We start from the raw sequence: 141,345 nt of genomic DNA, 5'->3' as shown, positions 1-141,345 counted from the left end.
GGGGACACAAAAGCCAGCTGCTGACTTGTTGACCACCGGAGAGCCACCAACAAAAATACCACTGGGCAGAGATTGAAGAGGACAAACCTGTTCGTCCCAGCTGGTTCCAGGGCACCCATCAGAGGTCATGTTGGTTCCTACATTGTCCAGCAGAGGGTGCTACCCACTCCTGCACGCTTCTCACATGGTTGATGATTGAATTCCACGATTTAAAGTTCTCATAACTTCCCTCAGAATTCACGAACGAAATACCTTTTAAAGCCAAGTACCTGGGGGTGGGCATTTGGAATAGGAGTTAAGATGCTGCTTGGGAAACCCACATCCAGAATCAAAGCGCCTGGGTTTGAGTCCCAACTCTGCTCCTGAGTCACTGGCGACAAGCGATGGCTCAAGTGGCTGTGCCATGCATGAGATACCCAGTTTGAATTCCAAGCTCCTGGCCCGACCCTGGCTGTTGTGGGCCTTTGGAGAGTGAACCATCAGATAGGACATCTCTTCCCCCTCCTTCCCTCCCTCCTTCTCTCTCTCTCCTTTTCGAACAAATTAGTTAAGATTTAGAAAATAAAGCACCTAAAAATGGGATCATATAGATGATCAGTTACGTAGACAACAGGGAGAAAGCTAAGAACAGCGCAACACTTGCTCTGTGTGCTTCCTTACAGGAAGACGGTGAAGGGGATTTTTGAACGGAACATACTATTTATTTATTTATTAAAAATATGGAATGCTTCATGAATTTGCATGTCATCCTCATGCAGGTGCTGTGCTAATCTTCTCTGTATCGTTCCAATTTTAATTTAGGTGCTGCCAAAGCCAGCACTGAACATACTATTTAAATTCTAGTGGTCTGAATGGAGGAAAAACATTTGCAACAAAAGATCAGCATGCAGGCTGACACCTATTTATTTTGTGTCTAAATAATCTTTGAAGTCATGTTGACAGTCACTTCAGAAATATTTTTATGATAAGATTTTACATGGGAAGTGTAAGGAGATGGGCCTCTATTAATCAGCACAGAACACATGCAGGTGGGCCCGGTTCCAGTCCCTGCTGTGAAGCACTGTGTGCCTCTGAAATAAATTGAAACACAAAACTTTTTTTAAAAAAAGATTTATTATTTATTTGAAAGTCAGAGTTACACAGAAAGAAGGAAAGGCTGAGAGAGAGGTCTTCCATCTGCTGGTTCACTCCCCAATTGGCCTCAACGGCTGGAGCTGTGCCGATCCGAAGCCAGGAGCTTCTTCCAGGTCTCCCATGCAGGTGCAGGGGCCCAAGGACTTGGGCCATCTTCTACTGCTATCCCAGGCCACAGCAGAGAGCTGGATCAGAAGTGGAGCAGCTGGTACTCAACCGGTGCCTATATGGGATGCTGGCACTGCAGGCAGCGGTTTTACTGCTATGCCACAGCGCCAGCCCCAAAACACAAAACTTAAAGAGATGTGAGTACTGAAAATTTCTGATGCAGCTTTTAAAAGTTGAGAAATGATAGGATTTTTTCACAAAGTTAGTTATAGGAAGCTTAACAATTGTACTCTAAAACTCACAATACTGGGGCTGGCATTGTGGCATAGTGGGTAAAGGTGCCGCCTGCAATGCGGGCATCCCATATGGGCGCTTGTTGGAGTCCTGGCTGCTCCACTTCTGATCTAACTCCCAGCTAATTTACCTGGGAAAGCAGCAGAAGATGGCCCAAGTGCTTGGGCCCCTGCGCCCGCGAGGGAGACCTGGAAGAAGCTCCTGGCTCCTGGCTCAGGATCGGCGCAGCTCCAGCCGTTGCGGCCAATTGGGAGTGGACCAGCCAATGAAGATCTCTGTCTCTCCCTTTCTTTGTAACTCTGCTTTTCAAATAAAGAAACATATCTTAAAAAACAAACTCACAGTATTAAAAGACAAATAACAAGTTGGTAATGGATAAAGCCAAGTACAACAAAGCACTAGTATGTTTATATAAAGAATTATAGAAATTATTTTAGAAGTTAAAATACTATGTAAAATCATTTTAAACAGCAGAGACTTGATTTCACAAGTTACCATGGGAATGCAAATGACCATAAGTTACAATTATCTCACAAAATTAGCAAAGATTCTAAAATGTCCAGTGTTAGCAAGAGCAGTGAAAATGGACGGTTCACCCTTTTCTCAGGGCTGTGTAGAAGAATAATTGGGATAACTTTTTGCAAGGCCACTTGGTGATTGTAATACCGGGAACAGAGAAGCCCAGGCTAGTCGCAGAGAGCATGCATATCCTTTGATCTAGCCCTTTAGATCTCAGTGAGGTCCTCAACACACAGAAAATGCTCTATGCTCAAAGGTGTTCATGTGTTGCCCAGGCCACTCCAGTCCAGGGTCTCCGCGTTTTCCTCACTGCCCCCATCTGTTCCGCAGGTCTCCAACTGCCTGCAAAGGTTTTGTGAAGAGCAGTGTATCCTGTCACCACGTCGTCTTGGCTGCACGACAGCATCTGCTCTGCCTCATTTCAGTATGTTTCCTGTGGCTGTGTTTTTCAAGAGACTCAGCAGTGCCAATAGGCCCATTGCAGGTGTCACAATTGCCACTACTATTACAGGTCCTACTGCTACTGCAAACGTGACAGCACTCAGTATTAAGGGCGGCGGTGTGGCCATTAGCTTTAGTCTTGGTTGGGTTGCAGGGACAGTCTACATGGCAGTGTGATTTATGAATACAGTTTAAACTTACGCAAGTTCCGTCTCTTGTGAACAATAAATATGCTTCTAAATGTTTGCTAAGCAAAGTAAGTGATGTCCCAAGAGCAGAAGTTATAGCCCCAAAACTATATAGAATTAATATTAGGGAATTATACTTGTTTTTAAAGGAAGACTTTGATTTTATTCACTACAAATTATCAATGCTGTCACAGGAAATGGAGTTTGTTACTGTCATCGAGATAGTCTTACTTTCATTGAGGTAGTCTTTGACCATGGCCTCTGTGGTCTGGTAATAATTAAGTTCACTGGTATAATAAACTGTACAAGGTCTTTGGCCCGACAGGAAAAATATCTCCAACTGCGAGTCCAGGCTCTCCTATTAAAAGGCTGTGCAAATAAAATAAAATTGCGTTTGTGGCTAAATCATTTTGAGCACAATGCCAAAGTCTTCATTTTCTACGGAATAGAAAGAGAGAAGCAAAATAGTGTTTCTTAAAATGTATGAAAGAGCATCTAAGCACTTACCCTGTTGTGTATACAAGAAGCGAGATGCATTTCATGCCTTTGAGGCGTGTGGGGCTGGAAAAGAGAATATATTCATGATTCTAACTCTGCCATTTGTTTTTCTCTTTGTGCAGATGTATTACTATTTTTTCTCTTTCTGCTCTCTAAATGAGGAAACCACCTGGTTCAAACCAAACCCACAAAAGCTTGTTTCTCTCTGAAATTCTACCAAAAAAAAATATCTAAAAGTGAAAAACATCAGCAAAGGGTGAGACAATTATAATGCAATGTGCAGTTTTGCTATTGTCTGAACGTTCTGAGACCAACAACGCAGATGGAAGCAGAATTTTCCGAATTTCACACAATTGCTGGCTGAGCAGGGAGGATTGGAAGCTCGGTTCTCACTTCCTCAGTAGTTTGTACTTGGCCAACACCTTGTTCTGAAGTTGGCATCATATTTTTTTTGTTTTTTGTTTTTGTGGGTTTTTTTAAAATTTAATAAATGAGAATTTACAAAGTGCAACTTTTGTATTGTTGTGGCTCCCCCCCCGCCACCTCCCTCCCTCCCGCGGCCCTCCCCTCTCTCACTCCCTCTCCCAACCCGCCCTTCATCGAGTTTCATTTTCAATTACCTTCACATACTAAAGATCAACTTAGTATATACTAAGCAGGGATTTCAACAGGCTGCACTCACACAACCACACAAGGCATAGGGCATTGTTCGACTAGTAGTGTTGTTTTTAAGTTTCATAGTAAAACACATTAAGGACAGAGATCCTACGTGGGGAGCCTGTACCCAGTGACTCCCATTGTTGATTTAACAATTGGTACTCTTAATTGTGACGTCAGCAATCACCCGAGGCTCTTGCCATGAGCTGTCTAGGCTATGGAAGCCCCTTGAGTTCACCAACTCTGAACTTGTTTAGTCAAGGTCGTATCACAGTGGAGGTTCCTTCCTCCCTTCAGAGAAAGGCGCCTCCCTCCTTGATGGCCTGTTCCTTCTGCTGGGGTCTTGTTCACCAGGATCTTTCATTTAGGTTGTTTTTGTCACCGTGTCATGGCTTCCCATAGTTGGCAACATTTAATAAGTGCCAGCACTTCTGGCTTCTGCTCCATATGGTCCCACTGGTAAACGCTACATCATTTTGTTCTCATTCTCTTTGACTTTTATTTTTTCAAAGCTTTATTTATTTGAAAGGCAGAGTTATAGAGAGAGAGAGAGAGAGAGAGACTTGGATCTTCCATCCTCTGGTTCACTCCCCAGATGGCCACAATGGCCGGAGCTGGGCCAGTTCGAAGCCAGAAGCCAGGAGCTTCTTTGGGGTCTCCCATGAGGGTGCAGGGTCCCAAGGACTTGGGGCATCTTCAGTAGTGGAGCAGCCAGCACTCAAACCGGTGCCCATGTGGCAGCTTTACGCACTACACCACAGCGCCGGTCCCTCTCCTTGACTTTCTACTCTAGAACGTTGACTGGCACATTTAATCTGTACTTCCTCCTCTCCTGGGACAGCACTGCAAAAGTCCCAGTTTTATTTTATTTTTAAAAATACTTAATTCATTTGAGGGGTAGAGAAACAAAGAGACAGAGAAACAGAGAGAGGGTAGGAGATAGGGACAAGGGATGGAATCTCCCATCTGCTGGTTCAGTTCCCAGAAGCCTGTAACAGCTGGGGTGGCTGGGTGACACCAAACTGGAAGCCAGGAAATCAGTCCACATAGCCTATGTGGGTGGCAGAAACCCAAGTACTTGATCCATCACCTTCTGCCTCTCAGGGTGTACATTAGCAGGAAGTTTTGAATCAGAGGCAGAACCAGGACTTGAACCCATGTACTCCATGTGGGATGTGGGTGTCCCAAGGAGCATCTTAACAGCTATGCCAAATGTCTGTCCCTAAAATTTATTTTAGTACCTGGTTGTCTGCAGCCCAGACTCCATGCTTTTCCAACTTGTCTAGGTCCTTAGTTTCTTTTTTTCAGGAACAACTCCTTGTTCTTTTAAAATTCTGGATGGGAGAATATAGAGGCTGTGAAATATCTTCTCCACGTTCCCTTGCTTTAACGTTTTCTGCACATAGCTACCCTGGAAGAAGGGTCTGATAAATGCAAAGTAGCTACTGTTAGCCTGAACTATCCACCCTCAAACCTTCCATTGGCCCAATAGCTCTATTTCCAAAACCATGTCTGTCTCTACCGTATGCCCTACTTCGAGGGGGAATACCTAGCCCCAAACCATATTCTGCTCAAATTACTTGCACTCCTTGGCACCATTCTGCCGATAACTTAGATGTCTTGATAGACATTCCTGGCTACGTTGTGCCAGACTCGCAATCCAGCCTCAGCACCCATATCATGAGCGGGCACATCAAAGTCGCTTTGCATGTCATCTACCTGGATCCCACCTGTGCCCCTGACATGTGTGATCCATTAGAGAGAGTTAATCCTCAGCTCCACCTGCAGAGACAAATGCCAAAGAACAAATTACGCCCTCATTGGCAGCGGGCTATATTCTTTTTCCATTTCCCTGCCCTGAATATATTTCTTGCCTCAGAACAATTAGAAGAGCTGCCCTAACGTCAGTCTTAACCTCTGCACAGACATGATACAACACTAGCAATTCCAGTGGAAAATTCCCAGGGTGAAATTTCTAATAACTTCGCCATTGCTAGAGATTTTGCTGGTGTACTGAAGAGAGCAGGCCTGAGGCTGCCAGTCACAGACAAGCCAGATAGCAAGGCTGACTGACGTTTGGCCAGCATCTGGGACTTGGATTTGGAAGCAGTTATCAGCATTTCCTAACTGACAGGGGTGGCTCGCTGTGCCTGGTCTTCATAATGGGCTTTCTGCTTTCTCTCTAGGAGTCTGAGTTTTGGCACATACTAGCCAGAGGGGTGCCTATACAACTAGCCTCCCGCCCCCCGCCAAAACTTTGGGTGCTGAGACCTCAGTGGGCTTTTCTGGGCAGAAACTACCAATGCTTGTTGCTGGGGGAACACACCGTGTGATCCCCCTGTGGGAAGGAACATAAGGATGTCTGTCCGTGGAGGCCTCCAGACCACGCCTGAGTCATTTCTCTCCTTACTGCCCTGCTGTGAGCGCAACTACTCACCAAGCGCTGTGAGTCCCTCTGGTGACTGCGGATATGGGGATGGGGCAGCCACTGGCCTGGTGGCTAAAACATTGGTTAGGATGCCCACCTCCCACAGCAGAGTTCCTGGGTCCAATCCCTGGCTCTGCAATCCTGGGAGGAAGAAGACGAAGGCTCCAGTCATTAGTTTCTGCCACCAATCTTGGAGATGTAGATTGAATTCCTTGCTCCCAGTGTTAGCCCTGGTCCAGTCCCAGTCATTGTGGGCATTTAGGGAGTGAACTAGCAGATGAGATTGTGCTCTCTCCCTCTCTCCACCCTTTATCCTCTCTCTCTCTCTCTCTCTCTCTCTCACTCTTTCTTTGCCTTCCAAATTGAAAAAGAAAAAAAAGCAATAATGATAATTAGAAAACCACGGAATTAATCCTGAGCTTCCTCAACACAAGAAATAGTAAGATTAATTAATCCCAGGGCCATCTCTGTGGCATGGCAGGCTAAGCCTCTGCCTATGGTGCCAGCATCTCATCTGGGTGCCAATTCATGTCCCAGCTGCTCCTTTTCCAATCCAGCTCTCTGCTGTGGCTTGAGAAAGCAGTAGAAGATGGTACAAGTGCTTGAGCCCCTGCACCCGTGTGGGAGACCCAGAAGAAGCTCCTGGCTCCTGGCTTCTGACTGACCCAACCAATGTGGCCATTTGGGGAGTGAACCAGCAAATGGAAGACCCCTCTCTCTGTCCATCTCTCTGTGACTCTACCTCTCAAATAAATTAATACAATCTTTAAAAAATTGATTAATCCCAATGCTTTCAATATAGTCAAAGCCTCTGTGCCATCTTTACTTTTTTTTTAGTTTCCCTGTGCTGAAACTTGTGTTTGACCCAAAGAGTCTGGACTGAAGACAAGTACAAGCAACAATACCAAGCTCTTGCTGTTTCTCTTTGATTATGAATGACTGATTGTACTTTATGAGCCTTGACCCTCTTCCATATAAAGCATTCTTTACCTACATTTTTCTCTGATTCTCACATGGGTTTTTTAAATCATTTTAATGACATAATTAGAACACCAGGAGAGTTGCTAACAAGCTCCTCCCAACACCCCCTTTAATTTGCTAGAGAGAAATCAAAGTAAGTAATCCCTACCAGCAAGGTGCCTACTTATCTTTGCTTCTCTCACATAACTCACAAAACCACGGTGACACGAATCCCAATTAAGAAATGGCTGTTATTTCACCATTCAGCTTGACTGGTTTCTAAACAATGTCCCCAATCTGACAGAAACCCTAATATAATCCAGAGCCAGCAGTGGGAGGCTCTCCTGCTCTGCAAAGATCTGATCCAGCCTGGCTCAAGTCCTGATTCCGTGTTCCATGAGGGTCCAAAGTCCTCCCACAGTGAGCTCCCAGCCTTCCCTCCTCTGGTCTGCTGACTTTTATCTGTGGGCTCTACGAGAGCACTTCAAAAAGTTCATGGAAAAGTGTAGTTAAAAAATAAGTTTAAGGCTGGTGCCTTGGTGTAGTGGATAAAGCCAGGAGTTTCTTCCTACTCACCCACAAGAGATGCAGGGGCCCGAGCACTTGGGCCATCTTCCATTGCTTTATCCAGGCCATTAACAGGGAGCTGCATAGTAAGTGGAACAGTTGCCCATTTAGAATGCTGGTAGCTAGTTTATGCTTTAAAAGTTCCTTCTTTGGATGTGAAAAGTTGGAAGAGTTTAAGAGTGAATGCAAGGGAACCAGTATTAGGTTGTGTGGGTGATAATGGTGACTTTTGAGCAGAAAGGAGGCAGGGTAATAAAGACAAAAGCATAGTTACGGAATATTTTGGATGGATTGGGGGTAATGAAGGGAAAGAATCCTAGATGATTTCTAGGTCTCTGGATATGGGGATGGAGATCCCAGTTAACAAGACTGGGGAAGATTAGAGAGAAATAGTTTTGAATAGTGTATACATAGAAGATAGATAGACAGACAGATACAGATAGATAGCTAATATTTTGTTCAGCTATATATAACAACACATCTGATATTCTCAGTGGCTTATACAACAAGATGACCATTCTTCTTGTGTCACATTCCAGAGCCGATGTGGAGCTCCCAGGCTGCTGCCTGCTCCCCAGGGTCCTTCTAACTTTCCACTGTTCACCTTTCCTTAGCTTATGGACTTCGTGGTTACAAGGTGGTTGCTCTACCTCCATGTATGTTCGATGCAGAAAAAAAAGTGGTGGTGGAAGCTTTCCTAGAAGCCCCATCCAGTAATTTCCATTCATATGTCTGGGCAGAATGGTCATCTGATCACCTCTAATAATAAGAGAGCTTTCCTGATGTAATTTTCTAATTAACCAATTACTAAGCATGTTGCTATTCCAACCAGCATTGGGATTCTCACTGGCAAAGAAACGAGGGAGAAGGCAAGCAGACATATCTATCCCAGGTGGAAGGTAAGAGCCCAGTTTAAAGCACGCTAAGCAGGAGATTCAAGATTAAAGTGTCCAGAAGACCCCTGAGCCATTGAGTATATGGAGCTTGGAAGACAGCCCAGGTGGGGATAGAAACTGGAGAGCCTGCACTCCACAGTGGCTTTTGGTGTTTTCCTTGCAGTGGAAAACATTCTGGTTGATTCATAAGAGGTGGCTTACATGAGAGAAAAGAAATAACTCACGTAGCCTAGACGGTGAGGAGAAAGGCAACCTGAGCGCATTAACCTTCGACAGGAAAGAGTCATTTCCTCCATGATCATGTGCAGGAAAGAGAAGCTGAGTGCAGTGCAGAGAGGTCTGTGGTTTTGGTCATGAAAAGTTGAGGTCTCTGATCTAATGGCTTCTGCAGGGGTACTTCCGGAAGCACGTGAAAAAATGGGATTAAAAGATAAGTTGATTTTGGCCTAAAAAAATTGAAATCCACAGAGTTTTTATATAACACACATTTTCCATGAACTTTTTGAAGACTCCTTGTAGTCCCTCAAAGGAGCATAAGGTAAGAGCTTTTGCAGAAGGAGGAAGTTTGAGAGCCGAAGTCAAAGCATGAGATGGTTATCAAACTGTATCAGAAGGCAAACTTCTTGGAGAGTTTCTGGGGCTGCTGGCCAGCCCCGAGGGTGCCATGCATTGTTTGTGGTGAGTGAAGCCAGCCCATCCTGTTGGGGGATTTTTCTCCAACAACATTCAGCTGCTCATAGGAAGGTCTGGAGAAGCCAATGTTTGATGTTATTCAGGCTTAACGTTCTGTCAGGGGTGGTGATGGAGGAAGTGAAAAACAAAGAAGCTGAAGGCACTTTTCAGGGAGTAATTAAAGATGTTTAAATTGGACAAACATTCATTCCCACATTGATAATGGGGGAACCAGAGAAAAAGAGCACTTTTGTTATTTTTTAGTCATAACTTGTTCCATTGAGCTGTATGCTTAGTTAGCTGAGCCAGCTCCTCATTTCTGGTTCCTTCCCTGGCAAGGAGAGTTGCACGAAGCCTGGCAAAGCCAGTGAGGGACAAACCCAGCACTGCATTTCAGCCCCGGCTAAACCAGCAGGCCCAGAAGAGCCCAGGCAGAACCGTTCACCTCTGCTGTGTGAATCCAGTCAAGAGACTTTTCTTCTTTCTGGCCTTCCAGAAGGGTCAAAGAAAACAGACCACTCACTCACTACCTCACCTTTCCCTGGCCAGGAGCTTCTAGCCTGGCAGGTAGTATACTAGGTCAACAGGTGCTTGTTGTAATCTTCCCTTCCACACACACATACACAAACAGAAATTTGGGAGACCAACATGGGACTTGTGGGCAGAGGTGGGATGAGGTGGAAGAGTGTGGCACAGACAGTCCAACACCAAGGGGGTGATGACCTGGAAGAAGGTCATGAGACAGCAAGCAGAGGCCCAGGACACACTGCATGGCTGGGAAACACTTCCTGGGATGGTAGTAGGGCCCACAAGGCCACTTTGACCATACTTGCATATGCACACACAGTCAGATCACTATGAACAAAGCAGGCCTAGCAGTTCCCTGAGTTCTCTACTGTTATGATCTACATTTTTGTGTTCCCTTGAAATTCTTAGCCTGGTATCCTAACCCTAAGGTGATGGCATCAGCAGGCTGGACTTTTGTGGGGTAATTAGACAATGCTAGGTGGCCCAGTGTTGTGGCGCAGTGGGTAAAGCCACCGCCTGCAGGGCCAGCATCCTATATGGGCACCAGTTCAGGTCCCGATTACTCCACTTCCAATCCAGCTCTCTGCTATGGCCTGGGAAAGCAGTGGAAGCTGGCCCAAGTCCTTGGGCCCCTGCACCCACCTAGGAGACCCAGAAGAAGCTTCTGGCTCCTGGCTTCAGATCAGCACAGCTCTGGCCTTTGTGGCCAACTGAGGAGTGAACCCTCTCTGCCTCTACTTCTCCCTGTGTGTAACTCTTTCAAATAAATAAATACATCTTAAAAAAAAATAATGCTAGACAATGCAGGTTGAGTCCTCGTGATGGCATGATTGTCCACATCAAGGAGGCCCAGAACACAGCCCTTACCCTTTCCACCACGTGAGGAGACACAGCACACTGTGAGGAGTAGGCACTCACTCAACACCAGAGCTGCCAGCACCTTGATCTTGGACTTGAACGGAGAGAAAGAAATGTTTGTTGCGTACAAGCCATCCCATCAGTGGCATTTTGTTACAGCAGCCTACATAGAAAGCTTTAATTCAGCACTTCTCAATCTGTAAAATGGGTATCCGAGTCACCCCTGGATCTTGCTTTAAATGCAGATTCCCTTCAGTAGGTCAGAAGGTAGACCTGAGATTCTGCGATCCTAACGCTCTCCCAGCTGGTGCTGATGCTACTGGCCCAGGAAACACACTTGACAAGCAAGGCTCCAAGTAGTTAAAAGCGATCCATTCCCACAACCACACCTCTGCATCCTGGGCTTTGCCTTCCTGCGGCCATGAGTCCAGCTTCTCTTGAGTAACATTCTTGAGTTATTTATTCCAAGACCTGTGATAGAATGAGGCCTCCCTGAGCACAGCACAGCCAAAAAGGGTAAAAAACAGAATAGATGGGGTCCAAAGGGTCTTCGGCTGACACCTTCCATGGCTTTGAAACAAGCTAAGAAACTGCTCCTAGCTTTAGGCAGGAACATGCATGGATCAAAGTGGGAAGAGCAGGTAGCGTCTACAACCTGGATTTTTTTAAAAAAATTGAATTGATTTGTGAAGCAGAGAAACAGAGAGAGGGAGAGAGAAAGAGATCTCCCATCTTCAATTCATCTCCAGGCAGGGCTGCACCAGCCTGAATCTAGGAATCAGGAACTCCGTACTGGTCTCCCACATAAGAGGCAGGGGCCCAAATCCTTGGCCATCAAATGCTATCTTCCCTGGAAACTGAAAAGGGATGCAGAGTAGCTAGGACTGGAACGGGCACTCCATTGTGGGATGCCAGTATGCCATGTAGGAGCCACAGTGCCACCCCTACCACTTGGATTGTCTCTCTGGAGTCAGTGTCAGTTACTGTACTTCTTCTGATACTGTTTGTCCCTCTGCAGAGTCTCCTGGATGCCCTTCTTGGTAACTTACATTTTTCTTAGGAACCGGACAGCCATCAGGATGTCACCTACATAAGTGACAATGGTCAAGAACTGTGAAGAGACTGAGATGTTTACCATCCTTTGCAAGTTGACAAGTTAACTTGACAGTTTTGCGGATGTTAGCAGGAGACTCAAGGCTCCTGGCCCAGAGACAAAGGACGTGGTTGTTGACCATGCAGCAAACAGCCTGATGTTGATGTTGATGTTGGTTTCCCCTTGCACCCCCCAAGCCTACAGAGGCAACACAGAAGGACCCGAGTGAGTGCTGTGCATGCAGTGGGTTTGCCTTACAGCCGAGGGACCATGAACTTAGGCCTAGAAATCAATATTTTATCCTAGGCTACAGACAGATCTGACTGACCTTTGTCCTAAAGGGAGACATTACTACACTAGACAGTAAACAAACTTGCCCTGTGCACTAGAAGGAGATCTTGTGTCTTCCAAGGCCGTTTGCATTTTCTGGAAAAGATAGTCCCGGGCAAAGGTAGTCTGTGCCTCTGCCCATGTGCAGAGAGCTGGAGACTTGTCTCCCAACAGCAATAGCAGGAGCTACACTTGCACAGTACTCACTGCAAGTTAAGAACAATTCTAGCGGCTGACACTGTGGCACAGCAGGTTAAAGCCCTGGCCTGAAGCGTCGGCATCCCATATGGGTGCTGGTTCTAGTCCCGGCTGCTCCTCTTCTGATCCAGCTCTCTGCTATGGCCTGGGATAGCAGTGGAAGATGGCCCAAGTCCCTGGGCCCCTGCACACATGTGGGAGATCCGGAGGAAGCTCCTGGCTCCTGGCTTTGGATCAGCACAGCTCCAGCTTTTGCGGCCATCTGGGGAGTGAACCAGCGGATGGAAGACCTCTCTCTGTCTCTATCTCTCTCCGTAACTCTGTCTTTCAAATAAATAAAATAAATCTTTTTTAAAAAAAAAAGAACAATTCTAAATGCTTTAGTGCTCTACATATGTTATCTCACTAAACCCCCAGAGCACAATTCTATTTGTCTTTTCACAAATGACAAAGTTGAATGTCATAATGGCATGGAATTGCAAAGTGTCTGTAAGATTCACGGCAGCAGAGATTTGGACCCACCAGTCAGGAAGGGGCAACTGATTTTTTTTTAACCAAACTCTACAGTGATTTTGATAGACACCAAAGTTCAAAAAGCACTCATTTAAAAGGTAAGCCTCATTTTTTAAAAAATATTTATTTATTTTAGAGGCAGAGTTACAGAGACAAAGCGAGAGACAGAGAAAGAAAGAGATCTTCCAATTTGCTGGTTCACTTTCCAAATGACTGTAATGGCCAGGGCTGGGCCAGGCTGAAGCCAGGAGCCTGGAACTCCATCCGGGTCCCCCACAAGGTGCAGGGGCCCAAGCACTTGTGCCATCCCCCCTGCTTTCCCAGGCCATTAGCAGGGAGTTGAATCAGAAGTGGAGCAGCAGGGACTTGAACCAGCGCCTATATGGAATTCCTGTGCTGCAGGAGCTGGCTTAACCCACTGTGCCACAATGCCGGCTCCAAGTATCATCTTTTTAATTGTGTTCAATGCTTAGCAATTTTTTTTTGCTCCTCTCTATATTTACATCTATCTGATAAAGCCAAGATTGTGTTTCTTTTTATTTAAGCCACCAGAATTTGAGTTATCATTGGGTAATGAAGATTCAGAACCAAAAAGAAAGGAAGCATTGTCCGTAATGATGATTTTTTAAAGTGAGTACAGGCTTTAAAAGGACTGGCTCATTAAATTTAAAAAATACAACATTTGTTTAAGTGAGAAAAATCATCAGATTGCCACCGTTTCCAAGGGTATACTTAGTATGTTCGGAGTGGAACATATTTTCTCACATGATTGCCATGGTCCTAAATGTTGCAAATCCACAAAAGGCAGCATGGAAAATGTAGGAGACGGAATCGATTTTGTTAGGGAGTAACTTTAAGGAAGCATTTTAAGTGTATTCAGTTTGGGTCCTAGAAGCATGCAGGGTAAACCTGGTGTTTTCTTTTTGTTTGCATTTCAGAGCTCCAAAAACCCCTTGACACAATCAAGACATGTGAGCTGCACACTTAGCCATAGTGGTCACAGGGCACAGTGCTTTTTTGCTTCCACAAACAGTGGTCCCCATTTATCCAAGGTTTTGCTTTCTGCAGTTTCAGTTCCTTGTGGTCTGAACATTTGATAGAAAATTCCAGAGGGGCCTGCACTGTGGTGCAGCAGGTTAAAGCCCCAGCATGCAGCGCCGCCATCCCGTATAGGCACCGGTTTGAGTCCCAGCTGCTCCACTTCCAATCCAGCTCTCCAATCCAATATACTGTAATAAAAGTTATTTAAGACTCATGAATTGTTTGTTTCTGGGATTTTGTTTTTCTTAGAGATTTATTTTATTTATTTGAAAGTCAGAGTTACATAGAGAGGTAGAGCCAGAGAGAGAGAGAGAGGTCTTCCATCCAATGGTTCACTCCCCAGTTGGCCTCAATGACCAGAGCAGCGCCGATCCAAATCCAGGAACCTGGAGCTTCTTCCAGGTCTCCCACATGGGTGCAGGGGCCCAAGGACTTGGGCCATCTTCCACTGCTTTCCCAGGCCACAGCAGAGAGCTGGACTGGAAGTAGAACAGCCAGGACTCGAACCAGTGCCCGTATGGGATGTTGGTACTGCAGATGGCAGCTTAATATGCTATGCCACAGTGTTAGCCCCCACCCCATGTCTAGTTTCTAAATTATACTTTATCACAGGTATGGATACTCATACATAGGAAAAAGTCTAGCTTATGCAGGGTTCTGTACTCTCTGAGGTTTCAAGATATGCGCTGGGGGACTTGGAACACATCTCTTGTGGGTAAGGGTGGGTACTGATGTTCTCTTGGGGGAAAGTGTTTCTACTCCAATGTTCATTCATTTAAACAGTTGTCTAGAATACCATTTTAAGAGCCGACTTTCTCTTTCAAAATCCATGTCTTTTCATATCTTTTTTAAATTTATAATAAATGTATAAGTTGAGGCCGGCACTATGTCACAGCAGGTTAACACCCGGGCTTGAAGCACCCGCATCCTATATGGGCGCCGGTTCGAGACCCGGCTGCTCCATTTCTGATCCAGCTCTCTGCTATGGCCTGGGAAAGCAGTAGAAGATGGCCCAAGGCCTTGGGCCCCTGCACCTGCATGGGAGACCCAGAAGAAGCTCCTGGCTCCTGGCTTCGGATCGGCGCAGCTCCTGCCATTGAGGCCAACTGGGGAGTGAACCATTGGATGGAAGACCTCTCTCTCTCTCTCTCTCTCTCTCTCTGCCTCTCCTCTCTCTTTGTTAACTCTAACTTTCAAATAAATAAATCTTTATCAAAAATGTATAAGTTGATCAAACTGGGCAGTATTCAGGCAGGAGTCAGATGATCTACCCACCCAAAGGGTGGCGTGCAGTAGAAAGGGAAATCGGTGGAGCCAGAAGCCCCCTGTGGGCCTGGGGTGTCAGGGGAAGAGGGGCTCCCAGGGATGCTGCCCACCTGTAGTGACCCACAGTGAGAATCCCTGCCAACACCAAATAGAAGCTTGAGGGCAGTTTCTGCAGAGCGCGGTGAAGAGAGGACCGTGAGGGCAAATGAGAACAGAGGAACGTCAGCTGCTCCTGCCTTTCCTTGCAAGTTCGTATTTTCCTATCACAAAACATGTTGTTCCCTGTAGTTATAACAATAAATCCCTAGGGGCGAGTGTTTGCCCCAGTAATTAAGACCCTCTGTTGGGACACCGGCATCCTGCATTGGAGTACCTGGGTTCAGTTTTGCCCCAGATCCTGGCTTCCTACTGGGGTGCACCCTGGAAGACAGCAGGTGATAACTGGTGTAGCTGGGTTCCTGCCACCCATGTGGGAGACCTTGATTGAGTTCCTAGCTCCTGCCTTTGGCCTTGGCCCAGCCCTAAATGTTATGGGCACTTGGGGAGTGGATCCTGACAGATGGGAGCTCTTGTTCTCAAAACAAAGTTTTTTAATGAATAATTAGAGGCTGGTGATGTGGCACAGTGGGTAAAATCACTACCTGTGATGCTGGCATCCCATACGGACGCTAATTCAAGTTCTGGCTGCTCCACTTCTGATCCAGCTCCCTGCTAATGCGCCTGGGAAAGCAGCAGAAGACGGCCCAACTGCTTGAGCCCCTGCACCTATGTGGAAGATCCTGAAGAAGCTCCTGGCTCCTGGCTTTGGCCTGGCCCAGCCCTGACCGTTGTGGCCATTTGGGGAATGAACCAGCAGATAGAAGATTCTCGCTTGCTCGCTCTTGCTCTCTCTGTCTCTCCTTCTCTGTAAGTCTGACTTTCAAATAAATAAATAAACCTTAAAAAAATTAAACTCTGTGTAGCCCTTTGAAGTTGGGAGCTGTTGTCCTATGTATTATGTCACAGCTCTGTCAGGTATATGAACATGCATGTGTTATCCTGTGGTGGAATGAAGCGATTCACCTTGAGAAAGGAAGAGACTGACCCAAAGGTACATAGCAGGTAAAAGGCCAGGCCAGCATCAAAGCTAGTTTTCTGCTTTCTACCATTATTTAAACGTGTGTGTGTGTGTGTGTGTGTGTGTGTTAGCCTTTTTACAGTCTGTGATGAGAAAAGTAAACATTATTTCCATATAGTCACTATTTAAAATCAGCAAATTTGAGATGCCATCTGTGGTGTTTTTTTTTTTTAATCTGCTTAACCTGACTCATTCCTTCAAAGAATTTTTCTTTCTTTCTTTCTTCCTTCCTTTCTTCCTTTCTTTCTTTCTTCCTTCCTTCCTTCCTTCCTTCCTTCCTTCCTTCCTTCCTTCCTTCCTTCCTTCCTTGATTCATTTATTTGAAAGGCAGAGTTACAGAGAGGCAGAAGGAGAGAAAGTCTTCCATCTGTTGATTGACGCCCCAGTGGACCTATCTGAAACCAGGAGCCAGGAGCTTCTTCTGGGTCTTCGACATGAGTGCCAGGCATCTTCCACTGCTTTCCCAGGCCGTAGCAGAGAGCTGGATCAGAAGAGAAGCAGCCGGGATTAGAACCAGTACCCGTAGGGGATGCACTGCAGGTGGTGGCTTTACCTGCTACGCCACAGCGCCCCACTCCCCCCACCCCGCCCCCAGTGAATTTCTTTCATAGAAAACTGCCAAGTCTGATGTTGCTTCAGAGAGATTCTGCCTGAACTTATGAGAACTATAGGGAGGCTCCCAATGTAAATTTGCCTTCCTTGTATTCAACAAATGCTTGGTCACAAAAACGCAACACCTACTTATATTTTTAAATTTTTTAATTGACAAGTCAAAACTGAATGTGTTATGGCATACAACATGATGCTTTGTTATACAAAGGGCTGAGTGAGGCTCTTTAACATAGGCATTATCTCAGAAGAGCGTACCTACGCTGGAGTGGGTATTGACTGTTTTAGTTAAAGGCGTGTGAGAGACAGCAGGTACAATGAGACCACTCTGAACTTTCCATGGTTTATTAAAAAGCAGGAGATGAAATTCCCATGTGAAAGATGCAACGTATCCTCCAGGAAAAGAAGCCCACCCCGAGAGAATTCTGCCCAGGACTTGTTAAAATACCTCTTCTCCCCGCATTAATGAGTAGCTTCTTCATAACTTACTAAACTGCATCCAATTCAGTGGACAAACAATTGACTGTAACTGCTTCCTTGTGCCTTCATTTCTTTGTAAAGGCTCTTGTGCCACATAAAACTTGCACAAGATAAAACTGTGTGCTTTCCTCCTGCTAATCTGTCTTGTGTCAATTTAAATCCTGGACCCAGCCAGGTCCCTAAAGGAAAACGGAGTTCTGCCTCCCTACAGACTGTGTGTGTGTGTGTGTGTGTGTGTGTGATGATGAAAATACTTAAAATCTCTCTCAGCAACTTTAATAGCACCATATTAACTGTAATCATTATGACATATAGTAGATCATTTGAACTTGTTCCCCCGTCTAATTAAAATGCTATGTCTTGTGACCAACATCTTCCCAGTTATCCCACCCTCCAAACTTTTATTTTTTAATAGATAGGTAGTTACAGAGACGGGGCTGGTGGTTGGGAGAATAAATTCCATCCACCGGTTCACTCTCCAAATGCCCAGACCAAATGGCTTTGTCTGGCACTGCGTCTCCCTTGTGGATGGCAGGGACCGAAGCACTTGAGCCATCTTCTGCTGCCTTCTTAGGTGCATTAGCAGGGAGCTGGATGGGACTTGAACCAGCTGGGACTTGAACAGATGCCAGCATTGCATCCTTAACCCTCTGAAGGCTTAAACTCCAGTGTCACAGTGCTGGCTCCCCTTCAAACTCATACTATCATTTTACTCTGTTTCCACAAGTTCAATTTCTATTGTATTATTTTTAATATTATAGTAATAAAACCAAATTGCCACTGTCTAATTTATGAGTGATGTATTATTAGTAACTTCAACCTAGATAACGTTGTACCTGAGCGAGTGTAAACAAAGGAGCACCGCACACTGATACAATCTGATGTCCTTTATTGCTGGGTGGAGAGCGGGCTCATGCCCTAAAGAACTCTCAACCCCAAGGCCCAAAGCTACAGGGTTTTTTTGTTTTTTTTTTTTTTTTTTTTTTTTTGACAGGCAGAGTGGACAGTGAGAGAGAGAGACAGAGAGAAAGGTCTTCCTTTGCCGTTGGTTCACCCTCCAATGGCCGCCGCGGCCGGCGCGCTGCGGCCGGCGCACCGCGCTGATCCGATGGCAGGAGCCAGGAGCCAGGTGCTTTTCCTGGTCTCCCATGGGGTGCAGGGCCCAAGCACCTGGGCCATCCTCCACTGCACTCCCTGGCCACAGCAGAGGGCTGGCCTGGAAGAGGGGCAACCGGGACAGAATCCGGCGCCCCGACCGAGACTAGAACCCGGTGTGCCGGCGCCGCTAGGCAGAGGATTAGCCTAGTGAGCCGCGGCGCCGGCCAGCTACAGGGTTTTTAAAGGCAAAAACTGTAAAATCGGGAGGAAATACATGGTTGCTAGGATCGGGGGGAATACATGGTTACTGGGGTCAAGCTGACCTAAAACCTATGCGAAACTAGTATCAATTATAATCTTGACAATACCAGTTACAATCTAAACAATTTTAATTATAATCTTGATATTAATCCAGGTATTGGTTTTAATCATATGTAGGACATAGAAAAATTACATTTTATCATTAACCCAGGTGCAGCCTATCCAAGCTTGAGCCATCATGCTAAGGGGTTTCTATGCTCTGCCAAGTGTGATGTCGTGGACTGCCATTGTTCAACTGTTTTAGATCGTAGTTTCAGACCAGAGTCTCATGGTGGTGGTGGTGGTGGGGCACCTTCCCAGAATGGAGTCTCAGGTTCTCCAAAATGGAGTCCCTACTGTCAAAGTGTTATTTCAATAACAAGAGCATTCTAACAATATTTTCTCTTCACCCAGATTTCTTTGCTTTAAAACAAACCAAGGGGTGCTGTGGTATTGTGGGTAAAGCTGCCGCCTGCAGTGCCAGCATCCCACATGGGCGCCAGTTCAGCTCCTGGCTGCTCCACTTCCAATCCAGCTCTCTGCTGTGGCCTAGGAAAGCAGTAGAAGATGGCCCAAGTCTTTGGGCCCCTGCACTCATGTGGGTGACTTGGAAGAAGTTCATGGCTCCTGGCTTTGGATTGGTGCAGCTCTGGCCATTGCGGCCAACTGGGGAGTAAACCGGCAGATGGAAGATCTCTCTCTCTGCCACTCCTTATCTCTCTTTGTAACTCTGACTTTCAAATAAATAAATGAATCTTTTAAAAAAAACTGAGGAAGATCTGGGGCAGATTTTATTCTATGATAGGATATATACAGACTTGAAATATCTCTGACTCTGAAAAGGATTTGCAGCATGCTAATTAAATATGAACACTCGGTAATCTTGAAGATGAGAAGAACTTACGGAAGTAGAGGAAAATGTAACCAGACATAGTCTGAGTTGATTATTTGAATCTAAGTCTCTTGGCTTTAATGTGAAGCAGGAAATAATGCCAGGTTCCATTTCATACAGATGCATTTCAACTTACAAGGCAACTACGTTGCCAACGAACCCATTATAGATTGAAAACCTGTAAGTCAAAAATATAATCAGTGCACCTAACCTGCCAAACATCATAACTGAGCAAGATAGCACCCATTACAAAGTGTCAGTGGGTTCTTGTCCTGACCCCCTGGCTGAGTGGAAATTTCAGTTGGCTCCTGCTGCTTCGAGTATCACAAGAGATGACTGGACGACAGAGTGCTAGCCCAGCGGAAGATCCAAACTGAAAAGTCCAAGTTTGGTGACTACTGAATATGTATGTCACTTTCACACCATCAAAAAGTCCAAAAATCATACATTGAGCCATTGTAAGTTGGGGACTGTGTGTGTGTGTGTGTGTGTGTGTTTCCTTTTGTTATCCATATGCCCATCTGGCCCCAGTAGAAAAAAGAGCAACCAATAACTTCCCCACTGAGATAAATTTTGCTGGAGCCAAGTAAAAAATTTGCTGCTTTGGATAAGAGTACTTGCAATTAAAATTTTACAAAAGCTCTAAAAAAGTTATTCAGTTGGAAGATTCTATTATAAATCCACTGTAAAGATTGAGTTTAAAATTTAGCTAGCATTGATGTAATTTCAGGCTTTCAGAAAAGTTACAATAATAGTGTAAAATACTCCCTTGTACTTTTTACTTAGATTTACAAATTATCAATACTTTCCCCATTTACTCCTCATTTGTGTTCCCACTCTCTGTTTTTAAAAAAATGTATTTGAAAGTCAGAGAGAGAGAGAAAGAGATCTCCCATCCATTGATTCACTCCCCAAATGCCAGCAATGGCCCATTGTAGGGACCAAATCTGGGAGCCAGGATACAATTCAAGTCTCCCATGTGGGAGGCAGGAACTTGATTACACATTAGCATGAAGCTGGAGTCAGTAATCAGGGGCAGGACTCAAACTCAGTGGTTCCCAAATAAGACACAGGCTTCCCAACTGGGGTCTTATTCAAAGACACTACTTTTTATAACCACCACAGAACTAACAAACACCACTAGGATATTTAACATAGATATGCTATTTTTTAAAGCAGGGGTCAGCAAAACTTTCCATAATGGGTCAGATGGTAAATATTTTCTTTAAGCTTTGCCAGAAGTTCTCTGTCTCACCTACTCAATCTTGTCATGGACAATGTTTAAATAAGTGAGCATCCCTGTTTCAATAAAACTGTATTATAAACACTGAAATTTGAATTTCATATAATTTTCATGTGTCATAAAATATTCATTTTTGTTTTTTAATTAATAAATTTGAATTTAATATAATTTTCATGCATCATAAAATATTCTTTTTTAATTAATAAAGTGTAAGTCATCAATGGAAAAAATCAACAGAATGAAAAGGTAACCTATGATGTGGGAGAAAAATATTTGCAAGGGGTTAATTTCTAGAACAGATAAAGAACTCCTATGATTGAGAACAGCAATAATAACCCAATTAGAAAATGGGCAAGGACTTATCAGTATTTCTCCCAAGAAAGTACACAAATGGCCAGCAAGCATATGAAAAGACATTCAACACCCCTATCATCAGAGAAAAGAAAATGAAAACTGTGGTGAGATACCAGTTCACACCCAGTAGGAGAGCAATTGGGAGAAAATAACAAGCGCTGGAGAGGACAGGGAGAGACTGGGACCCTGGTGCGCCGTTTGTGGGTCGGTAAAATGGAACAGTCTGTGGAAAAATAAGATTGCAGCTCATCAAAACATTGAAAAAACAACCACCCTATGACCCAGCCATCCTACTTCCAGGTGTATAGCCCAAAGAACTGAAAGCAAGACCTCAGAGAGATATTTGCACTTGCACGTTCATTGCAGCGTTTTTCACAATGGCTAAGAGGTGGAAGTACACAGATGTCCATGGGAAGATAAATGAAGAAAGACAATGGGGTCTGTACATCCAATGCAGTATTACTTCAGCCTCAGGAAAGAAGGAAATCCCGTCAAATGCTATAACATAGACCAATCCTGGGGACATCATGCCAGCCTCAGAAGAATATTGCGTGATGCTGTTTATAAGAAGTCCCATATGGGTGCCGGATTCTGTCCCGGTTGCTCCTCTTCCAGTCCAGCTCTCTGCTGTGGCCTGGGAGGGCAGTGGAGGATGGCCCAAGTGCTTGGGCCCCTGCACCTGCATGGGAGACCAGGAGGAAGCACCTGGCTCCTGGCTTCAGATCAGCGCAGCGCCCGATGTAGCGGCCATTTGGGGGGTGAACCAACGGAAGGAAGACCTTTCTCTCTGTCTCTCTCTCTCACTGTCTATAACTCTACCTGTCCAAAAAAAAAAAAGTATCAACATAGGAAAACTCAGAAACAGAATGGGCTGGGAGCAGGGGCTGAGAGTGGCTGCCCAGTGGGTGCAGGCCTTCTGTCTTGCAAGCTGCTGGGAGTGCAGAGGTGTGCTACGAAACAGTGTAAACAGTTAACACCACTGAACTATGTGCTCAAAAGTGGTTAAGGTGGTGAGCTTTGTGTTCTGTTCTTTGCCATGGTTCGTTAAAAACATAAAAACCATCTTACCTTGCAGGTTGTACAAATAAAAGACTGGACATGGTTGAAGGGTGATCATTGATTAACTGCTGATCTATAATAGTGCCCATATTCAAATGTTACCAGTTGTTTCAATCAGGTCCTTTATAATTATCCATGCATCTGCCCCCCAATATAATTCAGGTCCATTTAGTTGTTCTGACTCTTTAGTCCCTGCCAAGCTAGAGCAGTCCCTGAGTCCGTCTTTGACTTCTGTGACTGAACCCTTACTAAGATTATAAGACAGTTACTTTGTGCAAGATCCCTCAAATGAAGGTTATCTGTTGCATCCTCATCATTAAATCCAGGGTGCATGATTCTATCAGAATACCACAGCATTGATGTACTGTTCTTCTCAAGGCATAATGGCAGAAAGCTCAAGATCATATCTGTTTGTCTTATAGGTGGCATTGGCCTTGGCTGCTTGTCTGTTTGGTTTTTCCCTACTCAGTTAACCTTTTTCACTATTAATCACTAACCTTTGAAGAGAAACATTTAGATCATGTCAATATCCTATTCCTTATCAAACTTTCACCCACTTTTCATGATTGCTGCCCGAGTCAATTATTAACAAATTAATTACTTCTATCATAATAAATCTATACTTATTAGTTGGCACCCTACTATAATAAAGATCTTTCCTTTCTCTCTGTTTATGAACTCATGGTAACTTATTTTGTGAATATGCTAGCCTCACAAACATTGCTATTAATTGTATGACTGCTAATATGTGAATTTTATTGTTTGTTTTTATGTTTTAATTGTCTTAGATTTGACCAGTGGAAGCTTCTGGAAGGTGGTTTCTGTGCCCTTTTCACATGACCCCATTCCTTTTTGTCCCTATCATATTTTGCACACTTGTTACTTACTGGAATAAAAAGATGCTTTCTTTTGTAAGTTTCCTTTAATTCTTTTATGAGAGAGAGAGAAGAAACATGGAGAGACAGATAGAGAGCTCCCATCTACTGGTTCACTCCCAAATGCCTCCAACAGCCACAGCTGGTTCATGTTGGAGCCAGGAGCCCAGAACGCAATCCAAGTCTCCCATGGGGTGGCAGGAACCCTAGTCCTTGAGCCATTACTGCTGCTCCCAGCGTATGTATTGACAGGAAGCTGGAGTTGGGAACCAGAACCTGGAATGGAACCCAGGTTCTCCAGTGTGGAATGCGCATGCGTTAATGGCCAGGCTTCCTCTGGTTTCCTCTTGTACTTTCCCTGCTGCTACCCAAGCTCCAGCTATCATGAAGTAGAAGGAAATCCCGCCACCCACACTAGCCAAATAGATAGCATGATGGGAGAACCAACTAAAGCGTGAGCCAGGATGAGAGAGTGACATTACAAGACACTCAGAATATTTGCACCACAGAAATGATATTACAAACATTAATTTACAGAAATCCCATAAGTATGACCTTCCCTAGGTTTGTTCACAAGTGTGAGAGGAATCACCTCACCTGTATTGGGAGGTAGACTGGAACACAGAAAAGTAAGGACTTGGGAGCAAAATATCTAAGTTTTTAATCTCAACCCTGAACTTCCACATTGTTTATGGCCTTGTCCAAATACTAACAGAGTTTGTGGACTCAAAAGGCTTTCATAGCCTAGGCAGCTCATGTCAAGAGCCTCGGGTGGTCACTGACATCATACATAAGAGTGTTGTTAAATTAAAAACGGGAGTCACGGGGCTGGCACTGTGGCTCACTTGGTTAATCCTCTGCCTGCGGCACCGGGATCCCATAAGGACACCGGGTTCTAGTCCCGGTTGCTCCTCTTCCAGTCCAGCTCTCTGCTGTGGCCCAGGAGGGCAGTGGAGGATGGCCCAAGTGCACCCGCATGGGAGACCGGGAAGAAGCACCTGGCTCCTGGCTTTGGATCGGCGCAGCGCCGGCCGCAGCAGCCATTTGGGGAGTGAACCAATGGAAGGAAGACCTTTCTCTCTGTCTCTCTATAACTCTACCTGTCAAAAAAAAAAAAAAAACGAGAGTCACTGTGCACTAACTCCCCAAGCAGGACCTCTGTCCTCAATGAGTTGTATTGAGAGTTACCTGTAAAACCAGTTCTCAAACACTTGTGTGTTTGTACATGGAAATTGTTGAAATCTTTACTTAGTGTAGAATTGGTCTTCTGTGAATAAAGTTAATTGAAAATGAATCATAATGGAGAATGAGACTGGCAAAGGGAGGGGGAGGAGGAGGAGGGGTGGCAGTGTGGGTGGGAGGGTTGATATGGTGGGAAGAATAACTCTATTCCTAAAGTTGTACTTATGAAATGTGTATTCCTTAAAAAAAATTAAAAAAAAAACCTTAGAGATGGCAAAAAAAAAAAAAAAAAAAAAAAAAAAAACCCTCAACCCTGCTGCTGACTGGCTATGTGATCTTGTGTACGATATTTTCTCTCTCAGAATTTCGGTTTTCCTGAGCTCTGAGAAACATACTAATAAAACATGCTCCCTGGGTTGTCACGAGGATGAGACACATTACTTCCCAGGACTCTGCTAGCGCGAGGCTCACAGCTGCACCTCCTACATGCTGTGGGGGGAGGCACAGCCAACGTCTCTCTGCTGTAGCATCCATGTGTAGTAAGGTATTCTCACATCTTAGGAATGGTAGTACTATTCAGAGTTTGTTTTAAATATTTATTTAGGGGCCAGCGTTGTGGCATAGTGAGCTAAGCCTCTGCCTGTGGTGCCGGCATCCCATTTGGGTGCCAGTTTGAGTCCCGGCTGCTCCACTTCCAATCTCTGCTATGGCCTGGGAAAGCAGTAGAAGATGACCCAAGTCCTTGGGCCCTTGAAACCACATGGGATACCCAGAAGAAGCTCCTGGCTCCTGGCTTCGGATAAGCCCAGTTCCAGCTGTTGCAGCCATTTGAGGAGTGATCCAGTGGATGGAACACTTTTCTCTCTGTCTCTCCTTCTGTCTGTAATGCTACCTCTCATGCCTGAATGATTTGATGTGAAGAGAAACTTTATTACCAAATTTTCTTGTTTTATGTGAATTGCTTCCTCAGGCAGCTGGATCGGAGCTCATCAAAGTTTAAGGTCAGAAGATTGCAAGGATGGTGGCAACTAAGGCAACCTTAGTCCTTGACTCTTCCATCCACTTCCTACCTCTGCAAGTGCGTGTTCATGTGCTGTGGATTAGCCTGATCACCATGACTTGGCTAATTGCAAGACTGAGATTGACTGAGTCACAGGTGAGAGGTCTTGTTTGCTATTACCTGGCCAGGTTTACTCAAATCTTCATTCAGTGCCAAGGGAGTTGGTATTGGAGGCTGTGTTCCTGACACTTCACTTTTGTAATTCTTAGTATCCAAAGAATTTTAATAGCTGCACTTTTATAGGTTCTGTCAATAGCTAAAAGTAGACAGTGTTTTTCACATCATTGATTATCTGATGAACCTAAAACATGCTTGGATCACAAAAAGATACTTAATAAGCCTATTTTTAACTATTTCTTAAAAACCAAGAGATGGGGGCTAGCACTGCGGCATGGTGGGTAAATCCACCGCCTGCAGTGCCAACAGCCCATACAGGCAATGGTTCGAGTCTCAGCTGCTTCACTTCTTTATTTTTAATGATTTATTCATTTTTAAAGCTTTTATTGAATGAATGCAAATTTCATAGGAATAACTTTAGTAATACAGAAGTTCTTTCCACCTTACTGACCCTCCCACCCCCACTCCCATCGCACCTCCTGCTCCTTCTCCCATCCCATTCTTCATTAAGATTCATTTTTAATTAACTTTATATACAGAACACCAACTCTATACTAAATAAAGATTTCAACACTTTGCACTCACCCACACAAACACACAGAATGTATAAAGTACTGTTTGAGAACAAGTTTGTCAGTTAATTCTCAAGGTACAACTGATTAAGGACATAGAGAGTAAGTGCACAGCGACTTCTGTTATTAATTTAACAATTAACACTTAATCATGATGTCCGTGACCACCCAAGGCTCTTGCCATGAGCTCTGGCTGCTCCACTTCAGATCCAGCTCTCTGCATGACCTGGGAAAGCAGTAGAAGATGGCCCAAGTCCTTGGTCCTCATACCCATACGAATAGACCCAGAGGAAGCTCCTGGCTCCTGGCTTCCGTTAGGTGCAGTTCCGGCAATGGCGGCCAACTGGGGAGTAAAATAGCGGATGGAAGACCTCTCTCTCTCTCTCTCTGCCTCTGCCTCTGCCTCTGCCTCTCTGTAACTCTGCCTTTCAAATACCTAAATAAACCTTTTTGAAAATTTTTTTTAAAAGACAACAATCGAAAGATGGAAGGGCGGAAGAAAAAGAAGTTAGGGGGCTTGCTGCTGCCCAGTACTTTGTGTCCACCTCACACTTGATCATCACAAGGACCCTGCCTAGTAGTGTCGTAAGCACTCAGCTGTTTCCCCAAGTCTGCCCCACGCGCTCCCGGTAAGCTTTGGAAGTGGCCCAGCAGGCAGAGGGGGCTTCTCGACCCACTGCACTGACAACCCGCCCTTCCTCCAGGAGAGAGAAGCACTTGATTAATTCCCACCAGGAAACACAGGGGCGCAGGCTCCACGTATTGGGGAGGCATTCTGTGGTCCAGAAACCAAACCACATGGCGTAAGAAGCACTTTTGTGGCCGGCACCATGCCTCATGTGGTTAACCCTCCACCCGCGGCGCTGGCATCCCATATGGGTGCCGGGTTCTAGTACCGGTTGCTCCTCTTCCAGTCCAGCTCTCTGCTGTGGCCCGGGAAGGCAGTGCTTGGGCCCCTGCACCCGCATGAAAGACCAGGAGGAAGCACGTGGCTCCTGGCTTCAGATCGGCACAGCGCCAGCCGTGGCGGCCATTTGTGGGGTGAACCAATGGAAGGAAGATCTTTCTCTCTGTCTCTCTCTCTCACTGTCTAACTCTACCTGTCCAAAACAAAACAAAAAAAAAAAAAAAAGAAGAAGAAGAAGAAGAAGAAGAAGCACTTTTGTCTTTGTGCCACAAGGAGTCCAAAGCAGGAAGTCCAGGGCTGAGGCACCTGCTCAGGAACCAACTTCCCTTCTCTCCCGCACTGCAGTCTGCACAGTGACAAGAACTTGGCTGATATCAGGCAGCGTTTCCAGGCAGGGAGAAGGACAACAATGAGTCTTCCTGAGTTGGTCACTTTGTCTTTTCATCAGCTAAACCATCATTTCCCTGAAATTTCCACCCTATCAAATCTCTGCTTATGCCTTGTCACAAAGTCACAACTCCAACTACAGAGAAGACAGGACAGCAGCCATTGCTACACTGTTGGCTGTGTATGTTGTACCAGTGAAGAGGAGAGTGGGTATGGACAGGCCACTGGCAGGGTCGACCTCTAGCACAAGAGGATTTCAGTCTTTGTCTCTGGGTCTCTGCATTGTAGTGATGTACTTAATATATAAGTAGTTTTTTTTTTTTGTTTTTTTTTTTTTTTTTGACAGGCAGAGTGGACAGTGAGAGAGAGAGACAGAGAGAAAGGTCTTCCTTTGCCGTTGGTTCACCCCCCAGTGGCCGCTGTGGCCGACGCACCACACTGATCTGAAGCCAGGAGCCAGGTGCTTCTCCTGGTCTCCCATGCAGGTGCAGGGCCCAAGCACATGGGCCATCCTCCACTGCACTCCCGGGCCACAGCAAAGAGCTGGCCTGGAAGAGGGGCAACCGGGACTAGAACCCAGTATGCCGGCGCCGCAAAGCGGAGGATGAGGCTATTGAGCTATGGTGGCGCTGGCTATAAGTAGTTTTTAAAAAAACATACTCTTATATTGTGTGCAATGAGGCACATTCTTTATTTAAAAAAATAAATGAGTAGTTTTGAAGTATTTTAAAAATGTATATTAATTTTATTAATTTGAGAGGCAGAGTGAGAGAGCACCGGACAGAGACAGAAGGGCAGATCTTCCATTTCACTCCTCAAATGCCTGCGCTGGACACGGCAGGACAGGCTGAAGCCAGGAGCCAGAACTCAATTCAGGTCTCCCCTGTGGGTGGCAGGGACCTGATTCCTTGAGCCATCCCCCTCTGTCCCCTGCTGCACCCAGGGTGCACATCAGCAGGAAGCTGAGTCAGGAGTGGAGCTGGGACTCTGCTATGGGATGTGGGCACCCCACGCGCCATCTTCAGCTCTGTGCCAACACCCACCCGCACCTGCTCTTACTCCCTGGAACTGCAATTGATGACTTGTCTCCTGCTGCAGCCTGGTGCTCAGGGTCCATCCAGGCTGTTGTACGCACTTCAAACCCGCTTCCCATTGCTGCATGGAACCCCACCGTGTGGATCCACCACCTTCTGCCCAGACACCAGGTTAGAGGATGAGTTGTGCCTCACCTCATCTTCCTATCCCCCTGATTGTAACCATATTTGAAGACAGGGTCTCTAAACAGGTAATTAGGATAGACGAGATCATAGGAGCCCCGATCCATTCGGTTATATTTGTAACAGGGGCTTCAAATGTGATTAAGTTAAACCGGGGTCTTTAGGCGGGAGCGCAAATGCAATAGAACTGGTACTCTGACACGCAGAGAGCCACGGACACATGGCGCCCATCACAAGGCAACACCCAAGGCCCCAGGAGGCCACCAACCCCCGCCCTCTGGGGCCGGGCTCCAAGGAAGAGCAGGCGGAGCTCCCAAGCCCCACCCCTGCCCCCTCCCGCCCTATATTCAGGCGCTGGGGCTGTGGGGCGCTCACACCGCCTTCCCTCTGCACTGGGACCTGCAGCCCCCGGTGAGCAGACGCCCTGCTTCCTCTTCGCTCTTCCTCCTCCCTGCTGGGTTCCGGATGGCCCTGCGGGGAGCGTGGGCGCCCGGCCCTGGGGCTCCTGGTGCTGCCAGGCGTCTCCGCCCTGCGCTCCGAGAAAGTTGGGAGCCGGACGTCCCGGGGCTTCCTGGCCTCGGCGGCTGCTTGGAGCCATCCGGAATGGGGAGGGAAAGAAGGGCGAGGCCCGGCTGCATTGCTGGTGGCCCCCAAGGCCGCCCGCACGGGGACAGGGGCAGGGCGAGAAACTGCAAGCAGCCCCGCGGCTTGTTTGCCTGTAACTGACTGACTCGGGGGACGGCGCGGCTCCAGCTGGATCCGAGAGAGTTCGGGCCAAGTCGACTCATTTCTCGGTATATGAGGTGCCCGGCTTAAACGCGAATCCTCGGTTTTGCCCCTGGAGCTAAAGAAAGTTTGCGCGTGAACAGCGGGCGGAGCAGCGGCGCCCCCCCGTGGCGTTCAGGGGTCCCGCGGGCCTCTCGGAACGCGGGGTCCTCTGCAGCTGAACCAGGTTGTTGGCCTTGGTCGCTCTTTTCCTGAGGATTCGTCCCTGTGAGATGAGAAACTGGGGATGGTTGCAGGCCCAGGGGAGTTCCGGAGAGGAAAACTCGAACCCAGCGGCTGGAACTCCAGTCCTTTACGTTTCTTCTTGTCCTGGAGGTTTCTTTAAGCCTCAGGTTTTGTGTTATTTTTTAAAGATTTCTTTTACTTATTGGAAATGTAGAGGTACAGAGAGAGGTAGAGACAGATTCACTCGCCAAGTAGCTGCAGCGACAGGGCTGGGCCAGGCTGAAGGCAGGAGCCAGGGTCTTCTTCCAGGTCTCCCAGGTGGTCCAGGGGCCCAAGTGCCATGTGCCGCTGCTTTCCCAGGCCCATTAGCAGGGAGCTGGATGGGAAGAGAGCAGCCAGGACTCAAAGTGGCACCCATATGGGATGCAGGCACTGCAGGCCAGGGCTTTAATCTGCTGTGCCACAGCGCCGGCCCCTTAGCCTCAGTTTTCTCATCTGTCTGTTGGGAAGCTATGAGGAGAAATCGACATAGCAGATAGGAAGTGCTTGGCGCAGCACGAGCACCAGACAAGTACCCATGGAATGTGGCTGTTGGCGAGTGTGCCGAGGTAGTGCCAGCTGGCCTTGGCAATGGCCTGCACCCCTAAGAGTGCGGTCATCTCAGGGAAGCTGACTCTGTGTTTACTGAATCCTAGGAGCCTCAGGATGGTGCGTGCTAAGAACTGGACCCTGAAGAAGCACTTCCATGGCCACCCCACGGATAGCGACTTTGAGCTGAAGACAGTGGAGCTCCCACCCTTAAACAATGGAGGTGAGGCCAGCACTCAGCGTCGGAAGAGACTTATCCGGCAGCCTGGGCTGTGAAACACACTAACCCTAGAGGGGTTGTTGTTGTTGTTTTTTCTAAGACCTATTTGAAATTTATTGCTACAAAGATAGAGAGAGAGAGAGATCTTCTATTTGCTGGTTCTCTCCCCAAATGGCTGCAACAGCCAAGGCTGAGCCAGATCAAAGCCGAGAGTTTTATCCAGTCTCCCATGTGGACGGCAGGGCCCCAAAGACTTGGGCCATCTTGCGTTGCTCTCCCAGGCACAGTAGCAGGGAGCTGGACTGGAAGTGGAGCAGCCAGGACTCAAACTGGTGCATTACAAGAGCTGGCTTACCCACTGTGCCACAACGCCAAACCCATACTCCAGAGTTTTGGTGACTTAACCAACAATGATTTCTTGGTGCACAACTGTGTGGGTTGGCAGTTTGGATGGGTTACATTGGGTGGCCTTTTCTAGATCTCACCTGGGCTGCATGGTTGATTTAGGGTGGGCCTTGATCAGTGTGGGGTGTGGCAGGGGTTTCCTGGGGCGCATGCCTCAGCTCTCCTGGTGTGGTCTTTCCTGCTGGCTAGGTTGAGCTCTGTTCTTGTGGTGGTCTTGTGGGTCAAGAGCTGATGGAGCTGGAAATCTCCAATATGTACACACTTCTCAGCTCCTACTTGTATTGTGTTTGCTAATATCCCATTGGGCAAAGCAAGTCACATAGGCAAGCCTGAATTCCAGGGGTGGGAAAATGAGTTTCTGGGGGCTGGCCCTGTGGCATAGTGGGTAACGTGCCATCTTGGTGCCGGCATCCTGTATTGGCTCCAGTTCCGGTCCCTGCTGCTCCACTTCTGATTCAGCTCTCTGCTCTAGCCTAGGAAGGCAGGAGAGGATGGCCCAAGTGCTTGGGCCACCGCACCCATGTAGGAGACCAGGAGGAGGCTGGTTTTGGATCAGTGCAACTCCAGCCATTGCAGCCAATTGGGGAGTGAACCAACCAACAGATGGAAGACCTCTCACTATCTTTCTGCCTCTGCATCTCTCTCTGGCTCAGACTTTTAAATAAATAAATAAATGTTTAAAAAAAAGTTCTGGATGAGAAGAGTGAGGTAGGGGGGCTTTGGAGAAAATCAGTGCAATCAAGGATCGTGGCCAAGTTATGAGTGCCGTCTACACTGTGATGGCCACACTGCAGACGCAACATTCCCACAGAGACTGTGTGCACGAGGGTCACCCCAGCTAAGAGCAAAATCTTTTTTGAAATCTTGAAGATTTATTTTTATTTATTTAAAAGGCAGAGTAACATAGAAAGAGGGGAAGCAGAGAGAGAAATAGATCTTTCATCTGCTGGTTCACTCCCCAGATAGCCGCATTGGCCAGAGCTGAGCTAGGCTGAAGCCTGGTACTCCATCTGGATGTCCCATATGGGTGGCAGGGGTCCAAATACTTGAGCCATCTTCTGCTGCTCTCCCAGGCACATGGCAGGAAGCTGGATTAGAACCTGAGCAGCTAGGACTTCAGCTGGTCTTCTGATATGGGACACAGGTGTCACAGTTGGCACCTTAACCCACTATACCATAATGCTGGCCCCACAAATTCAGATTCATTTTTTTTTAGATTTTTATTATTTGAGAACTAATTTCACAGTCGCAGAAAGAGAGAGGAAGAGACAGAGAAAAAAGTCCTACACCCACAGATTTATTCCTCAGATGGTCCTAACAACCAGAGCTGGGCTGATCCGAAGCCAGGAGCCAAGAGTTTCCTCTGGTCTCCTTGTGAGTGCAGGGGCCCACATGCTTGGACCATCTTCCACTGCTCTGCAGGGCCATTAGTAGAAAGCTGGATGGGAGGCCAGTGCCGCGGCTCACTAGGCTAATCCTCCACTTGCGGCGCCGGCACACCAGGTTCTAGTCCCGGTCGGGGCACCGGAATCTGTCCTGGTTGCCCCTCTTCCAGGCCAGCTCTCTGCTGTGGCCAGGGAGTGCAGTGGAGGATGGCCCAAGTGCTTGGGCCCTGCACCCCATGGGAGACCAGGAGAAGCACCTGGCTCCTGCCATCGGATCAGCGTGGTCTGCTGGCAGCATGCTGGCCACGGCAGCCATTGGAGGGTGAACCAACGGCAAAGGAAGACCTTTCTCTCTGTCTCTTTCTCTCACTGTCCACTCTGCCAGTCAAAAAAAAAAAAAAAAAAAAGCTGGATTGGAAGAGGGGCAGTTGGGAAGGAACCAGTGCCCATATTAGATGCCAGCACTGCAGGTGGACGCTTAGCATACTATGCCAAAGCGCTGGCCCCCACAAATTCTTTAATACTAATTGAGACTGGTAATAATCCAATGTTATGTGAATATCGTGAAATTATGGTCACACGTGTGGCCTTGAACGAAAGGTTATCCTAAATGTAAACAAAGTGGCAGCAGTGATTATTGAGAACGTCAAATGAAATAATCCATACGGGCGCAGGCATTGGGCGTAGTGGCTAGGATGCTATTTGGGACATTCACATCCAGTGTCGGGAGAGCCTGGATTCAACTTGGCTCTGTTTTCAATTCCAGCTTCCTCCTAGTGCACACCCTGGAAGCAGCACATGGTGGCTCAAGTAGTTGGGTCCCTTTCACCATGTGGGAGGTCCAGATAGGATCTGGGCCCCCAAATTAAGCCTATTGTGGGCATTTGGGAAATGAACCAGAAAGTGCAAGATTTCTCTCTCTCTTGCTCTGCCTTTCAAATAAATAAAATTTGAAATAATCCATTAAAGCATGGAGTCATGCTGAGTAAACAGCATTATATGTTATTATTTTTTTAAGATTTATTTATTTATTTATTTGAAGGGCAAAGTTACAGAGAGCGAAGGAGAGACAGACACAGAGAGAGAATTCCAGCTGCTGGTTCACTCCCCAGATGGCTGCCACAGTCAGGGCTGGGCCGAGCCCGTGGCCTCCCATGTGGGTGGCAGGAGTCCAAGCACTCGGGCCATCCTCCACCACTACTCTTTCCAAGCCACTAGCAGTGAGCTGGATTGGAAGCAGAGTAGCCAGGACGTGAAGCGGTGGCCATATGGATGCCAGCACCACAGGCAGCTTCCCCCGCTGCACCCCAGTGCCACCCCTCGTTCATAATACCTGGACTAGGCCGCGGGTGTGAGCCTGCAGCGTGTCCCTGGCAAGCACAGAGCAGAGGGCAGCCTGCAGCAGAGCGGTGAGCTGTGTTGTGTGAAATGCTAGGGAAGCAAGGCCGTGAGTTTTCAATGCCTGTGCACTGCTTTGTTTTGCAGAGGTCCTGCTGGAAGCTCTGTTCCTCTCCGTGGATCCTTACATGAGGTATCATTTTCTCCTGCAAAGTCCTGCGGGGGACCTTGTTCTGAAGCCATTCACCTTTAGAAATATCCAACTGATGCAAACACTCCTTTTCCCCTGGTGCTCCCGGTGTCGTCTTGGTGCTGGGCTTGGCCAAAGGTCACCCTTTCAGCCTTTTCTTTTACAACCCTCTCCTGGTGTTGTGTGGTGGCATGGCTTCCAGCAAAACTGCAAGAAGCAAGGAGCCCAGCTCCATCTGTCCTTTACACTTGGAAGGGATTTGGCAGAGGGAGGGGCTTTCCTTAGCTTCAGTGCCCTGTCTTGTTACCTTCACCTGGCGTCCTCAGTACACAACGCCGGAGGGAGGGAGGGAGTAAAAAGCCTCCAAGGCCCACCGATGTCTCAGTGCCTTTCTGGGTCACTAGGTAAATGCTCTTCTTTCTATTCTTTTCATAGCTGATGGATAAAGACTAGAATCGCAACTGTAAGATTTCACTGGTTTTCCTTTTTGTGTGGCTGTGGTTTTGGGAAACAAGTATGCAGTGCTGCCTGAGTTGCATTTTTAGCCACTGAAAGAAACTCACCCGCAAGTGTACACAGGGGTGGGCATCTCGTGTTCCATCATAGGAAAATGCTACGCGAGGGTTTCTCTGGGTACAGAGCAGAGCTGCCTCTAACCCGTGCTAGGTTGCACCTGCTCTGCCTTGTGTGTCTGAGTTTCAGTCTGCACATCCCGGCCTGGCGGTTTTTCATTTGTTTTGAAACTGCAGACAGTAGCCCAGTTATTCGTCAGTATGAAGAATGGAATTTGTTTTTCAGGTTGGGATCCAAAAGACTGAAGGAGGGAGACACAATGATGGGGCAGCAAGTGGCCAGGTAATTATTTCCATTTGTCCCTGTGCTTGGTAACCTGTCTCCTCTTCACCTCCTACCGGCCCCGGCTCTGTCCTGGCTCCCACAGTTTCTTCAGCTTGGATGCTTCACTCACTGACCTTGGAAGCATGTTGGGAAATCCTCCCCCCTGCCTGAATGATGGGGAGTGAGGGCAGGCTGTGAAAATGTCATCATTTCAACCTCCCTCTGTCATCCCTACTATTAATTACTACAAATACTGTATTCATTCAGTCCAGGCTTATTGTAAAACTTCACATAACATAAAAATTTTATCTTTCTTTTTCTTTTAAATATTTATTTATTTATTTGAAAGTCAGAGTTAGACACAGAGAGAAGGAGAGGCAGAGAGAGAGAGAGAGATCTTCCATCTGCTGCTTCCCTCCTCTATTGTCAGCAAAGGCAAGATTTGTGCCCATCCTAACCAAGGAGCTTCTTCTGGGTTTCCCATGTGGGTGCAAGAGCCCAAGGACTTGAGTCATCTTCTGCTTTCCCAGACCGTAGCAGAGAGCAGGTTTGGAAGTGGAGCAGCCGGGACTCAAACCGGAGCCCATATGTGATGCCAACACTGCAGGTCTGGGCTTTAACCCGCTGTCAACTGTACCAGCACAAAATATTATCTTTCAAACTGAATTTTCTACCATTGTTTGAACCTTAAAAGATGACTATTTTTTTTTTAGTCAGAATTACACAGAGAGAGGAGAGGGAGAGGGAGAGGGAGAGAGAGAGAGAGGTCTTCCATCCTATGGTTCACTCCCCATTGCCGCAATGGCCAGAGCTTTGCGTATCTGAAGCCAGGAGCCAGGAGTTTCTTCCAGGTCTCCCATATGGGTGCAGGGGCCCAAGGACTTGGGCCATCTTACACTGCTTTCCCAGGCCATAGTAGAGAGCTGTTGGAAGTGGAACAGCCGGGACTCAAACCGGAGCCCATATGTGATGCCAGCACTGCATGTCTGGGCTTTAACCCGCTGCACCCCTGCACCGGCACAAAATATTATCTTTCAAACTAAAAGTTCTACCATTGTTTGAACCTTAAAAGATGACTGTGTTTTTTAAAGTCAGAGTTACACAGTGAGAGGAGAGGCAGAGAGAGAGAGAGAGAGAGAGAGAGAGAGGTCTTCCATCCACTGGTTCACTCCCCACACTGCTGCAAAGGCCAGAGCTGTGCCGATCTGAAGCCAGGAGCTTCTTGCAGGTCTGCCACGCGGGTGCGGGAGCCCAAGGACTTGGGCCATCCTCTACTGCTTTCTCAGGCCATAGCAGAGAGCAGGATCTGAAGTGGAGCAGCCGGGACTCAAACCGGGGCTCATATAGGAGGCGGGTGCTTCAGGCCAGGGTGTTGACTGCTACAACACAGCACCAGCCTCAAGCCAGATAACTTTTAAAAATTAATAAAAAAGATTGTATGAGTATTCACTATAATTATTCCCATTTTTTTAATGTTTGTTTATTTTTATCTACCTGCAAGGCAGAGAGGGAGGGACAAGGAGAGAGAGATCTTCCACCCACTGGGTCGTTCCCCAAACACCTGCAGCAATCAGAGCTGAGCCAGGCCAAAGCTGAAAGCCCGAAATACCACTTGGGTGGCAGGGGCTGCTGGGGACCCAGGACTGGAGCTGTCATCTGCGGCCCTCAGGAGCTTAGCAGGAAGCCGGATCTGAAGCAGAGCAGGCAGGACTCAGCCGGGGCTCCTGTATGGGACGGGGGCCTCACCCGCTGCACCACGAGGCCTGCCCGTCCCCATCATTCAACGTCCAAATTGCACACATTGATATTTCATGCTTAGTTCAGTTTGATTTCTGTCATTATCGGTAATGTTGACCTTTTGTGAGTTAATTATCAATGGTCTCCTGCGAATCACCTGTTTATGTCCTGTGTTCTATCCCTTTACGACTTTTTATGTGTTATATTGATGTATGCAAGCTTCTTATGTGTTACACATATTAATATTACAGGCTGGCGCCGCGGCTCTCTGCTGTAGCCAGGGAGTGCAGTGGAGGATGGCCCAGGTGCTTGGGCCCTGCACCCCATGGGAGACCAGGAAAAGCACCTGGCTCCTGGCTTCGGATCAGCGCGATGCGCCAGCCGCGGCGGCCATTGGAGGGTGAACCAACGGCAAAGGAAGACCTTTCTCTCTGTCTCTCTCTTTCACTGTCCACTCTGCCTGTCAAAAATAAAAAAAAAATTAATATTACAAATATTTAGATCTTTATCTTTCTCCTGTGTCTAATCATGGCTAAGCTTTATGTAATAACGTTATAAATATTTGTACTTATAGCTTTTCTTTAATCTCTTGCTGAGGCTTTCTCCTGTCCAAAATTGCTAAAATGTTCATTCATATTTTCCTCAATGTTATATACATTAATTTTTTTTGACAGGCAGAGTGGACAGTGAGAGAGAGAGAGAGAGAGAGAAAGGTCTTCCTTTTGCCGTTGCTTCACCCTCCAATGGCTGCCGTGGCCGGCGCACCTCGCTGATCCTGATCTGAAACCAGGAGCCAGGTGCTTCTCCTGGTCTCCCATGGGGTGCAGGGCCCAAGGACATGAGCCATCCTCCACTGCACTCCCGGGCCACAGCAGAGAGCTGGCCTGGAATCCGCTGCCCCGATCGGGACTAAAACCCGGTGTGCCGGTGCCACAAGGCAGAGGATTAGCCTATTGAGCCACGGCGCCGGCTATACATTAATTTTTTATATTTAAAATTTTCAGACTCTTAATTTTTATAGACATAAAGAGGGAAATGTTAATAATTAGCCCAATTTTAGAACACCATCTGTTGCAGTTTTATTAGCATTTTCCTGGGCTTCAGTGAATTTATTACAGTGGTGGGGAAGGCCAGGCTGTGGGTCGGAGAAGGCCCGAGAAATCATTTGGTTCTTCCCTGCCAAGGCAGCTGCAGGTGGACTAGGCATTTAACAGATCTACAGCAGGCTAATTTTTAAGTGATCATGCTGTATGGCCCATGAATGATGTTAGGAATCCCCAGCTGGCTCTTGGGAGAAAAAGGATTCCCCACCCCTGGTTTAGAGGGACTCATATCTTATCATCTTTTTCTCTAAACACTAGTATGTCTCCCATTTCTCCATTTTGTCTGGTATCCTATGAGAAGTTTTCTTCATATACATTTCTTCTTTTACGTTTCTTGCTAATAATCTAAGAAGTGAACATGTATTTGTATGTGTTGAACTGGTAAAGGTTTTCTAAAATGTACTACCTCATGACAGAGATGACGTGCTGATAGGTTTATGTACATTGCTGGTGGAAGCCTTAGTTGGCACAGCCTTCGAGACAGGACTTTGGTGATAATCACGAAGAGTTACAGATATTCAGTACACTTGACCTAGTAATCCCATTTATGGAAACATTATCTAAGGAAAAACAAATTCACATTTATGAGTAATAGTTAAATGTCATTGATATTAGGAAAGATGCTGGCAATCACTGAATGATGGGAGAATAATTAAGTTCATTACAGTTTTTGAAGGATTCTTACTAACATGGAAAAATACTCCACTATGTAGACTAGCATCTTGTTGATACAAAAATTACATTATAAAGCATAAAACTACATCAATTATGTAAACATCTATATCATTAAGATTGCCATAATACACCAAAATGTTAGCAGTTATCTTTGTGTTATAGGGTTGGGACTGTTATTTGATTTTATATGTTTGAAGTTTTCTAGAATAAACATGTTATATAAATTCATTATCTGAGAGGAAAATGGTAAAGAATTATAAGAGTGGGAGAATAAGAAAGAAAGGGAAATCAGAAATAAGAGAGAAAGGACAGGCAAAACCAGGAGATGTGACTGTTCTAGGAACCAGAGAGGGAAGATTCGCAGGTGACCCACTGCGTTGGACAGAACAGGATGGTAAAAAGAGATCTTGACGAAATACCCACTGTATTTTTTTTTTTTTTTTTTTTGGACAGGCAGAGTTAGACAGTGAGAGAGAGAGAGAGAGATACAGAGAGAAAGGTCTTCCTTCCGCTGGTTCGCCCCCAAATGGCCACCACTGCTGGGGCACTGCACCGATCCGAAGCCAGGAGCCAGGCGCTTCCTCCTGATGTCCCATGCGGGTACAGCGCCCAAGCACTTGGGCCATCCGCCACTGCTTTCCTGGGCCACAGCAGAGAGCTGGCCTGGAAGAGGAGCAACTGGGTCAGAACCGGCGCTCCAACTGGGACTAGAACCTTGGGTACCAGTGCCGCAGGCGGAGGATTAGCCTAGTGAGCCGTGGCGCCACCCTACCCACTGGATTTGTGATCAGGAGGCTGTAGTGGAATAGTAGGGGTGGGTGGCAGGTTGCAGTGGGTTATCAAGTGGGAGGCTCAGGTGTCAGAGGAAGAAGAGGGAAGGGAGGGGTCGGGGAAAATGAGACTTGGAGATGTCAGAGTTGAGCAAGCTTATAGGCTAAGGGAACAGGCCAGCAGGGAGGAAAGTGTTGAAGATTCCGGAGAGAGCAGGGCGAAGGATGGTGGGAGCCCCTGAGTAAGAGAAGAGGCCGTTGTGCGGGCATTTGAGCCAGAGCACGGGGCCCCTTGCTTGAACAGAGGAGAACTGGGTAAGACAGAGGCCTGGGCTGGGTTGGTTGGAGAGTTCTTCTCTGGCGGCCTCTGTGCCACTGGTTGAGGATGAAGATGGAGAGGCATGGCAGGGTAGCAGTCGTGGGATGGCCACCTCAGCGCCCTTCTGCGAACCTGGACCCCATAGCATGCTAACTCCCTGAGAGGACGGGCTCATTGTCTTCATGGCTCTATCTTTCAGAGTTGTGGAAAGTAAAAACCCAGCATGGCCGGTCGGGACCCTCGTCCTGGCTCATTCAGGCTGGGCATCGCACTCCATTTCCAACGGACAACAACTGGAGAAGCTGCTTACAGAGTGGCCAGACACCTTGCCACTGTCCTTGGCCCTGGGGACAGTCGGCATGCCAGGGTGAGTTGCACGGGGATATTTTATTGGTGTGAGTGCTGGATACTCTGGCCTTCCAGAAGGATTTGTTCAGAGCTTATCAACAAGAGGAGACTTGAGTATTATATGCGTGGAAACTGATTCCAGGAGATAGGACGAAGAAGGGAACATCAAGGGAAGCATCCATAAGTGTAGGAATGGATAAAGGGAATGTGCTAGGTGTATTTAGCCTTAAAAAATAAAATGAAAGAAATCTTGTCATTTGTGACAATGTGAATGGACCTTCAAGACAAAGCAAGGCAGCCACAGAAAGACAAAGAACATACATCTCTGTTATCTATATAAGATTTTCTTTAAGATTTATTGATTTTGTTTAAAAGGCAGAGTTACAGAGAGAACGAAAAGCAGAAGCAGAGAGAAAGAGAGAGAGAGGTCTTACGTCTGCTAGTCCTCTCCCTAGATGGCCACCATGGCAGGAGCTGTGCCAATCCAAAGCCAGGACCCAAGAGCTTCCTCCAGATCTCCTGCGTGGGTTTAGGCATCCAAGGAGTTGGACCATCTTCCTGGGGCACACATGAGCAGGAATCTGGAATTGGGGCACAGCTGAGACTTTAACCCAGCGCTCCAGTGTGGGGTGCAGGTGAGCCAGCCAGTGTGTTAACCACTATAAAAACACCCACCCTAACAACTTCTTGAGAGTGGTTTGTGTGGGCCTTATGCTGGTCTCCTGCTCCAAGCGTTAACTTTGCCCATGGAATCTTCAGCCACGGCCCCTCCAGACTGGTAATGCAGTGAGGGGGTGGTGTCTTCCCCTGCACTACTGTTGGCGGCTGCCTGTTTGTAGCCAGTAGCTCTTTCCTTGCATGCTAACTTCAGCATCCCACTTGGGCTTATACAGGGAAATCCCAGCAGTTCTTCCTTGCCAGTTGGGAGCCATGAAAACTTCAGGTGCTCTCTCTAGCCCTCTGCTGCCCAGACGTAGCATAGCGCTGTGTGTGCTCTGTGGCTTTGACATCATGATAGGAGAAGGCTTTCCCTGTGAGGCTCACCCCAAGGACTCACATGGGCGTGAGCCACAATCTCTCCATCCTTGGATCCCCAGAGTTCTAGGGGGCTCTGTCTTCTTTCACCCCTGAAACTTGGCCTGGGGATAGATGAGAAGCAGCTATTTTCCAACCCACTCTCCATTCCCTCCCTGGTTCACATCACCTTTGTTTCCATCTGGGAGTTGAAAAGGAAGAGGTGTACTGAAAACTGAAAATATTCTTTGTCTGCATTTTTTTTGTCTTTTACCAATCCATAGTCCTGGGGCTTCAAGCTATATAGATAAAGGAGTTGTAGGGGGAAAGAATAAACTCATTAATAGATCCTTCATTGTATTTACCCAGCATAACTGCCTACTTTGGTCTCCTTGAAATCTGCGGTGCAAAGAGTGGAGACACAGTGCTGGTGAATGCAGCAGCCGGAGCCGTGGGCGCAGTCGTGGGGCAGATCGCTAAGATCAAGGTCAGTGTCTTCCTCCAGTCACAGCATTAGCTCAGGTCCACGGCAGTTAACAGAGGTTAACAGAAATGATGTCTTCAAGTGAGTACATAAGTAAGAGTAGATATTGGATTTGACAGATTCCATTTCAGCATTTGTCACATTAACTTTGCAGTTCATGAATTGTATGCGTTTTCCAAAATGGAATAATACTTGGATGTTAGCTTTATCTACATCTTGCATAAATTTATACTTTTGTAATTGGTTGTTTACATTTTAAATAGAATGCAGTACCCACCTCTTATAGGAATAGCATACTCATTTCTTAGGTGTTAACATCTCGTGGCCTTTGGAGGAGAAGTTTATGGTGACACAGTACTACAGCTTCTTATTCAAGTAAGAGATTTTTAGGAAACTTTTAAAAATTCATTTTAAATTTCAGGATGATCATTTTTTAAAAGGTTTATTTATTTATTTATTTGAAAGAGAGTTACAGAGAGGCAGCAGGAGAGAGAGAGAATCAGGTCTTCTATCTGCTCATTCACTCCCTAAGTGGCTGCAAAGGCCCGATCTGTGCCAACCCAAAGCCAGGAGCCAGGAATGTTCTCTGGATCTTTCTTGCGGATGCAGGGTCCTAAAGACTTGGGCCATCCTCTGCTGCTTTCCCAGGCCATAGCAGAGAGCTGGGCTGGAAATGGAGCAGCCAGAACTCAAACTGGTGACCATGTGGGATGCTGAAACTGCAGGCAGCAGTTTTACCCGCATCGCCTGAGCGCCAGCCTCTCAGGTGATCATCTGATGCACTGACATGGGAGAATAGAAGTCAGAGCAGCTTTAAGGACATTTCATAGGAAAGAATAAAACCTGGTCATGGGCAGTGCATGGATGGGAAAGGAAAGCATGTCCTTTGATCACAAGCTTGAGGTTGGGATACCTGAGTGGAACCCTTCACTACACCAGGCGAGCTGAAGTTGAGCTTTTCGCTGGTCCAGAGACTAACCTGCCCTCTGCACTCTGTCGACCAGCTGTGGTGGGTACCTAAGGAGGTGCTCTCGGGCACCTGTCTGTGCTAGAGAGGCAAGTGCAGTTGGCCCGCACCTGCGGCTCATCAGCAGGTCCCCTTTTTCTCCCTCAGGGCTGCAAAGTCGTGGGAGCAGCAGGGTCTGAGGAAAAGGTCGACTACCTTAAGAAGATCGGATTTGATTTTGCCTTTAACTACAAGACGGTGAAGTCCCTGGAAGAAACTTTGAAAAAAGCCGCTCCTGATGGTTATGATTGTTATTTTGATAATGTAAGTACATCTGGACCTAATGTGACGTACTAGTAAGCTACTGTAACACTGTAATCCATAAGCTGTACTTTGGAAATTTATATTCATTAAATAAAAGTTAAAAAAATAATAAGCTACTATAAAAAGACAGATTTCTAGGCCGGCGCCGCGGCTCACTAGGCTAATCCTCCTCCGCCTTCCGGCGCCGGCACACCGGGTTCTAGTCCCGGTCGGGGCGCCGGATTCTGTCCCGCTTGCCCCTCTTCCAGGCCAGCTCTCTGCTGTGGCCCGGGAGTGCAGTGGAGGATGGTCTAAGTGTTTGGGCCCTGCACCCACGGGAGACCAGGATAAGCACCTGGCTCCTGCCTTCGGATCAGCGCGGTGTGCCAGCTGCATTTCGCCAGCCACGACAGCCATTGGAGGGTGAACCAATGGCAAAGGAAGACCTTTCTCTCTGTCTCTCTCTCTCTCTCTCACTGTCCACTCTGCCTGTAAAAAAAAAAAAAAAAAAACAAAAAAAAACAAAACCCACAGATTTCTAGAACTTGTGAGAAACCACAGGTCTTTTGTAAAAAGATTCATTATTGAGATGGAATACACAGAGCATACCATTCACTGATTTAAAATGCAAAATTCAGTGGTTCTTTTGTGTATTCACAAAATTGTATGACCACCACCACAGTTTGGGAATATTTTCATCCCACTGAAAGGAAATGCTGTACTCATTAGCAGCTGCCTCTGCTCCCACCCATGCCAAAGTGATGATATGACAGCTGCTTTGACCTAAAATGTTTTTAAGGTCAGCATGTCATAGGACTTACCAGTGCATCATCCTGAACGTTCCCTTCTGTGGACACCGCATTGGAGTCCCCTACTCCTCTGGGGAAGGGCAGCGAGGTGCTCCCCCTTTCTGGCTGCAGTGGGTCGTGTTGCTACGAATGTTCATGTACAGGTCTCCATGTGGATGAGCTGTCATGCCTTTTGAGTATCTCAGGATACTTCAGAAAGTCCATGGGTCAGGGAGCTGAAAATGTTTATTGTGATGCAAAATGTTTTGAATTCTAGCCATAGCTTTTTCATAGTAGACATTTTGTGTCAATGTTTTTGCATACCCTTTGTCTACACAAATTTTAAAACTTTTTGCACCAAATCCATTTACCTTTTAATTCCATGTTTTCGTGAACCCTTTGCAGTGCCCCATACACCTATGAGTAGGATTGAAGGCCGGTGGCGATCTCCTATTTCATGCTCTGAGGAACTGCTGAACTGGCTGTCCAAGAGGCTGCCCCATCTGACATTTCTACCCGCAGTCTCTGAGGTCCAGTTTCTCCTCCCCCTCACCAATGCTTGTCATTGTCCTTCTTGGGCATAGCCACCCAGGCATGTTAGGAATGGTATTTCACTGGGGTTCTGTTTTGCATTCTCCTGTGGCTGCTGATATTGACAGTCTTCCCACCTGCGTACTGGCCATGTGTATACCGTGTTTGGAGAAATGTCTGTTCCAACATGTGCCCATTTTTAAGTGGGTGATTTGTGGGGCTGTAGGACTTCTATCTGTATTCTGCACACAAGTCCCTTGTTAGAGACAATGGTATATAAAATAATTTTAGTCTTAGGCTGAGGTCCACAGATCACTTACATTTATTTCTATGTGTGGTGTGAGGAAGAAGTCCAGTTCCATTCTTTCCCATGTGGATATCCAGTTATTCTGCACTGATTGTTGAAAGGAACTTTTCCCCTATTGAATTGTTTCAGCATTATGTACAAAATTGATTGATCATAAATGCTAGAGTTCACTTTTAGACTCTCACTTCTATTCCATTGCTCTATGTTTGTATTTTCACAGCCTTGATTAATTTTGTTTTATATTAAGATTGACAAGTGTGAGTCCTCTAAGTTTGTTCTTCTTGACTATTTTCCCTTACTTCTATTTAAGTTTTTAAAATATTTATTTACTTTACTTGAAAGTCACAGTTACATAGAGAGAGGAGAGGCAAAGAGAGAGAGAGAGAGAGGTAGAGAGAGAAAGGCAGAAGGAGAGAGAGGTTTCCATCCGCTGGTTCACTCCCCAAATGGCCACAATGGCTGGAGCTGCACCGATCCAAAGCCAGGAGCTTCTTTCAGGTCTCCCACGTGGGTACAGGGGTCCAAGGACTTGGGCCATCTTCTACTGCTTTCCCAGGCCATAGCAGAGAGGTGGATCGCAAGTGGAGCAGCTGGGACTTAAATTGGCACCTATATGGCATGTGAGCTCTGCAGGCTTAGGCTTAGCCTACTGCACCACAGTGCCACCCCTTCTCCCAATTCTTTAGAGCATGGAGCAAGGAGATCATTAGAATGATCAGATAATCTCAAAGTATAATAAAGTGAACTTTATAAATTCTATAAGTATGTTCCTAGAGTCAAAGAGAAATGTCCATTTTTTTTTTTTTTTTACGAGCAGAGTTAGACAGTGAGAGGGAGAGACAGAGAAAGGTCTTCCTTCCATTGGTTTACTCCCCAGATGGCCACTAAGGCCAGTGCACTACACCAATCTGAAGCCAGGAGCCAGATGCTTCCTCCTGGTCTCCCATGCAGGTGCAGGGCCCAAGTACTTGGGCCATGCTCCACTGCACTCCCAAGTGCAGCAGAGAGCTGGACTGGAAGAGGAGTAACTGGCACCGGATCCAGTGAACCAACCTGGACTAGAACCCGGGGTGCCTGCAACGCAGGCGGAGAATTAGCCAAGTGAGCTGTGGCGCCGGCCAGAAATGTCCATTTTTAACGTCTCTTTCTAACTCTAATTTCCGTACTGTTGTATTAATTCAGTGAACTTTGCTACTGCTAACACCAATATTATGAAATGATTGACTTACCAAATCTCCTGAATCTCCTAATGTTTGGATTACTTAAGGTTTGCTTTATTTTCCTGTCTATGTAGGTAGGTGGAGAGTTCTCCAATACTGTTATCCGCCAGATGAAGAAATTTGGGAGAGTTGCAATATGTGGGGCCATTTCTACGTATAACAGTACCGGCCAGCTTCCACCAGGTAATGAATTTGTGCACATGACCCTGGGTGTGGGAATGCTGGACAAGGAGAAAAGTCATAGATGTGGGATAGGCCAGTGACTATCAGAGTTTAACAGTTTCCTGCCATTCTTGGTGAAATAGTATTTATGAAAATAAGAATACGTAATGTCATGCTAAATCAGGTTATATTAGAATTTGATATAGAAAAATCACAAGATCCAAAAATATGGAAGAAAGTGATCAGAAGTTTTAGTTTTTTTATCTATCATTTTTTGCAGTTTGTAAAAAGACAGCCAGGATTTGATGTGTGAGCAAAACACTTCAGTTGGTAAAATACTAGGGTTCTGCAGGATGAGAGACCCGGCTGCAGGTGCAGGGGGTGGAGGGAGACCTGACACAGGTGAGGGCAGCGCAGGCTGCGTGTGCGTCAGTCTCGCTGCTTCCTGCACAGCAAGGCCTCCAGACCCTGCCAGTCTGATGGTTTCCACTACAGGGGAAGGCGCGTGCATTCCCCTCCTTGCGTCGCTGTGCTGTCCTGTTTCTCTCTTGTCCTGCTGTGCTTTCCAGTCCTCGTTTTCCCACTCTGCAGTTCTGAAGTTTGCCCTCTCCCCCTCCGCACTGACCCGCATCCAAAGCTCTGTTCACCAAGCCCTGTATTCATTAACTCCCAGTCCTAGGGACGGTCAGATATTCCGACACAGTGACTGGATCTAGTCTTTTCAGCCATCAGGCTTGGGAAGTTCAGCTGCTCATTTGGGCCTTTGAGACTTTAGCTGGCCTTGTGCATCCCATTGGCATCAGACTGCATCCTGCCCTGCCCTGATCCCCAGAAATTCTAACACATTTCACTGTTAGGATAGCGCAGAGACCAGAGTTATTTCTGCCAGCTTTAATGCCACCTTTGCTTTTTTGTTCTCAATAAAGAGATCAACATCCCCGGCAGGTTGGACAACCCCAGATACAGTGTCTCTTCCAACAGAGGGAAAGGGGAGTCCACTCCTTCACTCAAAAGAAATCTGGTTGAGGTGGGTCTTCTGTAGTGCATTCTCCCTGCACGACCCGGCTAACGCTTGGCTACGTCACTTTCACGCCTCATGCACCCTCACACCCTCATCCGTCTCTCTGGCTCAAGACACAGCTCCATTTCTCTGATGCCCACCCCCTGAAAGGTCCTTGTTCCAAGTAAGGTGATCGAGTCACAGGTTCTGGGGTTTAGGATGTGGACTTCTTTGGGGGCCCTTGGGTTGTCTACCACAGAGTATACTGATTAGGGGTGGCCCATGGATCAGCAAGAAGTGGAGGCAATTGGAGGTGAGGCTCTCAGAGAACACTGGCAGAGACTTGTACTGTTCAGGTTGGCACCACAGTCGCCCTGCTGGACCCTTCACCCACGTGTGCCGTCCTCTCTCCAGGCCCATCCCCGGAGAGCGTGCTCTACCAGGAAATCCGCATGGAAGGGTTCATCTTCAACCGCTGGAAGGGAGAAGTGCGCCAGAAGGCGCTGAAGGAGCTGCTGACGTGGGTTCTAGAGGTAAGGGGCTCTGGAGCCGTCCCCCAGCTGGACACTAGACCTGCGTCCCCTCTGTTCCTCGAGACGTCACTCCAACAGCTCTTCCCTCTCTGCCACATCATCAGATTCTGCCTGTCTTTGGCCCACTGCTGCTTCTTTTTTTAAAATACAATTCTTGGGCTAGCACTGTGGTGCAATGGGTTAAAGCCCTGGCCTGCAGTGCCAGCATCCCATATGGGCACTGTTTCTAGTCCCGGCTGCTCCACTTCCAATCCAGCTCTCTGCTATGGCCTGGGAAAGCAGTAGAAGATGGCCCAAGTCCTTGGGCCCCTGCACCCGCATGGGAGACAGGGAAGATGCTCCTGGCTCCTGGCTTTGGATGGGTCCAGCTCCAGCTATTGCAGCCAATTGGGGAGTGAACAAGCAGATGGAAGACCTCTGTCTCTCTCGTTCTCTCTCTCTCCCTCTCCTTCTCTCTCTTTGTTACTCTGAGTTTCAAATCAATAAATCTGTAAAAAAAAAAAAAATAAATACAAATCTTACTTTTCCCATTTTACAAAAGAAAACAAAACAACTCTCCCTCTACTCTTTTCTATTGCAAATCTGTATTACTGCTTCCCATCTATAACAAAATACATTGAACTGCTGCCTACTGTTGCCTACTTGAAATTTCTTTCTTGTTATATGTTTATTTATTTCCATCTACTTGAAAGGCAGAGTGACAAAGCAAGCTCTTCTATCCACTGATTCACGCCCCAGAGGGCCACAACACACAGGTCCGTGCCAGGCAGAAGCCAGGAGCCCAAACTCCATCTGGGTCTCCCACATGGGTGGCAGAGACCCAAGTACTTGGTAATCATCTGCTGCCTTCCCAGGTGCATTGTGGGAAGAGAAATGAAAAATCTTCCACACTAACATGAACGCTTCTTGCTCACACTCATAAATAAACGTTAAACACGGATTGAAAGCTTGAAGGAGAGACCAATTCCGAGACTGCCCTGGCTCTTCAGAGGCATACAGAGGTGATGATGCTGCATTGTCGCGCTATGGGAGGAGATGGCAATGACAGCACCCAGACAGGTCTCCCCGCTTCCACTTCCACTACAGGACTGACTTAGAACCTGCTCACTTGTTGCCTCTGACACTTCTCCTGTTGTTAATCTTGATCTGCAAATAATTCTTAAATGTGCTTTGTCATGCTACAGATACTGTGCATGTGGGTCTCACCCCTAGACTGACTTCTCTCTGTGTGCCTCTTGTCTGCAAACCGACCCTGTTCCCAAAGAACAAGTACTCCATCTCGTATTTCCAAGCTCCTGGGATGTATCCATTGCTTTTCCAAGCTCCTGGGATGTATCCGATGCGAGGATGAGAGAAGGGTGGTATTTGGAAGTGAAATTCACCTAGTACATGTTGCTGTTTCCCTACAGGGGAAAATCCAGTATCGTGAATTCGTCATTGAAGGCTTTGAAAACATGCCTGCTGCGTTTATGAGAATGCTGAAAGGAGAGAATGTGGGGAAAGCCATAGTGAAAGTCTAAAGAGTGGCACCTGCAAGCAGGAGATCATCCTCATGACTTGATTTTTCCCATCACTTAGTAAAAGTAGACCCTGCCTCAATCATCTAGGAAACAGCACCTGCAAGGAGTTAGATGTCATAAAATCCATTGAAATGCATGCGGGGGGGGGGGGGGGGGTTGGTCTACAAGTTGAGATGCCTGGGCTTCTGCTCCTGACTCCACCTTCCTGCTAATGTGCATCTGGGGAGGCAGCAGGTGATGGCTCAAGTAATTGAGTTCCTGCCACCCACATGGGAGGCCTTGTGTTTGTGCTTGGCTCCTAGCTTTGGCCAGGCCCAGCCCAACCTGGGCCACTGCATGCATTTGAAAAGTGAACCAGCAGGTGGGAATTCTCTCTCCCCTCTTTCTCTGCCTCTCAAATAAAATTTCTATAAGCAAATACGTGGATGTGATTATTGACAGAGATGTAAATTTCATAGGGAACAATTGAAAGTCATCTTCTCACTGCCAACTTCAGCTTCTCTGGGCTATGGTGGAAGATAATGGCTTTGGAGTTCAAGAGTTGACTACCTCTATGACCTTGAACTTCTGATTTTGCTTCTATGAAGTGAGCATAAGAGTTGGCTGCTTCCCTGCAGAAATCAGGAAACTTGAAGTCACAAGATGACTACGCCTACTGCTTATGTCAGAAGACATAACCACACTGGTGTGCAGGGATCTTGGGACCAACCCACACGGATTCTCATGCAAGTGGATTGAATATCAAAGCAGAGCAAGTCACCACAGCTGCAAAAAAAAAAAAAAAAAAAAAAAAAAACAAAACAAAACAAAAACCACACATAATAGTATTTAGGTAGCTGCAAAAAATATGCATGAATATAAAAATACTTTAAAACAATTGTTGGGTGTGGCGCTGTGCCATAGCAGGTAACCCCCACCGTCTACAGTGCCAGCATCCCATATGGGCTGCTCCTCTTCTTTTTCTTCTAATGATTTATTTAGTTTTAAAGCTTTTATCGAATGAATGCCACTTTCATAGGTATAACTTTAGGTATATAGAGGTTCTTCCCCCATACCCACGTTCCCACCCCCACTCCTGTCCCACCTCCTACTCCTTCTCCCATCCCATTCTTCATTAAGATTCATTTTTAATGAACTTTATATACAGAAGACCAACTCTATACTAAGTGAAGATTTCAACACTTGGCACCCACACAAACACACAGAACATATCAAGTACTATTTGAGAACAAGATTTCCAGTTAATTCTCATAGTACAACTGATTAAGGACAGAGGTCCTACATGGGGAGTAAGTGCATGGTGACTTCTGTTGTTAATTCAACAATTAACACTCTTAATTATGATGTTAGTGATCACCCAAGACTCTTGCCATGAGCTCTGGCTGCTCCCTTCAGATCTAGCTCTCTGCAATGGCCTGGGAAAGCAGTAGAAGGTGGCCCATGGCCTTGGGACCACACCCACAGGGGAAGACCCAGAGGAAGTTCCTAGTTCCTGGCTTCGGATAGGCGTACTTCCGGCAATGGTGGCCAGTTGGGGAATGAACCAGCAGATGGAAGACGTCTCTCTCTCTGCTTCTCTGCAACTCTGCCTTGAAAATAAATAAATAAACCTTTCTGAAAAATTAAAAAAAAAAAAAACACGAGATGGAAGAGGGAAAGAAAAACAAGTTAGGGGGCTTGCTGCTGCCCTGTACTTTGTGTCCACCTCACACTTGGTCTTCACAAGGACCCTGTCTAGTAGTGTTGTAAGCACTGCAGCTGTTTCCCCAAGTCTGCCCCACGCGCTCCCGGTAAGCTTTGGAAGTGGCCCAGCAGGCAGAGGGGGCTTCTCGACCCACTGCACTGACAACCCGCCCTTCCTCCAGGAGAGAGAAGCACTTGATTAATTCCCACCAGGAAACACGGGGGTGTGGACTCCACGCATCAGGGAGGCATTCTGTGGTCCAGACCCAAACCACCACGGCTTAAGCAGCACTTTTGTCTTTGTGCCACAAGGAGTCCAAAGCAGGAAGTCCAGGGCTGAGGCACCTGCTCAGGAACCAGCTTCCCTTTCTCCCCCACACTGCAGTCTGCACAGTGACAAGAACTTGGCTGATATCAGGCAGCGTTTCCAGGCAGGGAGAAGGACAACAATGAGTCTTCCTGAGTTGGTCACTTTGTCTCTTCATCAGCTAAACCATCATTTCCCTGAAATCTCCACCCTATCAGATCTCTGCTTATGCCTTGTCACAAAGTCACAGCTCCAACTACAGAGAAGACTGGAGAAGGCCAAGAGGATGCAGGGAAGCGGTTGTGGCTTCTTCCCTGTTGGTGTTTGATTGGGGACCTCGGGGTCTAGAATTAAGCCCTCCACACCCATCTGTGTAAATCATCACCCATGGCTGGCCACTTTCTCTCTTGCTCACTAGTGTATGTGCCTCTAAAATTTTCTCCTAATTTTCTCTTCCTCCTGCCGTAGGCAGTGTTGTGATGCATTTAATGTGTAAGTAGTTTTTAAAACACATGCTCTTACATTGTGTGCACTGAGGGCACATGCTTTTTCTAAAAAAATGAATGAGTGGTTTTGAAGTATTTTAAAAATGTATATTAATTTTATTAATTTGAGAGGCAGAGTGAGAGAGCACCAGACAGAAACAGAAGGGCAGATCTTCCATTTCACTCCTCAAATGCCTGCACTGGACATGGCAGGACAGGCTGAAGCCAGGAGCCAGAACTCAATTCAGGTCTCCCCTGTGGGTGGCAGGGACCTGATTCCATGAGCTACCCCCCTCTGTCCCCTGCTGCACCCAGGGTGCACATCAGCAGGAAGCTGAGTCAGGAGTGGAGCTGGGACTCTGCTATGGGATGTGGGCACCCCACGCGCCATCTTCAGCTCTGTGCCAACACCCACCCGCACCTGCTCTTACTCCCTGGAACTGCAATTGATGACTTGTCTCCTGCTGCAGCCTGGTGTTCAGGACCCATCCAGGGTGTTGTACGCACTTCAAACCCGCTTCCCATTGCTGCATGGAACCCCACAGTGTGGATCCACCACCTTCTGCCCAGACACCAGAATAGAGGATGAATTGTGCCTCCACCTCATCCTCCTGTCCTCCTGAATGTAACCATATTTGAAAACAGGGTGTCTAAAAGGTAATTAGAATAGACTAGAGCATAGGAGCCCCGATCCATGCGGTTATATATGTAACAGGGGCTTCAAAGGGTGATTAAGTTAATCGGGGTCTTTAGGCGGGAGCGCAAATGCAATAGAACTGGTACTCTGACACGCAGAGAGCCACGGACACATGGCGCCCATCACAAGGCAACACCCAAGGCCCCAGGAGGCCACCAACCCCCGCCCTCTGGGGCCGGGCTCCAAGGAAGAGCAGGCGGAGCTCCCAAGCCCCACCCCTGCCCCCTCCCGCCCTAAATTCAGGCGCTGGGGCTGTGGGGCGCTCACACCGCCTTCCCTCTGCACTGGGACCTGCAGCCCCCGGTGAGCAGACGCCCTGCCTCCTCTTCGCTCTTCCTCCTCCCTGCTGGGTTCCGGACGGCCCTGCGGGGAGCGTGGGCGCCCGGCCCTGGGGCTCCTGGTGCTGCCAGGCGTCTCCGCCCTGCGCTCCGAGAAAGTTGGGAGCCGGACGTCCCGGGGCTTCCTGGCCTCGGCGGCTGCTTGGAGCCATCCGGAATGGGGAGGGAAAGAAGGGCGAGGCCCGGCTGCATTGCTGGTGGCCCCCAAGGCCGCCCGCACGGGGACAGGGGCAGGGCGAGAAACTGCAAGCAGCCCCGCGGCTTATTTGCCTGTAACTGACTCACTCGGGGGACGGCGCGGCTCCAGCTGGATCCGAGAGAGTTCGGGCCAAGTCGACTCATTTCTCGGTATATGAGGTGCCAGGTTCAAACGCGAACCCGCGGTTTTCCCCCTGGAGCTAAAATAAGTTTGCGGGTGAACAGCGGGCGGAGCAGCGGCGCCCCCCGGTGGCGTTCAGGGGTTCCCGCGGGTCTCTCGGAACGCGGGGTCCTCTCCAGTGGAACCTGGTTGTTGGCCTTGGTCGCTCTTTTCCTGAGGATTCGTCCCTGTGAGATGAGAAACGGGATGTTTGCAGGCCCAGGGGAGTTCCGGAGAGGAAAACTGGAACCCAAAGGCTGGAACTCCAGTCCTTTACGTTTCTTCTTGTCCTGGAGGTTTCTTTAAGCCTCCGGTTTTGTGTTATTTTTTTAAAGATTTCTTTTACTTATTGGACATGTAGAGGTACAGAGAGAGGTAGAGACAGATTCACTCGCCAAGTAGCTGCAGCGACAGGGCTGGGCCAGGCTGAAGGCAGGAGCCAGGGTCTTCTTCCAGGTCTCCCAGGTGGTCCAGGGGCCCAAGTGCCATGTGCCGCTGCTTTCCCAGGCGCATTAGCAGGGAGCTGGATGGGAAGAGAGCAGCCAGGACTCAAAGTGGCACCCGTATGGGATGCAGGCACTGCAGGCCAGGGCTTTAATCTGCTGTGCCACAGCGCCGGCCCCTTAGCCTCAGTTTTCTCATCTGTCTGTTGGGAAGCTATGAGGAGAAATCGACATAGCAGATAGGAAGTGCTTGGCGCAGCACGAGCACCAGACAAGTACCCATGGAATGTGGCTGTTGGCGAGTGTGCCGAGGTAGTGCCAGCTGGCCTTGGCAATGGCCTGCACCCCTAAGAGTGCGGTCATCTCAGGGAAGCTGACTCTGTGTTTACTGAATCCTAGGAGCCTCAGGATGGTGCGTGCTAAGAACTGGACCCTGAAGAAGCACTTCCATGGCCACCCCACGGATAGTGACTTTGAGCTGAAGACAGTGGAGCTCCCACCCTTAAACAATGGAGGTGAGGCCAGCACTCAGCGTTGGAAGAGACTGTATCCGGCAGCCTTGGCTGCGAAACACACTACCCCCAGAGGGTTTGGGTTTTGTTTTTTTTTTGTTTTTGTTTTTGTTTTTCTAAGACTTATCTGAAATTCAGAGCTACAAAGAGAGAGGGAGAAAGAGAGAGAGAGAGAGATCTTCTATTTGCTGGTTCTCTCCCCAAATGGCTGCAACAGCCAAGGCTAAGCAAGATCAAAGCCGAGAGTTTTATCCAGTCTCCCATGTGGATGGCAGGGTCCCAAAGACTTGGGCCATCTTGTGTTGCTCTCCCAGGCACAGTAGCAGGGAGCTGGACTGGAAGTGGAGCAGCCAGGACTCAAACTGGTGCATTATATGAGGTGTCTTTACCGGCTGTGCCACAAAGCCGATCCCATACTCCAGAGTTTTGGTGACTTAACCAACAATGATTTCTTGGTCCACAACTGTGTGGGTTGGCAGTTTGGATGGGTTACATTGGGTGGCCTTTTCTAGATCTCACCTGGGCTGCATGGTTGATTTAGGATGGGCCTTGCTTAGTGTCTGGGGTGTTGCAGGGGTTTCCTGGGGCGCATGCCTCAGCTCTCCTGGTGTGGTCTTTCCTGCTGGCTAGGTTGAGCTCTGTTCTTGTGGTAGTCTTGTGGGTCAAGAGCTGCTGGAGCTGGCAATCTCCAATATGTGCACACTTCTCAGCTCCTACTTGTATTGTGTTTGCTAATATCCCATTGGGCAAAGCAAGTCACATAGGCAAGCCTGAATTCCAGGGGTGGGAAAGTGAGTTGTGGGGGCTGGCCTTGTGGCATAGTGGTAAGGTGCCACCTTGGTGCTGGCATCCTATATTGGCGCCAGTTCGGGTCCCTGCTGCTCCACTTCTGATTCAGCTCTGTGCTCTGGCCTGAGAAGGCAGGAGAGGATGGCCCAAGTGCTTGGGCCACCGCACCCATGTAGGAGACCAGGAGCAGGCTCCAGACTCCTGGTTTTGGATCGGTGCAACTCCAGCCATTGCAGCCAATTGGGAAGTGAACCAACCAACCAACAGATGGAAGATCTCTCTTTGTCTTTCTCCCTCTGCCTCTCTCTCTGGCTCAGACTTTTAAATAAATAAATAAATGTTTTTTAAAAAAAAAGTTCTGGATGAGAAGAGTGAGGCAGGGAGGCTTTGGAGAAAAGTCAGTGTGAACAAGAAGTGTGGCCAAGTTATGAGTGCCGTCTACACTGTGATGGCCACACCACAGACGCAACATTCCCACAGAGACTGTGTGCACAAGGGTCACCCCAGCTAAGAGCAAAATCTTTTTTGAAATCTTGAAGATTTATTTTTATTTATTTAAAAGGCAGAGTAACATAGAAAGAGGGGAAGCAGAGAGAGAAATAGATCTTTCATCTGCTGGTTCACTCCCCAGATAGCCGCATTGGCCAGAGCTGAGCTAGGCTGAAGCCTGGTACTCCATCTGGATGTCCCATATGGGTGGCAGGGGTCCAAATACTTGAGCCATCTTCTGCTGCTCTCCCAGGCACATGGCAGGAAGCTGGATTAGAACCTGAGCAGCTAGGACTTCAGCTGGTCTTCTGATATGGGACACAGGTGTCACAGTTGGCACCTTAACCCACTATACCACAATGCTGGCCCCACAAATTCAGATTCATATTTTTTTTAGATTTTTATTATTTGAGAAGTAATTTCACAGTCGCAGAAAGAGAGAGGGAGAGACAGAGAAAAAAGTCCTCCATCCACAGGATTACTCCTTAGATGGTCCTAACAACCAGAGCTGGGCTGATCCGAAGCCAGGAGCCAAGAGTTTCCTCTGGTCTCCTTGTGAGTGCAGGGGCCCACATGCTTGGACCATCTTCCACTGCTCTCCAGGGCCAATAGTAGAAAGCTAGATTGGAAGAGGGGCAGTTGGGAAGGAACCAGTGCCCATATTAGATGCCAGCACTGCAGGTGGATGCTTAGCCTACTATGCCAAAGTGCTGTCGCCCACGAATTCTTTAATACTAACTGAGACTGGTAATAATCCAATGTTATGTGAATACCGTGAAATATTGGTCACACATGTGGCCTTGAACGAGAAGCTTATCCTAAATGTAAACAAAGTGGAAGCAGTGATTATTGAGAAAGTCAGATGAAATAATCCATACGGGCGCAGGCATTTGGCAAGGTGGCTAGGATGCTGTTTGGGACATTCACATCCAGTGTCGGGAGAGCCTGGATTCAACTTGGCTCTGTTTTCAATTCCAGCTTCCTCCTAGTGCACACCCTGGAAGCAGCACATGGTGGCTCAAGTAGTTGGGTCCCTTTCACCATGTGGGAGATCCAGATAGGGTTCTGGTCCCCAACTTCAACCTACTGAGGGCATTTGGGAAATGAACCAGAAAGTGCAAGATTTCTCTCTCTCTTGCTCTGCTTTTCAAATAAATAAAAGTTGAAATAATCCAATAAAGCATGGAGTCATGCTGAGTAAATAGCATTATATGTTATTATTTTTTAAGATTTATTTATTTATTTATTTGAAGGGCAAAGTTACAGAGAGCGAAGGAGAGACAGACACAGAGAGAGAATTCCAGCTGCTGGTTCACTCCCCAGATGGCTGCCACAGTCAGGCCTGGGCCGGGCCCGTGGTCTCCCATGTGGGTGGCAGGAGTCCAAGCACTCAGGCCATTCTCCACTGCTTTTCCCAAGCCACTAGCAGGGAGCTGCATTGGAAGCAGAGTAGCCAGGACATGAAGCGGTGCCCATATGGATGCCAGCACCACAGGCAGCTTCCCCCGCTGCACCCCAGTGCCACCCCTCGTTCTTAATACCTGGACTGGGCCGCGGGTGTGAGCCTGCAGCGTGTCCCTGGCAAGCACAGAGCAGAGGGCAGCCTGCAGCAGAGCGGTGAGCTGTGTTGTGTGAAATGCTAGGGAAGCAAGGCCGTGAGTTTTCAATGCCTGTGCACTGCTTTGTTTTGCAGAGGTCCTGCTGGAAGCTCTGTTCCTCTCCGTGGATCCTTACATGAGGTATATCATTTTCCTCCTGCGAAGTCCTGCGGGGGACCTTGTTCTGAATCCATTCACCTTTAAAATATCCAACTGATGCAACACTCCTTTTCCCCTTGTGCTCCCGGTGTCGTCTTGGTGCTGGGCTTAGTCAAAGGTCACCCTTTCAGCCTTTTCTTTTTTTTTTTTTTTTCAATATTTATATGTACTTTATTTTTTTTAATTTTTATTTTTTTGGTTTTTTTTTAACTTTTATTTAATGAATATGAATTTCCAAAGTACGACTTATGGATTACAATGGCTTCCCCCCCATACCGTCCCTCCCACCCACAACCCTCCCACCTCCCACTCCCTCTCCCCTTCCATTCACATCAAGATCCATTTTCAATTATCTTAACATACAGAAGATCAGCCTAGCACACATTAAGTAAGGATTTCAACAGTTTGCTCCCACACAGAAACATAAAGTGAAAAATAATAGATGATTTTTTTAAATGATGATGAAATCAGATCAGACCTACTGTCATGTTTAATCCCAGTGAGAGTCAAGTTGGGAATTGATATTTTTTTTTTACAGAAGATCAGTTTAGTATGCATTAAGTAAAGATTTCAACAGTCTGCACCCCCATAGAAACACAAGGTGAAATATATTGTTTGAGTACTCGTTATAGCATTAAATCCCAATGTACAGCACATTAAGGACAGAGATCCTACATGAGGAGTAAGTGCACAGTGACTCCTGTTGTCGACTTTACCAATTGACACTCCTGTCTATGGCATCAGTAATCTCTCTATGCTCCAGTCATGAGTTTCCAAGGCTATGGAAGCCCTCTGAGTTCTCCGACTCTTATCTTGTTTAGACAAGGTCATAGTCAAAGTGGAGGTTCTCTCCTCCCTTCAGAGGAAGGTACTTCCTTCTTTGAAGACCTGTTCTTTCCACTGGGATCTCACTCACAGAGATCTTTTTGCCAGAGTGTCTTGGCTTTCCATGCCTGAAATACTTTCATGGGCTTTTCAACCAGATCCGAATGCCTTTAGGGCTGATTCTGAGGCCAGAGTGCTATTTAGGACATCTGCCATTCTATGAGTCTGCTGAGTATCTCACTTCCCATGTTGGATCACTCTCCCCTTTATTTATTCTATTGGTTAGTGTTAGCAGGTACTAGACTTGTTTATGTGCTCCCTTTGACTCTTAGTCCTTTCATTATGATCAATTGTGAACTGAAATTGATCACTTGGAATAGTGAGATGGCATTGGTACATGCCACCTTGGTGGGATTGAATTGGAATCCCCTGGTATGTTTCTAACTCTACCATTTGGGGCAAGTCAGCTTGAGCATGTCCCAAATTATACCTCTCTTCCCTCTCTTATTCCTACTCTTATGTTTAACAAGGATCACATTTCAGTTAATTTTCAACACTTAAGAATAACTGTGTGATAATTACAGAATGAAACCAGTCATATTAAGTAGAACAGACCAAAAAAAAATACTAAGAGGGATAATGTATTAAGTTGTTCATTAACAGTCAGGGCTATGCTGATCAAGTCACCGTTTCTCATAGTGTCCATTTCACTTCAGGAGGTTTCCTTTTTGGTGTTCAGTCAGTTGTCACTGATCAGGGAGAACATATGGTATTTGTCCCTTTGGGACTGGCTTACTTCACTCAGCATGATGTGTTCCAGATTCCTCCATTTTGTTGCAAATGACTGGATTTCGTTATTTCTTACTGCGGTATAGTATTCTAAAGAATACATATCCCATAATTTCTTTATCCAGTCTACCGTTGATGGGCATTTAGGTTGGTTCCAGGTCTTGGCTATTGTGAATTGTGCTGCGATGAACATTAGGGTGCAGACCGCTTTTTTGTTTGCCAATTTAAACTCCTTTGGGTAAATTCCAAGGAGTGGGATGGCTGGGTCGAACGGTAGGGTTATCTTCAGGTTTCTGAGGAATCTCCAGACTGACTTCCATAGTGGCTTGACCAGTTTGCATTCCCACCAACAGTGGGTTAGTGTCCCTTTTTCCCCACATCCTCGCCAGCATCTGTTGTTGGTAGATTTCTGTATGTGAGCCATTCTAACCAGGGTGAGGTAAAACCTCATTGTGGTTTTGATTTGCATTTCCCTGATTGCTAGCGACCTTGAGCATTTTTTCATGTGCCTGTTGGCCATTTGGATTTCCTCTTTTGAAAAATGTCTATTGAGGTCCTTGGCCCATCTCTTAAGTGGGTTGTTGGTTTTGTTTTTGTGGAGTTTCTTGATCTCTTTGTAGATTCTGGTTATTAACCCTTTATCTGTTGCATAGTTTGCAAATATTTTTTCCCATTCTGTCGGTTGTCTCTTCACTCTCCTGACTGTTTCTTTTGCAGTACAGAAACTTCTCAATTTGATGCAATCCCAATAGTTGATTTTGGCTTTGACTGCCTGTGCCTCCCGGGTCTTTTCCAGAAATTCTTTGCCTGTGCCAATATCTTGAAGGGTTTCTCCAATGTTCTCGAATAACTTAATGGTGTCAGGACGTAGATTTAGGTCTTTAATCCACGTTGAGTGGATTTTTGTGTAAGGTGTAAGGTAGGGTCTTGCTTCATGCTTCTGCACGTGGAAATCCAGTTTTCCCAGCACCATTTATTGAATAGACCGTCCTTGCTCCAGGAATTGGTTTTAGATCCTTGGTCAAATATAAGTTGGCTGTAGATGTTTGGGTTGATTTCTGGTGTTTCAATTCTGTTCCATTGGTCTATCCATCTGTTTCTGTACCAGTACCATGCTGTTTTGATTACAACTGCCCTGTAGTATGTCCTGAAATCTGGTATTGTGATGCCTCCGGCTTTGTTTTTGTTGTACAAGATTGCTTTAGCTATTCGAGGTCTCTTGTGCCTCCATATGAATTTCAGCATCATTTTTTCTAGATCTGAGAAGAATGTCTTTGGTATCTTGATTGGGATTGCATTGAATCTATAAATTGCTTTTGGGAGAATGGACATTTTGATGATGTTGATTCTTCCAATCCATGAGCATGGAAGATTTTTCCATTTTTTGGTATCCTCTTCTATTTCTTTCTTTAAGATTTTGTAGTTCTCATCATAGAGATCTTGAATGTCCTTGGTTAGGTTTATTGCAAGGTATTTGATTGTTTTTGTAGCTATTGTGAATGGGATTGATCTTAGCAGTTCTTTCTCAGTCATGGCATTGCTTGTGTATACAAAGGCTGTTGATTTTTGTGCATTGATTTTATATCCTGCCACTTTGCCAAACTCCTCTATGAGTTCCAATAGTCTCTTAGTGGAGTTCTTTGGATCCTCTAAGTAAAGGATCATATCGTCTGCAAAGAGGGATAGTTTGACTTCTTCCTTCTCAATTTGTATTCCTTTGATTTCTTTTTCTTGTCTGATGGCTCTGGCTAAAAATTCCAGAACTATGTTGAATAGCAGTGGTGAGAGTGGGCATCCCTGCCTGGTGCCAGATTTCAGTGGAAATGCTTCCAACTTTTCCCCATTCAATAGGATGCTGGCTGTGGGTTTTTTATAAATTGCTTTGATTATATTGAGGAATGTTCCTTCTATACCCAATTTGCTTTGAGTTTTCATCATGAAAGAGTGTTGAATTTTATCAAATGCTTTCTCTGCATCAGTTGAGATAATCATATGGTTTTTCTTTTGCAGTCTGTTAATGTGGTGAATCACATTGATTGATTTGCGAATGTTGAACCATCCCTGCATACCAGGGATGAATCCCACTTGGTCTGGATGGATGATTTTCCTGATGTGTTGTTGTACTCTATTGGCGAGAATTTTATTGAGGATTTTTGCGTCTATGTTCATCAGGGATATTGGTCTGTAATTTTCTTTCAGTGCTGCATCTTTCTCTGGCTTAGGGATTAAGGTGATGCTGGCTTCGTAGAAAGAATTTGGGAGGATTCCCTCTTTTTCGATTGTTCTGAATAGTTTGAGAAGAAATGGGATTAGTTCTTCTTTAAATGTCTGGTAGAATTCAGCAGTGAATCCATCTGGTCCTGGGCTTTTCTTTGTTGGGAGGGCCCTTATTACTGTTTCAATTTCTGTCTCAGTTATGGGTCTGTCTAGGTTTTCGATGTCTTCCTGGTTCAATTTAGGTAGTTTGCATGTGTCCAGGAATCTATCCATTTCTGGTAGATTTTCCTGTTTGCTGGCATACAGGTCCTTGTAGTAATTTCTGATGATTCTTTTTATTTCTGTGGTGTCTGTTGTTACGTTTCCTTTTTCATCTCTGATTTTAATGATTTGGGTCTTTTCTCTTCTTTTTTTAGTTAGTTGGGCCAATGGGGTGTCAATTTTGTTTATTTTTTCAAAAAACCAGCTTCTCGCTTGGCTGATTTTTTGTAGTGTTTTTTTGGATTCAATCCTGTTAATTTCTTCTCTGGTTTTAATTATTTCTCTTCTCCTACTAGATTTGGGTTTGGTTTGCTGCAGTTTTTCTAGGTCCTTGAGGTGCGCTGAAAGCTCATTTATTTGGTACCTTTCCAATTTCTTGATATAGGCACCTATTGCTATAAATTTGCCTCTCAATACTGCTTTTGCTGTATCCCATAAGTTTTGATATGTTGTGTTGTTGTCTTCATTTACTTCCAGAAAGTTTTTGATTTCTCTTTTGATTTCTTGAATGACCCAGTGTTCATTCAGGAGCATGTTGTTCAGTCTCCATGTGTTTGCATACTTTCTGGGGTTTCCTGAGTTGCTAATTTCCAGCTTCATTCCGCTGTGGTCTGAGAAGCTGCATGGTATGATTCTAATTCTTTTGAATTTGCTGAGACTTGCTTTATGGCCTAGTATGTGATCAATCCTAGAGAAGGTTCCATGCGTTGCTGAGAAGAATGTGAAGTCTGTAGATGTAGGGTTGAATGTTCTGTAGATATCTGTTAGATCCATTTGGGCAATAGTGTCAATTAAATCTGCTGTTTCCTTGTTGATCTTCTGTCCGGATGATCTGTCTATTTCTGAGAGTGGAGTATTGAAGTCCCCCAGTACTATTGTATTGGAATCTAAATCTCCCTTTAAGTCCCTTAACATATCTTTTAAATAGACCGGTGCCCTGTAATTAGGTGCATATACATTTATAATAGTTACATCTTCCTGTTGAATTGAACCCTTAATCATTATATAGTGTCCCTCTTTGTCTCTCTTAACAGTTTTTGTATTAAAGTTTATTTTGTCTGATATTAATATGGCTACACCTGCTTTTTTTTGGTTTCTGTTGGCATGGCATATCTTTTTCCAACCTTTCACTTTCAGTCTGCATGCCTCTTTGTTAGAGAGATGTGTTTCTTGTAGGCAACAAATAGTTGGGTTGTGTTCTTTGAGCCAGTCAGTCAAACGGTGTCTTTTAACTGAAGAATTCAGACCATTAATGTTCAATGTGACTATTGATAGGTAGTGACTTTGCCCTGCCATTTTCCCGGAGATATTTTCTAGTATATGCTTTGAGCTTCCCATGCTCTTTTACTGGTAGGTGTTCTTCCTTTCCCTTCTTTCATATTGATGGCCATGTTTCTGTGTTTCTGAGTGTAGCACATCTTTAAGTATCTTTTGCAGGGCCGGACGAGTGGCCACAAAGTCTTTCAATTTCTGTTTGCTATGAAAGGTCTTTATTTCACCTTCATTCACAAATGAGAGCTTGGCAGGATATAATATTCTGGGCTGGCAATTTTTCTCTCTTAGCACCTGTGCTATGTCTCGCCATTCCCTCCTAGCCTGTAGTGTTTCTGATGAGAAGTCTGCTGTGAGTCTGATTGGAGATCCTCTGAGAGTAATCTGACGTTTCTCTCTTGCACATTTTAGGATCTTTTCTTTATGTTTCACTGTGATAAGTTTAATTACCACGTGTCGTGGTGAGGATCTCTTTTGGTCATGTTTATTGGGGGTTCTATGAGCTTCCTGTACTAGGATGTCTCTGTCCTTCTCCAAACCTGGAAAGTTCTCTGCTAGTATCTCACTAAAAAGGCCTTCTAATCCTTTCTCTCTCTCCATGCCTTCAGGAACTCCTAGAACTCGAATGTTGGTTTTTTTAATAGTATCCTGTAGATTCCCAACAATATTTTTTAGATTTCTAATTTCCTCTTCTTTTCTTTGGTTTGACTGTATGTTTTCCTGTGCTCTATCTTCTAAGTCCGATATTCTCTCTTCTGCTTCACCCATTCTGTTTTTAAGGCTTTCTAATGTGTTTGTCATTTGATCTATTGAGCTCTTCATTTCATTTTGATTTCTCTTCACTATCACACTTTCCTGTTCTACTAGTTTCTGAGTTTGATTTTGATTCTTCCTTAAAATTTCATTTTCACGAGAGAGATTTTCAATCCTGTCCAATAAGGATTTCTGTAGTTCAAGGATTTGCTTTTGAAAACTTCTAATTGTTCTTATCATAAATTTTTTGAAATCCGTATCTTGCATTTCCTCTATCTCATCATCTTCATAATCTTGGTTTGGGGTGTTTTGTTTCTTTGGAGACATCATAGTGTCATCATTGATCTTGTTCGCTCGATTTCTGTGTTTGTTGCTTGGCATAGTTAATTCTTCTTTCGTCACTGTGCGTTTTTTTTTTTTTTATACTATGTCCGTGTTAAGTGGACTGCCTGCTGTTGGAGGAGCCTTGGAGGCTTGAGATGGGTGTGGCCTGAGAGCTCTGCTTGGTTCTTCCTGGTTCAGGGTGTCCAAAGGTGACACCCTCAGGTTATGCATGGTAAATCTCTCTCTATTTATTTATTTATTTATTTATTTATTTATTTTATTCAGGGGGTAAGTAACACTGCATGGCACCGCTTCTCCCCAGAGTCCATTTAGGCTCCTCTGGACTCCCACTGGGTTGCCTAGGCTACTGAATTGTAGTGACTCAGTTCCTTAGCTCTCCGCTGTTGATATGTAAATCCAGAGAGGGGGCCTGCTCTTTGTCTCTTGCGAATTCTTCAAGCCTTGAGAGAGAAACCCCCAAGCTCTTTTTTTTTTTCCTTCTTTCCGGTAGTGAGTTTGCTGCACTTTCCGGCCCCCCTCTAGATTCTGACCCCCGTTTCCCCGCCAATGTCTCGGGTTATTGAGCTCACCTCCCCTTCCAGCGCCCATGTGTGGACTCCGAGCCCTGGACGTCGGAACTCTCCCCGCTGTTGTCTGTGTTTTTTCATGCACTCCCCTTCCCGCACTGGCCGCAGACCCTGCGGCTTCCACGGCACCCGCGGCTCGGCTTCCGCGTGGTGGGCGACCTTGTTCTCCCAGTAGGTCCTCCGATTCACAGCCACTCGATGCAGAAGAGTTTACTCTGCAATATTTTCCTGGTTCTTTTTTCTGAGGCTACCGTAACTCCCCTTTTATTAAACTAAATTTACCCGGACTATCGGTGCACGCCCTTACTATTCCACCATCTTGGCTCCGCCCCTTTCAGCCTTTTCTTTTACAACCCTCTCCTGGTGTTGTGTGGCATGGCTTCCAGCAAAACTGCAAGAAGCAAGGAGCCCAGCTCCATCTGTCCTTTTCACTTGGAAGGGATTGGCAGAGGGAGGGGCTTTCCTTAGCTTCAGAGACCTGTCTTGTTACCTTCACCTGGCGTCCTCAGTACACAACGTCGGGGGGAGGGAGGGAATAAAAAGCCTCCAAGGGCCACCGATGGCTCAGTGCCTTTCTGGGTCACTAGGTAAATGCTAGTCTTTCAAGACTAGAATCGCAACTGTAAGATTTAGCTGGTTTTCCTTTTTGTGTGGCTGTGGTTTTGGGAAACAAGTATGCAGTGCTGCCTGAGTTGCATTTTTAGCCACTGAAAGAAACTCACCCGCAAGTGTACACAGGGGTGGGCATCTCGTGTTCCATCATAGGAAAATGCTACGCGAGGGTTTCTCTGGGTACAGAGCAGAGCTGCCTCTAACCCGTGCTAGGATGCACCTGCTCTGCCTTGTGTGTCTGAGTTTCAGTCTGCACATCCCGGCCTGGCGGTTTTTCATTTGTTTTGAAACTGCAGACAGTAGCCCAGTTATTCGTCAGTATGAAGAATGGAATTTGTTTTTCAGGTTGGGATCCAAAAGACTGAAGGAGAGAGACACAATGATGGGGCAGCAAGTGGCCAGGTAATTATTTCCATTTGTCCCCGTGCTTGGTAACCTGTCTCCTCTTCACCTCCTACCGGCCCCGGCTCTGTCCTGGCTCCCACAGTTTCTTCAGCTTGGATGCTTCACTCACTGACCTTGGAAGCATGTTGGGAAATCCTCCCCCCTGCCTGAATGATGGGGAGTGAGGGCAGGCTGTGAACATGTCATCATTTCAACCTCCCTGTGTCATCCTTACTATTAATTACTACAAATACTGTATTCATTCAGTCCGTGCTTATTGTAAAACTTCACATAACATAAAAATTTTATCTTTCTTTTTTTAAATATTTATTTATTTATTTGAAAGTCAGAGTTAGACACAGAGAGAAGGAGAGGCAGAGAGAGAGAGAGATCTTCCATCTGCTGCTTCCCTCCTCTATTGGCAGCAAATGCAAGATTTGTGCCCATCCTAACCAAGGAGCTTCTTCTGGGTCTCCCATGCGGGTGCAAGAGCCCAAGGACTTGAGCCATCTTCTTCTGCTTTCCCAGGCCATAGCAGAGAGCAGGTTTGGAAGTGGAGCAGCCGGGACTCAAACCGGAGCCCATATGTGATGCCAACACTGCAGGTCTGGGCTTTAACCCGCTGTCAACTGTACCAGCACAAAATATTATCTTTCAAACTGAATTTTCTACCATTGTTTGAACCTTAAAAGATGACTATTTTTTTTTTAGTCATAATTACACAGAGAGAGGAGAGGGAGAGGGAGAGGGAGAGGGAGAGGGAGAGGGAGAGGGAGAGGGAGAGGGAGAGGGAGAGGGAGAGGGAGAGGGAGAGGGAGAGGGAGAGGGAGAGGGAGAGGGAGAGGGAGAGGGAGAGGGAGAGGGAGAGGGAGAGAGGTCTTCCATCCTATGGTTCACTCCCCATTGCCGCAATGGCCAGAGCTTTGCGTATCTGAAGCCAGGAGCCAGGAGTTTCTTCCAGGTCTCCCATGTGGGTGCAGGGGCCCAAGGACTTGGGCCATCTTACACTGTTTTCCCAAGCCATAGTAGAGAGCTGTTGGAAGTGGAGCAGCTGGGACTCGAACCGGCGCCCATATGTGATGCCAGCACTGCATATCTGGGCTTTAACCCACTGTACCCCTGCACCGGCACAAAATATTATCTTTCAAACTAAAAGTTCTACCATTGTTTGAACCTTAAAAGATGACTGTGTTTTTTAAAGTCAGAGTTACACAGTGAGAGGAGAGGCAGAGAGAACGAGAGAGAGAGAGAGAGAGAGAGAGAGGTCTTCCATCCACTGGTTCACTCCCCACACTGCTGCAAAGGCCAGAGCTGTGCCGATCCGAAGCCAGGAGCTTCTTCCAGGTCTCCCATGCGGGTGCGGGAGCCCAAGGACTTGGGCCATCCTCTACTGCTTTCTCAGGCCATAGCAGAGAGCAGGATCTGAAGTGGAGCAGCCGGGACTCGAACCGGGGCTCATATAGGAGGCGAGTGCTTCAGGCCAGGGTGTTGACTGCTACAACACAGCACCAGCCTCAAGCCAGATAACTTTTAAAAATTAATAAAAAAGATTGTATGAGTATTCACTATAATTATTCCCATTTTTTTAAATGTTTGTTTATTTTTATCTACCTGCAAGGCAGGGAGGGAGGGACAGAGGAGAGAGAGATCTTCCACCCACTGGGTCGTTCCCCAAACACCTGCAGCAATCAGAGCTGAGCCAGGCTGAAGCTGAAAGCCTGAAATACCACTTGGGTGGCAGGGGCTGCCGGGGACCCAGGACTGGAGCCGTCGTCTGCGGGCCCTCAGGAGCTTAGCAGGAAGCCGGATCTGGAGCAGAGCAGGCAGGACTCAGCCGGGGCTCCTGTACGGGACGGGGCCTCACCCGCTGCACCACGAGGCCTGCCCGTCCCCATCATTCAACGTCCACGATGCACACATTGATATTTCATGCTTAGTTCAGTTGGATTTCTGTCATTATTGGTAATGTTGACCTTTTGTGAGTTAATTATCAATGGTCCCCTGCGAATCACCTGTTTATGTCCTGTGTTCTATCCCTTTAGGACTTTTTATGTGTTATATTGATGAATGCAAGCTTCTTATGTGTTACACATATTAATATTACAGGCCGGCGCCGCGGCTCTCTGCTGTAGCCAGGGAGTGCAGTGGAGGATGGCCCAAGTGCTTGGGCCCTGCACCCCATGGGAGACCAGGAAAAGCACCTGGCTCCTGGCTTCGGATCAGCGCGATGTGCCAGCCGCAGCGGCCATTGGAGGGTGAACCAATGGCAAAGGAAGACCTTTCTCTCTGTCTCTCTCTTTCACTGTCCACTCTGCCTGTCAAAAAAAAAAAACAAACAATATTAATATTACAAATATTTAGATCTTTATCTTTCTCCTGTGTCTAATCATGGCTAAGCTTTATGTAATAACGTTATAAATATTTGTACTTATAGCTTTTCTTTAATCTCTTGCTGAGGCTTTCTCCTGTCCAAAATTGCTAAAATGTTCATTCATATTTTCCTCAATGTTATATACATTAATTTTTTTTAACAGGCAGAGTGGACAGTGAGAGAGAGAGAGAGAGAGAGAGAGAGAAAGTTCTTCCTTTTGCCGTTGGTTCACCCTCCAATGGCTGCTGTGGCCGGCGCTCTGTGGCCGGCGTTTTGCGCTGATCCTGATTTGAAGGCAGGAGCCTGGTGCTTTTTCTGGTCTCCCATGGGGTGCAGGGCCCAAGGACATGAGCCATCCTCCACTGCACTCCCTGGCCACAGCAGAGGGCTGGCCTGGAAGAGGGGCAACCGGGACAGAATCCGGTGCCCCGACCGGGACTAGAACCCGGTGTGCCAGTGCCACAAGGCGGAGGATTAGCCTATTGAGCCACGGCGCCGACTATACATTAATTTTTTATATTTAAAATTTTCAGACTCTTAATTTTTATAGACATAAAGAGGGAAATGTTAATAATTAGCCCAATTTTAGAACACCATCTGTTGCTGTTTTATTGACATTGTCGCTCCCCCTCTTCGTGGAGGAACGACACAGGACCCTGCGCTGTTCTTTCATCTGCTCGGCCCTTCCCGGGTTTGCTGCTGGTTCTTCCCGGGTTGGCTACCGACCCTTCCACCTCCGTGGAAGGGCGGTTCCCCCTGCCACATTCCCCACTTCCGCGGGGGAGCGGCACACCGCCGGCCGGCTCTCTCGGGGGCTGCACAGGTGTTCCCCTTAGATGTTCCTGGTGCATGCCGTCTCTCTCCTCCTTTATAGTCCTCCTCCGCCAATCCCAACTCGGCTGCCCACACGCCGAGTATGCTGCTCTCCTCCAATCAGGAGCAGGATCAGCTCCTGGAGGTCAGCAATCAAGTTGGCAAGAGGCAGCTGCGTAGAAGCTGTTTTCTTCTCTCCCAGCGCCATATTGTGGGAGAGCAGATGCATAGAATAAGTCTTAATTCCAGTAACTCAGTCCAGTCCGGGTTGCTCCCCACAGACATTTTCCTGGGCTTCAGTGAATTTATTACAGTGGTGGGAAAGGACAATCTGTGAGTCGGTTAAGGCCCGAGAAATCATTCGGTTCTTCCCTGCCAAGGCAGCTGCAGGTGGACTAGGCATTCAACAGATCTACAGCAGGCTAACTTTTAAGTTGATCATGCTGTATGGCCCATGAATGATGTTAGGAATCCCCAGCTGGCTCTTGGGAGAAAAAGGATTCCCCACCCCTGGTTTAGAGGGACTCATACCTTATCATCTTTTTCTCTAAACACTAGTATGTCTCCCATTTCTCCATTTTGTCTGGTATCCTATGAGAAGTTTTCTTCATATACATTTCTTCTTTTACGTTTCTTGCTAATAATCTAAGAAGTGAACATGTATTTGTATGTGTTGAGCTGGTAAAGGTTTTCTAAAATGTACTACCTCATGACAGAGATGACGTGCTGATAGGTTTATGTACATTGCTGGTGGAAGCCTTAGTTGGCACAGCCTTCGAGACAGGACTTTGGTGATAATCACGAAGAGTTACAGATGTTTCAGTACACTTGACCTAGTAATCCCATTTATGGAAACATTATCTAAGGAAAAACAAATTCACATTTATGAGTAATAGTTAAATGTCATTGATATTAGGAAAGATGCTGGCAATCACTGAATGATGGGAGAATAATTAAGTTCATTACAGTTTTTGAAGGATTCTTATTAACATGGAAAAATTCTCCATTATGTAGACTAGCATCCTGTTGAGAGAAAAATTACATTATAAAGCATAAAACTACATCAATTATGTAAACATCTATATCATTAAGATTGCCATAATACACCAAAATATTAGCAGTTATCTTTGTGTTATAGGGTTGGAACTGTTATTTGATTTTATATGCTTGAAGATTTCTAGAATAAACATGTTTTATAAATTCATGATCTGAGAGAAAAATGGTATAGAATGATAAGAGTGGGAGAATAAGAAACAAAGGGAAATCAGTAATAAGAGAGAAAGGACAGGCAAAACCAGGAGATGTGACTGTTATTGGAACCAGAGAGGGAAGATTCGCAGGTGACCCACTGCGTTGGACAGAACAGGATGGTAAAAAGAGATCTTGACGAAATACCCACTGTATTTTTTTGTTGTTGTTGTATTGGACAGGCAGAGTTAGACAGTGGGAGAGAGAGAGAGACAGAGAGAAATGTCTTCCTTCCGTTGGTTCACCCCCCAATGGCCACTACGGCCCGCACTGTGCTGATCTGAAGCCAGGATCCAGGTGCTTCCTCCTGTCTCCCATGCGGGTACAGGGCCCAAGCACTTGGGCCATCCTCCACTGCCTTCCTGGGCCACAGCAGAGAGCTGGCCTGGAAGAGGAGCAACCAGGACAGATTCTGGCGCCCCGACCGGGACTAGAACTTTGGGTACCGGTGCCGCAGGCGGAGGATTAGCCTAGTGAGCTGTGGCGCCACCCTACCCACTGGATTTGTGATCAGGAGGCTGTAGTGGAATAGTAGGGGTGGGTGGCAGGTTGCAGTGGGTTATCAAGTGGGAGGCTCAGGTGTCAGAGGAAGAAGAGGGAAGGGAGGGGTCGGGGAAAATGAGACTTGGAGATGTCAGAGTTGAGCAAGCTTATAGGCTAAGGGAACAGGCCAGCAGGGAGGAAAGTGTTGAAGATTCCGGAGAGAGCAGGGTGAAGGATGGTGGGAGCCCCCTGAGTAAGAGAAGAGGCCGGTGTGCGGGCATTTGAGCCAGAGCATGGGACCCCTTGCTTGAACAGAGGAGAACTGGGTAAGACAGAGGCCTGGGCTGGGTTGGTTGGAGAGTTCTTCTCTGGCGGCCTCTGTGCCACTGGTTGAGGATGAAGATGGAGAGGCGTGGCAAGGTAGCAGTCGTGGGATGGCCACCTCAGCGCCCTTCTGCAAACCTGGACCCCATAGCATGCTAACTCCCTGAGAGGACGGGCTCATTGTCTTCATGGCTCTATCTTTCAGAGTTGTGGAAAGTAAAAACCCAGCGTGGCCGGTCGGGACCCTCGTCCTGGCTCATTCAGGCTGGGCATCGCACTCCATTTCCGATGGACAACAACTGGAGAAGCTGCTTACAGAGTGGCCAGACACCTTGCCACTGTCCTTGGCCCTGGGGACAGTCGGCATGCCAGGGTGAGTTGCACGGGGATATTTTATTGGTGTGAGTGCTGGATACTCTGGCCTTCCAGAAGGATTTGTTCAGAACTTAGTCAACAAAAAGAGATTTGAGTATTACAGCTTGGAGACCGATTCCAGGAGATAGGACGAAGAAGGGAACATCAAGGAAAGCATCCGTAAGTGTAGGAATGGATAAAGGGAATGTGCTAGGTGTATTTAGCCTTAAAAAATAAAATGAAGAAATCTTGTCATTTGTGACAATGTGAATGGACCTTCAAGACAAAACAAGCCAGCCACAGAAAGACAAAGAACATACATCTCTGTTATCTATGTAAGATTTTCTTTAAGATTTATTGATTTTGTTTAAAAGGCAGAGTTACAGAGAGAGAACGAAAAGCAGAAGCAGAGAGAGAGAGAGAAAGAGAGGTCTTACGTCTGCTAGTCCTCTCCCTAGATGGCCACCATGGCAGGAACTGTGCCAATCCAAAGCCAGGACCCAAGAGCTTCCTCCAGATCTCCTGCGTGGGTGTAGGCATCCAAGGAGTTGGACCATCTTCCTGGGGCACACATGAGCAGGAATCTGGAATTGGGGCACAGCTGAGACTTTAACCCAGCGCTCCAGTGTGGGGTGCAGGCGAGCCAGCCAGTGTGTTAACCACTATAAAAACACCCACCCTAACAACTTCTTGAGAGTGGTTTGTGTGGGCCTTATGCTTGTCTCCTGCTCCAAGTGTTAACTTTGCCCATGGAATCTTCAGCCACGGCCCCTCCAGACTGGTAATGCAGTGAGGGGGTGGTGTCTTCCCCTGCACTACTGTTGGCGGCTGCCTGTTTGTAGCCAGTAGCTCTTTCCTTGCATGCTAACTTCAGCATCCCACTTGGGCTGATACGGGGAAATCCCAGCAGTTCTTCCTTGCCAGTTGGGAGCCATGAAAACTTCAGGTGCTCTCTCTAGCCCTCTGCTGCCCAGACGTAGCAGAGCGCTGTGTGTGCTCTGTGGCTTTGACATCATGATAGGAGAAGGCTTTCCCTGTGAGGCTCACCCCAAGGACTCACATGGGCATGAGCCACAATCTCTCCATCCTTGGATCCCCAGAGTTCTAGGGGGCTCTATCTTCTTTCACCCCTGAAACTTGGCCTGGGGATAGATGAGATGCAGCTATTTTCCAACCCACTCTCCATTCCCTCCCTGGTTCACATCACCTTTGTTTCCATCTGGGAGTTGAAAAGGAAGAGGTGTACTGAAAACTGAAAATATTCTTTGTCTGCATTTTTTTGTCTTTTACCAACCCATAGCCCTGGGGCTTCAAGCTATATAGATAAAGGAGTTGTAGGGGGAAAGAATAAACCCATTAATAGATCCTTCATTGTATTTACTCAGCCTAACTGCCTACTTTGGTCTCCTTGAAATCTGCGGTGCAAAGAGTGGAGACACAGTGCTGGTGAATGCAGCAGCCGGAGCCGTGGGCGCAGTCGTGGGGCAGATCGCTAAGATCAAGGTCAGTGTCTTCCTCCAGTCACAGCATTAGCTCAGGTCCACGGCAGTTAACAGAGGTTAACAGAAATGATGTCTTCAGGTGAGTACATAAGTAAGAGTAGATATTGGATTTGACAGATTCCATTTCAGCATTTGTCACATTAACTTTGCAGTTCATGAATTGTATGCGTTTTCCAAAATAGAATAATTCTTGGATATTAGCTTTATCTACATCTTGTATAAATTTATACTTTTGTAATTGGTTGTTTACATTTTAAGTAGAATGCAGTACCCACCTCTTATAGGAATAGCATATGCATTTCTTTCTTTTTTTTTTTAATTTTTTTTTTTTTTTGACAGACAGAGTGGACAGTGAGAGAGAGAGACAGAGAGAAAGGTCTTCCTTTTGCCGTTGGTTCACCCTCCAATGGCCGCCGCGGCCAGCGCGCTGCGGCCGGTGCACCGCGCTGATCCTATGGCAGGAGCCAGGAGCCAGGTGCTTTTCCTGGTCTCCCATGGGGTGCAGGGCCCAAGCACCTGGGCCATCCTCCACTGCACTCCCTGGCCACAGCAGAGAGCTGGCCTGGAAGAGGGGCAACCGGGACAGAATCCGGCGCCCCAACCGGGACTAGAACCTGGAGTGCCGGCGCCGCAAGGCGGAGGATTAGCCTAGTGAGCCGCGGCGCCGGACAGCATACTAATTTCTTAGGTGTTAACATCTCGTGGCCTTTGGAGGAGAAGTTTATGGTGACACAGTACTACAGCTTCTTATTCAAGTAAGAGATTTTTAGGAAACTTTCAAAAATTCATTTTAAATTTCAGGATGATCATTTTTTAAAAGGTTTATTTATTTATTTATTTGAAAGAGAGTTACAGAGAGGCAGCAGGAGAGAGAGAGAGACAGGTCTTCTATCTGCTCATTCACTCCCTAAGTGGCTGCAACGGCCCGAACTGTGCCAATCTACAGCCAGGAGTCAGGAGTGTCCTCTGGATCTCTCTTGCGGATGCAGGGTCCTAAAGACTTGGGCCATCCTCTGCTGCTTTCCCAGGCCATAGCAGAGAGCTGGGCTGGAAATGGAGCAGCCAGAACTCAAACTGGTGACCATGTGGGATGCTGGTATTGCAGGCAGCAGTTTTACCCGCATCACCTGAGCGCCAGCCTCTCAGGTGATCATCTGATGCACTGACATGGGAGAATAGAAGTCAGCGCCAGCTTTAAGGACATTTCACAGGAAAGAATAAAACCTGGTCATGGGCAGTGCATGGATGGGAAAGGAAAGCATGTCCTTTGATCACAAGCTTGAGGTTGGGATACCTGAGTGGAACCCTTCACTGCAACAGGCGAGCTGAAGTTGAGCTTTTCGCTGGTCCAGAGACTAACCTGCCCTCTGCACTCTGTCGACCAGCTGTGGTGGGTACCTAAGGAGGTGCTCTCGGGCACCTGTCTGTGCTAGAGAGGCAAGTGCAGTTGGCCCGCACCTGCGGCTCATTAGCAGGCCCCCTTTTTCTCCCTCAGGGCTGCAGAGTCGTGGGAGCAGCAGGGTCTGAGGAAAAGGTCGACTACCTTAAGAAGATCGGATTTGATTTTGCCTTTAACTACAAGACGGTGAAATCCCTGGAAGAAACTTTGAAAAAAGCCGCTCCTGATGGTTACGATTGTTATTTTGATAATGTAAGTACATCTGGGCTTACTATGATGTATTAATAAGCTACTATAAAAAGACAGATTTCTAGAACATGTGAGAAACCGCACGTCTTTTTTAAAAAGATTTTTTATTGAGATGGAATACATGCTCCATAAAATTCAGTCCTTTAATGTCTAGAATTCAGTGGGTTTTTTGTGTATTCACAAAATTGTATGACCACCACCACAGTTGTGGACTATTTTCATCCCACTGAAAGGAAATGCTGTACTCATTAGCAGCTGCCTCTGCTCCCACCCGTGCCAAAGTGATGATATGACAGCTGCTTTGACCTAAAATGTTTGTAAGGTCAGCATGTCATAGGACTTACCAGTGCACCATCCTGAACGTTCCCTTCTGTGGACACCGCATTGGAGTCCCCTACTCCTCAGGGGAAGGGCAGCGAGGTGCTCCCCCTTTCTGGCTGCAGTGGGTCGTGTTGCTACAAACGTTCATGTACAGGTCTCCATGCGGATGAGCTGGCATGTCTTTTGAGTATCTCAGGATACTTCAGAAAGTACATGGGTCAGGGAACTGAAAATATTTATTGTGATGCAAAATGTTTTGAATTTTATCCATAGCTTTTTCATAGTAGACATTTTCCATGAATGTTTTTGCATACCCTTTGTCTTCACAAATTTTAAAACTTTTTGCACCAAATCCATTTACCTTTTAATTCCATGTTTTCGTGAACCCTTTGCAGTGCCCCATACACCTATGAGTAGGATTGAAGGCCGGTGGCGATCTCATATGTCATGCTCTGAGGAACTGCTGAACTGGCTGTCCAAGAGGCTGCCCCATCTGACATTTCTACCCGCAGTCTCTGAGGTCCAGTTTCTCCTCCCCCTCACCAATGCTTGTCATTGTCCTTCTTCTTGCGCTTAGCCACCCCAGCATGTTAGGAATGGTATTTCACTGGGGTTCTGTTCTGCATTCTCCTGTGGCTGCTGATATTGACAGTCTTCCCAACTGTGTACTGGCCATGTGTATACCGTGTTTGGAGACATGTCTGTTCCAACCCTGTGCCCATTTTTAAGTGGGTGATTTGTGGGGCTGTAGGACTTCTATCTGTATTCTGGATACAGGTCCCTTGTTAGACAGTGGATTTGCATTGTTCACAGTAACTGTGTTCTATAGTCACCAGAACATGGATTCATAGTTCCTAGGGGAAATCTATACATGTACGTGCACTTCTCACATGGATTTTTTTTAAAGATTTTATTTATTTATTTGAGATGTAGAGTTATAGACAGTGAGAGGGAGAGACAGAGAGAGAGGTCTTCTGTCTGCTGGTTCATTCTGATAGGCATGGTCGGAGCTGTGCCTATCAGAAGCCAGGAGCCAGGAGCTTCTTCCTGATCTCCCACATGGGTGCAGAGGCCCAAGGACTTAGGCATCTTCTGCTGCTTTCCCAGGCCACAGCAGAGAGATGGATTGGAAGAGGAGTAGCCGGGTCTAGAATGGGTGCCCTTATGGGATGCTGCAGCCGCAGGCAGAGGATTAACCTTCTGCGCCACAGCGCCGGCCCTTCTCACATAGATTAATAAAATCATGTCATCCTATACAATTCAACCAGGTAGCTCCTATTTTCTTTATTTTACAAAAGGGAAAACAGGGCTCAGGAGGAATCACGTGCCCGTGGCCACCCTAGGAATGGGATTCGTCCACCATCCACTCTCCCCAGAACCTGAGCTTCTTAAACTACATTTGTGCTGCCCACGAGGTCTCCATTCCACGGCATCTCAGATTGAGAACTGAAACTAAGGCAGTACGATGGCCTCGTTCAGCCTCAGCTGGGAACATCTGTGGGGTTTCTTATGCTCTGTGCGTGCCTACCAATGATAGGGGTTTTAGGATTTCAAATAAATTACAGCAAGTAGTCCAGTTAACATATATGGAATCCACTAATAACCAGACTCCATTGTGAGGGGTTTGTGAATATTTTCTCCTATTCTCTGAGTTGTCTTTCACTTTCATAGTGTCTTTTTTTTTTTTAAAGATTTATTTATTTGAAAGAGTTAAAGAAGAAGAGATGGACAGAGAAAGAGAGATCTTCCATCCACTGGTTCACTGCCCAAATGGCTGGGCAAGGCTGAAGCAAGCAGTCAGGAACTCCAACTGGGTCTCCCGTGTGGGAAGCAGGGGCTCCCACATTTGGGCCATCCTCTGCTGCTTTTTCTAGGTCAGTAGCAGGAAGCTCCATTGGAAGTCGAGCAGCCAGGATTTAAACCAGCACCCATACGGGATGCCAACATCCCATGCATCGGCTTTACCCGCTATGCCACAGCACCGGCCCCATATAGTGTCCTTTGAAAGCACAGAGTGTTAGTTTTATGAATTCCAGTTTGTCTATTTTTTTATTTTGTTGCTTAGGTTTTTGGTGTCCTGAGAAGGCCTTGAAGATTTACTCCTGTGTTTTCTTCTAAGAGTTCTATAATTTAGCTCTTAGACTCAGGTCATAGTACAATTCCATTTATTTTTATGTGTGGTGTGAGGAAGAGGGCCAGTTCCATTCTTTTCCATGTGGATATCCAGTATTCTTTCCTGTTTGTTGAAAGGAACTTTTCCCCTATTGAATTGTTTCAGCATTTTGTACAAAATCGATTGATCATAAATGGTAGAGTTCACTGTTAGACTCTACTTCAATTCCATTGCTCTATGTTTCTATTTTCACAGTCTTGATTAACTTAGTTTTAGATTCAGATCAGAAAGTGTGAGTCCTCTAACTTTGTTCTTCATGACTATTTCCCCATACTTTCATTTAATTTTTTTAATGTTTATTTCTTTTATTTGAAAGTCATAGTTAACCAGAGAGAGAAGTAGAGAGAGAGAGAGAATGACAGCGCAAGAGAGAGGTCTTCCATCCACTGGTTCACTCCCCTGATAGCTGCAATGGCCGGAGCTGCGCCGATCTGAAGCCAGGACTTCTTCCGGGTCTCCCACGTGGCTACAGGGGTCCAAGGACTTGGGCCATCTTCTGCTATCCCGGGCCACAGCAGAGAGCTGGATCGGAAGTGGAGCAGCCGGGACTTAAACTAGCACCTACATGGCATATGAGCTCCGCAGGCTTAGGCTTAGCCTACTGCACCACAGTGCCACCCCCTCCCCAATACTTTAGAGCATGGAGCAAGGAGATCATTAGAATGATCATATAATATCAAAGTATAATAGAGTAAAATTTATAAATTCTATAAGATATATTCCTAGAATCAAATGGAAATGTCCATTTTTAATGTCTTTTTCTAACTCTAATTTTCGTACTGTTGTTTTAATTCAGTAAACTTTGCTACTGCTAAAACCAATATTGTGAAATGATTGACTTACAGAATCTCCTGAATCTCCTAGTGTTTGGATTACTTAAGGTTTGCTTTGTTTTCCTGTCTGTGTACGTAGGAGGAGAGTTCTCCAACACTGTTATCCACCAGATGAAGAAATTTGGGAGAGTTGCAATATGTGGGGCCATTTCTATGTATAACAGTACCGGCCAGCTTCCACCAGGTAATGAATCTGTGCACATGACTGTGGGTGTGGGAATGCTGGACAAGGAGAAAATTCATAGATGTGGGATAGGCCAGTGACTATCAGAGTATAACAGTTTCTTGCCATTCTTGATGAAATAGTATTTATGGGCCGGTGACGCGGCTCAGTAGGCTAATCCTCTGCCTGCGACGACGACACACCGTGTTCTAGTCTAGGTCGGGGCGCCGGCTTCTGTCCCAGTTGCCCCTCTTCCAGGCCAGCTCTCTGCTGTGGCCCGGGAGGGCAGTGGAGGAGGGCCCAAGTACTTGGGACCTGCACCCAATGGGAGACCAGGAGAAGTACCTGGCTCCTGCCTTTGGATCAGTGTGGTATGCTAGCTGCTGTACGCCGGCTACAGACACCATTGGGGAGTGAACCAATGGAAAAGGAAGACCTTTCTCTCTTTCTCTCTCTCTCATTTCCACTCTGGCTGTCAAACAATAAATAAATATAAAAATTTTAAAAAATAGTATTTATGAAAATAAAAATACATAATTTTGTGCTAAATCAGGTTATATTAGAATTTGATATAGAAAAATCACAAGATCCAAAAATATGGAAGAAAGTGATCAGCAGTTTGAGTTTTTTTCTCTATCATTTCTGCAGTTTGTAAAAAGAAAGCCAGGATTTGATGTGTGAGCAGAACACTTCAGTTGGTAAAATACTAGGGTTCTGCAGGATCAGAGACCCGGCTGCAGGTGCAGGGGGTGGAGGGAGACCTGACACAGGTGAGGGCAGCGCAGGCTGCGTGTGCGTCAGTCTCGCTGCCTCCTGCACAGCAAGGCCTCCAGACCCTGCCAGTCTGATGGTTTCCACTACAGGGGAAGGCGCGTGCATTCCCCTCCTTGCGTCGCTGTGCTGTCCTGTTTCTCTCGTGTCCTGCTGTGCTTTCCAGTCCTCGTTTTCCCACTCTGCAGTTCTGAAGTTTGCCCTCTCCCCTCTGCACTGACCCGCATCCAAAGCTCTGTTCACCAAGCCCTGTATTCATTAACTCCCAGTCCTAGGGACGGTCAGATATTCCGACACAGTGACTGGATCTAGTCTTTTCAGCCATCAGGCTTGGGAAGTTCAGCTGCTCATTTGGGCCTTTGAGCCTTTAGCTGGCCTTGTGCATCCCATTGGCATCAGACTGCATCCTGCCCTGCCCTGATCCCCAGAAATTCTAACACATTTCACTGTTAGGATAGCGCAGAGACCAGAAGTTATTTCTGCCAGCTTTAATGCCGCCTTTGCTTTTTTGCTCTCAATAAAGAAATCAACATCCCCGGCAGGTTGGACAACCCCATAAACAGTGTCTCTTCCAACAGAGGGAAAGGGGAGTCCACTCCTTCACTCAAAAGAAATCTGGTTGAGGTGGGTCTTCTGTAGTGCATTCTCCCTGCACGACCCGGCTAACGCTTGGCTTCGTCACTTTCACGCCTCACGCACCCGCATCCGTCTCTCTGGCTCAAGACACAGCTCCATTTCTCTGATGCCCACCCCCTGAAAGGTCCTTGTTCCAAGTAAGGTGATCGAGTCACAGTTTCTGGGGTTTAGGATGTGGACTTCTTTGGGGGCCCTTGGGTTGTCTACCACAGAGTGTACTGATTAGGGGTGGCCCATGGATCAGCAAGGAGTGGAGGCAATTGGAGGTGAGGCTCTCGGAGAACACTGGCAGAGACTTGTACTGTTCAGGTTGGCACCACAGTCGCCCTCCTGGACCCTTCACCCACGTGTGCCGTCCTCTCTCCAGGCCCATCCCCGGAGAGCATGATCTACCAGGAAATCCGCATGGAAGGGTTCATCTTCAACCGCTGGAAGGGAGAAGTGCGCCAGAAGGCGCTGAAGGAGCTGCTGACGTGGGTTCTAGAGGTAAGGGGCTCTGGAGCCATCCCCCAGCTGGACACTAGACCTGCGTCCCCTCTGCTCCTCGAGACGTCACTCCACCAGCTCTTCCCTCTCTGCCACATCATCAGATTCTGCCTGTCTTTGGCCCACTGCTGCTTCTTTTTTTAAAATACAATTCTTGGGCTAGCACTGTGGTGCAATGGGTTAAAGCCCTGGCCTGCAGTGCCAGCATCCCATATGGGCACCAGTTCTAGTCCCTTCTGCTCCACTTCCAATCGAGCTCTCTGCTGTGGCCTGGGAAAGCAGTAGAAGATGGCCCAAGTCCTTGGGCCCCTGCACCCACATGGGAGACCCGGAGGATGCTCCTGGCTCCTGGCTTTGGATGGGTCCAGCTCCAGCTATTGCGGCCAATTGGGGAGTGAACAAGCAGATGGAAGACCTCTGTCTCTCTCGTTCTCTCTCTCTCCCTCTCCTTCTCTCTTTTTGTTACTCTGAGTTTCAAATAAATAAATCTGTAAAAAAAAAAAATAAATACAAATCTTACTTTTCCCATTTTACAAAAGAAAACAAAACAACTCTCCCTCTACTCTTTTCCATTGCAAATCCATATCACTGCTTCCATCTATAACAAAATACATTGAACTGCTGCCTACTGTTGCCTACTTGAAATTTCTTTCTTGTTATATGTTTATTTACTTCCATCTACTTGAAAGGCAGAGTGACAAAGCAAGCTCTTCTATCCACTGATTCACGCCCCAGAGGGCCACAACACACAGGTCCGTGCCAGGCAAAAGCCAGGAACCCGAACTCCATCTGGGTCTCCCACATGGGTGGCAGAGACCCAAGTACTTGGTAATCATCTGCTGCCTTCCCTGGTGTATTGGGGGAAGAGAAATGACAAATCTTCCACACTAACATGAACGCTTCTTGCTCACACTCATAAATAAACGTTAAACACGGATTGAAAGCTTGAAGGAGAGACCAATTCTGAGACTGCCCTGCATTTACATTTCCTGAAGAGGCCCTGGCTCTTCAGAGGCACACAGAGGTGATGATGCTGCATTGTCGCGCTATGGGAGGAGATGGCAATGACAGCACCCAGACAGGTCTCCCCGCTTCCACTTCCACTACAGGACTGACTTAGAACCTGCTCACTTGTTGCCTCTGACACTTCCTCTGTTGTTAATCTTGATCTGCAAATAATTCGTAAATGTGCATTGTCATGCTACAGATACTGTGCATGTGGGTCTCACCCCTAGACTGACTTCTCTCTGTGTGCCTCTTGTCTGCAAACCGACCCTGTTCCCAAAGAACAAGTACTTCATCTCGTATTTCCAAGCTCCTGGGATGTATCCGTTGCTTTTCCAAGCTCCTGGGATGTATCCGATGCGAGGATGAGAGAAGGGTGGTATTTGGAAGTGAAATTCACCTAGTACATGTTGCTGTTTCCCTACAGGGGAAAATCCAGTATCGTGAATTCGTCATTGAAGGCTTTGAAAACATGCCTGCTGCGTTTATGAGAATGCTGAAAGGAGAGAATGTGGGGAAAGCCGTAGTGAAAGTCTAAAGAGTGGCACCTGCAAGCAGGAGATCATCCTCATGACTTGATTTTTCCCATCACTTAGTAAAAGTAGACCCTGACTCAATCATCTAAGAAACAGCACCTGCAAGGAGTTTGACCTCATAAAATCCATTGAAATGCATGCAGGAGAGGGGGTTGGTCTGCAAGTTGAGATGCCTGGGCTTATGCTCCTGACTCCACCTTCCTGCTAATGTGCATCTGGGGAGGCAACAGGTGATGGCTCAAGTAATGAGTTCCAGCACCCACATGGGAGGCCTTGTGTTTGTGCTTGGCTCCTAGCTTTGGCCAGGCCCAGCCCAACCTGGGCCACTGCATGCATTTGAAAAGTGAACCAGCAGGTGGGAATTCTCTCTCCCCTCTTTCTCTGCCTCTCAAATAAAATTTCTATAAGCAAATACATGGATGTGATTATTGACAGAGATGTAAATTTCATAGGGAACAATTGAAAGTCATCTTCTCACTGCCAACTTCAGCTTCTCTGGGCTATGGTGGAAGATAATGGCTTTGGAGTTCAAGAGTTGACTACCCCTATGACCTTGAACTTCTGATTTTGCTTCTATGAAGTGAGCATAAGAGTTGGCTGTTTCCCTGCAGAAATCAGGAATCTTGAAGTCACAAGATGACTACACCTACTGCTTATGTCAGAAGACATAACCACACTGGTGTGCAGGGATCTTGGGACCAACCCACACTGATTCTCCTGTGAGTGGATTGAATAACAAAGCAGAGCAAGTCATCGCAGCTACAAAAAAAAAAACAAAACAAAACAAAACAAAAAAAACACATAATAGTATTTAGGTAGCTACAAAAAATATGCATGAATATAAAAATACTTTAAAACAATTGTTGGGGGATGGCACTGTGCCATAGCAGGTAACCCTCACCACCTACAGTGCCAGCATCCCATATGGGCTGCTCCTCTTCTTTTTTTTCTAATTATTTCTTTATTTTTAAAACTTTTACCGAATGAATGCCACTTTCATAGGTTAAACGTTAGGTATATAGAAGTTCTTCCCCCATACCCATGTTCCCACCCCCACTCCTGTCCCACCTCCTACTCCTTCTCCCATCCCATTCTTCATTAAGATTCATTTTTAATGAACTTTATATACAGAAGACCAACTCTATACTAAGTGAAGATTTCAACACTTGGCACCCACAAAAACACACAGAACATATCGAGTACTGTTTGGGAACAAGTTTTCCAGTTAATTCTCATAGTACAACTGATTAAGGACAGAGGTCCTACATGGGGAGTAAGTGCATGGAGACTTCTGTTGTTAATTTAACAATTAACATTCTTAATTATGATGTTAGTGATCACCCAAGACTCTTGCCATGAGCTCTGGCTGCTCCCTTCAGATCTAGCTCTCTGCAGTGGCCTGGGAAAGCAGTAGAAGGTGGCCCATGGCCTTGGGTCCCCACACCCACAGGGGAAGACCCAGAGGAAATTCCTAGTTCCTGGCTTTGGATAGGCGCATTTCCGGCAATGGTGGCCAGTTGGGGAATGAACCAGCAGATGGAAGACTTCTCTCTCTGCTTCTCTGCAACTCTGCCTTTCAAATAAATAAATAAACCTTTCTGAAAAATTAAAAAAAAAAAAAACACGAGATGGAAGAGGGAAAGAAAAAGAAGTTAGCGGGCTTGCTACTGCCCAGTACTTTGTGTCCACCTCACACTTGATCTTCACAAGGACCCTGCCTAGTAGTGTCGTAAGCACTCAGCTGTTTCCCCGAAGTCTGCCCCACGCGCTCCCGGTAAGCTTTGGAAGTGGCCCAGCAGGCAGAGGGGGCTTCTCGACCCACAGCACTGACAACCCGCCCTTCCTCCAGGAGAGAGAAGCACTTGATTAATTCCCACTGGGAAACACGTGGGTGTGGACTCCACGCATCAGGGAGGCATTCTGTGGTCCAGACCCAAACCACACGGCTTAAGAAGTACTTTTGTCTTTGTGACACAAGGAGTCCAAAGCAAGAAGCAAGAAGTCCAGGGCTGAGGCACCTGCTCAGGAACCAACTTCCCTTTCTCTCCCACACTGCAGTCTGCACAGTGACAAGAACTTGGCTGATATCAGGCAGCGTTTCCAGGCAGGGAGAAGGACAACAATGAGTCTTCCTGAGTTGGTCACTTTGTCTCTTCATCAGCTAAACCATCATTTCCCTGAAATCTCCACCCTATCAGATCTCTGCTTATGCCTTGTCACAAAGTCACAGCTCCAACTACAGAGAAGACTGGAGAAGGCCAAGAGGATGCAGGGAAGCGGTTGTGGCTTCTTCCCTGTTGGTGTTTGATTGGGGACCTCGGGGTCTAGAATTAAGCCCTCCACACCCATCTGTGTAAATCATCACCCATGGCTGGCCACATTCTCTCTCGCTCACTAGTGTATGTGCCTCTAAAATTTTCTTCTAATTTTCTCTTCCTCCTGCCATAGGCAGTGTTGTGATGCATTTAATGTGTAAGTAGTTTTTAAAAAACATGCTCTTACATTGTGTGCACTGAGGGCACATGCTTTATTTAAGAAAATGAATGTGTAGTTTTGAGTATTTTAAAAATGTATATTAATTTTATTAATTTGAGAGGCAGAGTGAGAGAGCACCGGACAGAGACAGAAGGGCAGATCTTCCATTTCACTCCTCAAATGCCTGCACTGGACATGGCAGGACAGGCTGAAGCCAGGAGCCAGAACTCAATTCAGGTCTCCCCTGTGGGTGGCAGGGACCTGATTCCATGAGCCATCCCCCTCTGTCCCCTGCTGCACCCAGGGTGCACATCAGCAGGAAGCTGAGTCAGGAGTGGAGCTGGGACTCTGCTATGGGATGTGGGCACCCCACGCGCCATCTTCAGCTCTGTGCCAACACCCTCCCGCACCTGCTCTTACTCCCTGGAACTGGAATTGATGACTTGTGTCCTCTGCTAAAATTCCTGCTGCAGCCTGGTGTTCAGGGCACATCCAGGGTGTTGTACGCACTTCAAACCCGCTTCCCATTGCTGCATGGAACCCCACCGTGTGGATCCACCACCTTCTGCCCAGACACCAGGTTAGAGGATGAACTGTGCCTCACCTCATCCTCCTGTCCCCCTGAATGGAACCATATTTGAAGACAGGGTCTCTAAACAGGTAATTAGAATAGACGAGATCATAGGAGCCCCAATGCATGTGGTTATATTTGTAACAGGGGCTTCACAAGGTGATCAAGTTAAACCGGGGTCTTTAGGTGGGAGCCCAAATGTAATAGAACTGGTACTCTGACACGCAGAGAGCCAAGGACAGATGGCACCCATCACAAGGCAACACCCAAGGCCCCAGGAGGCCACCAACCCCCCGCTCTGGGGCTGGGCTCCAAGGAAGAGCAGGTGGGGCTCGCAAGCCCCACCCCGCCCCCTCCCGCCCTAAATTCAGGCGCTGGGGCTGTGGGGCGCTCACACCGCCTTCCCTCTGCACTGGGACCTGCAGCCCCCGGTGAGCAGACGCCCTGCTTCCTCTTCGCTCTTCCTCCTCCCTGCTGGGTTCCGGACGGCCCTGCGGGGAGCGTGGGCGCCCGGCCCTGGGGCTCCTGGTGCTGCCAGGCGTCTCCGCCCTGCGCTCCGAGAAAGTTGGGAGCCGGACGTCCCGGGGCCTCCTGGCCTCGGCGGCTGCTTGGAGCGGTCCGGGATGGGGAGGGAAAGAAGGGCGAGACCCGGCTGCATTGCTGGTGGCCCCCAAGGCCGCCCGCACGGGGACTGGGGCTGGCCGAGGTTTTGCAGGCTGCAGAGTCCGTGCGCCTGCGGAAGCAGACCGCCGGGGGAGGGGAATGATTCCTAGACGCAGGAATTCGGAAATGGAGGCGGCCAGGGGCGGAGCCCGCAGGGTGGGAGTCGGGACCCCAGTTCCAGATCTCTGGGATCTTCGCAGCTCCCTGGACGCACCTGATCTGCGGCCAGGCCGTTTCCGGAGTTGGGGGCTGCTGTGGCGTTGGGAGTTGGGGCCATTTGGAAAAGCTGTGACCTTTTGGGGGAGAGGAACCAGAATAGGTAATGTCTTTGAGAAAAGCTGAGTCGGGGAACGGGAGGAGATGAGGGTTACCCTCGTGGGAGCGGGGGCGCCCGGCCCTGGGGCTCCTGGTGCTGCCTGCCAGGCGTCTCCGCCCTGCGCTCCGAGAAAGTGGGGATCCGGACGTCCCAGGGCTTCCTGGCCTCGGCGGCTGCTTGGAGCGGTCCGGAATGGGGAGGGAAAGAAGGGCGAGGCCCGGCTGCATTGCTGGTGGCCCCCAAGGCCGCCCGCACGGGGACAGGGGCAGGGCGAGAAACTGCAAGCAGCCCCGTGGCTTGTTTGCCTGTAACTGACTGACTCGGGGGACGGCGCGGCTCCAGCTGGATCCGAGAGAGTTCGGGCCAAGTCGACTCATTTCTCGGTATATGAGGTGCCCGGCTTAAACGCGAATCCTCGGTTTCCCCCCTGGAGCTAAAGAAAGTTTGCGCGTGAACAGAGGGCGGAGCAGCGGCGCCCCCCCGTGGCGTTCAGGGCTCCCGCGGGCCTCTCGGAACGCGGGGTCCTCTCCAGCTGAACCAGGTTGTTGGCCTTGGTCGCTCTTTTCCTGAGGATTCATCCCTGTGAGATGAGAAACTGGGGATGGTTGCAGGCCCAGGGGAGTTCCGGAGAGGAAAACTCGAACCCAGCGGCTGGAACTCCAGTCCTTTACGTTTCTTCTTGTCCTGGAGGTTTCTTTAAGCCTTCGGTTTTGTGTTATTTTTGAAAAGATTTATTTTTACTTATTGGACATGTAGAGGTAGAGAGAGAGGTAGAGACAGATTCACTCACCAAGTGGCTGCAGCGACAGGGCTGGGCCAGGCTGAAGCCAGAAACCAGGGTCTTCTTCCAGGTCTCCCAGGTGGTCCAGGGGCCCAAGTGCCATGTGCCGCTGCTTTCCCAGGCACATTAGCAGGGAGCTGCACGGGAAGAGAGCAGCCAGGACTCAAAGTGGCACCCGTATGGGATGCAGGCACTGCAGGCCGGGGCTTTAATCTGCTGTGCCACAGCGCCGGCCCCTTAGCCTCAGTTTTCTCATCTGTCTTTTGGAAAGGTATGAGGCTAAATTGACATAGCAGATAGGAAGCGCTTGGTGCAGCACTAGCACCAGAGAAGTACCCATGGAATGTGGCTGTTGGCAAGTGTGCCGAGGTAGTGCCAGCTGGCCTTGGCAATGGCCTGCACCCCTAAGAGTGCGGTCATCTCAGGGAAGCTGACTCTGTGTTTACTGAATCCTAGGAGCCTCAGGATGGTGCGTGCTAAGAACTGGACCCTGAAGAAGCACTTCCATGGCCACCCCACGGATAGTGACTTTGAGCTGAAGACAGTGGAGCTCCCACCCTTAAACAATGGAGGTGAGGCCAGCACTCAGCGTTGGAAGAGACTGTATCCGGCAGCCTTGGCTGCTAACACACCACCCCCAGAGGGTTTGTTTTTGTTTTGTTTTTTTTTTTTTTTGTTTTGTTTTTTTTTCCTAAGACTTATTTGAAATTCAGAGCTACAAAGAGAGAGGGAGAAAGAGAGAGAGAGAGAGAGATCTTCTATCTGCTGGTTCTCTCCCCAAATGGCTGCAACAGCCAAGGCTAAGCAAGATCAAAGCCAAGAGTTTTATCCAGTCTCCCATATGGATGGCAGGGGCCCAAAGACTTGGGCCATCTAGTGTTGCTCTCCCAGGCACAGTAGCAGGGAGCTGGACCGGAAGTGGAGCAGCCAGGACTCAAACTGGTGCATTATATGAGGTGTCTTTACCGGCTGTGCCACAAAGCCGATCCCATACTCCAGAGTTTTGGTGACTTAACCAACAATGATTTCTTGGTCCACAACTGTGTGGGTTGGCAGTTTGGATGGGTTACATTGGGTGGCCTTTTCTAGATCTCACCTGGGCTGCATGGTTGATTTAGGATGGGCCTTGCTCAGTGTCTGGGGGGTGGCAGGGGTTTCCTGGGGCGCATGCCTCAGCTCTCCTGGTGTGGTCTTTCCTGCTGGCTAGGTTGAGCTCTGTTCTTGTGGTGGTCTTGTGGGTCAAGAGCTGCTGGAGTTGGCAAACTCCAATATGTACACACTTCTCAGCTCCTACTTGTATATGTTTGCTAATATCCCATTGCTCAAAGCAAGTCACATAGGCAAGCCTGAATTCCAGGGGTGGGAAAGTGAGTTGTGGGGGCTGGCCCTGTGGCATAGTGGCTAAGGTGCCACCTTGGTGCCGGCCTCCAATATGAGCAGTGGTTCAGGTCCTGGCTGCTCCACTTCTGATCCAGCTCACTGCTCTGCCAAGGGAAGGCAGTAGAGGATGGCCCAAGTCCTTGGGCCCTGCACCCATGTGGGAGACCAGGAGGAGATTCCTGGCTCCTGGTTTTGGATCGGTGCAGCTCCAGCCATTGCAGCCAATTGGGGAGTGAACCAACCAACAGATGGAAGACTTCTCTCATTCTGCCTCTGTCTCTGCCTCTCTCTGCCTCTGCCTTTCAAATAAATAAATAAATAAACAAATGTTTTTTAAAAAGTTCTGGATGGGAAGAGTGACAAGAGCAGGGGCGGGAGGAGCTGTGGCCGCTAGGCAGTGTCCTGCATTGACCCTCTGGGTGACGCCTGGATGTCCTGTTGGAGGATCCTTCCTCTTCCTTGACGACTGAAACCGATGCCTGGGCACGTTGCTTCTCGCGGCTCTGCCCAGACCACGGGGGGGGGCCGGCCTCCTGTCCTGGTGAGCCTGCTGATGACCGTGACGTGAGCACTGCCCAGCAGCCATGACAGAGCTCCGCCAATAAGACGTGTCTGTCAGGGTGCGTACAGGCAGGGAGGCTTTGGAGAAAAGTCAGTGCGATCCAGAAGCGTGGCCAAGTTAGGAGTGCCGTCTACACTGTGATGGCCACACCGAGACGCAACATTCCCACAGAGACTGTGTGCACGAGGGTCACCCCAGCTAAGAGCAAAATCTTTTTTGAAATTTTCAAGATTTATTTTTATTTGTTTGAAAGCAGAGTAACATAGAAAGAGGGAGAAACAAAGAGAGAAAGAGATTTTCCATCTGCTGGTTCACTCCCCCGATGGCTGCACTGGCCAGAGTTGAGCCAGACTGAAGCCTGGAACTCCATCCAGGTGTCCCATATAGTGAAAGGGGTCCAAATACTTGAGCCATCTTCTGCTGCTCTCCCAGGCACATAGCAGGGAGCTGGATTAGAACCTGAGCAGCTAGGACTTCAGCTGGTGTTCTGATATGGGACACAGGTGGCACCTTAACCCACTGTTCCACAGTGCTGGTCCCACAAATTCACAGATTCATTTTTTTTAGATTTTTATTATTTGAGAGGTAAATTCACAGTCACATAGAGAGAGAGGGAGAGACATAGAGAAAGGTCCTCCATCCATCTGCTGGCTCTCTCTGCACTTGGTACCAATAACCAGAGCTTGGCTGATCCAAAGGCAGGAACCAGGAGCTTCCTCTGGGTCTCCTATGTGAGTGTAGGGGCCCAGGTACTTGGACCATCTTCCACTGCTTTCCCAGGCCATTAGTAGAGAGCTGGATTGGAAGAGGGACAGTCGGGACAGGAACCAGTTCCTATATTAGATGCCAGCAAGCAGATGGAGGCTTGGCCTACTATGGCACAGTGCTAGCACCCACAAATTCTTTAATACTCATTGAGACTGGTAATAATCCAATGTTACGTGAACATCATCAAATTACGGTCACACATGTGTCCTTGAACGAGAAGCTTATCCTACATGTAAACAAAGTGGGAGCAGTGATTATTGAGAACGTCAAATGAAATAATCCATACGGGCGCAGGCATTTGGCGTAGTGGCTAGGATGCTGTTTGGGACATTCACATCCAGTGTCGGGAGAGCCTGGATTCAAGCCTTGGCTCTGTTTTCTTTTCTTTTTTTTTTTTTAAGATTTTTTATTTATTTGAAAGTCAGAGTTACACAGAGAGAAGAGAGGCAGAAGAGAGAGAGGACTTCCATCCAATGGTTCACTCCCATTTGGCCGCAACGGCCAGAGCTGTGCCAATGCGAAGCCAGGAGCCAGGAGCTTCTTCTGGGTCTCCCATGCAGGTGCAGGGTCCCAAGCACTTGTGCCATCTTCTACTGCTTTCCCAGGCCAGAGCAGAGAGCTGGATCAGAAGAGGAGCAGCTGGGACTAGAACTGGCGCCCATATGTGATGCCGGCACTTCAGGCCAGGGCATTAATCCACTGAGCCACAGTGTGGCCCTAGTTTTGATTTCAATTCAAACTTCCTCCTGATGTACACCCTGCGAAGCAGCACATGGTAACTCAAGTAGTTGGATCCCTGACACCCATCCGGGAGATCCAGATAGGGTTCTGGGCCCCCAACATGAGCCTATTGTGGGCACTGGGGAAATGAACCAGAAAGTGGAAGATTTCTCTCACTCTCCTGCTCTGCCTTTCAAATAAATAAAATTTGAAATAATTCTTATAGACCATGGAGTGATGCTGAGGAAATATCATTATATGTTATTATTTTTTAAGATTTATTTATTTATTTATTTGATTAAAAATGGCAAAGTTACAGAGAGATAGAAAAAGCAGAGAGAGATTTCCATCTGCTGCTTCACTCCCCAGATGGATGCCATAGTCAGGGCTGGGCCGGGCCCGTGGTCTCCCATTTGGGTGGGCAGGGGTCCAAGCACTCAGGCCATTCTCCACCAATTTTCCCAAGCCACTAGCAGGGAGCTGGATTGGAAGCAGAGTAGCCAGGACATGCAGTGGTGCCCATATGGATGCCAGCACCACAGGCAGCTTCCCCCGCTGCACCCCAGTGCCACCCCTCGTTCATAATACCTGGACTAGGCCGCGTGTGTGAGCCTGCAGCCTGTCCCTGGCAAGCACAGAGCAGAGGGCAGCCTGCAGCAGAGCGGTGAGCTGTGTTGTGTGAAATGCTAGGGAAGCAAGGCCCTGAGTTTTCAATGCCTGTGCACTGCTTTGTTTTGCAGAGGTCCTGCTGGAAGCTCTGTTCCTCTCCGTGGATCCTTACATGAGGTATCATTTCCTCCTGCGAAGTCCTGCGGGGGACCTTGTTCTGAAGCCATTCACCTTTAAAATATCCAACTGATGCAAACACTCCTTTTCCCCTGGTCCTCCCGGTGTCGTCTTGGTGCTGGGCTTGGCCAAAGGTCACCCTTTCAGCCTTTTCTTTTACAACCCTCTCCTGGTGTTGTGTGGTGGCATGGCTTCCAGCAAAACTGCAAGAAGCAAGGAGCCCAGCTCCATCTGTCCTTTTCACTTGGAAGGGATTTGGCAGAGGGAGGGGCTTTCCTTAGCTTCAGTGCCCTGTCTTGTTACCTTCACCTGGCGTCCTCAGCACACAACGCCCGGGGGGAGGGAGGGAATAAAAAGCCTCCAAGGGCCACCGATGGCTCAGTACCTTTCTGGGTCACTAGGTAAATGCTCTTCTTTCTATTCTTTTCATAGCTGATGGATAAAGACTAGAATCGCAACTGTAAGATTTAGCTGGTTTTCCTTTTTGTGTGGCTGTGGTTTTGGGAAAGAAGTATGCAGTGCTGCCTGAGTTGCATTTTTAGAAACTGAAAGAAACTCACCCGCAAGTGTACACAGGGGTGGGCATCTTGTGTTCCATCATAGGAAAATGCTACGCGAGGGTTTCTCTGGGTACAGAGCAGAGCTGCCTCTAACCCGTGCTAGGTTGCACCTGCTCTGCCTTGTGTGTCTGAGTTTCAGTCTGCACATCCCGGCCTGGCGGTTTTTCATTTCTTTTGAAACTGCAGACAGTAGCCCAGTTATTCGTCAGTATGAAGAATGGAATTTGTTTTTCAGGTTGGGATCCAAAAGACTGAAGGAGGGAGACACAATGATGGGGCAGCAAGTGGCCAGGTAATTATTTCCATTTGTCCCCGTGCTTGGTAACCTGTCTCCTCTTCACCTCCTACCGGCCCCGGCTCTGTCCTGGCTCCCACAGTTTCTTCAGCTTGGATGCTTCACTCACTGACCTTGGAAGCATCTTGGGAAATCCTCCCCCCTTCCTGAATGATGGGGAGTGAGGGCAGGGTGTGAAAATGTCATCATTTCAACCTCCCTCTGTCATCCCTACTATTAATTACTACAAATACTGTATTCATTCAGTCCGTGCTTATTGTAAAACTTCACGTAACATAAAAATTTTATCTTTCAAACTGAAAGTTCTACCATTGTTTTATCCTTAAGAGATGATACTGTAATTCATTATATCAAAAATTGTTCAGTCACATACTTTTATTTATATTTAAATGAGATAGTATGCCCTTATATAAATTGCTTTATCTTATTTAGTATTTATGGATCTCTTTTGTTGACTGTACATAGATATACCACCCTTTTTTTTAATATTTGTAAACTATTGCATTGTATTCTACCATTTAACTAATCTACTATTGATAACAACAGTTTCCACGTTTTTGTGTGGAACTAATTGCTCAGGGAACATGTGTACATCTCTGTGTGTCTGTGCACTTGGCCCATTTGGATCAGAATTGCTTTACATTACATTTCTAGAAGTACAACATCTAGGGTAAAGGATATGCATTTTTTTAAAAGATTTTATATATTTATTTGACATGTAGAATTACAGACAGAGAGACAAAAACAGAGAGAAAGGTCTTCCTCCGTTGGATCACTCCCCAGATGGCCACTACAGCCAGAGCTGCACCGATCTGAAGCCAGGAGCCAGGAGCCAGGAGCCAGGAGCCTGTTCCTGGTCTCCCATGTGGGTGCAGGGGTCCAAGCACCAGCGCCATCCTCCACTGCCTTCCCGGGCCACAGCAGAGAGCTGGCCTGGAAGAGGAACAAGCGGGACTAGAACTGGCACCCATAGGGGATGCTGGTGCGACAGGTGGAGAATAAATATACTGCTCTGTCCCCACAATATGCATCTTTTTAATATGAAAAGAAATAGATAGAGCCAGCACTGTGGCACAGCTGGTTAAAGCCCTGACCTGCAGTGCCAGAATCTCATGTGGGCACCGATTCATGTCCCGGCTTCTCCACTTCTGATCCAGCTCTCTACTGCGGCCTGGGAAAGCAGTAGAAGAGGGCCCAAGTGCTTGGGCTCCTGCACCCACGTGGGAGACCCTGAAGAAGCCCCTGACTCCTTTCTTCGGATCGGCTCATCTTTGGCGGTTGTGACCATTTGGGGAGTGAACCCATGAATGGAAAGCCTCTCCTTCTCTCTGTTTCTACCTGTTTCTGTAACTCTGTCTTACAAATAAAATTTTTTTTTAAATGTACTACCTCATGACAGAGATGACGTGCTGATAGGTTTATATACATTGATGGTGGAAACCTTAGTTGGCACAGCCTTTGAGACGGGAACTTGGCGATATGCACTAAGACTTACAGATGTTTCAATACACTTGACCTAGCAATCCCATTTATGGAAACATTATCTAAGGAAGCAAAAAATTCACATTAATGAATATTAATTAAATGTCATTGATATTAGGAAAAATACCAGCAAAAACTGAATGATGGTAAGATAATTAAGTTCATTACAGTTTTTGAAGGATTCTTACTAACATGGAAAAGTTCTCCATTATGTAGACTAGCATCCTGTTTAGAGAAAAATGACATTCTACAACATAAAATCACATCAATTGCGTAAACATCTGTATCATTAAGATTGCCATAATACACCAAAATATTAGCAGTTATCTTTGTGTTATACGGTTGGATCTGGTATTTGATTTATATGTTTGCAGTTTTCTAGAATAATCATGTTATAACTTCGTGATCTGGGAGGAAAATGGTAAGAGTGGGAGAAGATGAAAGAAAGGGAAATCAGTAACAAGAGAGAAATAGGCAGGCAAAACTGGGAGGTGTGAGTATTCTAGGAACCAGAGAGGGAAGATTCGCAGGTGACCCCCTGCGTTGACAGAACAGGATGGTAAAATGAGATCTTGATAAAGAATACCCACTGGATTTGTGATCAGGAGGCTGCATGGAATAGTAGGGGTGGGTGGCAGGATGCAGTGGGTTATCAAGTGGGAGGTTCAGGTGTCAGAGGAAGAAGAGGGAAGGGAGGGGTCAGGGAAAATGAGACTTGGAGATGTCAGAGTTGAGCAAGCTTATAGGCTAAGGGAACAGGCCAGCAGGGAGGAAAGTGTTGAAAATTCCAGAAAGAGCAGGGTGAAGGATGGTGGGAGCCCCTGAGTAAGAGAAGAGGCCGGTGTGCGGGCATTTGAGCCAGAGCACGGGGCCCCTTGCTTGAACAGAGGAGAACTGGGTAAGACAGAGGCCTGGGCTGGGTTGGTTGGAGAGTTCTTCTCTGGCGGCCTCTATGCCACTGGTTGAGGATGAAGATGGAGAGGCGTGGCAGGGTAGCAGTCGTGGGATGGCCACCTCAGCGCCCTTCTGCGAACCTGGACCCCATAGCATGCTAACTCCCTGAGAGGACGGGCTCATTGTCTTCATGGCTCTATCTTTCAGAGTTGTGGAAAGTAAAAACCCAGCGTGGCCGGTCGGGACCCTCGTCCTGGCTCATTCAGGCTGGGCATCGCACTCCATTTCCGACGGACAACACCTGGAGAAGCTGCTTACAGAGTGGCCAGACACCTTGCCACTGTCTTTGGCCCTGGGGACAGTCGGCATGCCAGGGTGAGTTGCACGGGGATATTTTATTGGTGTGAGTGCTGGATACTCTGGCCTTCCAGAAGGATTGTTCAGAGCTTATCAACAAGAAGAGACTTGAGTATTATATGCGTGGAAACTGATTCCAGGAGGTAGGACGAAGAAGGGAACATCAAGGGAAGCATCCGTAAGTGTAGGAATGGATAAAGGGAATGTGCTAGGTGTTCTAATGCTATTTATTCTTTTTTAAAAAAAAGGAAATCATGTCATTGGTGACAATGTGAATGGACCTTCAAGACAAAACAAGCCAGCCACAGAAAGACAAAGAACATACATCTCAGTTATATATATAAGACTTTTAAAAGATATTTATTTTGTTTGAAAGGCAGAGTTACAGAGAGAGAGAGAGAGAGGCAGAGGCATAAGCATAGAGAGAGGCAGAGTCAGAGAGAGAGAGAGGTCTCCCATCTGCTTGTTCACTCCCCAGATGGCCACAATTGTAGGAACTGCACTCATCCAAAGCCAGGAGCGGGGGCTTCTTGCAGGTCTCCCACACGAGTGCAGTGGTCCTAGGACATGGGCCATCTTCTACTGTTTTCCCAGGCCATAGAAGAGAGCTGGATTGGAAGTGGAGCAGCCAGGACCTGAACCTGCTCCCATTTGGGATGCCGGCACTGCAGTTGGCAACTTTACCTACTGTGCCACAGTACCAGCTCCAAGATCTTTTTTTTTTTTAAGATTTATTTATTTATTTGAAAGCCAGAGTTACAGACAGAAAGCAGAAAGAGAGACAGAGAGAGGTCTTGTACTGCGGATTCACTCCCCAAATGGCCGCAATGGCCACACCTGGACCAACCTGGAGCCAGGAGTCAGGAGCTTCTTCTGGGTCTCCCACATGGGCAAGGGGTCCAAGCACCTGGGCCATCCTCATCCTCCACATGGGCTGATATGGGCAATCCCAGCAGTTCTTCCTTGCCAGTTGGGAGCCATGAAAACTTCAGGTGCTCTCTCTAGCCCTCTGCTGCCCAGACGTAGCAGAGCGCTGTGTGTGCTCTGTGGCTTTGACATCATGAAAAGAAGGAGGCTTTCCCTGTGAGGCTCACCCCAAGGGCTCACATGGGCATGAGCCACAATCTCTCCATCCTTGGATCCCCAGAGTTCTAGGGGGCTCTATCTTCTTTCACCCCTGAAACTTGGCCCGGGTATAGATGAGAAGCAGCTATTTTCCAACCCACTCTCCATTCCCTCCCTGGTTCACATCACCTTTGTTTCCATCTGGGAGTTGAAAAGGAAGAGGTGTACTGAAAACTGAAAATATTCTTTGTTTGCATTTTTTTTGTCTTTTACCAACCCATAGTCCTGGGGCTTCAAGCTATATATATAAAGGAGTTGTAGGGGGAAAGAATAAACCCATTAATAGATCCTTCATTGTATTTACTCAGCCTAACTGCCTACTTTGGTCTCTTTGAAATCTGCGGTGCAAAGAGTGGAGACACAGTGCTGGTGAATGCAGCAGCCGGAGCCGTGGGCGCAGTCGTGGGGCAGATCGCTAAGATCAAGGTCAGTGTCTTCCTCCAGTCACAGCATTAGCTCAGGTCCCAGGGCCTGTATCAGGAATGCAGCGGGGACACAACAGGCCTTCCTTGCATCCAGTTTATCATCTCACAGATCTTCTTAGGAGCTGAAGGTGGAGCGGTGTGGGGGACGGGAGAAACAAGGTAGCCACGAATAGTACCCCGTCCATGACAAGCTGCAGGTGCCGAGTCAGGAATAGCCTCACTCTGGAGGTGAGGTTGTAAGCATTCGCTGTTTTTGTGTTGTTTGCTGAACAGTCTCTTGCTACATCACAGTCTCCTTTCTCCATGACTGCCCCCAGCATGAGAGAGAGACTCAAGATGAGCCAACCCAGAGTTACTGTCTGCATGGCCCCATTGCAAAAGCCGTCGCAGTAGAAAGAGGGGCAGTTGCCCGGAGGGTTGGGTCATAGTTTGAAGATACTCAAGGCAGAGAAATATTGGTGCTGATTTGGACAGGCATTTGCTGAAAGAATCCAGTCTGCTGGGGGTGTGCAGGGCAGCAGGCGGCTTAGATGCCAGCAGGATTTGCCCTGTGCAAGGAATGTTCTAGGTGATCTTGCTTGCTTGATCCTTTGCCAGAGGATGGGGGACCTAGTTCCTTCGGGACAAGTTGGGGGCAGGCAGATTCGTACCAGGCTATAGCCAACAGCTGAGAGTTCACGCTGGTCTCCAGTCCAGTGCTGAGGCTACCCTAGAGGTGAACAGGAATGATTTCTTCAAGTAAGTGAAGAAGTGAGAGCAGGGATCGGATTTTACAAATGCCATTTCAGCATTTGTCACATTAACTTTGCAGTTCCTGAGTTACATGGGTTTGCCAACATGGAATAATTCTTGGATATTAGTTTCATTTACATCTTGTATAAATTTATACTTTTGGAATTGGTTGTTTACATTTTAAATAGAATGCAGAACCCAGTCCTTATAGGAATAGCATACTCATTTCTTAGGTGTTAACATCTCGTGGCCTTTGGAGGAGAAGTTTATGGTGACACAGTACTAGAGCTTCTTATAATCATTCAAGTAAGAGATTTTTAGGAAACTTTTTTTTTTTTTATTTCTTGACAGGCAGAGTGGACAGTGAGAGAGAGACAGAGAGAAAGGTCTTCCTTTGCCATTGGTTCACCCTCCAGTGGCCGCCGCTGCAGCCGGCGCACCGCGCTGATCCGATGGCAGGAGCCAGGATCCAGGTGCTTTTCCTGGTCTCCCATGGGGTGCAGGGCCCAAGCACCTGGGCCATCCTCCACTGCACTCCCTGGCCATAGCAGAGGGCTGGCCTGGAAGAGGGGCAACCGGGACAGAATCCGGCGCCCCGACCGGGACTAGAACCCGGTGTGCCGGCGCCGCAAGGTGGAGGATTAGCCTATTGAGCCACGGCGCCGGCTCGATTTTTAGGAAACTTTTAAAAATTCATTTTAAATTTCAGGATGATCATTTTTCAAAGGTTTATTTATTTATTTATTTGAAAGACAGAGTTACAGAGAGGCTGAGGCACAGAGAGAGAGACAGGTCTTCTATCTGCTTGTTCACTCCCCAAGTGGCTGCAATGGCCCGAGCTGTGCCAATCTACAGCCAGGAGTCAGGAGTGTCCTCTGGATCTCTCATGCGGGTGCAGGAGCCCCAGGATGTGGGCCATCCCCTGCTGCTTTCCCAGGCCATAGCAGAGAGCTGGACTGCAAATGGAGCAGCCAGAACTCAAACTGGTGACCATGTGGGATGCTGGTATTGCAGGCAGCAGTTTTACCCGCATCGCCTGAGCACCGGCCTCTCAGGTGATCATCTGATGCACTGACATGGGAGAATAGAAGTCAGAGCAGCTTTAAGGACATTTCACAGGAAAGAATAAAACCTGGTCATGGGCAGTGCATGGATGGGAAAGGAAAGCATGTCCTTTGATCACAAGCTTGAGGTTTGGATACCTGAGTGGAACCCTTCACTGCACCAGGCGAGCTGAAGTTGAGCTTTTCGCTGGTCCAGAGACTAACCTGCCCTCTGCACTCTGTCGACCAGCTGTGGTGGGTACCTAAGGAGGTGCTCTCGGGCACCTGTCTGTGCTAGAGAGGCAAGTGCAGTTGGCCCGCACCTGCGGCTCATCAGCAGGTCCCCTTTTTCTCCCTCAGGGCTGCAAAGTGGTGGGAGCAGCAGGGTCTGAGGAAAAGGTCGACTACCTTAAGAAGATCGGATTTGATTTTGCCTTTAACTACAAGACGGTGAAGTCCCTGGAAGAAACTTTGAAAAAAGCCGCTCCTGATGGTTACGATTGTTATTTTGATAATGTAAGTACATCTGGACCTAATGTGACGTACTAGTAAGCTACTGTAACACTGTAATCCATAAGCTGTACTTTGGAAATTTATATTCATTAAATAAAAGTTAAAAAAATAAGCTACTATGAAAAGACAGTTTCTAGGCCGGCGCCGCGGCTCACTAGGCTAATCCTCCTCCGCCTTCCGGCACCGGCACACCGGGTTCTAGTCCCAGTCGGGGCGCCGGATTCTGTCCCGGTTACCCCTCTTCCAGGCCAGCTCTCTGCTGTGGCCTGGGAGTGCAGTGGAGGATGGCCCAAGTGCTTGGGCCCTGCACCCCACGGGAGACCAGGATAAGTACCTGGCTCCTGCCATGGGATCAGTGCAGTGCACCGGCCGCAGCGCGCCGGCCGTGGCGGCCATTGGAGGGTGAACCAACGGCAAATGACGACCTTTCTCTCTGTCTCTCTCTCTCACTGTCCACTCTGCCTGTCAAAAAAAAAAAAAAAAAAAAAGATTTCTAGAACTTGTGAGAAACCACAGGTCCTTTTTAAAAAGATTCATTATTGAGATGGAATACACGCACTATACAATTCACTCATTTAAAGCGCAAAATTCAGTGGTTTTTTTGTGTATTCACAAAATTGTATGACCACAATCATAGTTTTGGACTATTTTCATCCCACTGAAAGGAAATGCTGTACTCATTAGCAGCTGCCTCTGCTCCCACCCGTGCCAAAGTGATGATATGACAGCTGCTTTGACCTAAAATGTTTTTAAGGTCAGCCAGGTCACAGGACTTACCAGTGCACCATCCTGAACGTTCCCTTCTGTGGACACCGCATTGGAGTCCCCTACTCCTCAGGGGAAGGGCAGCGAGGTGCTCCCCCTTTCTGCCTTTCTGGCTGCAGTGGGTCATGTTGCTACAAACGTTCATGTACAGGTCTCCATGTGGATGAGCTGTCATGTCTTTTGAGTATCTCAGGATAGTTCAGAAAGTCCATGGGTCAGGGAACTGAAAATGTTTATTGTGTTGCAAAATGTTTTGAATTCTAGCCATAGGTTTTTCATAGTAGACATTATGCGTGAATGTTTTCGAAGACCCAGTGTCTACACAAATTTTAAAACTTTTTGCACCAAATCCATTTACCTTTTAATTCCATGTTTTCGTGAACCCTTTGCAGTGCCCCATACACCTATGAGTAGGATTGAAGGCCGGTGGCGATCTCCTATTTCATGCTCTGAGGAACTGCTGAACTGGCTGTCCAAGAGGCTGCCCCATCTGACATTTCTACCCGCAATCTCTGAGGTCCAGTTTCTCCACCCCCTCACCAAGGCTTGTCATTGTCCTTCTTCTTGGGCATAGCCACCCCAGCATGTTAGGAATGATATTTCACTGGGGTTCTGTTTTGCATTCTCCTGTGGCTGCTGATATTGACAGTCTTCCCAACTGTGTGCTGGCCACGTGTATACTGTGTTTGGAGAAATGTCTGTTCCAACCCTGTGCCCATTTTCAAGTGGGTGATTTGTGGGGCTGTAGGACCTCTATCTATATTCTGCATACAAGTCCCTTGTTAGTGGATTTGTAACTGTGTTCTATAGTCACCAGAACATGGAATCATTGTTCCTAGAGGAAATCTATACATGTACGTGCGCTTCTCCCATGGATTTTTTTATAAAGATTTTATTTATTTATTTGAGAGTTAGAGATACAGACAGTGAGTGGGAGAGACAGAGAGAGGTTTTCCATGCGCTGGTTCATTCCCAGCGCAATTCATCTGGATAGCTCCTATTTTATTTATTTTAGAAAAGGGAAAACAGGGCTCAGAAGGAAGTCACATGCCTGTGGCCGCCCCAAGAATGGGATTCATCCACCATCCACTCTCCGCAGAGCCCGAGCTTCATAAACTACATTGTACTGCCCATGAGGTCTCCATTCCCGGGCCTCTTGGTGGAGCTGAAACTAAGGCAGAACAATGGCCTCGTTCGCCTCATCTGGGAACATCTGTGTGATTTCTGGTGCTCTGCACCTGCCTACCAATGATGGGGGGGTTTTAGGATTTCAAATAAATTTTAGCAAGTAGTCCATATGGCATCCACTAATAACCAGACTCCATTGTGAATATTTTCTCCTATTCTGTGAGTTGTCTTTCACTTTCATAGTGTCTTTTTTTTTAAAGATTTATTTGAAAGAGTTAAAGAAGAAGAGATGGACAGAGAATGAGAGAGCTTCCATCCACTGGTTCACTGCCCTGATGGCTGCACACAGCTGGGGCTGAGCCATGCTGGAGCCAGAAGTCAGGAACTCCAACTGGGTCTCCCATGTGGGAAGCAGGGGCTCCCACATTTGGGCCATCCTGCTTTTTCTAGGCCACTAGCAGGAAGCTCCATTGGAAGTCGAGCAGCCAGCATATAAAACAGCACCCATATGGGATGGCAGCAGCCCATGCATCAGCTTTACCCGCTATGCTGCAGCACTGGCCGCATATAGTGTCTTTTGAAAGCACAGAGTGTTGGTTTTATGAATTCCAATTTGTCTATTTTTTTATTTTGTTGCTTAGGCTTTTGGTGTCCTGAGAAGGCCTTGAAGATATACTCCTGTGTTTTCTTCTAAGAGTTCTATAATTTAGCTCTTAGACTCAGGTCATAGTGCAATTCCATTTATTTTTGTGTGTGGTGTGAGGAAGAGGGCCAGTTCCATTCTTTTCCATGTGGATATCCAGTATTCTTTCCTGTTTGTTGAAAGGAACATTTCCCCTATTGTATTGTTTCAGCATTATGTACAAAATTGATTGATCATAAATGGTAGAGTTCACTGTTAGATTCTCACTTCAATTACATTGCTCTGTTTGTATTTTCACAGTCTTGATTAACTTAGTTTTATATTAAGATCAGAAAGTGTTAGCCGGCGCCGGGCTCACTAGGCTAATCCTCCGCCTTGCGGCGCCGGCACACCAGGTTCTAGTCCCGGTCGGAGCTCCTGATTCTGTCCTGGTTGCCCCTCTTCCAGGCCAGCTCTCTGCTGTGGCCAGGGAGTGCAGTGGAGGACAGCCCAAGTGTTTGGGCCCTGCACCCCATGGGAGACCAGGATAAGTACCTGGCTCCTGCCATCGGATCAGCGCGGTGCGACGGCCGCAGTGCACTGGCCGCGGTGGCCATTGGAGGGTGAACCAAGGGCAAAGGAAGACCTTTCTCCCTGTCTCTCACTGTCCACTCTGCCTGTCAAAAAGAAAAAAGAAAAAAGAAAAAGATCAGAAAGTGTGAGTCCTCTAACTTTATTCTTCATGACTATTTTCCCATAATTTTATTTAATTTTTTAAATAATTATTTATTTTACTTGAAAGTCACAGTTACACAGAGAGAGGAGAGGCAGTGAGAGGGAGAAAGAGAGAGAGAGAGAGAGAGGTCTTCCATCCGCTGGTTCACTCCCCAGATGGCTGCAGCTACTGGAGCTGCACCAATCTGAAGCAAGGAGCCAGGAGCTTTTTCCGGGTCTCCCACTTGCGTACAGGGGCCCAAGGACTTGGCCCATTTTCTACCACTTTCCCAGGACATAGCAGAGAGCTGGATGAGAAGTAAACCAGCCGGGACTTAAACTAGCACCTATATGGCATGTGAGCTCTGAAGGCATAGGCTTAGTCCACTGCTACGTTAGAGCATGGGCAAGGAGATCATTAGAATGATCAGATAACCTCAAAGTATAATAAAGTAAAATTTATAAATTCTATAAGATATGTTCCCAGAGTCTAATGGAAATGTCCATTTTTGGCAGGCGCCACGGCTCACTAGGCTAATCCTCCGCCTTGCGGCGCCTGCACACCGGGTTCTAGTCCCGGTCGGGGCGCCAGATTCTGTCCCGGTTGCCCCTCTTCCAGGCCAGCTCTCTGCTGTGGCCAGGGAGTGCAGTGGAGGATGGCCCAAGTGCTTGGGCCCTGCACCCCATGGGAGACCAGGATAAGTACCTGGCTCCTGCCATCGGATCAGCGCGGTGTGCCAGCCGCAGCGTGCTGGCCGCAGCGGCCATCAGAGGGTGAACCAACAGCAAAGGAAGACCTTTCTCTCTGTCTCTCTCTCTCACTGTCCACTCTGCCTGTTAAAAAATAAATAAATAAATAAATAAATATAAATAAAAAAAAGAAATGTCCATTTTTAATGTCATTTTCTAACTCTAGTTTCTGAGCTGTTGTATTAATTCAGTGAACTTTGCTGCTGCTAAAACCAATATTGTGAAATGATTGACTTACTGATTCTCCTGAATCTCCTAATGTTTGGATTACTTAAGGTTTGCTTTGTTTTCCTGTCTATGTAGGTAGGTGGAGAGTTCTCCAATACTGTTATCCGCCAGATGAAGAAATTTGGGAGAGTTGCAATATGTGGGGCCATTTCTATGTATAACAGTACCGGCCAGCTTCCACCAGGTAATGAATCTGTGCACATGACTGTGGGTGTGGGAATGCTGGACAAGGAGAAAAGTCATACATGTGGGATAGGCCAGTGACTATCAGAGTTTAACAGTTTCCTGCCATTCTTGGTGAAATAGTATTTATGAAAATAAGAATACATAATGTCATGCATGCTAAATCAGGTTATATTAGAATTTGATATAGAAAAATCCCAAGATCCAAAAATATGGAAGAAAGTGATCAGCAGTTTGAGTTTTTTCTCTATCATTTTTTGCAGTTTGTAAAAAGACAGCCAGGATTTGATGTGTGAGCAGAACACTTCAGTTGGTAAAATACTAGGGTTCTGCAGGATCAGAGACCCGGCTGCAGGTGCAGGGGGTGGAGGGAGACCTGACACAGGTGAGGGCAGCGCAGGCTGCGTGTGCGTCAGTCTCGCTGCTTCCTGCACAGCAAGGCCTCCAGACCCTGCCAGTCTGATGGTTTCCACTACAGGGGAAGGCGCGTGCATTCCCCTCCTTGCGTCGCTGTGCTGTCCTGTTTCTCTCTTGTCCTGCTGTGCTTTCCAGTCCTCGTTTTCCCACTCTGCAGTTCTGAAGTTTGCCCTCTCCCCCTCCGCACTGACCTGCATCCAAAGCTCTGTTCACCAAGCCCTGTATTCATTAACTCCCAGTCCTAGGGATGGTCAGATATTCCGACACAGTGACTGGATCTAGTCTTTTCAGCCATCAGGCTTGGGAAGTTCAGCTGCTCATTTGGGCCTTTGAGCCTTTAGCTGGCCTTGTCCATCCCATTGGCATCAGACTGCATCCTGCCCTGCCCTGATCCCCAGAAATTCTAACACATTTCACTGTTAGGATAGTGCAGAGACCAGAAGTTATTTCTGCCAGCTCTATGGCCGCCTTTGTTTTGTGTGTGTGTGTGTGTGTTTTTTGTTTTTGTTTTTTGTTTTTTTTTTTTTTTTTTTTTTTTTTTTTTTTTTACAGGCAGAGTGGACAGTGAGAAAGAGAGACAGAGAGACAGAGAGAAAGTTCTTGCCTTTGCCGTTGGTTCACCCTCCAATGGCTGCCGCGGCCTGCGTGCTGCGGCCGGCACACCACGCGGATTTAAGCCAGGAGCCAGGTGTTTCTCCTGGTGTCCCATGGGGTACAGGGCCCAAGCACTTGGGCCATCCTCCACTGCACTCCCTGGCCACAGCAGAGAGCTGGCCTGGAAGAGGGGCAACCAGGACAGAATCCGGCGCCCCGACCAGGACTAGAACCCGGTGTGCTGGCGCCGCTAGGCGGAGGATTAGCCTATTGATCCCCGGTGCCGGCCCCACCTTTGCTTTTTTGCTCTCAATAAAGAAATCAACATCCCCGGCAGGTTGGACAACCCCAGATACAGTGTCTCTTCCAACAGAGGGAAAGGGGAGTCCACTCCTTCACTCAAAAGAAATCTGGTTGAGGTGGGTCTTCTGTAGTGCATTCTCCCTGCACGACCCGGCTAACGCTTGGCTACGTCACTTTCACGCCTCCCGCACCCGCATCCGTCTCTCTGGCTCAAGACACAGCTCCATTTCTCTGATGCCCACCCCCTGAATGGTCCTTGTTCCAAGTAAGGTGATCGAGTCACAGGTTCTGGGGTTTAGGATGTGGACTTCTTTGGGGGCCCTTGGGGTGCCTACCACAGTATACTGATTAGGGGTGGCCCATGGATCAGCAAGGAGTGGAGGCAATTGGAGGTGAGGCTCTCAGAGAACACTGGCAGAGACTTGTACTGCTCAGGTTGGCACCACAGTCGCCCTCCTGGACCCTTCAGCCACGTGTGCCGTCCTCTCTCCAGGCCCATCCCCGGAGAGCGTGCTCTACCAGGAAATCCGCATGGAAGGGTTCCTCTGCACCCGCTGGAAGGGAGAAGTGCGCCAGAAGGCGCTGAAGGAGCTGCTGACGTGGGTTCTAGAGGTAAGGGGCTCTGGAGCCGTCCCCCAGCTGGACACTAGACCCGCCTCCCCTGTGCCACTGATGTGGGGAAATCCCTCATCAGGGCTGGGCAGAGACAAGGATGAAGACAACTGAGCAAATCCAAATGGGAAGAAATGCTGTCTCTGGCCCTGGGAGCCACCAGTCTTCAGTGAGGGCAGGGAACGTGCAATTGTACAGGTCCCTGTTGTAATCCATATTGGACTCCCCCTGGTTCTATAGCACTCCTGTCAGAGTCCTATTACATCACAGATGGATCCTACATTCCAGACAACAGAGTGCTCCTTGGGGCCAGTTACAGACTCTTCTGGAATGTACCTGTGTTGAGGGACGTTACAGGCTTTCAGCACCCTTGCAGATGTCCAGGCTTCAATGGCTGTCCCGCCCCAGATGGAGGGGGCGAGCCCCACGGGATACCGCAGTGTCATACAAGTAGCGCCCGTACAGCCAGCATACTGCGGACATGTATGTGAAGTTTCCATGGCCCGAGTTTTCAGGGGTGGGCCTAGACCATGGCAAGTCAGTTTCCGTAAGATCCTCCAGCTCCTCCTCCGCTTCAATAAGAAAGACAGACACAATGCGGACAGACTGATAGAGAGCCATGTTGTACAACTCCTTCATAGCATTAAATATCTGTGGAGCAGTCATCTTCAAGTTACTCTGTCCACGGCAGAGCCAGACATCTCCAAAGAGGACGTTATGATTCTCAGAGTGGAGTTGCTACTCCCCAGAGTTGCTGAGCCATCATTCCAAAGGTCCACCGAGCTTTCCTCGGGGCCACTTTCTCCATGAGGCTTCCTGACCTCGGTACAGGATCGCCGTTGCCGTGGCTCCTGGTGTACCAAAGCTCCAGATTACTGCCCCAGCAGGCTCCTTCTGCAGCACCATGTACTCACTGAGGAATGAAGCAAAGTGAGAACCAACACCTGCGCTTGTGTTGGCCCCAGGATCACGGCAGCACCAGCGCAAGTAGTGATCCAGGCGAGACCATGTTTGCAAGAAACCCCCGCCAACACGCGGGACTCAGAAAAGCAGAGTGGTGTTTGAAAGCATAAATCAAGCCACTCCAATCATAGGCTCAATACATGCCATGCTCTCCATTTCTCTTAAACTTGATCCAGAGTGCTCTGACAGCCGACAGCATTGTACACAGACGCCTGCTACACTCTCTGACTTCAGTGTCCAGTGTTCGGTCCCACCCCTCCTAACTGCTGGCTGAATTTTCTCACCTCCTCCAAGCCTTGGCTACAAAGCCCCCGTGGGTCAGGCAAGGTTTAGAGTGGCCTGCTTGACTTGCATTCTCCCTTAACCTGACCCTGTTAGCCATAATAGCGGGCATATTTTATTTATTTTTATTTATTTATTTATTTATTTTTTTGACAGGCAGAGTGGACAGTGAGAGAGAGAGACAGAGAGAAAGGTCTTCCTTTGCTGTTGGTTCACCCTCCAATGGCCACCGCAGCCGGTGCACCGCGCTGATCCGATGGCAGGAGCCAGGTACTTCTCCTGGTCTCCCATGGGGTGCAGGGCCCAAGCACTTGGGCCATCCTCCACTGCACTCCCTGGCCACAGCAGAGAGCTGGCCTGGAAGAGGGGCAACCGGGACAGAATCCGGTGCCCTGACCGGGACTAGAACCTGGTGTGCCAGCGCCACAAGGCGGAGGATTAGCCTAGTGAGCCGCGGCGCCGGCTGAGGGCATATTTTAATAATACCCACAATTCACCTGCACATTTACACGCCGATTTATTGCTCAGCCCCGCTGCCATGAGACCGTAACCTCCACTTGGACAGCGGTGCTCACACACTCTGTTTCCTGCTGCATCCCTGGCAGCCTCCCGAGGGGCTGGATCGAGCGAGCAGTAGATCAGTATTGTGCAGTGAACGCACGCTTTGGGGCCCATAAATGAGCCGTAGCTCTTCCAAGCCCGAATGGGAAACAGCGATGTTTACAGCCACGCCTTTGGGTCCAGAGGAAGCAGCCAATCCCTTTGTCCTGAGCTGTGCTCACTTCCTCCTTAGTCAACAGAACTCGGAAGAGCCAAAGTACACTGTTTTTGTTTTCAAGGGAAAAGTGAGACCATACTTGGTAAACCCTGGCCTGCGATCACTTCCCAAGTCAAAGAAACAGACTGTCCCTCTGGCAGCCACTGGAAGCTGGCGCTCTTCCCAGTATCACTCTTGGAGTGCTGGCCTGGGCTCTCTCCAGGGAGCTGGGAGGAGCTGAATGATTTTAAGTCCCCAATGTGTAGCCTCTTTGTCCCTGTTGGGGACATGAAACTTCTCTCCTCCGTGATCACAGCTGATGACAAGAAGCCACTGTGCTGGTGTCTCTGACACTTCCATCTAACAAAGTAAAGCAGACGGCAGTTTTGTTGTAAGAAACCAGTGAATTGGCCTCGCTCCTTTTGCATCTCTGGTTTTGTTTCTCATCCTCTCATCCATTGTTTTTTTTAAAGATTTATTTATGAAAGCAGAGTTACACACAAAGAGAAGGAAAGGCAGGAAAAGAGAGACAGAGACAGAGAGAGAGAAACAGAGGTATTCATCCACTGGTTCACTCCTCAATTGGCTGAAACAGCCAGAGCTGGGCCAATCAGGAGCCAGGAGCTTCTTCCAGGTCTCCCAGGTGGTTGCAGGGGCCCAAGGACTTGGGCCATCTTCCACTGCTTTCCCAGGCCACAGCAGAGAGCTGGATAGGAAGTGGAGCAGCCAGGACTTGAACCAGCATTATCCACTGTGCCACAGCGCCAGCCCGAATCCACTGTTTTCTTTTAAACACATGTTATTTTTAGAGCAGTTTTATATCTGCAGAGAGTTTTAGATGTGGGGGGAGCTGGTACACGGAACTCCCACATACCCTGCACCCTACACCCCAGTGTCCCCAGTGCAGACATTCTTCAATAGCATTTGTGGGAATTTGCTCGCACTACCAACACAAAGGACAGCAGACTGCAGGCTGAAACCACAGAGCTTCATTTCCCTGCAGCCCTGCAGGCTGAAAGTGCTGAGACCAAGGTGGCAGCAGGGTTGCTGGGGCTGAGGCCTACCCCTGGCTTCCCAGGCCTCTCTCTGTGTCTGTGTCATCGGATTGGATGACCCACCTATATGGCCTCATTTGGCTTTCATGAGCTCTCTAAGTCCCTCCCTCTAAATAGTCCCATGAGGAGTACAGGGGTTAGGACTTCAACACCTGAGTGGGGAGGTGGGTGGCCGAGCCACAGTTCAGTCTCCAACAGTATTCACTCCATTTTTAACCTTTAAACCAGAGTCTGGCTTCTCTCCCCTTTGCAGATTCTTTGTGTCTTGAAAACCAGGACTGAGCTGGGCTTGCAAGTCAGGGGTTCAAATCCCAGCTCCCAGAGTTAGAGTAGGTGGTAGGTGCCAGTGCTGCACAGCACAGTGGGGTGACCATGGGTCACAATAATGTATCATGAGTAATGTAAAGACCTGGAAGAAGGGCTGGCACTGTGGGCTGTGGGGTAAGCCGCCCCTTGTATCGCCGGCTCCCATAAGGGTACCAGTTCCAATCCTGGCTGCTCCACTTCTGATCCAGCTCCCTGCTAATGCACCTGGGTAAGTAGCCCAAGATGGCCCAAGTGCTTGGACTTCTGTCACTCATGTGGAAGTGATGGAGTTTCTGGCTCCTGGCTTTGGCTTGGCCCTGCTTCAACCACTGTTGCCATTTGGGGAATAAACCAGCAGACAAAGATTGCTTGCTCTCTCTCTCTCTCTCTCTCTCTCTTTCTCTGTCTCTCCCTCTCTCTGTTACCCTGCTTTTCAAGTAAATAAATAAACCTTTAAGAACTGGAAGAGAGGAGCTAGTAGGTTCCAAACATAAAGAGAAAAGGAAATGCTAATTGCCTGATTGGATCAGTTTATGCAGTATGCATGTGATGAAATATTGCACATTACCCTATAAAATGTACAATAAAACATATAAATCAACCATAAATCCATAAAGGATGGTAAACCAATACTAGATTACATTACAAAGAAAGTGGTATCATGTAACTCAGGTCTCTATGAGATCACCCCTCTTTTTCAAAGATTTCTTTCTTTATTTGAAAGGTAGAGTTACAGAGAGAGGAGACAGAGAGCTCTTCCAGTCACTGGTTCACCCCTCAATGGCCACAATGGCCAGAGCTGGGCCAGCCTGAAGCCAGGAGACCAGAACTCTATCCAGGTCTCCTGCATGGGTGCAGGGGCCCAAGTACCTGGGCCATCCTCTGCTGCTTTCCCAGGCACATTAGTAGGGGCTGAATGGGAGGGGGACAAACTGGCTCCCATGTGGGATGCCGGCATTGCAGGCAGCAGCTTAACCCAGTGCAGCACAAAGCTGGCCGCAAAACCCCTTTGAAAAACAAAACACATCGGCCGGCGCCGCGGCTCACTAGGCTAATCCTCCGCCTAGCGGCGCCGGCACACCAGGTTCTAGTCCCGGTCGGGGCGCCGGATTCTGTCCCGGTTGCCCCTCTTCCAGGCCAGCTCTCTGCTGTGGCCAGGGAGTGCAGTGGAGGATGGCCCAGGTGCTTGGGCCCTGCACCCCATGAGAAACCAGGAAAAGCACCTGGCTCCTGGCTCCTGCCATCGGATCAGCGTGGTGCGCCAGCCGCAGCGCGCCGGCCGCGGCAGCCATTGGAGGGTGAACCAACGGCAAAAGGAAGACCTTTCTCTCTGTCTCTCTCTCTCTCACTGTCCACTCTGCCTGTAAAAAAAAAAAAAAAAAAAAAAAAAAACACAGCAAAATGTAAATTAGTCCCACCTAGTAGACTGTGTGCTTTACAGAAGAAAGAGAAATGACAAATCTCCCACACTAACATGAACGCTTCTTGCTCTCACTCATAAATAAACATTAAACGCGTATTGAAAGCTTGAGGGAGAGACCAATTCCGAGACTGCCCTGCATTTACATTTCCTGAAGAGGCCCTGGCTCTTCAGAGGCACACAGAGGTGATGATGCTGCATTGTCGCGCTATGGGAGGAGATGGCAATGACAGCACCCAGACAGGTCTCCCCGCTTCCACTTCCACTACAGGACTGACTTAGAACCTGCTCACTTGTTGCCTCTGACACTTCTCCTGTTGTTAATCTTGATCTGCAAATTATTCTTAAATGTGCTTTGTCATGCTACAGATACTGTGTATGTGGGCCTCACTCCTCGACTGACCTCAAGTTTACTATGTGTGCCTCTTGTCTGCAAACCGACCCTGTTCCAAAAGAACAAGGTTTCCAAGCTCCTGGGATGTATCCGATGCGAGGATGAGAGAAGGGTGGTATTTGGAAGTGAAATTCACCTATTACATGTTGCTGTTTTCCTACAGGGGAAAATCCAGTATCATGAATTCGTCATTGAAGGCTTTGAAAACATGCCTGCTGCGTTTATGAGAATGCTGAAAGGAGAGAATGTGGGGAAAGCCGTAGTGAAAGTCTAAAGAGTGGCACCTGCAAGCAGGAGATCATCCTCATGACTTGATTTTTCCCATCACTTAGTAAAAGTAGACCCTGCCTTAATCATCTAAGAAACAGCACCTGCAAGGAGTTAGACGTCATAAAATCCATTGAAATGCATGCAGGAGAGGGGGGTGGTCTACAAGTTGAGATGCCTGGGCTTGTGCTCCTGACTCCACCTTCCTGCTAATGTGCATCGGGGGAGGCAGCAGGTGGTGGCTCAAGTAATGAGTTCCAGCACCCACATGGGAGGCCTGGATTGTGTTTGCTCTTGCCCGCTGCTTTGGCCTGGCCCGGCCCAACCTGGGTCACTGCCTGCATTTGGCAAGTGAACCAGCAGATGGGCTGTCTCTCTCCTGTCTTTTTCTGCCTCTCAAATAAATAAATAAAATCTCAATAAGCAAATGCATGGATGTGATTATTGACAGATGTAAATTTTGTAGTGAAAATAAAAAGTCATCTTCTCACTGTCAACTTCAGCTTCTTCTGGGCTATGATAAGAAAATAATGGTCAAAATTCAAGAGTTGACTACCCCTATGACCTTGAACTTCTGATTTTGCTTCTATGAAGTGAGCATAAGAGTTGGCTGCTTCCCTGCAGAAATCAGGAAACTTGAAGTCACAAGATGACTACGCCTACTGTTTATGTCAGAAGACATAACCACACTGGTGTGCAGGGATCTTGGGACCAACCCACACTGATTCTCATGGGAGTGAATTGAATAACAAAGCAGAGCAAGTCACCGCAGTTGCAAAAAAAAAAAAAAAAATGCATGGTTATAAGAATTCTTTAAAACAATTCTTGGCAGGTGGCGCTGTGCCATAGTGGATAACCCCTGCCACCTACAGTGCCAGCATCCCATATGGGCAATGGTTTTAGTCCCGGCTGCTCCACTTCCAATCCGGCTCTGTTAGAGCAGTGGAAGTTGGCCCAAGCACACTGCACCTGTGTGGAGACCTGGACGAAGCTCCTGGCTTCTGGCTTCAGATCAGTGCAGCTCCAACCATTGTGGCCATTTAAGCGGTGAACAGAAGATGGAGGACCTCTCTGCCTCTGCCTCTGGCTCTTTGTAACTCTGCCTTTCAAATAAATAAATCTTTAAGAAAATTACCTTACTGAGGAACACAAAACAAGACCTACACCTGTGGCAGGACATCATGCTCTTACACAGGAAGGTTGACTGTCACAAAGATGTCAAATCAGTTGGTCAACTCTGCCATCATAGAGAGAAGGGGTTAAATTGTGCAGTGAAACAATGAGTAGAGGGAGAGAGAGTCTGTTTAAAAACTGGAGAGATGCCATAAACTACTAATATGGGTTGTCTTCAAGGAAGAACTAGAAGTACCTAAAGGGTAGGTACTGTGTTCAATTCAATGTTAAAGATAGTAGATGGGACAGAGAAGTAGGCGAACCTCAGTGGCCCAGAGCAGGGGCTTTAAAGCCATGTATGAGGCATTCCTGGTATGGAGAGTCCAAATCCAAAGCTTGTGTGTGTGTGTGTGTGTGCGTGGCTGTGCAGTAACAGAGGATAAAGGTTGGGCAGTGTACTGAGCTGGGTGTGCGGAATCAGGGCCCAGGCATAACGAATACAGCTTCCACTTCATGGTAGGGTTCTCCAGCATGGTGTGTCAGAGCCCAAGAGGGGTGAAGCCATCAATGTCGATAGGGCTGGGAATCCAAACAAGGTGAGGAGAGCAGTTTGACAGGAGGGCTGTCTGGTGTGAAGGATCCAAGTCCATGCTGTGCAGAGGGTACCATACCTGGGAGCAGCCTAGCTGAGGGTGGAAGGGTAAGCACAGTGTCCACAAGGAGGTATGTCTTGGCATGGGGTATGTGACCTCAAGCAATGAGGAGTGAGTGACCTAGTACAGGTAGTTGGATCCCAACTATGTGGAAGAGGTGTTTGTGTATGGGATAACCTGGCACGGAGGCCAGAGCTAGTGTGCAGCTGCGATGTGACAGTGTGGCCCAGCATGAGCTGTTGGGACACTGGCAGAGAAGAGTATAGTCACAAGCAAGAATGGTGGCCAGGCGCAGGATGTGAGAGCCAGAGTGGAGAGTGGAACAAAGGTATATCTGGGTGAGAGAGAGACTAGAGGCAGTGGTGATGGACGATGGCTACATGAAGAAGGTTTGAGCAAACAAGTAAATGAACAATGCTGGAAGCCAGAGATTCTTCTGTCAGGGAAGGGAAGAAACTTATGGTGTTAAGAATGAAATTGGAAGTATTTATGTGAATTTATGAGAACCCTTCATATAATGATGGCTTTCAAAATTTTTGCACCAAAGTAGTCTTTTAATTTCATTTTCTAGTCGATGTTAATGTGTATATGTGTTCTATATACATATGTACACATGTGCCATAAATGTACCTAAGTGTACGTGTGTGCATACACATAATCTCCAACTCTGTTCACTAAGAGAAAGTAATAACACCCCAATAGCAATGAGCACACATGAATCTCAGAACATGGCTTTTACATACCATTCTCTGCTAAAAGGAACCAGAGCTCCTTACCTAGGACTGGGGAAGGGAAGACACAAGAGGAGGAGCCTGCATTATCTTATAGCAGAAAGCAAGAAAATGCTCCGTGAATGATGAAGTCATGTCAAAAGAATGCAGAATGTGATGTGAAGCGATTCCCACTAGACCAACTATGGAAAAGTTGAGTTCTAAAACAAGCACAGTTGTGTTGTGATAGGGTCCTGATGAAATCTGTAGGTTCTCTCACTGGAGGTGGTGAAGAAATCAGGGGCTACAAGGAGAGGAGATGCTGGGATCTCTGATTGAAGAGAGCAGTGGTGAGCCCTCCTAGCTGGTCGCTCAGGTGATGATCAACCCACCCACAACCCCATGCGAAATGAGGTTGAAAAACAACTTGAAAGGCTGCTCACTTGGGTCCCTTGGGCCTGGAGGGAGGTAAAAATGAGGTACAAAACTAAAAACAGGCAAGTAAGTGGAAGTCTGTGTAACAAGGGATGAACTGTAACCCCCACCCTACCATGCAGCTTTCTTCTACCTACTCCAGATAAGAAGCAACCAGGCTTCTACCCCCAGGCCAATGAGGAGATCCTTCTAGAAAGAAGCCACAGCTCTTCCTGGACAAGTTACATTGCTACAAGAAAGACTGACTAATGGGCACTGATACTCAAGGTTCCAAAGGCACGTACCAGGAGCACTCCAAGCTTCCAACTCAAGACACGCTAAAACCTAGAGCTGGGGTTGCTGACCAGCTCTGACTTTGAAATGTCTCCTTCAGTTTCAAGTGTGTACTGTGTGCAGAAGAATGAGTATGGTGACCAGAGTCTATTTGGTCACCACAACACAGGGAAAACTGCATTTCCAGCCTCCCCATAAGTTAGCTTAGGGCCCCATGACTGGTTTCTGGCCAAGAGGAGAGAGAAGTGACCTCTAAACGTTCTTGGTGGTTTCCAAACTTCCTTAGCATTACTATCATTTTTCCAGTACCCCCAGGCCAAAGGAAATACCCATCAGTTCCAATTGCTAAATCGTTCCAAACAAGCCATTAGTAGTAGTTATTGCAGTGCCCAATAGGTACATCTACGTAATCTTCAAAATTAAGTATGCTGGGAAGACCCACCGAGTTCCCTACAGTGCCCTGGGACACCCTAGCACCTGGTTTGGCACCAGCGGTTCTAAGTTGTTGCCAGACCAGTGCTGAAAAACACCATACAATGCTCCAGTTCGTCCTTCAAGGTTCCTGACTCTGGATGTTTCAGATGGCAGAGCAGCTACAAGATGTTGTGAAGCAGCAAAATGCTGGAAGGCTGCTGGGAAATACGTACCTGTTGAGTTAAGGGACGCTGATCCGGTCAGCTCCCGGAGGCCAGCACTGTTTACTCTAAGTCTATACTCATATGGCACCTACTGAGAACTGAAAATGCAAATAGTGCCTTCCCCCATTTCTAACTTGAAAAAAAAAAAACAACACAGCAACAGAAGGAAATATTTTTCATTAAATACAATTTTATTGTCCCGATAGAACTGTAATTCACATTAACCATGGCATGGCACAAGACACTGGACCGTGACGCCTGGAGGGAACATGCATTATTTCTAGTGTCACAAACACATCAACACTGTAGTCAGTATCAACGCACTGATTCCCTTCAGATGACTTTTTTCAATGTACTGTTGTAGTATCACAATGTGTTTACTTGGATATTTTATGTGGACAGCACAAGTTACAGTGTTACGCATGTAAATCATAATTATAAATTGAGAGATTTATTAATTATAATGAACTCATTTTCTAGGTAAAAAATGGGAAAATACTTAAATTTTAAGCAAAGGTTTACTACTACAGCTGAGTTCAGTACAGACACAGAAGCTAACACTACAGTACAGCAAAGAAAAAGACTATTAGTATAGCATCCATTACAGCAGAAGAAAGTTTGAATCCAAGAGTTAATACAGTAGACAACATTTAATATTTAAAATTTATGTAACTGACAGTTTAAAGTCAAAAAGTAGTGTACAAAATTAGTCATATGAAATGAGAACTAAATTTCTAACAAAAATGGCTTAAGTTTTAATAGGATGTGAGTTTATAAACTTGGCAGGCTGTAACAGCCTGATTCTTTGACATGCATGCACAAAGAGGAATCTTAGATAGAGAGATAATAAAAAGTAATGACGATTTATTTAGAAAATTGTGAAGAAAAGACTTGAAAAGACATTCACAAAAATTGAAAATTTCAATTAAGCCATTAAATAACTTTGCTCACAGAATATACATGAGCAAATTACATGTTGCTCATAAAATATACATATATATATTTCTAATATCAAAGATCAATTAATTCAAAATTTGAAAATTTTCAAGTATTATTTTTCTTTAGCTTGAATGAACTGTGTGATGTAAGATACTGCCCAAGGAAACTTTGGGTACAGTCTGTCTCAAAGAACATCCAAATTCATAAAGAAATGCCAATTCATTGCCTAAAACTTCAAAAACATGACATTTTTGACAATTTTCCATCTGTCAAAGAATTTCAGCTAGAGATAGAAAAAAATGAGTTTCTATCAAGAGGATGGGATTCTAGCTATGTTAATTCAAAAGACCAGCTGTATCAGAATTGTAAAGCAAGAGAATAGCTTTTCCCTTACTTTACTCCACGATACATACTTGAGTAAACATTTGCGTTCAGCGTTCTGAAGTAGACTCCAAGAGTCATGGATACAGATGCTAAATCCTTCAGTATATATGTGCAAATGCTATAGAAGAATCCTTGCCTGTTTATGGACTTCTGAAATAGAAGAAAATATATTTAATGATCTTGTGCTTTTTACCAATGTCACTTGAATGACTCACAAGTGAGTTTTACAAGGATTTGCTGTACTTAAAAAAAAAAAATCCAATTCAAGTTTTCCTTGAAACCAAAAAAATGCTTGCCAAATATTGTGGTAACTAAGCCAGAAACAAAAGGACTACTATCACATAAAGCCATTTATGTGAGGTTCCTAGAACAGTCAAACCTGTCAAGACAGAGTTGAACGATGGATACCAGGAGCCTGGGGAAGAAGGACGAGGAATTGGTGTTGAGTACAGACTTGTAGTTTGAGATGGTAGAAGAGTTCTGGACATGGTGGTGATGACTGCACAAAAATATGAATGTTCTCAGTGCTACAGAACTTAAAACCAAAAGGAGTGAAAATGGTGAATATAATTTATGTTATATGTATCTTATCCCATCACAAAAGAATTCTGAAACAAATAAAAGTGAATTCATTGACAGAAGCCTTGTCTTGTCCAGTGACCTGAAAGAAATTTCTTCTATAGAAGTTCATTAAAAGCAAAAGTTTTAAAAAAAAGACCTTCATGGCCAGTGCTATGGCATAGCGGGTAAAGCCTCCGCATGTAGTGCCGGCATCCCATATTGGAGTCCTGGCTACTCCAATTCCAATCCAGCTCTCTGCTATGGCCTGGGAAAGCAGTGGAAGATGGCCCAAGTACTTGGGCCACTGCACCCGCGTGGAAGACCTAGAAGTTCCTGGCTCCTAGTGCAGCTCTGGCCATTGCGGCCCTCTGGGGAGTGAACCAACAGATGGAAGACCTCTCTCTCTCTGCCTCTGCTTCTCTGTAACTCTGCCTTTCAAATAAAGAAAGAAATCTACAAAAACAAAAACACAAGACCTTCATTTTAAAGCACAATGTCTCATAGGGCTGAGTTTTAATTCCCATCTGTGTTTAGAAAAAGAATGCTAAATACAGCTTGATAAAAGCAAGTTTGTAAGGAGTTAAGTTTTTTGATGGGCTAATTAAAAAGTGAATTTATTTGGGTGATGAGTCAGATTGGATGTCCTTCAAGCAATTATATTCATTTAGTTATGGAGACCAAGCTTTTCACAAATATTTGAAGCTCGGCTGTTTGCTCTGTAACTACAACACGAGCTTAGAAAATTCATACATGGTAAAGGACTTGAATCCCAAGTAAGAAGGACTACAACTCAGTAGCAACCACCCAATTATTAATGGACAAATGATATGAATAAACACTCCAAGGAAATGTCTCAAAGAAGGAATATGAATGGGTAATGAGCACAGGAAAGACACTTCACATCACTAGTCAGCAAGGAAACGCAAGTCAAAAGCAGAGAGAAATACCACTTCAACCATGAAGATGGCTCTAACTTCAAAAATCCACAACCGTCGTCACAAGGATTGGCGAGGATGTGGACAGACAGGAACCCTCACACACTACGGGGCAGAATGTAAAATGATGTAGTCACTTGGAAAACAAGTTGGCAGCTTCCAAAATTAAGTAAAAATCTACCACATGACCTAGGAACTATACTCATAAGGATCTACCTAGTCAAAATGAAAACATAGTCAAAATGAAAACACATGTCCATACCAACCTGCATACTAATGGTCAAAAGCACCCCCATACTCATATGCAAAGTGTCATTCTTTGTAATATCCAAAAACTGGAAAAAGAATACAAATGTCCTTTAACCAGCAAATGGACAAAGCCTCCATACAATAGACTACTACTTACTAAGAAACAATGAAATGCTGATATATTTCAACATGCATGAACTTAAAAACACAATATTCTGAAAGACACACACAAGACCCACATGAGTCATTTACATAAAAGACAATTCCGTAGGTAGAAAGTGGATTGATTAATGGTGGGAAGGGTTAACTGTAAATGGGCAGAGGGATGTTATTGGGCTAATATGCTAAAAAAAATAGATTACAGTGATGATTACACAACTCATTTACTAAAACTCACTGAATTGCTCATTTGAAATGATTTTTATGATACATAACTTATGTCTCAATAAAGCTATAAAAATAAAATTTATGTTCTAGATCCCCAACTAATATTGGGACAAAACACCCTCTTACAAACATGGGGAAATATAACCAGTTAAACATCCTATAACAAGCCTCTTCTCAAGAGAATAGCTCTACGTAGTTTTTTAATTCTTTCTAAAATTTCATCCTTTTAGGTAAAAAGGAAAAACTTAAACCAGGTTGTATTTTCAAATAAAAATATGTTTAGCCAGTGTGAATGATTTTCCTTAAACCATATTCCTGTCATGGCTAAGGTTCTTGGTTGGTCCATTTAGCAGCAACTCTGCAGATCCAGTCCAGTATCTGCACTGCAAATTGGGGTAGGGGAGTGGGAAGAGTACCCGCAAGAAGCCAAAAACCTTATCCAGAGGTAGCATTTCAAGCCGAAACACACTACGTCACAGCCAGCGTTCCGGAGTTGAGTTCAGCATTAAGGGTCTCTTCACTTTCCATAAGCTAAGAGGTCACTGAGCTCTTAGCTCCCATGTAGGAGTGGCTCCTCATAGGAGCTGCCTTAAATTTCAACATTAGGAACTTATTTCTGTGCCACTGTTGAATGAAGGGATTCTTCCAGAACCTTAGGACCTGAGCCACAAACCTAAGTCACTCAGTCTTTAGTTCCTTTCGCAGTTAGAAATTATTCACATTCTATCAATGAAATTTATCAGGAATAATCCACCAGTACCCGTACATTCCGTTCCTCTGAGTTCTAACACAACAGAAAATTCAACTGAAGACCTACTCTGTACATATCAACTCTCTATTCTCCCTGAATGTTACTTCCATCCATGGGGTCACCTTGGACTTTAATGGATATAATGCTCCAGATGGTGTGGATCCTACTATCCAGTGTCTACAAAGGGAACGTGGGTTGTATATGAGCAATTCCCCATGTAAAGGTGGCTCCCCCACTCAGGACCAGCTGAGTGCTCCATAGAAATAGGGGCCCAGCATCGTAAGCCTTTAATGTTTTAAGAAAGCACTGTTTCTTTTAAACATTAAATTCCCTAACTTTTCAGTAGTGATAACAAAATACACACACACACACACACAACCATTTGCACCAACTATACCATGCCACAACGTCCAATCTTACTCAACCTAACAGCAGCCTGTGACCTCTGCCACACAGAATGCTTACTCTGCAATTGCAGGAAGCTACACTTGCTACATGAAAAACTGTAAAAATAGAACTCTGTTTTGTAAAATAAAATCCATGCAGAGCAGCTGTATTTGGCATGTTTCTCTCTCCCCACCCCCAGTCTATTTTACTAAGGCTGTTACCCTCATGGCTCAGGTGGCTCAGGGGTAAACTCTCTGGATTCCCATTCCTCTAGGCAATGCCCGGAAGAAAAAGAGGTTGGGGTACTCTGTCCACACCCTGAATGCAAAGCTGACTGAGCTTCCCAGACCTGTTCCCACTGACAGCTTCTTGAGATGCCTGTACCAAGGATTCAAAAAGTATACTGTGTCCTAGAGAATCTAGAAGTCCAACATCCTGAACAAGAACACTTTTATCGACTAGAAAATTCCAGTGAATTCAAAACGCTTAGCTTATTTCTACCACTTCAGAGAATATCAGAGACCAAAAAGAAAACTTAGCCATTGTTAGTGCCACCCCTTCATTCTACTGGTCAAGAAACCACAATTCAGAAAGGCCAAATGATCTGTCCAAAGAGCTCCAAGGTGGCTCAGCAAACTTGGGGCAGAATGTGGGTGATTCTGAGTATAATCAGGGTCTGTTTCCATCATATCGCAGGGCAGAGGAAGGGGAATTAGGAGAAGGAATTAATCTGAGGAATAAAGAGCTTTTGAGATCCGTTTGGCCTCTTAGAATCATCTCACATCACATACTAATTTCTGTACTTTCCACGCAGCTTTCCTGATCCTAGTGACATCCATGAAAATAAGAGGGATAGACAGGGCAAAGAATACTTTTCCCTAGCTGCCCACGCAACAACATAGCAGCTCCTGATCCATGTCACGGTGCTTTCCGTCTCAGGTTTTTCATAAGGAGCAATTTGGACTCAACCCCCACCCCCCCCACCCCCACCTCACCCCTACAGTATGACATTCTCAGAATTAATCTGAAGCATGAAACACCCGGTGTCTGATCAGGCCCGAATTACTCTTAAATATCTTGTCGCATTTCGTGCACTCGTAGTCTTTGGTCCTGGTATGGATTTTCACGTGTTCCACGAGGATTGAGCTGCGACTGAAGGTGGCTCCACAGAAGTCACACTCGTAGGGCTTCTCTCCGGTGTGAACTCGGTAATGTTCATTGAGAGAGGAACTCTGGCTGAAGGATTTCCCGCATTCTTTGCACTTATAAGGTTTGACGCCAGTGTGAATTCTCTGATGACGGCTAAGCAGGGAGTGGGTGGGGAAGGCCTTCTCACACTGGCTGCACTTGTAGGGTTTTTCTCCCGCATGAAGTCTTTGATGATAAATGACAGAGGTAAAATGGCTAAAAGTCATCCCACAGTCATTACACAAATAGGGCTTCTCTCCAGTATGAATCCTCTGATGCCGGGTGAGGCAAGAATTCTGTCTAAAGGCTTTGCCACACTCATCACACTTGTAGGGCTTCTCTCCAGTATGGATTCTCTGATGTTTAGAAAGGGATGAGCTGTGACTGAAAGATTTTCCACAATCGTTACATTTGTAGGGTTTTTCCCCGGTGTGAATCCGCTGATGTTGAATAAGAGATGAGCTATCACTAAAGGGCCTGCCACAGTCTTTACATTTATAGGGTTTCTCTCCCGTGTGAATTCTCTGATGTTTAATGAGGTGGGCAGTGAGGGTGAAACCTTTTCCACAGTCATCGCATTTGAATGGTTTGTCTTCGCTGGGAGCAGATGGTGCGGGCGATGAGCTATCGCTGTCAGCTTTTCTACATTCCTTACACAAATAAGACTTTTCTGCAGGGGGGATTCTCGGGGAGTGGTTCTTGGGGAGCAAGGCACGGTGCACGAAGGTTTTTCCACACTTACTACACTGGTGAGTGTTCTTTGCCTTCTCGGTTCCTTCCTTCTTATTCAGCGCTGTATCTGGATGTAACGCTTTCCGACATTTTTCACAGATACAAGAGCTTCTTCTCTCGGAACGGGACGCGCTTTGGGTGAAGGCTATCCCACACAGATTACACTTCCGGGACTTGGTCCCCAGGTAAATTTTCTGCCGTTTCTGATGTTCCGTAAGAGAGGAGGCGCGACTTCCGCCCTGCCCGCCTTCCCTGTGCTTGCGCGACTTTTCTCCAGCATGTTCTTTGCGACTCAGGACGAGGTCGGAGTGGAAGCTGAAGGGCTTCTTGCCTTCGCTGGCCTTCCGAGACTTCTTCTTCAAGTAGACTCTCAGGTGCTTAATGATTTCCAAAGTCCGTTTCAAGGTGTTCCCGCAGGGGCTCTTGTCTGAGTCGTCACCCTTTCTGCCTCTCCTATTTTTCTTTTGTGCGGCTTTTCTTTTGGAAGATGCTTGATCCTTGTCTGAGCTGCCATAACGTTTCTGGAATTCTGCCGTCAAGTCACGCCCGCCGTCCCTGAAGCCACTTTCTATTATCTGATCTACAGTCAGTTCTTCCATCAGAACATCAGATACCTCCGGGGACTCACTGCTGGGCTCACACCCTAGAAGGAAAAACAAACAGAACATTTTCTGTTTATGGGAAAGAAGCTGCTGTTCTCTGGAAGGAAACAGGAGTACAGGCAGTAATGTCTGGACATTATTCCATACAATAGAACATGGGATGCAGTACAGGCATCCTTTTCAGTCCTATACCATATTTTTGTTTTTTAAAATAAGATGTATTTATTTATTTGAAAGTCCAAGTTACAGAGAGGGAGAAGAAGAGACACAGAGAGATCTTCCATCCACTAGTTCACTCTCTAAATGGATGCAATGGCCAGGGCTGTGCCAGGATGAAGGGAGGAGCCTGGAGCTTTTTGGGGGTCTCCCACGTGGGTGCAAGGGTCCAGAGACCTGGGTTATCCTTCACTGCTTTCCCAGACACATTAGCAGGGAGCTGGATCGGAAGTGGAGCAGTAGGGATTTGAACCAGCGCCCATATGGGATGCCCGTACCACAGCTGTGCTGCAGCGTCAGCCCTGAGCCCAATACCATATTTCCCCTCCTCAAAAAAGAGAAATACCACTAACTTTATAGAAAACACTAATCACATTGTAAATACCCAATATCATGTATGCAAGACTTTCAAAAGGTATCACAATTGGGCTCTATCAACCTTACAAATACCCTATCTCCCACAGAAATTTCCATCCCATTCTTTCGGCTGTAGTACTTCCTACTCCCTAGACTAAAATCCCAAGGCACCCTCATTATCATACACCAGTATAAGTGTGACAGGCTTGGGCTTCAAGTTCTACAATCTCTCTCCAATACCACACTCTTCTCTGACTGTGCTCTTTCCAGAATTTTGAAAGCATTTATTAGCCACATCACTCATCCTGGCTTTTAATCTGAAGGTCACCTTGTCACTTATATAAAATTAATTTTTAATAGACAACTATAAAATACAAAAATCATTCCAAATCTTATTATCACAAAATGGTACTTTCCTCTAAAAATGTTTCTAAGTAGTTTAGAATAGAAAAAGTGTATGTGTAAAATGTTTATAATCATTTTCCACCTCACTGATAATTCTTCATAAAAATGATTTTAATCAATTGCATGATAACCCATCGTGTAGATGTATGGTTTAGTGCTTCCCTCATTGACTGTATTTCAAATAATTAAAATTTCCTCAGAAGAGTCTTACTGAGCCAAAGGTAGAAAGTTCCACTAACTTCTCATGCTATATATGGAACAAAAGCACCTGACAGGGCACTGGCACTGTGGCGCAGCAGGTAAAGCCACCGCCTGCAGCACCGGCAGGGTACTGGTTCGAGTCCTTGCTGTTCCACTTCCAATCCAGCTCTCTGCTATGGCCTGGGAAAACAGTAGAAGATGGCCAAGTACTTGGGCCCATGCACCCACAAGGGAGACCCAGAAGAAGCCCCTGGCTCCTGGCTTTGGATTGGCTCAGCTCCAGCTGTTGCGGCCATCTGGGGAGTAAACTAGCAGATAGGAGACTTCTCTCTCTCCCTCTGTGCCTCTCCTCTCTGTAACTCTACCTTTCAAATAAATAAATAAATATTAAAAAAAAAAAGTACCTGAGAAACCACTGATCAAATGATGTTGAAGTCTACAAATTTGATTCATAACCAACAGCACTGTTGCTTTAAATGTGCACTTCACTGTTTATTAGTGAAGTTTTTTTCATGTCCACAAACTATTTAAATGTTTAATTTTTCCATTTATCTATTCAAGTACTTTGCCCATTTTCCCTAACATTCTTAGTATTCCTTACTGATTTGTATGAGTTTTTTTTTTTTTTTTTTTTATAAATTATGGCTATTGACTGTTTTGTCTGTGAAAAACTTCCCTCCAGTTTGTTGTAAATGATTCTTTAAACAAGTTGTACATTTATAGCATGCTTCTTTCACATAAGCATCTTGGGGAGGGACATAAGTTTACACCACCACTGTTGCTAGAATTACTCAAAAACACTTTTAGAATTCATTTTTGGGGGCCAGCTCTGTGACGTAGCAGGTAAAGCCACCATCTGCAGTGCCAGCACCCCCTATGGGCACTGCTTTGAATCCTGGCTGCTCTACTTCTGATCCAGCTACCTGCTAATGCACCTGGGAGAGCAGTGGAGGATGGCCCAAGTCCTTGGGCCCCTGCACCCATGTGAGAGACCCAGAACAAGCTCTTGGGTCCTGGCTTCGGATCAGCCCAGCTCTGGCCATTGCAGCCATTTGGGGAGTGAACCAGTGGATGGAAGACCTCTGTCTTTGGTTCGCCCTCTCTCTCTGTCTGTAACTCTGCCTCTCAAACAAATAAATAAACCTTTTAAAAAAATAAAAAATAGAATCTATTTTTTTGAATTACTCTTCAAAATATTACTTGTACATTTATTTATGTAATTATACAAAAAACAGCTGATAGATGGGCTAAAATGAATGGTTTAGAAGATGGAGGAGAGCCCAGTGGATTATTCTTTTTCTCTTTTAAAATAAAGACATTGATAAAGTTCATAATCTATTATTTTTAAAATATAAATTTAATAATTTATTATTAAATTTTAAGGAGATACTGGGAAGGAGAAAGAAAAATAGATCCTGTTCCTCAAAGATAACCGGTGTTAACGTAAGTATTTTTCAAGTCTTAAACCCCAGATGTATCTATATATTTACACATGGACACTTACAAGGAGGTTTCATAAAGTTCACATGTAATGTGCGCTATCCTTCAATGCTACTTTTCCATGCATATTTTTCCCACTTTAACAACATTAGAATTACTATATATGCTGCCCACGGGCATATTCTTACTTGTCCAAGACTCAAATCAAATGCTAAGTGCATCCTTGTGCCTATAAACAGATGTGCCTTGATTTGGGTTACAACCCCATATACTTACTCTAAGTTAAAAATATCATTCAATCAAAAACATATTCAGTACATCTGATCTCTTGAACACCCTAGCTTGGCCACACAGGACACAGGTGAGTCCGGGTCATTTCTCCTTGAGAGCGTACCAGTGATAGAGAGTGTGGCTCGTTGCACTGCCCAGCGCTGAGAGGATAGCACCACCTATCACCAGCCCAGGAAGAGATCAAAACTCAAAATTCAATGTGCAGTTCATGCTCTATGTGTATCACTTGCCCAACGCTGTTAAGTCAAACAAAGCGTAAGTCAAACCATGGTTAAGCCAGGGACTGCCACACTCCCACAGCTCCTTATCTGTGCCATTATTACGGTGTGCATCAATTACTAACATTTTTGGTTTCCATATTCATCCAGGGAGACTCAGGCAGGACTTGTCTGCGACCCAGGACTCTTCTGACAGGTGAGCCGGCCCAGGGCTCCTTTCTGGCCTGCCCTACACTTTCTTAGAAGTGCACTTCACTTAAAGCCTCTACAACCTTCCTTCCATCTTGCCCTCATCCAGAGGCAAGATGTGCACAGGACAGCCTCCCCCATTTCTTCCAGCTCCCATATTCCTCCCAATAAATCTTTTGCATGGCTGAAAATCATGTCGGTATCTACTTCTCAGGGGATCCCAACCAGTAGTCTTCCCTGTTAACATGAACATCCCAAGAAGGCAAGGTCTCTATTCCAATGACCTCTGTATTACAGCATCTGACACACCCAGCACTTCAAAGACTCTTCCCAACCCCCTTGGTAGCCACCTCTTTTCACCTCCTTGTCCACCTTTCACCAACTCACCTGGTCTGGAGCCTTTTGAGATTTCTTTTTCCAGCTGCCTCGGCAACTCAACCCACTTTAGCTGGGAAACCAACTCTATTTTGGAAACCGGAGAGCCTGCTCATGGAGAAAAGAATGGAAAGTGGCTGTTGATGCACAAAGACATCCCAGCAGACACACACAGCCTCTGGTTTTCCAGGGAAGATGAAAGATATCATCACATACACAGACATCAATCCTAGAATTCAAGGAGCAAATGGGGGAAGGCATGATATTGATCATAGCAAAATGATGCTCCACATTGCCAATGCACAACGTGTACACATGCTGCAGAATAGTAAGTTGGTAGGAAGCATTTTTCAGATAGGTCACATCAGTAACCTTTGGGTGGGCAGCCACAACAAATGGAAGTACTTCACAGAGCACTTATCTTGCAGTAATAAATAGGGGATCGAAGGACTCCGCTGAGGTGACAGATCACGAAGATGACTTTTACCCAGGAATTCCAGGTCCCTGAGGTTCTCCAGCAGCACCTCCTTGTACAGCTCTCTCTGAAAAGGCTCCAGCTTCTTCCACTCGCCTCTGGAAAAGCTCACGGCCACGTCCTTGAAAGTTATGGGTTCCTACAGCACCAGACACAATCCTTTTTCATTGCGGCATTCCCAAGTAGACCCAAAAGATTCAGAGAAGGATAGAAAATAATATCTTTGCTTTTTTTAAAAAAAAAATGTATTTGCAAGGCAAAGAGAGAGCCACTGGATCTGCTGGTTCACTCCCCAAATGCCAAGGCAGGGCCAGGCTAAAGCCAAGAACTCAGTCCAGGTCTCCCTTGTGAGTAGCAGGCACAGAACTACTGCAGCCTCCACTGCACTAGCAAGAAGCACATTAGTAGGAAGCCAGAATCAGGCGTGGAACCAGGACTCAAACCCAGGCATTCCAATATGGTACGTACGAGTTCCAACCAATTTCTTAACTATTTGCCCAAACACGTGCCCCCAAAATAACCACTTTGATAGTATTCCAGGGGCCAGTACTGTGGTGCAGTAGGTAAAGCCATTGCCTGCAGCGCCAGCATCCCATATGGGCACAGGTTCAAGTCCTGGCTGCTCTACTTCCAATCCACTTTTCTGCTTTTGGCCTGGGAAAGCAGCAGATCACCCTAGTCTTTGGGCCCCTGCACCCAATGTGGAAGGCACAGAAGAAGCTCCTGGCTTCGGATTGGCCCAGCTCCAGCTGTTGCGGCTATTTGGAGAGTGAACCAGCAGATGGAAGATCTCTCTCTCTCTCTCTCTCTCTCTGTCTGTCTCTCCCTTTATCTTTCTTTCTAATTCTGCCTTTCAAATCAAACAAAATAAACCTTAAAAAAAGATAGAGAATGCTATAGCAAGCTATGGTTGCAAGAGCTACAGAACAAGGATTCTACATAAACTCTGCTTTCGCCAATCAGTTTCTGGTGTTATTCAGTACATAAGAATCCTCTAAAATACTCAACACTGATCAAGTTCACCCTAAACACACTGATTTCTAGGAGGAAAATAAAAATATTCAATTATATCCCCAAACCCAAATTTGCAGAAGCCATGGCAAGCCTAGCATAGATAATAACACAAAACAATAATATCAGCAGCTACCTCTCAAAATTTAACTTCCAGGTAATGCACAGCAATTATTTTCTATTACAATCAAAGAAAACAGGTTCAGTATCATACACACACTTGGCAAATTGCTCCAGTTACAAACAAGTATGTGACTCAATCAATACTTTCTACAGCGCCATCTGCAGGGAGTTTTGAGGCAGTACAGCACAGTGGCCGCCCGCATTTGGGAGAGCTTCCTATGGGCCCTGTAACAAGCTATCATAAGTTGGGGCTTAACAAGTTGATTGACAGTTCTGGAGGCCAGAACCCCTCAAGGGGCTGGTAGGGCTGCGTTCCCTTCAGAGGTCTGGGAGAGACTCCATTCCGCGGCCCTCTTAGCTTCTGCTGGCTGCCAGCATTGTGGGGTGCCCCGGCTGCTGCCGTCACCCTCTTCTCATCGCCCTCTTCTCTTTGTGTGTTCCTCTCTCTCTGCCTCCCTAATCACATTACCTGGGATGGCATTTAAGGTCTACCCACATAGTCCATGTAACTTCTTCATGTTAAAGTCCTTCCAAGGGGTCGGCACTGTTGTATAGCATGTTAAGCCTCTGTCTGCAACACAGGCATCCGCTATGGGCGTTGATTCCAGTCCTGGCTGCTCCACTTCTGATACAGCTCCCTGCTGATGGCCTGGGAAAGCAGCAGAGGATGGCCCAAGTGCTTGGGCCCCTGCACCCACCTGGGAGACCTGGAAGAAGCTCCTGGCTCCTGGCTTTGGTTTAGCCCAGTTCCAGCCATTGTGGCCATTTGGGAAGTCAATCAGCAGATGGAAGACATCTCTCTGTCTGTAATTCTGCCTCTCAAATAAATAAATAAATATTTTTAAAAATTCTTTCGAAAAATGTTCTGAGGCAAAAAGACAGAGAACGTGCTCCCACCTGCAAGGGTCACTCCCCAGTTGCCCACAATGGCTGGGACTGGGCTGGGCTGAAGCCTGCAGTGGGAGCTCTATCCTTGTTTCCCTCATGGGCGGCAGGGACCCAAATACCTGAGCCAGCTCTGCTGCCTCTCGGGGTCAGCATCAGCAGGAAGCTGGGAATCAGGAACTGGAATTGGGTGTCCTAATGGACATCAGCTCAATCGCTAGGCCAATGCCTGCCCCTTAAAGCCTTTAATCACACTGGCAAAAAGTTCCCTCTTCCAAAGAAAGCAGCGTTCACAGGTTCCGGGGTTAGGAAAGAGACATACTGTTGGGAGTCATTATTGGCTCAGCAGAGTACCATCACTCACTGTTAGGAATAAGAATTTTTTCCCTAACTGGTAATTATTGGTATATAGGATTTGTAAGCAGCTGCACTTCCCAGCTATTCTGCAAGCTTTGGTATACACTCAATAGGTTCTGTGAGTGTCCCATAATGAACAATCATATTATATGCATTTGCTTCTTATATATCAATACTGACAGCTCTGTTCCCTTACAGTACTGGTTAGACTATTCAGAAGACAGTAATAGCTGTGTCTTAACCTTTTACAGGCATTTTAAGGAATGCTTTTTTATCTTCCAGCACTAACTGGAGATATTCCTTATCACACTAAGGAAATGCAATTTACTCCATTTCCACCTGACTAATTTTATCAGGGGCGATTGTTAGATTTCCATAAATGGTTTTCTTTGGAGTCAGAGTTGTGACGTATTTGTGAAGTGAAATAAACAGCATGTGAGAAAGGAGCCGTATGTCCTTTGATGACTTTTACCCTTCCATGCTCAGTAAGAGCCCGGTTCAGTGTTCACGTAACCAGCAAGGTCAAGGAAGAAGGCAACTTGCCTGTGACTCAGCAACTGTTTTATCTTCTGAGGTCTCCTCTCGGCCAGCAGCAGCATCTTGAGAGATGGGGTCTGCGAAGCAGGGAGAAAGAGTCTGGTCTTTCAGATGGATTCTTTTTGGGGGGAGGGGGACCCCTTATGAATATTAATGAGGTTAACAGGACAAAGCCCAAGTCTGTTTCTGCCACACACAGAAGTCCTCTGGGTCCCCAAATGTTGGGGTCCTCCCTCACAGGCCAAGCGGGGAATCCCGCTCTAGATTCTCCACTGGACAGCAGCCAGGGGCTCTCTAATTCAGCGAGTGAGCGGGATGCACTCTCCCTAGAGGGAGCTTCCGGTCTCACAGGTTGAGGGCTCGGTCCCAAGGCTGCCCTCAGACAACAGTCAGAATGCCAGGTCTCCAAAGCTTCCAGCCAGCTCACCAGAAATCAGGGTTCCCACGCCTCCCTCCTCGGGTCTGAACAATTTGCTAGAACCAGGGAATATCTGACTTCCGTTTATCAGTTTCTTACCAAGAATATTTTAAAGGATCCGGCTGGAGAGACAGGGACAGAGCAAGGCACGTGGCAGGGTGCAGGGATGCAGGACCGGCGCCCTCAGCAGGTGCACCATCCTCCAGGAACGTCCCCGTCTTCTGCTACCCGGAAGCTCCCTGAACCCTTTATTTGTTATTTTCTTTTTAAAATGCGGCTTCATACCCGGCATAGCTGATTCAGGCAACCGGTGATCAGCTCATCCTGCAACCCCCTTCCTCCCTCCCAGAGGTGAGTAAGCAACAGGATGGCTCCCCAGCCCCCCAGCCCCCACACCTTGTGGCAATCCAGAGACTTCCCAAAAAATCTCCTCATTAACAAACTCAGGTGTGACTGCAACAGACTTGTTATAAATAACAAAAAGGCTGTCTTAAGGTTGCAGACAGGCACAAAAGGCCAAATAGTTTAACAAAAAGACACCACTGCTCAGGGACTGGTCACAAAGTTTCCTATCAAAACTCAGGCCTTTGCCTTTTCCTTACCCTGTTAAAAAAAAAATGCACTGGTGCCCTGCCTTCCATAAACCCTCAGTTTAAACACATTTAATTTGCACAATAATAAGTTTTTAAGCATTTCTAGTTTATAAGCTGTATTAAGGTGGACCAGCATAATCCTTTTATCTAGTAATTTGTTTTCTTCATGGTCCTGTGAGTTAAGAGTCACTCACTCAACACCGCTTGCTGAATGGCAGCACCCAGCAGGTCTCAAATCCGACTCCACCTGCGCACCTGCCAGCAGATTTTCAAGAACCTGGACTCACATAAACTCAGCCCGGTGAGAATCCTCGCCCAGATGTCAACAGCTCTTTTACAAAGCAGGGAAAACTATTTTTCTTTTTAAATCCTTCTCTATCTTCTTGTCAAGAGGATTTTAGGCTGCTTTCTTGATTAGACTGTCAGTAAGATGAGTAAAAATTAAATAAAAAATTAAAACCAAGTAACCAAAGAGAAAAGAAGCATTCATTCCATGAAACTGCTCCACGCTGCAGAATGCTACCAACCAATTCTTTATTTCTGGGTCTCTACACAGTGGCCCTGATTGGAGAAAAGCGCTAGGTTGTTGTGACAGGCAAATCAGGGGGTGGGAAACTACAATTTCAGACACACCGATTATCTGTGAGGTCACAGATGAAGTCTTTGGAGGTGGCACACTGCTTCCCTATCCATCTGCCCTGGGGTAAATGACATGTTCCAAATACCTGGAGGGAGTCTCTGTAACAGATTTCAGGATTTTTCTAAAAGCTGACCTCATTCCCTCCAGGGGCTATCAATCCTATAAGTGCTTACATCAACATTTTATAATGCTATCATTATGGTCAGTTCAGAGTTTCTACTATCTATATAATATTCACGATAATGTAATTGTCAAAAACAACTCAGCTGTTCCTCCACTGGGGCCATGGAACTGTATGACAACACATAGGGCCTGCTGGTTCCATGTAGAGATTTAAAATGCAAATTTCATGAAATACTCAGTTATCTATTTGCACTGCCTGCCTTTCATGTGTTGAACCTGAGGTACAAAACATTTCCTTCATCGGATACCGGAGAGCCCTGCTCCAGCACCGTGTGAGTACACACCCCAGAGCTGGAGGCTGGGGACCAGCAGGTGAACCGCTCCTGCTCCAATCACCTTCCCAGATAACTTCCTCCAAAGAGCGAGGGAAAGACACAAAGATTTTTTGTGTACATTTTCTCTGATTGGCAGAACTATAGAAAAAAAGGTACCCCCTCTGACCCATCAAAATCTGACACTTCTTCTAGGTTAGAGAGCTCGCCAAGATCACAGTTGACTGTGTGGGCTGATTCAAATTCAGTCCCAGGCCCAAAGCCTAAGAGTCCTCTTTAACAACAAATTGCTTTCTCTTGCGTTTCTCCCACCTCCTCCCTCCCTCCCTCCCTCCGCAAACCTCACCTTTCTTTTCTTCCAGCGCTTGGGTCAAATCCTCTATGAGGGTCACCACCTCCTCACTACTCCCAGGATGCTGTGACTTTACCCAGATCCTCATCTCCCCCGGCAAGACAGTCAGGAACTGCTCAAACACCAGAAGCCCTAAGATCTCTTCTTTCGTGTGGATGTCTGGTCTCAGCCACTGAGTGCAGAGCTCCCAGAGCTGACTCAAGGCCTTCCTGGGTCCGGCTGCTTCCGAGTAACAAAACCACCTGAACCTCTGTCTGAAAGACTCTGCGTCTCCTCTTAAGAGAGCTTCTTGACCCCGAGTGGGATCCATGCTTAGGACCTTGTTGTGTGTACCGGAGGCCGTGGTTTGAGGGTCTGGGGAGACGGCTGTCATCTTGTTCAAGGGCACGGCAGCTGGCACTGTGGCCCAAGTGGGAGTCCAGGAATACAGTCCCCCTTAGACTCTGGCTAGATGGAGCGCCGGTACTGTCCACCAACAGGCACTGCACACAAGGGCTCCTGCGATCGGTTTATAGTCTTGCAGAAGCTGTCAGGAAGAAAGAGAAAACACGAACTAAGTGAAAACAAATTGTTCTGTATCCTAAACACCTTGTTCCTGGTTTAAAGATACATACTTCTATCTAGGGGCCAGCCTTGTGGTGCAGGTGGTTAAGCCGCTGCCTCCAACGCTGGCAGCCCAACTGAGTGCAGTTGGAGTCCCAGCTGCTCCACTTGTGATCCAGCTTCCTGCTAATACTCCTGAGAAAGCAGCAGAAGATGATCTCAGTGCTTAGGCCCCTGCACCCACATGGGAGACCTGGAAGAGGCTCTTGGCTTCAGTCTGGCCCTGCCCCTGCCATTGAAGCCCTTTGGGGAGTGAACCAGCAGATGGAGGATCTCTCTGTCTCTATCTCTCCCTCTCTGTAACTCTGCTTTTCAAATAAATAAAAATCTTTAAAATATATATGTAGTTATATCTCCAAGTACATGTGTTCATATATCCCTATAACATTGTAACTAACAGGACAATTTTCCTTATAGATCAAAAGCCGAGGAGTTATCCAAGGATAATTAAAGGAACCCTTCACGGGAACAGTCACTTCAGACTGACCACTGCTCCTCCCAAGCAACACCCATGAGAAGACTCCTTACTGAGGCCACTGTTGTGGTGCAGCAGGTGAAGCAGCTGCCTGATATATCAGCAACCCATACGGGCACCGGTTCAAGTCCCAGCTGCCCTCCTCCCAATCCAGCTCCCTGCTAATGTGCCTGGGAAAGCAGCAGAAGATGGCCCAAGTGTGTGGGTCCCTGCCACCCACACGGGAGACCAGGATGGAGCGCCACACTCCTGGGTTCAGCCTGGCCTAGCCCTAGGAATTGTGGTCATCTGAGGAATGAACCAGTAGATAAAAGATCTCTGTCTCTTTCTCCCCACCTCCCCTCTGTAACTCTGCCTATTCAAATAAATCTTAAAAAAAAAAAGACTATTATAAGAGATCCAGGCAGAAACCCCCTTTTTTCTCCTATGAAACATTTATTTCCTTTGAAACCTCCAGAACCGTACCAGAAAATCTCAAAGACAGGGATGGGGGTTTTGGGGGGTCACTACATAAAAAATCCAAAGGCAATAAACCAACAGATGAAAAACACCTGCTGCTATCTTCAGCCATCAGATGGAACAACTTCACATTAAATAGATTTTTTTGCAGAAATCATAATTTACACTTGTCAATATACATGAGTAGGTCCACAAATGATTAGAATGATCTGAAGACGTGACAGGACAAATTAAAAAGAAGGAAGGAAGGAAGGAAGGAAGGAAGGAAGGAAGGAAGGAAGGAAGGAAGGAAGGATGCAGGTTAGAGTCCACAGAAATGTGTGAGGCAGTCGGTGGGGGGGGGGGGGAAGCTGCAGACCCCCAGAAGGGACCAGGGAAGAGGAAGAGCCATCACCACAATTGCGAGCACAAACCCATTTGAAAACCCTGCCCTGGGGGAACAGCCACACAGTTCCCATCTGTGGCTCAACGCAGAAGCGCGATAGCACATCCGACTACCAGGTTTCCTCCCCTCGCTACTCTGCACATCACAAACAGGCACGTTCTGTGGAGTTTTGTTCTCCCCCCACAAGAAGCTCAACAGCATGGGCCACAGAGGCTGCTGGGCTGCAGGCTTCACTGGGGCCTCAGGCTGCAGTGAAAGGATTCCTTGTAATGTGGAAAAAAAAAAAAAAATCCCACCACTTGCCTGCTTAGCATCCCTCACTGCCCGCCACCCCCCAGCCCTGTAGAGGAAAGCGGGTGCAGAGGCCCCCCGCCTGGTGATCTGGAGACACTGGCCGGACACCCTCACCTCCGAGCCCTGGCTACCTGATTGACACCACCCCCCGGTTCCCACACTCTCTATAGGCGCGGGGCCTGTGCGCCAGGGCCATTCTCTCTCCTGGGAATGCCGCCTCCTCTCCCTCTCCTACCAAACTTCTATGCATTCTTTAAAACTTGACTCCTTTCAACTGTCACTTCTTGTCTGCAGCTCTCTTTGATCCCAAAGAGCTCCTTTGCACACGGCCTGCCCTGTGTTGCAGGCATTCAGTCACTCATTCTACAAATGACTGAGCATCCACAATGAGCTGCGAATGGGGCACTGCGGGGACAGGCGCGCGCACAGATCAGCAGGGTCTCGCTCCTTGATTGACACTGCCAATCACGTACTGATAATTCCCCATCTCCCAGCACGGAGCCAGGCACACAGCATGCATGACGTCATATGCTCCTCTACTAAATATCTGGCGGCCACCAGGGACCTGGCGCCGTGCTGGGTACCTGGGGCTCCGTGGTGACTAAGACGCTAGCCTCTGTCTCCCAGGCTCGGAGAAAATGTGACGCAGGCAGAGGTTCCCAACCCGAGGCAGAATGGGAGAGGGCGCTCGTGCCCCAAAGGGGTTATCTGGCCAAGCCCGCACACATGTTTGGGGGATCACGACCCGGGAAACAGGGAGCTACTAGTCTCCAAGGAGACGAAGCCAGGGATGCTGCGAAACATCAGCGCAAAAACAGGACGGTCACACACACCCCTTCCAACACGCAGCGAGGAACGATCCCGCCCAAAAGAGCGCCGAAGTGGCGAGCCCCGAGAGCAGGGAGCCACGGCGGGAGGCAGGGAGAGCTCGGTCCCGCAGCGGGGGCCACACCTCCCACCGCCGCCGCCGCCGCCGTTGCCTCGCACGACCGGCTCTGCGCTCAGCCCCCATCCCGCACCAGGGGCGCGCTGAGCGCCGGCGCCCCGGCTGCGCCACCCAAACCTGGGGGTCTGGGACGACCGATACCTGCACCAGCATCCGCAGCCAGCAGCCGCGCCACCGCAATGAGCTTCCAGAAGCGGGGTCCCGGCAGCGCTGCGCGCGCAAGCCGCCGAGATCGGCTGCGCCTGCGCACAGGCGCCGAACTACCATTCCCGGGATGCGCTCGCCGCGCTGTGCCCGAGTCCTGCGTTTTCCATAGGCTCCCTCCCGGCGTGGGGAGCACGGTTGCCGGGCAGCGGCTGGTGGGCTTGGCTGCAGAATTATTGCTGCGCCAGAGGCCTGGAGGCCCCGAGCCCGCTTAGATTTTCAGATCCGTGCAGTTCACTCTCCTGGGTAACCTCGAACCTTCGCTGTCCCTCTGCCATTCCCTGCAACGCAAGGTGGAGAGATCCGTGCAGCCGCCCATTAGCGGTGTAGTGTGCTTGCGATATAATCAGTGCAAACGCCGACTTCCACTCCGTCCACCATGGTCCACCCTCATGCCTCGCCGGGATGGTTGCAATATCTTGTTTTTCCTTGGTCACTGCTTAGTGACTGTCTTTCCCCCTAGACTATTAATGCCACAAAGATAAGGATTTCATCTGGATTGTTTTATGATGTATCGCCAGGCTTGGAAACAGCACCTGGCACACCGCAGGCACTCAACAGATACTTGTTGAAAACAGAAATGAGTGCTTGCCTGGATTTCGGGGCAGGGATGGGGGACAGCAAGAAGAGGACTGTGGAGCTCTGGGGGATTTTTTTGACGGGGCCTCAGGACGGCGTGACTCTTGGGGCGTGAAGCTGGGAAGCCGAGACATTCCAGACTGAAGGAGCAGGGGGAGTCAAGGCCTTGAGACTTCAGAAGGGGCTAGCTCAGCTCAGCGGGCGCTGGCGGGCAGGCTTTGCGGTGCAGCGGGTTAGGCAGGCATCTGCAGCGCCAGCAGCCCCGAGGAGCACCGGTTTTCGGTGGGTGCCCTTGCGGCCATTTGAGGAACGAGCCAGTGGATGGAAGATCACTCTGCCTCTCCCTCTCTCTAATAACTCTGCCTTTCACATAAAATTTAAAAATTAAAAAAAAAATTTTAACAAAAAAACCACAGCGGGTCCCCGAGTTCCTCTTAGAGGTAGCAAGGCAAGCCGAGGCAGCAGCTCCGCCTGGCAGTCAAGGAAACAACGTGGCTGGGTTTGCTACAGGAGTCAAGATCCCGCTTGGGATGCCTGCATCCCATATCCGGGTGCCTGCGTTCCAACCCTGATTCCGCTCTCCACTCCAGCTTCTTGACAATGCACGCTCTAGGCGGCAGCATGCGTGGCGGGTGGCTCAAGTAACTGGGTACCTGCCACCCATGTGGAAGACCTTGATTGAGTTCCAGGCTCCTGGCTTTGGCCTGGCACAGTCTGTGCTGTGGTGGGCTTTGGATAGCATGTGAGGTCTCTCTCTGCCTTTCAAATAAAAATAAATGATCCAATAAATAACCTTTCTCCCCCCCGCCCCCCGCCCTTTAAAGAAATATCCCAGGGGTCGGCGCTGTGGCACAGTGGGTTAATACCCTGGCCTGAGATGGGCGCCGCGGCTCACTAGGCTAATCCTCCGCCTGCGGCGCCAGCACCCCAGGTTCTAGTCCCGGTTGGGGCACCGGATTCTGTCCCGGTTGCCCCTCTTCTAGGCCAGCTCTCTGCTGTGGCCAGGGAGTGCAGTGGAGGATGGCCCAGGTGCTTGGGCCCTGCACCCCATGGGAGACCAGGAAAAGCACCTGGCTTCTGGCTCCTGCCATCTGATCAGCGCAGTGCGCCGGCCGCAGCGCCCCGGCCGCAGCGCGCTGGCCGCGGCGGCCATTGGAGGGTGAACCAACGGCAAAAGGAAGACCTTTCTCTCTGTCTCTCTCTCTCACTGTCCACTCTGCCTGTCCAAAAAAAAAAAAAAAATACCCTGGCCTGAAGCGCCGGCATCCCATATGGGCACTGATTCAAGACCCAGCTGCTCCACTTCTGATCCAGCTCTCTGCTATGGCCTGGGAACACAGTAGAAGATGACCCAAGTCCTTGGGCCCCTGCACCTGGGTGGGAAACTCTGAAGAAGCTCCTGGCCTTGGTTCAGTACAGCTCTGGCCTTTGCGGCCATCTGGGGACTGAACCATCTGATGGAAGATCTCTCTCTCTCTCTCTCTCTCTCTGCCTCTCCTCTCTCTGTATAATTCTGACTTTCAAATAAATAAATATATCTTAAAAAAAAAGAAATATCCCAGTCCCAGGTCCAAATACAAATTATTGGGGGGAAATAAATTAAAAAATGAATAAAAACAAGCAAAAAATGCAAACTTTTTTTGCTCTACCCATCTCACCTTTGGCTGGCTGAAGATGGAAAGGGCATTAGGATGAAGTTGGAGAAGCAGAGGAACATGACCTGTCCATTGGTTTAGTATTTTGCCCAGGCAAGGCAAAGCCACCTGAATTAGTGGTTCTCAAACTTCAGTCTACCTTAGAGTCACCTAGTGTTCTTGGTTTGAACATGGATTTTGAGACTCTCCAGCCCTCCCCTCCCCAACCTGTTCTAGGGAGGTGATCCTTGGACTACAATTTGAGAAACACTGTGCTCATTGAAATACTAACTCAATGAAATTCTACATAGGGATAAATTACCAAGAAAGAATGTCATCTTCTTGGATCTGGTAAGGCAAACTATAACTTAAAAAAAAAGAGAGAGACCTATTTATTTATTTCAAAGGCATAAATACAGAGAGAGAAGGAGAGAGTGAGAGAGCAGAGAGCAACAGAGAGCCATCTATCTGCTGGTTTACTCCCCAAAATGTCTGCAACAGTTGGGGCTGGGCCATGCTGAAGGACGAACCAGGAGCTTCTTCCAGGTCTCCCAATTGGGTGCAGGGGTCCAAGGACTGGGGCCATCCTCAGCTACTGTCCCAGGCACATTAGCAGGGAGCTGGATCAGAAGTGGAGCAGCTAGGACTTGAACCAGTACCCATATGGGATACCAGCACTGCAGACAGAGGCTCAGCCTTCTATGCCACAGCACCGGCCCCAATCACTTTTGAGTAAAAGAAAGCATCACGATAAAGACTAGTGGATCATGCATTTGGTTAGGAAACAAAAATTACAAATAATTGGTTACTAGCCGGCGCCACGGCTCAATAGGCTAATCCTCCACCTAGCGGCGCCGGCACACCGGGTTCTAGTCCCGGTCAGGGTGCTGGATTCTGTCCCGGTTGCCCCTCTTCCAGGCCAGCTCTCTGCTGTGGCCCAGGAGTGCAGTGGAGGATGGCCCAAGTGCTTGGGGCCCTGCACCCCATGGGAGACCAGGAGAAGCACCTGACTCCTGCCTTTGGATCAGCGCAGTGCACCGGCTGCAGCGCGCCAGCCGCGGCGGCCATTGGAGGGTGAACCAACGGCAAAGGAAGACCTTTCTCTCTGTCTCTCTCTCTCACTGTCCACTCTGCCTGTCAAAAAACAAACAAACAAACAAACAAACAAAACCAAATAATTGGTTTCAGTTGTAAGCAACCTGCTAGACTCTCTCACCAGGATAAGCATACTTAAAAATAATTAAACTAATAGGCCATATTGTCTACTTGGTTGTTAACTGTTCTACTTCAGCATGGAAAGTATAGTGGAAAGAGGTGAGGCTGGAGGTAAAAAAGACTTCTGTTAGGAGTTTATTGCAATAATCCAGTTGGGATGATGGTGGCATGACATGAGCTAAATGATGATGGAGTTGTATTAAGAGATGGCAGTGGTGGGATTTAGTGGTTTATTGCAAATATTAATGGTAGGAACAAAGAAAAGATCAAAGTTTGTGCACTATGTCACAGATTACATTTTATAATGAGAGTTGCACCAATATAATCCTATTTCACAAGTCTTTTTTTTTTTCCATCTGGCAGGTAAAATTTATATCCACACTTATTTCCCCTTCTTGGGACACTTCTTCCACCCTGCTTTACCCCAGGGTCGGGGATAACCCCACTCTACCTCCTGCTCTGTGTCACAGAGCCACCAGGCATCCTACAGCTGACCACGACCCAGTGTGTCCCCCTGCAAACCCATCCTCTCCCCTTGCTGGCTGAGAAACCTGCTCAGAGGGGCCCGCAGTCCCCTGCCAGTGGCAATGAAGCTCTGCAGAGCTGGGCAGGGGTGGCAGAGGCAAGGAGATAGATTCAGCCAGGCCACTTCCCCTTTCAGCAGCATCCGGAGTCATGCATGGCGGCCAGGGCTCTGGGCTCCAGGGCCATCACCCAGCTTCTTGGCTTCGAAGAAGCTGTTTGGTTGGGTGCAGCATCTGCCAGACACTTAGGGCCACAAGAATGCGGGTCTGTAGGACGGATGGCCACAGCACCGGTTGGCTGGGCTCTCGCTGGTCTGTCGGAAGCGCTCCGCTCGCCAAGGCTGGTCCTCCTGCTCCTTGTGGATCCGTGCCATCTGCTCCACCAGCTGCTGCGTGCGCAGACGCAGCTGGCTCAGCTCGCCCTGATTGGCAAATTCCACATAGTCCTCGGTGTGCGCACGCAACTGTGCCGTCCGTCCGAGTGGCCCACGGGACTCCAGGAAGATGCAGATTCGCTGCTCCCTGGGAGACTGCGAGATGAAGCTGCAGCTGAGGCCCCTACTGGCGAACCAGAAGGGACTTTGTCCGCCTGAACATCAACAAGTAGCTCCACAGGACGGAGGGCTGGTCTTTTCCCACGGTGCCCTCAGGGCTGTCCAGCTTGCGGGAGGTAGCCTGCGCCCCCGCGGCCCTCAGCATGCCAGTGGTAGCTGCAGGGCCACCCCGGGGTCCCCACACCCACACGAGGCGCGGACTACAACTCCTGCACAAGTTCTGTAATGCTGACATACCTCCATTAAGAGGGAGCGTTCACCATCAGGCAGGGCTCGGAAACAGAAGAGGTTCGGAGAACTCTGCAGTGTGGTCAGGCAAATCCATAGACAGAAGATAAATGGAGGGGCCAGTGCTGTGGCACAGCGGGTTAAAGCCCTGGCCTGCAGCACCAGCACCCACTATGGGTGCAGGTTCCAGTCCTGACTGCTCCAGTTCCGATCCAGCTCCCTGCTAATGCCCCTGGGAAAGCAGCGGAGGATGGTTCAAATCCTCCAATCTCTGCACCTGAGACTGATCTGCTTATTAATGTTTCCAAAATGAATAAGCTGTGTGGGTTCTTGCCACTTATTCAGAGAATTCTAAATACTGATCCAAATAGATCAGGTCAGTTTTTAAGCTTTTTATTTAGTGAGAGAAATGCATAGGAGAGCAAAGACTTTAAAAAGGAAGAAAAAAAAAAAGTCCGGAAATGCAGTTGGGGTCCGTACCAAGCAGAGAGCAGGCCAAGAGCCACGTGCAGTGAGCGTTTGGTTATAAGCAGCCAGGAGCAGCTTAGCACGAGCAGTGAAGCGAAGGTAAAGAGAGCGCGGGCGCCCCAAAGGCGCAGGGTATCAGGGGGATCCAGGGCAGTGGGAGAAAGTAAGGGCGGGGCTCACCGTGTTCCAGGCATTTCATCCACTTCCAAAGGGGAGTGGTTAATTAGTCTGATTGGCAGGCGGGCATACAGAGGTGGTTAGGTAGGGGCATGAGATCACACAGGGGCGTGGTGAAGGCGTGGTCTTCCAGCTCACAAATCTATTCTGATTTATCCTATCTGCCTGCCCACATCAAACCCACGTGGGAGACCTGGAAGAAGCTCCTGGCTCCTGATTTCGGGTTGGCTCAACTCTGGCTCTCTCTCTTTCTCTCTGTAATTCTGTCTTTCAAATAAATAAAATAAATCTTTTAAACATGGAGATTGGTTACACCTCTACCTTTGCCTTATTTGGGCACAGTCTGAACAGTCGGCAGCCTGTGATTGGCTGAAGCTTGACTGCTATGATTGGCTGAATCTCAGCTGTTTGTTAGAAAAGCATGCTCTTGATTTGGTTTTCAGTCTGTTTCCCTTCCAAGCTAGGTATCCGTTTCTTCCATAGGGATTCTGGATGTGGAAATGACCGCAAGCCAAATTAAGTTGAACTGTGGGTTCTGTGAAGCTGTTAAGGCTGTAGGGAGTACAACTGCTCAACAGGTGCCAGGGGCCCCCGTGGAGAGTGTGAGGGTGGTCACGAGAGGCAGGGACACCTGGGAGGATGCACAGAAGCATGGGGTTTCTAACAGAGACAGGAATAGCACACCGCCTCTGGTGGAGCCAGGACAGGTAGAGAGACAAAGAAGCTCCTAGCCTGGGTACGTTCAGTCTGGGTTCTGGCAATAAAAATAACTGTCTGTTGGTGTCAGTAGTATAGTTCGAAAGAAAAAATATTAGTACTGTTTGCCTTTAACTCTCGCTTGTCTCATCGGTTCCCATCCAGTTCCAAAGCTAACCTGGGCAGAGGCACAGGGTGGCTCTCTGGGTGGGCTTTGGAATTAAATAATTCTGGGATGCCCCAGACTCCCCATGAAACATGCTGGGTGCTCGTATTGCCCTTACTTCCCCCTGAGTCTCCTCCCCAGCTGCGTGACCCAGGCATCGATTCCTGTGCTGACATTGTGGGCACCAGCCCTCCCCCAGGTTCATTTGGAGACACAAGACAAGGACAAATGATTTTCTAAGTATGTTGACCTTATCTTGTCCTTGTTGCCTTAGAGATGTTCACCTTTGCCTTGGACTTAGCTGGGTGTGTTTCTATTTGCTTTACAACCTGGCTGTTATCTTTACTGATAATCTTTGTTCTTCTTCATCATATCTCTTATTCCAAGGCATCCATTTTTTTTAAAAGATTTATTTATTTATTTGAAAGTCAGAGTTATACACAGAGAGAACGAGAGGCAGAGAGAGAGAGAGAGAGAGAGAGAGAGAGAGAGAGAGAGGTCTTCCATCCACTGGTTTACTCCCTAGATGGCCACAATGGCTGGAGCTGCGCCAATCCAAAGCCAGGAGCCAGGAGCTTCTTCTAGGTCTCCCACGCAGGTGCAGAGGCCCAAGGACTTGGGCCGTCTTCTAAGGCATCCACTTTTAAAGTCAGTGCAGGTGGGGGATAAAATGTGGGAAGGGAGGAAGTGGGCAGTATTGTGATATAGCAGATTAAGCCACTGCCTGCAATGCCAGAATCCCATATGGGCGCTGGTTTGAAAACCAGCTGCTCCACTTCCAATCCAGCTCCCTGCTAATGCACCTGGGAAAGCAGTGGAATAAAGGCCCAAGTGCTTGCACCCACATGGGAGACCTAGAAGCTCCAGGCTCCTGGCTTCAGCCTAGCATAGTCCCTGACATTTTGGCTCTTTGGGAAGTGAACCAGCAGATAGATGATCTCTTTTTATGTCTCTCCCTCTCTGTCTCTGTAACTCTGACTTTGAAATAAATAAAAATAAACCTTAAAAAAAAAGTAGCTTGGGGGGAAGATGATAATAATGCTTGTCTAGACAACTCAACCCATTCAATACCGCATCTTGGGTTTTCCCTAGCCTCTAAACCTATTCTTCTGTTTTGACTAGTGGTATTACCTACTCTGTCTGCTCTCCACACTTGGAACCTTGGGACTTTGGGAATGGTTTCCTTCTCTGAATCGCTATATCCTGTCTTGAACAGCATCTTGAATTTGGAATCCAGACTTCTGTTCCTTTCACCTGGAAATTGCTAAAATTTGTTGGCTTCCGCTTGTCCTTTGTGTCCATTCATATTTATTAAATATCTGAGTACACAGAGGAGTGTGGTATGACAGTTTAAGGCAGTTGGACACCAACAGTCAAGACCAAAAAGTGAATCACAATGGATTGTTTAGCTCTGTTGTCTCATAAAATGAAACATTCAAGTTTTCCTGACATTCAAACTTTTTCCTGGCACTGCATTTTGGGCAAAGCTCTTCCTTGGGTAAGGACATTGGAAACGTAATGATCAAATTCTTCAAATGGATTTTTAAAAAAAAAGAAACGTAAAGAATGTCACTGAAGCAAAACAGATCTGAGAATCTGAGCAAAAGCCTGAGGCAAAGCCCTACCTCCAGCAGAGTGCAGCTGGCTGAGCTCAAAGGAACTGAGCACTGGGCCCTGGTCTGCAGTGAGTTTGAGTTTCAGAAAACACTATAACCACAGCCGAATTTATTTAGTGGAACGTAGCAGAACACATCACTAGCCTATGTACTGTTTTTTTTTTTTTTTTAAGATTTATTTATTTATTTGAAAGTCAGCGATATACAGAGAAAGGAGAGGCAGAGAGAGAGAGAGAAGTCTTTCATCTGATGGTTCACTCCCCAGTTGGCAGCAACAGCCAGAGCTGCGCCGATCTGAAGCTGGGAGCCAGGAGCTTCTTCCGGGTCTCCAAGGACTTGGGCCATCTTCTGCTTTCCCAGGCCATAGCAGAGAGCTGGATGGGAAGTAGAGCAGCCGGGTCTCGAACCAGTGCCCATATGGGATGCAGGCACTTCAGGCCAGGGTGTTAATCTGTTGCGCTACAGTGCCAGCCCCTATGTACTGTTAAAAGACAAAAAAAAATTTAAGTTTATTATTTATTTTTTAAAATATGTATTTATTTGAAAGAGTTACACAGAGAGAGGAGGAGAGGCAGAGAGAGAGAGAGAGAGAGAGGTCTTCCATCCACTGGTTCACTCCCTAATTGGCCGCAATGGCCAGAGCTGTGCCAATTCAAAGCCAGGAGCCAGGAGCTTCTTCCAGGTCTTCAAGGACTTGGGCCATTTTCTGCTTTCCCAGGCCATAGCAGAGAGCTGGATGGGAAGTAGAGCAGGTGGGACTCGAACCAGTGCCCATATGGGATGCTGGGACTGCAGGCAGCAGGTTTACCCGCTACACCACAGCACCGGCCCCTAAAAGACAAAATTACAACAAATCTAATTTGCAAAGCATTTTCCTAAAACTTATTTTTTTGAGAGGCAGAAAGACACACAGAGGAACGAACACACACACAGACACACACACACAAGTGGAGGGGGGACCTCCCATTTACTGATTCATTTTCCAAATGCCTGGCCTGGGCCTGGTGGGCCAGAGCTGAAGCTGGGAGCCAGAAACTCAATCTAGATCTTCCATGTGGGTGGTAGCAATTGTATGACTTGAGCAGTCATCGCTGCTTCCCAGGGTTTGCATTAGCAGGAAGCTGGAGTCAGGTACTGAACCAGGTGTCAAACCCACCCGACACTCTGATATGGGACATGGACATCTTAACTGCTAGGCTAAAGTTTGTAGATCCTAACTGACTTTATTTGCAACTCAATAATCAGGCAGCTGTTGGCACCAAAATTAGCTCAGAATGCCCTGCCCTAGAACATGGGCCACTTAGATGGAGAGGCAGAGCAATGGAAGTGATGTATAAAAACAGGAAGTGATTTACAAAAACAGCTTAACTGATGACAGCTTGTGTTTGTCTTGTTTGAGCATGGTTTGAACAGGTGGCCATGGTGCTTGGCTGAGACTCAGATAGTTGTTACAAGAAAAGGTTACAGTCTGTTTACTCAACAGTAGGTTACAGTTCACTTTGTGCTGAGAAACCTTTAAACCAAACTTAAAATATATGGAGGCAGCTTTAGGCCAAAG

The 141,345-nt window shown here is 47.3% G+C and overlaps 4 protein-coding genes, 1 long non-coding RNA gene, 1 other non-coding gene and 1 pseudogene across 11 annotated transcripts; 4 read left to right on the top strand and 3 right to left on the bottom strand.

Annotated features, from left to right (window-relative positions):
- Positions 1–713: 713 nt before the first annotated feature.
- On the bottom strand, positions 714–820 carry LOC127484975 (U6 spliceosomal RNA). Its single transcript, XR_007912178.3, has one exon. It is a non-coding gene; the product is annotated as a U6 spliceosomal RNA (small nuclear RNA).
- Positions 821–29,027: 28,207 nt separating this feature from the next.
- On the top strand, positions 29,028–48,750 carry PTGR1 (prostaglandin reductase 1). 4 transcript variants are annotated; one of them, NM_001082702.1, is given in 12 exon segments: positions 29,317–29,452; positions 30,305–30,420; positions 33,693–33,738; positions 34,534–34,590; positions 39,376–39,543; positions 40,908–41,025; positions 42,137–42,292; positions 45,192–45,300; positions 46,694–46,812; positions 48,222–48,316; positions 48,319–48,348; positions 48,351–48,697. In NM_001082702.1, coding segments are annotated over 11 exon segments (1,044 nt in total). In that variant the 5' UTR covers positions 29,317–29,452; positions 30,305–30,314; the 3' UTR covers positions 48,391–48,697.
- A 2,915-nt stretch (positions 48,751–51,665) lies between these two features.
- LOC138844979 (prostaglandin reductase 1) lies at positions 51,666–80,293 on the top strand. The gene is made up of 10 exons (XM_089301638.1): positions 51,666–51,807; positions 53,043–53,158; positions 56,127–56,172; positions 64,176–64,232; positions 69,659–69,826; positions 71,193–71,310; positions 72,805–72,964; positions 76,364–76,468; positions 78,222–78,340; positions 79,773–80,293. The coding sequence occupies exons 2-10, from the start codon at positions 53,053–53,055 to the stop codon at positions 79,881–79,883; spliced, it is 990 nt and encodes a 329-aa protein (XP_089157764.1). The 5' UTR covers positions 51,666–51,807; positions 53,043–53,052; the 3' UTR covers positions 79,884–80,293.
- Positions 80,294–83,231: 2,938 nt separating this feature from the next.
- On the top strand, positions 83,232–108,517 carry LOC100352119 (prostaglandin reductase 1). 3 transcript variants are annotated; one of them, XM_089301627.1, is made up of 10 exons: positions 83,232–83,358; positions 85,144–85,259; positions 88,858–88,903; positions 89,699–89,755; positions 92,342–92,509; positions 93,925–94,042; positions 96,177–96,332; positions 100,612–100,720; positions 102,527–102,645; positions 107,986–108,517. In XM_089301627.1, exons 2-10 carry the CDS (start codon positions 85,154–85,156, stop codon positions 108,094–108,096), a joined length of 990 nt encoding a protein of 329 aa, XP_089157753.1. In that variant the 5' UTR covers positions 83,232–83,358; positions 85,144–85,153; the 3' UTR covers positions 108,097–108,517. The 3 variants fall into 3 exon arrangements, with proteins under 3 accessions (XP_089157753.1, XP_089157763.1, XP_089157762.1); XM_089301636.1 differs by lacking the exon at positions 83,232–83,358 and adding an exon at positions 83,400–83,909; XM_089301637.1 differs by lacking the exons at positions 102,527–102,645; positions 107,986–108,517 and adding an exon at positions 102,049–102,179.
- Positions 102,651–103,738, bottom strand: LOC149128859 (sialate O-acetylesterase pseudogene; annotated as a pseudogene).
- An 8,964-nt stretch (positions 108,518–117,481) lies between the features above and the next one.
- ZNF483 (zinc finger protein 483) lies at positions 117,482–131,999 on the bottom strand. Its single transcript, XM_008254691.5, has 6 exons — positions 131,868–131,999; positions 128,559–129,090; positions 126,113–126,183; positions 123,206–123,332; positions 122,731–122,826; positions 117,482–119,067 (listed from the first exon to the last, which is right to left on the bottom strand). Exons 2-6 carry the CDS (start codon positions 128,935–128,937, stop codon positions 117,524–117,526), a joined length of 2,217 nt encoding a protein of 738 aa, XP_008252913.3. The 5' UTR covers positions 128,938–129,090; positions 131,868–131,999; the 3' UTR covers positions 117,482–117,523.
- On the top strand, positions 118,522–122,534 carry LOC149128858 (uncharacterized). The gene is made up of 3 exons (XR_016211381.1): positions 118,522–118,609; positions 121,589–121,648; positions 122,305–122,534. It is a non-coding gene; the product is annotated as an uncharacterized LOC149128858 (long non-coding RNA).
- Positions 132,000–141,345: the final 9,346 nt, after the last annotated feature.

Source organism: Oryctolagus cuniculus, chromosome 1, assembly GCF_051225735.1.
Source record: "Oryctolagus cuniculus isolate XC-2025 breed Fujian yellow rabbit chromosome 1, ASM5122573v1, whole genome shotgun sequence".
Classification (NCBI taxonomy): Eukaryota; Metazoa; Chordata; class Mammalia; order Lagomorpha; family Leporidae; genus Oryctolagus; species Oryctolagus cuniculus.
Note: the sequence above shows the minus strand (reverse complement) of the source record. Positions and strands in the feature narration are given on the sequence as shown.

Coding starts and splice junctions, on each gene's coding strand:
- LOC138844979 (XM_089301638.1), top strand. CDS start 53,053: ATGGTGCGTGCTAAGAACTGGACCCTGAAGAAGCACTTCCATGGCCAC. Junction 53,159..56,126: donor CCCACCCTTAAACAATGGAG/GTGAGGCCAGCA, acceptor TTTGTTTTGCAG/AGGTCCTGCTGGAAGCTCTG. Junction 78,341..79,772: donor TGCTGACGTGGGTTCTAGAG/GTAAGGGGCTCT, acceptor GTTTCCCTACAG/GGGAAAATCCAGTATCGTGA.
- PTGR1 (XM_070071678.2), top strand. CDS start 30,315: ATGGTGCGTGCTAAGAACTGGACCCTGAAGAAGCACTTCCATGGCCAC. Junction 45,301..46,693: donor TACCGGCCAGCTTCCACCAG/GTAATGAATTTG, acceptor TCCTCTCTCCAG/GCCCATCCCCGGAGAGCGTG. Junction 46,813..48,221: donor TGCTGACGTGGGTTCTAGAG/GTAAGGGGCTCT, acceptor GTTTCCCTACAG/GGGAAAATCCAGTATCGTGA.
- ZNF483 (XM_008254691.5), bottom strand. CDS start 128,937: ATGACAGCCGTCTCCCCAGACCCTCAAACCACGGCCTCCGGTACACAC. Junction 126,184..128,558: donor AGCGCTGGAAGAAAAGAAAG/GTGAGGTTTGCG, acceptor CCTGCTTCGCAG/ACCCCATCTCTCAAGATGCT. Junction 122,827..123,205: donor CAGGGACCTGGAATTCCTGG/GTAAAAGTCATC, acceptor CTCCATGAGCAG/GCTCTCCGGTTTCCAAAATA.
- LOC100352119 (XM_089301627.1), top strand. CDS start 85,154: ATGGTGCGTGCTAAGAACTGGACCCTGAAGAAGCACTTCCATGGCCAC. Junction 92,510..93,924: donor GGGACAGTCGGCATGCCAGG/GTGAGTTGCACG, acceptor GTATTTACTCAG/CCTAACTGCCTACTTTGGTC. Junction 102,646..107,985: donor TGCTGACGTGGGTTCTAGAG/GTAAGGGGCTCT, acceptor GTTTTCCTACAG/GGGAAAATCCAGTATCATGA.